Genomic DNA, 139,678 nt, shown 5'->3' with positions numbered 1-139,678 from the left:
CATCATCTCTGAGCCTCAGGGTTCCCTCCCATCATCCTCGAGAATAACCACCAACCCCAGACCAGACAAGCCCTGTAAATGTGTTCATTGTTCAGTTGATCCCTCTCTGGACTTTGTGCCTGGATGATCTGGTTGCCCCCCATCCCACCTTAACCCAGAATTGGGGGGGGGGGGGCGGGCAGGGACAGAATGATAAGAACGGAGGCCATGGCCCCACCAGTGCTGGAAGTGGTCACTTTATTGGTTGGAAAGAGAAACTGTGGTCAGCACAGGAGGGAGTGCAGAGGCCAGAAAGAAGGGAGGGCAGCTGGGCTGGAGCCAGACGGAGCCAGGTAGAAACTTCCACTCCCTCATTCCTCAGGCTGTGGTGGCTGAAACTGGAGGGAGAGAATCATAATAAAACCATCAACAACAATATCCACAATACTAGATGAGAGTACTGCAGCTTCAGTTCTGGACCAAAGCTTTCCTCACGCCGCCATACCTCCCTGCCCCGCCCCCACCCACCCCCACCCTCCCACACACACACTTCACCTTCTTGAGGCCCTGGGCTCTGCCTGTACTTCTCTGCGGGTCCTGCACTCACCTCTTCTGCTTCAGGCCATTCCTCAGACACACATGGCCTTCCTGAGGAGCCATGGTCATTTATCCCCCTGAGTCCCTCCACCACCAGGAAGCTCCACCTTGCCTCCCTTCTGTGGGTTCATCAGACTAATATTTATCCCATTTTATAAGTAAAATAATTGCAGCTCAGGGAGATGAAAGGCTAGTTAAGTGTCAGAGCTGAAATTGGAACCTGTGTCTTCCTGACTCAAAAGCCTGGCCATGCTATTGGCACTCAAGGAGGTAAGAGAGGGCTGGAGTCACTGGAGTGCTCTGGGCTCCGGCACTGAAGGTCATGCCTTGAAGTAGTAGCCATGGGACCTTGGGCTTGTCCATCCCCCTCTCTGGGTTCCATTGTGACCCCCCAGTCCCTTGGCTGAGAGCCTGTCAGAAGCAGCAGATCAACAATGAGATTTCAACCACAGGGCACTCCCTGGTTCTTGCTCATCCTGTGGCCTCTGCCCGCAGCAGCCTCCTCCCTGCACTTCACCAGGCCGCCCACCTTCCACTCGTCCTTTAGGACTGGCTCAGGGTCACCACCCCTCTGGGAAGTTCGCTCGAATCCTCTTCCCAATCCGACCCAGGTCAGGTTTTCCTCCTGTTCCCGCTGCACCCTGCCCTTCCCTCCACAGCAGCGCTGGGAGTGTCTGTCCATCTGTCCACACCAGCCAAGCGGCTGCGAGCTCTGTGAGGAAGGACAACAGTTACCTTCTGCCCCAGCGCCTGGCACAGAGCTGGTGGCGAGGGCTGGCTCACCCAATCAGCTGGCTGAGCGTGTCTCCGCGTTTTGTTTTGCGTTACTTCCTCACGTTTACTTTAGGACTTAATGTTTTATTTTTAGTTATACATGGGGACAGAGAGGCTCCTCAACCTTTTCTTTTAGAGGCGGCCGAATACAGCCCCGCCTGCTACAGAAGGGCTCAACACACACAGACACACATTTGAGGAAGTACACTGATCTCTACCATGTTCGTCCTAAAAAAACCAAGCTTCTTGGCAAAAGTACCAACTCTCCTGCTTCCCACTGGTCATGCCAAGATCTTCCTACCTCCCCAGGGGCTCCTAAGATCCAGCTGCTCCTCCAGCTGTTGACTTAAGTGCTGTGTTAAGGAAATGAAGGAGAAACTCTTGCCCTCACAGCCCAATTCATTAGCAAATACTATCCCATCTACCTTCACGTATGTCCCAAACCCAGCCATTGATCTCCCCTGGTCTGTCATCTCCCACCTGGCATCTTGCAGAAGCCTCCTAGCTGCTCTCTCCCCACCCACCTCCCTTGCTTCCGCTGCTGCCCCTGCAGTGTTCTCCACACTGCCGCCAGAGCAAGCCTTTCAAATCTAAGTCGGAGCATGTCCATTTCCAATGGCCCAACATACCTGGGTCAAGACCAAAGCCCTTACGATGGCTTGTCAGGCCCCTAACAAGCTGCTGGCTTACCCACTCCCTCTCTGACCCTCTCCTCCCTACACTGCTATCCACACAGCTCCTGCTCTTGCACCTCTGCTGGAACACTCTCCCAGGTGTCCTTTAGGCTCTCCCACCCCTGCCTGTCTGGTGTGAGAAAATGGTAACCCTGCTCCCTGCTCACCCCGCTCCCACCCCAGTGCTCCTTATCCCCCTTCGGTTTCCTTTTCATCCATGGCACTCATCTCGCTCTAACATTCTACAGAATGTGTTTGCTTATTTTGATTATTGTCTGCTAGCTTATAAACCCCATCAGAGAGGAATTTATGTCTGGTTTGGTCATCCATGAAGAACCCGCAGCACCACCAGCAGAAGAGAGCACATAACAGATGCTTAAGAAACATCTGTTGAGTGGATGAAAGCTGGTTCCCCTGGGTCCTCCTTCTCCACCTCCTGCAGGTGTCATCACATAAGGGCACTTCCTCCCTCCCATCCACATACCTCAGAAGACGGGTGTGACGCAGGACACCTTCCCGCAGCCATTGAGGCAGCATTTCATCTGGTCAGGACACTCGCTGTCCACCTGGCACTGGTCCCGGCAGAGGCCAAGTGGGGTCAAGGGTAAGTCCACCTTGGGGCAGGAGCCAGGCTTTTCTTCATAGAAAAAGGAGTAAGGGGAAGTGGGCAGAGGGATGTGCCAGGAGATAAACACTTACCCCCAGCCTGACCTCCCACCGCCCCACACCCTGGAAAGATCACCCGCAAACCCCTCCCCCTCAAACTCCCTCCACCATTGGTTTCAGAATCGCAGGACCTCAGAGTCCCAGCTCTGCCTTTTCCTAACTTTGTAGCCTAGGGCCAGAAATTCCCCAGAGGCCCAGTACTTCAGGTGCCACAGGAGAACAGTGCTGCCCACACCACGGGCTTACTGTGAAAGCAACTGGGGCAATATACACCTGGTTAATTCTCTCTGAAAAGGCAAACTCCTTTGCAACAACAATAATTGTAATGAGTAACTAGAACAGTTCACATTTTCTTAGCTCCTTCTGTGTGTCAGGTGTCATTCTAAGCATTTATGTGCATTAACTCGTGTAGTTAATGTCCAGCAGCTGGATCTTAGGAGCCCCTGGGGAGGTAGGAAGCATTTATGTGCATTGACTCATCTAATCCTCACAATAGTCCTAAAAGAAGAGGACAGGCATTGTTACTATTTCCTCACGTTACAGACGAGAGAAAACCGAGGCACCAAGAGGTTAAGTAATTTGCTTAAGGGTAGAAGCAGATTTTGAAAGCCAGGAATCTGGCTTCAGAATCTGTGTGCCCTGCACTGTGCTGCTTTGTAAACTGTAAAGTGCGGTCACAATCTCTTTACTCACTCCCACATACCTGGTACACACTCCATGACTCCCCCATGCACACTCCTCATCCACACACAGCCAAGCATTCTCCATATCACACATGCGCGCGCGCGCACGCACACACACACACACACACACACACACACACAGCTAAGGCTGCAGAGATATGCCACTTACAATGCTCTTTGTGTAAAGTAAATGCATTATCTTCTTTCATCCTCATGTCAAATATCTCCTCTGTAGGGGATATTTCTAACCACGTTCCTATCACAGATGAAGAGAATGAGGCACAGAGATGTGAAGGCACCACTCAACACCACACTGCTGGTCACAAGTAAAACCAAGGCCTGAGCCCAGCCTTCCAATATCCGTGTTCTCTCTCTCTCTCTCTCTCTCTCTCTCTCTCTCTCTCTCTCTCTCTCACACACACACACACACACACACACACCCTATGCTCCATTTCCTGGGTCAAGGAGAAGGGAACTCGGCTCACTTCCAGAAGCCCCAGGAGCAAGCCCAGCCAAATGTCACCCACAGGCACAGGACTGGGTGCAGAGGACAGGAGCGGCCGACTTCCTAGCACAGAGAAATCCATTCCTGTGGAAAAGGCTGGGGCTCTGGATACCCAGCTGCCCAGCAGTTTACTGACAAACAAGGCACTGTGTGTAGAGTATCTACTCTCTAATAAGGCATTTTACACATATTACTTAATTTAGCCTTCATGTCACTCCTATAAAATTTGAGCGAGACACCAGAAAACAGGCTTGGAGAGGAAGTGACTCGCTCAGGATCACACAACTAGCAGGTGGCAGAATCAGGATTCTAGTTCAGGAGGCCACCTAGCTGGGGGCCCTCTGCCTGCCTCAGTCTGTCCATCTCAGACTCCCCCTAACAGCAGAGACTTCTTGGTGTTTTTGGTTTTTGGTCTTTTTTGTGTGTGTGTGGCGGGGGTGGGGGGGAGGGGGATCCACCTCTCTCACCTGTCTGTCTGCCTCTAGCTTCCTCTCCTGGCCTCCAGCTCTCCTGCTCCTCCTCCCTCTGGCCTGGATTAAAGGCCTCCAGACCCAGAAGCTGCCCCATGGGCTAGTCCTTTCTCTGCCTCCCACCTCCCTGATCATAAGTGTCTGAGGTCTCTAATTACAAAACTTCCCAGCCCCTGCTGGCACTTTGGAGAAGTAACAAAGTATTCTGGATAAGGACTTGTAATCACAACAGTGGGTACCCCAGGTCAGAGCCCCGCTTCTAGATCTCAGTTTTTCCCGGTGAAAACCCAGAAGCTTGGATTCCATGCAGCCTAATGCCACTCCGGCTCCGATGGGAGTGCCTGGCCTAGTGGAGCACCCCAGCTTTCTCACATTCTCTCCCTCCATCCCTACAGTGGAGGAGGTCGTTTTAAAGAGGAGGAAGGGGGAGGCATGCTCAGGGAAGAGTCCCAACTTTCTTCAAACCAGGGGAGCAAACGGTGAACCCCCTGGCTATGCCTGCTGCTGAGGCAAGGGCTGGCGATGTGAGCTGGGCGAGAACTTTCTCTTTCCTAGATCTGTACGATTGCCTCCTGCCTGGAGAATCATCTGGGAAGACTCCCGAGGCTGGGAGCCCCTGGAGGGATGAGCGCCCCAGGCCTTGGAACCAGCTGGCTAGCCAGCTCCGAACAACGGCCCTGCTGTGCGTGCCCGGAAGCCCGTCACGCACCAGAGACTGGAATACAGACAGGAGGGGGGGCACCCCGTCTTGCGTCGCGCCTCAGCGACGCTGCCTTTGTTCCCCCCGGGTCAAGAGGAGCGAGCGCGGGCCGATCTGGTTCCATCCGCCTCGGCTTTGCCAGGGGTCCCCGGGTCCCCGAGCGTCCCCCTTCCTGGAACCCGGCCGCTCCCGCCTCCTCCCTGCGCCCCGCCCCGCGGGTCAGCCGGAGTTACCATTGGGCAGCAGGCAGACCGAGGCGCAGCCCTCCTGGCAGCACTTGAGGTTGTCGGCGCACTCTCCATCCGAGCTGCACTCCTGCGTGCAGTTCAGCTCCTCCTTCAGCTTGGGGCACACGCCCGTCTTTGCTTCTGTGCCTGGGAGGGGACGTGAGGACGGTCAGGGGGAGACCGGAGCCGGGCCCAGAGAATGCCCACCTCCTGCTCCGGGGACCCCAAATCTCAAGCTTCAAGGAATTCTCAGCCTCTGGCCCTAGGCACTCCCCTTACAGCCTTCAGCAAACCCCACTTCCAAGCCAGGGGTTCCCAGCACCGGAGAGTACAGGAGTTACCTAAGCCTTGGCCCCAGAACCCTCTATCCTCAGGGGACCACTCTACGCCCCCTCACACCCCCCTCCCCCCCACCCCCCACACGGCTGACAGTCTAGGAGCCATCGGTGTCTAGGCAGAGGGTCCCCTCCGGACACAGTCTCGCCTGCAGCACAAAGCCTCTCCCCGCCCACCGTACTTTGGCCCCACAGCCTAAACTACAAGGGTCACCACCTTAAGCACCAGGGATCCCCAATTTTTCGTCTTCCTGGGTCTCCCCACTTCCGCCCCAGGAACCTCTACTTCTCCAGCCCGCAGAGAGGCTACGCCTCTGCGGCTCCCCTGGCCTTCCTGGCCCGGCCCTCCGGGCGCCGGCCTCTCCCTGCCCTCTCACCTGTGACCGCGGCAAAGCGGAGCAGCAGGCCCAGGAGGAGGGCGGCGAGCAGACCGTAGCGGCAGGTAGTCATGGTGCTGCGCCCGGCAGGGTGCAGGTGAGAGCCGCGGTCGCCGGGTTGGGGGGATTTAATGGCGCGCGGGGGGGCGGGGAGGGCGGGGGGCAGGGGCGGGGCCGAGCCGGCAAGGGGGAGCTGCTCCGCACCGCAGGCGGGCGGCCACCTCCTGCCGTTTCACAATCCCCTGGGATCAGGTGTCACTCTTGGCCCCGGTGGGAACCAGGAACCTAATCAGCTTCCAGGTAGGCGCAGCTGACCAGCTGCAGCCGGACCGTTGTCCACTTCCCCTTCCCCTCCTCCCTCCTGGGACCTGAGGGGTGCGCCGTGAGAGGAAAGGGCCCGGCCCAAGACTCTTGGGTTCCCATTCTAAGATCCTGGGTCAGAGGGGGAGGGGGAGAGGGCAGGACCCACAAAGACACTGTAGAGCCTGGGGATTCAGTGGTTAGATTTGGGGTCAGGGATTAGTGATGAGCTCCAGTGTAGTGATAGAGAGCACATAGTGAGGGCTAGGGAAAAAAGCAATTGTTATGAATAAATGAACCCATTTGACACAAGAAACTGAGGCCCACAAAGGTGAACCGCCTATTCAAAGGTGAACCATCGTGGTGAACCGTCTCCAGCAGTTTGGGGCTGTATTTCTTCCTCTTTCCCACACCAGCCATGTAGCCGCTGACTAAGCCAGGCTCTGTCTCATTGTTTCATGGAGTCCCAGCAAACCTATGAATAGAGAGCTGTGATTGTCATCAGCTGTATATGACAGATGAACTGGGTGTCCGGTGGCTTAGACCCTCCCCGAAAGCTCCCATGTAATGCTATAGAAACAAGGTTTTGAATCCAGGTCTCCTTCTGTCCGAGCCCTTCTTTTTCCCATTCCGTCATAAATACTCTCCAGGTGCCCACTGTGTGACACATATGCGGCAAGACACTTGTTTTAGAGAAAGGAATCCAAGGAAACGTCCTGCATTGGCCTGAGGTGAGAGGGTCTAGGGTTGACACCGTTCCCCATTTTCCAGCTGAGGGGCCTTGAATGAAGCACTCCCTTGTTCTGAGCTGCCATTTTGTCATCTACAAAGATGTCAGTAATATCAGAGTGCAATGAGAACATGAATGTGATGTTCCTGATATGGGACCCCTGGGTACTCATTGAGGGCTAGATCCACGTGATGGGCATAGATACCCACCCCTGATACACAATGGGTAAATGGTATCTACTGTTACTAAGGACTCTAGTAAGTATATACCAAGCGTTAGAATATGCCAAGCAAATGCCAAGACAGAGTTACCCTGGGAGTTCAACAAGAAGTGCCTTCCAATATCCCTACTCCAACAATCTGAGATTCTGTAAGTCCCAGGAGGCTTTGCTGCTGAAGGCTATAGGGGGTCAGGGGCTGTGACCACTGGGAGGACAGGTGAGCAGGGCTCACTTCCAGCACTGTCTCCTCAGATGGATAAGGCTGAGAATGTCTCCCCCAACCCCCAACTGCCCATGCCAGCCTTGGGACTAGAAACATGCCTTCATTGGGAGGGGCAAGGATTGTTTACTCTGAGTTCAGAGAAGTCAACAGCAATGAAGCAGGAGCCAGGTGGGGGCACCCGCTGGGTGAGCTCCTGAAACTCAGTCTAAGGAACACAGAGGACTCTGGTGAGCAGCTGGTTTTAGCCTGTGGACCCAGCTGGCTACTGGGCATTTCAGCCTTAGGCACTGCTGTCCACAGCTTTTTTCGGGCACCTACCCAGCTCCTTGAGCCAGGAAACTGCCCGACCTCACCACTCCCCAGTCCTCATGGGCTCCCCCCACCTCCCCAAGATTGACTCTCTTTTGCAGGAATGAGGATTAGCCTGAGGCTGAAGGGATAGGGTGGGGCAGAGGATGGAGAAGAAATTCTCATCAGTCAATGGCCAGTGGCATGCAAAAGATGTTTCGCTTTTGTGATGCTAGTCTCTGTGCTAGGGTCATTCATATATTTTCTATATTTTCTCTTCTACATAAAAAGTAAAAAGGGCAGAGGCTTTAGAACCAAATACATTTAGGGCCAAGTCAGAGGCTGGCCACTTCCTGGCTATTAACTTAGAGCGACACTTCGCTTTTTGGATCTACATCTTCTTCCTACATCTTATTTTAAGGATTAAAGGGGAAAAACATAAACCAGAGGTTGCAAATCTGGCTAAACCATATCTATTGTTATCCCCACCATATATTTTTTAAATTTGAATTCATAGCCAAGATTTGAAAGCAGGGGATTTCACATAAAAATAAATTTCTAGCTTCTCTTGGAAAAAGTAAAAGAAAGATCTGGCGACATAGTCTTACAGTCCTATGTTGCAATAAGTGGGTCTCAAATTTGAGCGAATATCAGAACCACTTGGAGAGCTTGTTAAAACAGATTTGGAGATCTGTGTTTTGATTTGGTAGGTCTGGGATGTGAGTAATAGAGTAAAGAAATAAAATGGAGTCAAGCTGCTATATTACCAAAATCAAGTAGGCTGAGATATGAGAAAACTATTCCATTCTTGCTTTAATGAGCCTGGGAATGTAAACTTTTGAACTTTCCAGTTCTGCATCAATGCCTGGTTATATATCAAACCTCCAGATAGCCCTCTGATTACCCTCTGATGGACTCACATATGCAGACTACCTGACATCCATTGTCCAGATCACTGGGCATGACCAGACACCGCCTGGCATCTAGCCGATAACTATCGTGAATCAGTCTAGGACTGGAGGACTGATTATTCCCAAGAATGTACTTTTTACTATAAGAACTCTTAACTTTTCTTTCTTCTTTGGAACGCTTCTGGGTCTTTTCCTAGTTATGTTTCCAGTTTGCAAACCCCAAGACTCTTGAATAAATCTTTATCAGTTATTTCTAGCAAAGCCTTCAGACTCTTTTTTACTTTGACAGGTAGAACCTGAGAACTTGCATTCCAGCTGGTTCACTTTATGAGGGAGACTTCTTTCCACTTTCCTACACTCTCCACTATTCCTTATTGTCTCACATACCCTCACCCTCACTCTAGCTACTTCCATTCACATTACTTGCCTGGTCTGGAGGATGTTTAAATTGTGACCTCTGGGGTAGTTGAATAGTAAGTACTCTGTTAAAGGTAGCTAATATTTACTTAACAGTCTTATGAATTAAGTATTGTTATTACTGTACTAGAGGCCCGATGCACAAAATTCATGCAAGGGGCTCAGCCCTTGCAGCCCCAGCTTCGTTCAGAAGGACGTCCAGTCTAATTAGCATATTATGCTTTTATTATTATAGATTACAAGTGAAGAAACTGAAATTCAGTTATGAAAGTGATTTACTGGAGGAAACACAGCCAGTAAACCAGAAGGAAGACGCTTGCCAAATGCTTGTAGTCATGTGGTCACAATGATTTCAATATTATATACACACATCTGAGGTTAGCACTGATGATGCATCAAAGATTTTGGACATGACTTCATGACCATAAAATAATATTTATCAGGGAAGAAAAGGAGGAAAGGAAATAAGAAGGCAAGAAAGGTTTACAATGGAAGGTGATATTAGTCAGATATAGACACACCCACTCTAAGATGACTATAAACAAGTTAACCTTGAAGATTTCAAAAATTCCCAGGACCAGAGTGTCTTTAACTGTACAAGGGGCCTCATCCTCTTGAGCCATTGGATCCACACAAACTCCTTTTACTCCACAGAAAACTATCTCTCTGAGTATATTAGCTATTTTATTGTTTTGTTTCTTAGCATCTGTTTGTACTTTTTCTGATAACAGTATTCTTCCTCTACCCAGGACAGGTGAGGCTGCAGGACATGGTGATCAAAGTGCTTGCCCTATCACCAGACAAAGACTGGCCAAACAGATGCTCTCCCAGGATTTTCAACCTTGAGCACTGAATGACTAAAGACCTGAAAATGTACTTCACTCATTCAGAGGTGCCCTGGGAAGACTCTGTTTTGCCCTGTTTACCATTTTTTCCAAGTCGGGCTCTTTTAGCCTTCCCTCCAACTCTGCTAGTTGCAAGAATCCAATAGAGGCGAACTTAAGGAAGGGAGAATAGATTCCCACACCATTCTCACAAATTCCTTTTCTGCTTATAGTAGCCATAATTAGTTTCTGTTGCTAGCAATCAATGAGATCTAACTGTCTATACCCAGGTCACCACCAAGTTTCTCATTTCCAAATCCAATGGCCTTTTCTCAGCCCTCACCCCACACCTCAACTCACAGTTAAGGTCTTCATGACACAAGCCAAATTCTTTACACAAAAATTATTTTCCCACATAGTTTCAGTGCAAAAAAAAAAAACCCCACAAAAAACAAACAACAACAACAACAACAAAAAAAACACAAAACATTAAAAGCAGAGCTTCCCTATTTGAAGGACCTGAGTCCCCTTTGCGATCTCTAGGGTTTGAGGGCACAGCTTCCAAACCTCTTTTAGAGGACAGTCTTTGGCATCAAAGAGTCTTGAATTTGACTCCTAACTCCTGCCATTATTGGTTATGTGACCTCGGAGAAGAGATTACGGGTCTGAGCTTCAACTTTTTGGTCTTTAAAATGGGAATAAAACTTCCCAAAGTCGTTGTGAGGTTTCAAGATGAAGATCCATGTGCACTTGTCACATAATATGTGCTAAGTAAGTGATGCTGGGTATTGTTCTGTTATATTACACCATTCTCAGAGATTACCTCTCTCAGAGTTACTCACAGACTTTTACCACCACATCAAGATACTTTCTGCCACATTTGTCCTCTGAGGTACCCAGCAATCCCCATACCTTGTCTGAGCCTCAGTTTCTTGCACGTAAAATAGGATGATGATGCCATCCCAGTGGGCACCTTTGAAAGCCTATCTGCAATTATGAGTGTAAGGCACTTGCAATGTGCCTGGCACACAGTAGGTGCTCAGTACATGTCATTTTCCACTCCGCTCCTGAGTCTACAACACTCAATCTTTTTCCATTCTTTTTTTTTTCACCCTAGTTGTTGGCTTTGCACATTGCCTGGGGTAGAGCATTTCCACCTGGGTGTCTCATCTTCTTAAACTCAACACCTTTATCAGTAAGACCAGCTAAAGCTCCTGCCCTATTATTTAGGGCAAGAGGTTCATAACCGCAGCATCACTGTTGACACTTCCTCTGTCCAACGTCACCACGTCCAACCTTCCTTCTGAACATTCTCACCCCCATCTGTTGGCTTCTCTGCAGCACAGGCTTTTGTTACCTCAAGGCTGAATGATCACATGCACCCCCATATCCTTCCTACCGCCATTCTATTGCATATCCTCACTTGGATGTCTAACCTGCATCCCAAACATAACATCTCAAAATCAGATTCTTGATTCCTCCTTACCATGCTTCTTCCATCTCATAGATGGCAACTTGATTTTCCCAGGTGCCCAGGCCAAAAGCCATATAGCCATCCACAACTCCTCCCTTTCTGTCATAGCCCACAGAAATCTATCTGCTAACCCTATTGACTGTGGCTTTAAATATGTAATTACTTCCAGAATCCACTTCTCACAATTTCCATCATGCTTGCCTTGTCCAAGTATTATGTTGGCCCCTCTTCCATCTATTCCATCCATTTTCCACATATAGCCACATGGGAGTGCTCCAGTGGACAATCCCAACTAAGCTCCCAGCCAACAGCCAGCACCAAATGCTAGTCTTGTGAGGGAGCATGGACGTCTAGCTCAATCAAGCCTTCTTTTAAAAAAAAAAAAAAAATTTTATTGATTTCAGAGAGGAAGGGAGAGAGAGAGAGAGATAGAAATATCAATGATGAGAGAGAATCATTGATCGGCTGCCTCCTGCATGCCCCCTACTGGGGACCGAGCCCGCAACTGAGATACATGCCCTTGACTGGAATCGAACCCCCAATCCACAGGCCAACACTCTATCCACTGAGCCAAACCAGCTAGGGCTCAGTCAAGCCTTCTGATGACTGTAGCTTCAGCCACTATCTGACCCAACCTCATTCAGAACCGCGCTGATCCAAGTCAACCCACAAGACCACAAAAGGTAATAACAAAGTGTTCTAAGCCACCAGTTTTGGGATGGTTCATTATGCACAATAGATCACCATAACAGAGGTAAACCAGATGAACAAGGTATCTGCCCTTGGAGTATATTCTCTAGTGAGGAAAATAAGCAAATAAATTACTAAATAGAAACTATCAATAAATACTGTAAAAAAAATTAAAGCCAGCTCATGTCAGTAAGTTAGGGGTGGAGGGGGCCGGGAAAGTGCTCTCTGAAGAATTGACATTTGTGCTGAGATCCAAATGATGTGTAAGATCTATCCATACAATCATCTAGGGACTGAGTGTTGAAAAAGAGGCTAAAGCTCTTGACATAGACACTTTTGTATGGGGGACAGTCTTTTTTTCACACATCTAGATCTTTTCAGAGGTGGTAGAAACTGACAGCTAGGAAATATTAATTACATCCCAGATAAACTGAAAAATATCATGCAGTTGCATGTTATAAACCATTAAATGGAACTGTTCAAGACATTTTTATAGTTGTGATGCAGAAAATAAAAAAGGTGTCTATTGAGAAACCAAGATGGCGGCACAGGTAAGCACCTAAGCTGCTGCCTTGCATAACAATTTCAAAACTACAACTAAAAGACAGAACGGACACCATCCAGAACCACAGGAAAGCTGGCTGAGTGAAAATTCTACAACTAGAAGGAAAGAGAAAAGCTCACAGAGAATTGGAGGTATGGCAAAGGGTCTTTGTGCGTGCAGAGAGGAAGGGCGGCTGAGAGCCTGGCTGACTTTCTCTGGCGGAAGGGGGAAGGAAGCCCCCGACCGCACTGAACCCCAGTTCTGACTACACTGAACCCCAGTCCCGGGTGAAACCCCGTGGACCCAGGCTCATACAGGGGGAGTCTGGACTGTCAGGTAGAGAGAAAGGCACCCGGAGACTCGGAGACCCGGGGGAGACCCGGGGGAGCCCAGGCAGGCAGGCATCTGGAGGCGCGCGAGACAGTGTGCACAAAGGCAGTGGAGGTTGCCACAGGCTTTCCCTAGCAGAAGGAAGTCCGAAGCTCCTGACTGCACTGAACCCCAGTTCTGACTGCACTGAACCCCAGTTCCAGGCGAGCCCCTAGGACCCGCGCTTTTACGGGGGGGGATCTGGACTCTCGGGTGGAGACTCGGGAGCCGGAGAAGTCAGAGGTCTGGAGACGCACGCGTGCCAGTGTGCACAAAGGCTGCGGAGGTTGCCACAGGCTTTCCCTAGTGGAAAGGAGTCAGAAGCTCCTGACTACACTGAGCCCCAGTTCTGACTGCAGTGAACCCCAGTTCCAGGCAAGCCCCTGGGGACCCACGCTCTTGTGGGGGGAATCTGGACTCTCTGGCGGAGACTCAGGAGCCGGGGAAGGCAGAGGTCTAGAGACACGCGCAGGCGTGCGTGCGCAAGGGCAAGGCTGACTGGAAACCAAGACTGTCTGCTCTGCCCTGAGACTCCACCCCATCCAAGCTGAGCACAGAGGCTATTGCAATTTGGCAAGTCTAATCCTATAAGGCTGTCTCCAGCACTGAACTTCTCCCAGCATAGACACAGCAGATCTTTACAGCCAACTGGCCTGGAGGTCAATTCCTCCCAGTGATACCAACAACAATCAAGACTTAACTACAACAAGGCTGTACACACAGTCCACAAAGGGGTGCACCAAGAGTGTCCACTTCAGGTTAACTGGGGAGGCCGACCCACTGGGCCATATTGGAAACCTAGCACACAAATCTACCCTACCAACTCAGGGAAGCAGTGAAAATGCGGTGTCAAAGAAACAGATCACAAACGAAAGAAATGGAGGAAAACAAACGACTGGATATAGAACTCAAAACCACGGTTATAAGGCTTTTCAAGAATATCCTAGAAAAGGTCGATAAATATAACGAGACCCTCGAAGGTATGAAAAAGGACCAACTAGAAATTAAACATACACTGACTGAAATAAAAAATATTATACAGAGACCCAACAACAGGCTAGAGGAACACAAGAATCAAGTCAAAGAATTGAAATACAAAGAAGCAAAAAACACTCAACCGAAAAAGCAAAAAGAAAAAAAAATGCAAAAAGTTGAAGATAGTGTAAGAAGCCTCTGGGACAACTTCAAGCGTACCAACATCAGAATTATGGGGGTTCCAGAAGAAGAGAGAGAGCAAGATACTGAAAATCTATTGGAAGAAATAATGACTGAAAACTTCCCCCACCTGGTGAAAGAAATAGACTTACAAGTCCAGGAAGCGCACAGAACCCCAAACAAAAGGAATCCAAAGAGGCCCACACCAAGACACATCATAATTAAAATGCCAAGAGCAAAAGACAAAGAGAGAATATTAAAAGCAGCAAGAGAAAAACAGTTAGTTACCTACAAGGGAGCACCCATACGATTGTCAGCTGATTTCTCAACAGAAACTATGCAGGCCAGATGGGAGTGGCAAGAAATATTCAAAGTGATGAATAGCAAGAACCTACAACCAAGATTACTCTACCCAGCAAAGCTATCATTCAGAATTGAAGGGCAGATAAAGAGCTTCACAGATAAGAAAAAGCTAAAGGAGTTCATCACCACCAAACCAGTATTATATTAAATGCTGAAAGGTATTCTTAAAGAAGAGGAAGAAGAAAAAAGTAAAGATAAAAATTATGAACAACAAATACATATCTACAGAGAGAAACCAAGATGGCGGCATAGGTAAGCGCCTAAACTGCCTCGCACAACAATTTCAAAACTACAACTAAAAGACAGAACGGACACCATCCAGAACCACAGGAAAGCTGGCCGAGTGGAAATTCTATAACTAGAAGGAAAGAGAAAAGCTCACAGAGAATTGGAGGTACGGCAAAGGGTCTTTGTGCGCGCAGAGAGGAAGGGCGGCTGAGAGCCTGGCTGACTTTCTCTGGCGGAAGAGGGAAGGAAGCCCCCTACCGCACTGAACCCCAGTTCTGACTGCACTGAACCCCAGTTCCAGGCGAGCCCCTGGGGACCCACGCTCTTACGGGGGGGAGTCTGGACTCTCGGGCGGAGACACTGGAGCCGGGGAAGGCAGAGGTCTGAAGGTGCGCGTGCCAGTGCGCACAAAGGCTGTGGAGGTTGCCACAGGCTTTCCCTAGTGGAAGGGAGTCAGAGGCTCCTTACTGCACTGAGCCCCAGTTCTGACTGCACTGAACCCCAGTTCCAGGCGAGCTCCTGGGACCCACACTCTTGTGGGGGGAGTCTGGACTCTCGGGCGGAGACTCGGGAGTCGGGGAAGGCAGAGGTCTGAAGGCGCATGCGTGCCAGTGTGCACAAAGGCTGTGGAGGTTGCCACAGGCTTTCCCTAGTGGAAGGGAGTCAGAGGCTCCTGACTGTGCTGAGCCCCAGTTCTGACTGCATTGAACCCCAGTTCCAGGCGAGCCCCTGGGGACCCACGTTCTTGTGGGAGGAGTCTGGACTCTCGGGCGGAGACTTGGGAGCAGGGGAAGGCAGAGGTCTGAAGGCGAGTTCGCACAAGGGCAAGGCTGACTGGAAGCCAAGACTGTCTGCTCCGCCCTGAGACTCCACCCCATCCAAGCTTGAGCACAGAGGCTATTGCAATTTGGCAAGTCTAATCCTATAAGGCTGTCTCCAGCACCGAACTTCTCCTAGCATAGACACAGCGGATCTTTACAGCCAACTGGCCTGGAGGTCAATTCCTCCCAGTGATACCAACAACAATCAAGACTTAACTACAACAAGGCTGTACACACAGTCCACAAAGGGGTGCACCAAGAGTGTCCACTTCAGGTTAACTGGGGAGGCCGACCCACTTGGCCATATAGGAAACCTAGCACACAAATCTACCCTACCAACTCAGGGAAGCAATGAAAATGTGGCGTGAAAGACACAGAACACAAACGAAAGAAATGGAGGAAAACAAACGACTGGATATAGAATTCAAAACCACGGTTATAAGGCTTTTCAAGAACATCCTAGAAAAGGCTGATAAATATAATGAGACCCTCGAAGATATGAAAAAGGACCAACTAGAAATTAAACATATACTGACTGAAATAAAAAATATTATACAGAGACCCAACAACAGGCTAGAGGAACACAAGAATCAAGTCAAAGAATTGAAATACAAAGAAGCAAAAAACACTCAACTGAAAAAGCAAAAAGCAAAAAAAAAAAAAAAAAAAAAAAAAAAATCCAAAAAGTTGAAGATAGGTAAGAAGACTCTGGGACAACTTCAAATGTACCAACATCAGAATTTTGGGGGTGCCAGAAGAAGAGAGAGAGCAAGATACTGAAAACCTATTTGAAGAAATAATGACCAAAAACTTCCCCCACCTGGTGAAAGAAATAGACTTACAAGTCCAGGAAGCGCACAGAACCCCAAACAAAAGAAATCCAAAAAGGACCACACCAAGACACATCATAATTAAAATGCCAAGAGCAAAAGACAAAGAGAGAATATTAAAAGCAGCAAGAGAAAAACAGTTAATTACCTTCAAGGGAGCACCCATACGACTGTCAGCTGATTTCTCAACAGAAACTATGCAGGCCAGACGGGAGTGGCAAGAAATTTTCAATGTGATGAATAGCAAGAACCTACAACCAAGATTACTCTACCCAGCAAAGCTATCATTCAGAATTGAAGGGCAGACAAAGAGCTTCACAGATAAAAAAAAGCTAAAGGAGTTCATCACCACCAAACCAGTATTATATGAAATGCTGAAAGGTATTCTTAAAGAAGAGGAAGAAGAAAAAAGTAAAGATAAAAATTATGAACAACAAATACATATCTATCAACAAGTGAACCTAAAAATCAAATGAATTAAAAACCTGAGGAACAGAATAATCTGGTGAATATAATAGAATCAGGGGCATAGAAAGGGAGTGGACTGATAATTCTCAGGGGGAGAGGGGTTTGGGGGGTTCAGGAAGAGACTGGACAAAAATCATACACCTATGGATGAGGACAGTTGTGAGGAGGTAAGGGCAGAAGGTGGGGTGGGAACCGGGTGGAGGGGAGCTATGGGGGGGAAAAGGAGAAACAATTGTAATAATCTGAATAAAGATTTATTAAAAAAAATACATATCTGCCAACAAGTGAACCTAAAAATCAAGTGAATTAAAAACCTGAGGAACAGAATAATCTGGTGAATATAATAGAATCAGGGGCATAGAAAGGGAGTGGACTGATAATTCTCAGAGGGAAAGGGGTAGGGGGGGGTCAGGAAGAGACTGGACAAAAATCATACACCTATGGATGAGGACAGTGGGGGGGAGGTAAGGGCAGAAGGTGGGGTGGGAACCGGGTGGAGGGGAGCTATGGGGGGAAAAAGAAGAAACAATTGTAATAATCTGAATAAAGATTTATTTTTTAAAAAAGGTGTCTATTAAATATTGCTTCAGTAAAATGTGCATGGTTTGCTGCCCATTATGAGTAAAAAAAGAGTATTTATTAAAATTTAAATTTTTTAAAAATAAATCTTTATTCAGATTATTACAATTGTTTCTCCTTTTCCCCCCCATAGCTCCCCTCCACCCGGTTCCCACCCCACCTTCTGCCCTTACCTCCCCCCCACTGTCCTCATCCATGGGTGTATGATTTTTGTCCAGTCTCTTCCTGAACCCCCCCTACCCCTTTCCACCTGAGAATTATCAGTCCACTCCCTTTCTATGCCCCTGATTCTATTATATTCACCAGATTATTCTGTTCCTCAGGTTTTTAATTCACTTAATTTTTAGGTTCACTTGTTGATAGATATGTATTTGTTGTTCATAATTTTTATCTTTACTTTTTTCTTCTTCCTCTTCTTTAAGAATACCTTTCAGTATTTCATATAATACTGGTTTGGTGGTGATGAACTCCTTTAGCTTTTTCTTATCTGTGAAGCTCTTTATCTGCCCTTCAATTCTGAATGATAGCTTTGCTGGGTAGAGTAATCTTGGTTGTAGGTTCTTGCTATTCATCACATTGAAAATTTCTTGCCACTCCCGTCTGGCCTGCATAGTTTCTGTTGAGAAATCAGCTGACAATCGTATGGGTGCTCCCTTGTAGGTAATTAACTGTTTTTCTCTTGCTGCTTTTAGCATTCTCTCTTTGTCTTTTGCTCTTGGCATTTTAATTATGATGTGTCTTGGTGTGGGCCTCTTTGGATTCCTTTTGTTTGGGGTTCTGTGCGCTTCCTGGACTTGTAAGTCTATTTCTTTCACCAGGTGGGGGAAGTTTTCGGTTATTATTTCTTCAAATAGGTTTTCAGTGTCTTGCTCTCTCTCTTCTTCTGGCACCCCCATAATTCTGATGTTGGTACGCTTGAAGTTGTCCCAGAGTCTTCTTACACTATCTTCAACTTTTTGCATTTTTTTTGCTTTTTCGGTTGAGTGTTTTTTGCTTCTTTGTATTTCAATTCTTTGACTTGATTCTTGTGTTCCTCTAGCCTGTTGTTGGGTCTCTGTATAATATTTTTTATTTCAGTCAGTGTATGTTTAATTTCTAGTTGATCCTTTTTCATACCTTCGAGGGTCTCGTTATATTTATCGACCTTTTCTAGGATATTCTTGAAAAGTCTTATAACCGTGGTTTTGAATTCTATATCCAGTCATTTGTTTTCCTCCATTTCTTTCGTTTGTGATCTGTTTCTTTGACGTCGCATTTTCACTGCTTCCCTGAGTTGGTAAGGTAGATTTGTGTGCTAGGTTTCCTATATGGCCCAGTGGGTCGGCCTCCCCAGTTAACCTGAGGTGGACACTCTTGGTGCACCCCTTTGTGGACTGTGTGTACAGCCTTGTTGTAATTAAGTCTTGATTGTTGTTGGTATCACTGGGAAGAATTGACCTCCGGGCCAGTTGGCTGTGAGGATCAGCTGTGTCTACGCTGGGAGAACTTCTGTGCTGGAGACAGCCTTATAGGATTAGACTTGCCAAATTGCAATAGCCTCTGTGCTCAGCTTGGATGGGGTGGAGTCTCAGGGCGGAGCAGACAGTCTTGGCTTCCAGTCAGCCTTGCCCTTGCGCACACGCGCCTGCGCGCGCCTCTAGACGTCTGCCTTCCCGGTCCCGAGTCTCCGCCCGAGAGTCCAGACTCCCCCCACAAGAGCGTGGGTCCCCAGGGGCTTGCCTGGAACTGGGGTTCAGTGCAGTCATAACTGGGGTTCAGTGCAGTCAGGAGCTTCGGACTCCCTTCTGCTAGGGAAAGCAACCTCCGCAGCCTTTGTGCACACTGGCACGCGCACCTCCAGAACCCTGCCTGCCGGGGCTCTCCCGGGTCTCCCCTGGTCTCCGAGTCTCTGGGTGCCTTTCTCTCTACCTGACAGTCCAGACTCCCCCTGTATGAGCCTGGGTCCACGGGGTTTTGCCTGGGACTGGGGTTTAGTGCAGTCAGAACTGGGGTTCAGTGCGGTCGGGGGCTTCCTTCCCCCTTCCGCCAGAGAAAGTCAGCCAGGCTCTCAGCTGCCCTTCCTCTCTGCGCGCTCAAAGACCCTTTGCTGTACCTCCAATTCTCTGTGAGCTTTTCTCTTTCCTTCTAGTTGTAGAATTTTCACTCAGCCAGCTTTCCTGTGGTTCTGGATGGTGTCCGTTCTGTCTTTTAGTTGTAGTTTTGAAATTGTTGTGCGAGGCAGCAGTTTAGGTGCTTATCTATTCCGCCATCTTGTTTTCTTAAAATTTAAATTTTTAAAATAAAAATAAATAAATGAATAAATAAATGAGTATGTATCATCCTGGTCATAAGGGAATGGGATGCGGGCTCAGTTGGAGGTAGCACTTCTTTCTACTGCCACCAGGGGGCAGGTAGGGCTTCCATAAAGAGTGGTTCCTAATGGCTGAAGAAGGGGTGTCTTTAATCCCAAAGAAAACCAGTAATATCTTCCACCTCCTGTGCACACTTTTGAAAGACCAGAGAGTCAAATAAAGAAGAAGGTGGGATGGGTACAGTAGTGGACCAGGGTGAGGCCTATCACTGGAGCAAGTGGGGTTTAGGCTACCCCCGAGGAAGACTGTGACCCATTTGGAAGAGAAATTGTGGCACACCTTAGGCACTGGAGGGATTTCCCATAGATGACTTCCAGGAGGTGACACTATACATGAAAATGTTATTTGTTCCTTTCTTTCTTTTTTTTTTTTTTTAATATATTTTACTGATTTTTTTACAGAGAGGAAGGGAGAGGCATAGAGAGTTAGAAACATCGATGAGAGAGAAACATTGATCAGCTGCCTCCTGCACACTCTCTACTGGGGATGTGCCCGCAACCAAGGTACATGCCCTCGACCGGACTCGAACCCGGGACCCTTCAGTCCGCAGGCCGACGCTCTATCCACTGAGCCAAACCAGTCAGGGCAATTTGTTCCTTTCTTAAAAGCAGCAGCCAGCACATTTAAAAAGCAGTCAGGAGTCAATGGTATTAAAAACCTACTTGTATGTACTTTCAATAAGTTGCTTTGTTCTATAGTGTTCAAAACACTTCAGTACCATAATCAACATAGTCCTCAAAAATGCCCAAACCCGTGAATTTCTTAAGGTAGAAACCATCACCATATTTTACAAAGAAGGAAACTGGCTCAGAGAGATGAAGCGACTTGCCCAAGATCACACAGCAACATCAAGAGTTACTGAAGCCAAACTCTTCTAATTCATACCAAGTCTTTTTCCATTGCAGTTATTAATGAATAATGATCAATAATAATTAAATAACTTATTAATTTTTAATAGTATTATTATTACTGTTATCAGAGCTGCCATTCATTGAGGGTTTACTCTGTCAGGCACTTGTACAAAACATTTTACAAATATATCATTTAAATGCTCGCCATAATTTTATGAGATTGATGATTCAACAGGGCAAGGGGGAGGGTGGGGAGGGAGGGCTCAAGCTTCCACTCCCTCTCTGGGTATGTCATGCCATAGCACCTTGGGGTGTTCCCGAACCTGGAAGCTTTTCACACCTGTGATGTTCGGTGGTGGTGGGAGGGAGGGGGTCTTGTTGATGTTTCATTGACTGAATCATTGGCTGTTGCCGATTGACCTCAATCTCAGTACCAGAGGTGGGGGGATTGAAAGTTCTAATCTAATCACTGGGTAGGTTTTCTTATGCCTCATCCCGAAGCTATCTAAGGCCCTTCCATTGAGTCATCTCACTACCAAACAAAAGACAGTAAATTCCAAGACTTTTATGAGGCCTGGGCCAGGAACCTAGACAGATCAAATATTTACTGTGTTTCCCCGAAAATAAGACATCCTCCGAAAATAAGACCTACTAACATGTTTCCTTCTGAGTGGAATATAAGGCATCCCCCGAAAATAAGGCCCCAGGCTCTGTCTCAGAATGAAAATTAATTTACAGTAAACTGGTCACTAGGGCCGCCCCGACTGGCGTCTAGCAACCAGTGACGTTACGCGGAGTCCTGACGTCACTGCTGTGTGGAGGCGGAGCGGAGGTCGGAGTGAGCGGTGAGCCCGGGGCGGGAGAGAGGAGGAGACTTTCGCAGATGAGTGTAGAAGAACAGGAGGATTAGAGCGGACGGGACGCGGCGAAGGTGGTGAGTGCTGGTCTGTCTCTGGTGACACTACCTGATGCTCGCGGCCACCTTCATGATGACTGAAGGTTCTCAGTCAGTGGCAGAACCTGCTCCAGCCCAGATCCAGGCCCCAGCAAGCCCAGTGACAGTCCCCAGGCAGGCCCCAGGGGGTAAATGTCTCTTAAAGGGGTAGGGGGGATGTTTGGTAAAGGTGTTCAGTGGCACAGGGGTGGGGAGAGGGGGATCACTTAAAATGACACAGGAGGATCAGAGGGGGCAATCAAAATGACACAGGAGGATCAAAAGGGGTTACTAAAATGGTAATCCCCCTTCTGATTCTCCTGTGCCATTTTGATTCCCCCCTCTGATCCCCCCTGTGTCATTTTGAGTGATCCCCCTCCCCCCACCTTGATACCCCAATTCCTTTTTTTTTTTTTACCCCTAGAAATGAGCGCAAAAAGAAAAAGCTACTCCGTGGAGTACAAGAAAGGAATCGTAGAAGATTCTTGGGGCCCAAATCTTACTGCTTTCTGCAAAGAGAAGATGTTGAGTATCCAATTGGTCTGAAAATGGCGAGCAGAGTATGGTAACCTCATTGAACAAGTGGACAAGGGAAATTCTAAAAAGCGCAAGTGTGGATCAGGTCGGCAACCATTATTTTCCGAGCTGAAAGACCTGATCTGTGAATGGGTTGTTGACAGGAGAGCAAAGGCTTTGGTTGTGAATAGGGCTCAGATTCAAGAATTTGCCCTTGCAATGGCACCACAGTTTGACATAGCCCCCGAAGACTTCAAAGCATCACAACACTGGCTGGATAATTTCCTTCCGCGAAGTGAACTGTCTTTAAGAAGATCTACAACATTGTTTAGGTTGGAAGATACTCAAGTTATTAAGCGAGCACTTGCATTCAAGTCCTTTATTGATGATGCTGACTTCTCTAAATACAATCTTTCCAACATGATTGCTATGGATGAAACTGCAGTGTTTATGGGCCAATCATCTCAAACAACAATTGAACAGCGGGGTGCCTCCTTAGCGTACATTCCCTCCACTGCTTACAAAAGTGCACGTGTTTCCTGTATTTTGGCAATTCGTCTGGATGGCACTAAAATCCCACCTTTAATCATTTCTAAGGGCAAGAAGGAAAAGATTGAACGTGTTTTGGGCGTTTTTATTCTTGAAACTGAAAAAGCCTGGGCCACACAAGCAGTATAAGGAAGTGGGTCGATTTAATGCTGCCGCTTGTTATGCGAGGGAGCCAAAGAGGTCTGCTAGTCTGGGATGCAGCCAGCGCTCACCGCGCTAAAGACATGACGACATTTCTTCACAAAAGAAAAATAGATCAGATAATGATTCCCGCAGGAATGACGGCCTATCTCCAGACTCTTGATATTGCAATAAACAAGCCATTCAAAGACAATTTGCGCATGGAAATTAATGACTACATTGAAAATAGAATGGAGAGAAATCAGCGTGGAATCTTTGTGAAACCTAAACTGCAAGAAGTTGTGACTTGGGTGAAGAATTCATGGGAGAAAAATCACTGACAGTTGCATTGCAAATGCACTGCGAGCAGGCTACCTTGACAAGAAGTACTCATTTAAAGACAGTGCTATTGCGAAACATGAGAGATTTGGTCCACTGATTCTGAAAGAAATGGAGTCACAAGAAATTCACCAGGAAATTCAGGAATTGGATTGTTATGATGATGTTCCAGAAGATGATGACATGATTGTCATTGAATAAATGAGTAAATTCTTGATACTGTGGGATTCACAGTTTGTCTGGTTTGTGTTGACAACTACCATACTACCGTACCGTATACAGGTAATAAATTTCCTTTATTTTCATTTAACAATAAATGTGTACCGTATTCTTCTTCATGGAAAAATAAGACATCCCCTGAAAATAAGACCTAGTGTGTCTTCGGGGGCAAAAATTAATATAAGACACTGTCTTATTTTCGGGAAAACACGGTACCTTTCCATTATACTGCAGTGAGGTCGAGGGAGGAGGGAGGGACCAGGAACAGAGAGTCTCAGAGTTGGAGTAGGGATCTAGTAGAACTGTTTGATGCCTGCTAAGCAGAATTGTTTTTTAATTTAACTAATTAATTTATTTTTATTGTTGAAAGTCTTACAGATATCCTCCTTTGTCCCTCCACCCCACTCCTGCCCCATCCCCAGGCCTTCATTATTGTCTGGCTCCAAACCAGAAGAATTTTTTAAAGCTGAAAACACAAGTTATTTTTAGAGTCATGAAATGTCCCCTGAGTTAAAACCTCCCAACTTACCAGGAGAAATCTGGAGAGAGAAGACTGGCTCCACCCACACCCAAGTCAGCTGGGCCTTACGTTGGAAATGAGTACAGGGCTCGCTCCCCTGTGTGCCAGCCACCAGGCTGCTCAGGAGGATGAGAAGGGCTGCAGAGAGGCAGTCGGCTCATCCTCACAGCCTTGAGAGAGAGCTCCCGAGAAAACCTGGGTGCTGGCAGAGCTTTAACATCCCAGCTGAGGGCTGGGAACTGGTGAGGAGGGGAGAGCGGGGAGGAGCAGGGAACAGTCCATTTCATTCTATAATCTCCCCACCTTCCCAGGCTTCCTGTTTCTCTCTGCTGGGGCCAAAATGCTTAGCAGTAGCGCTTCTCACACTTTAACATGCCTGCAACTCCCCTGGCGACTTTGTGGAAACGTAGATTCTGATTCTGCAGGTCTGGGGCGGGGTCTGAGAAGCTGCATTTCTAATAGATCCTCTGTTCCGGTGCTTCCCCAGCCCCCTTCCTCTCCTATAAAATGGTCCACAAAACGGCTCTTGAGTAGCAAGCCTGGAGGAAACTCACAGCCGGAGAAGGGATGCAGGCAAAGAGAAAGCTGCCCTTCCTACCCACGTTGGGAAAGTGGCAGAGGAGACACATCAGGAAGAGGTGAAGCCAGACAACTCCAAAATTTGCTCCCCTAATTTGCCCTCTGCCCGCACCTTACTTCTTTGGAATGGTCACAATATCTGCCATGTATCCAGTCATTTGGTTTCTTCTGCAAAAATGAATGAATCCCCTCCAACCCACCTCCCTCAGAGGATTAAGGAATTGAGCCAATTTTCATAAGCTTGCACCGCACCACCCAGCAGGCAGGAGTTACTGAGACTCCGCATTACAGTGTCACCCACCCAGCTACTCCAGGGAGACCCTCCAGCCTGGATGTAACTGAATTGCCAGGACCCACTAACAAGTTGCAAGTACCCTTGGGGGAAGAAACACAAGTGGAGTTACTACAGTCAAGCTGGTAAATTACGAAGATCAAGTAGGATGACACATAGGGGAAGAATTCTGTTTGGTTTTAACTAGACAAGAAACTTTCACTTTTGAACTTTCCAGTCCTGTGTCAGCACCTGGATATACATCAAACCTCCAGATAGTCCTCCGCTTACCTCCTGAAGGACTAAGAATGTTCACAGAGCCAGACCACATTACATCCATTTTTCAGATGGCCTGTCACCCCTTATCCAGACCACCAACCATCTAGAGCAGCGATTTTCACCCGCTGTGCCGCAAGAATTTTTAAAACAGGCAATACCTGATTAGTCAGAGGCACTGACTTCTTTTCCCTTAGATTATCAAATAAAAAAAAGAGACAACAGCCCTAATCAGTTTGGCTCAGTGGATAGAGCAGGGGTGGGCAAACTTTTTGACTCGAGGGCCACAATGGGTTCTTAAACTGGACCGGAGGGCCGGAACAAAAGCATGGATGGAGTGTTTGTGTAAACTAATATAAATTCAAAGTAAAGGAGCGGAGGGGAGAGCAAGAGAACCGGATAGAACAGCCTGATCCGGCCCGTGGGCCGTAGTTTGCCCAAGGCTGGGATAGAGTGTCTGCCTGCGGACTCAAGGGTCCCGGGTTCGATTCCAGTCAAGGGCATGTACCTTGGTTGCGGGCACATCCCCAGTAGGGGGTGTGCAGGAGGCAGCTGATCGATGTTTCTAACTCTCTATCCCTCTTCCTTCTTCTCTGTTAAAAAAAATCAATAAAATATATTTAAAAAAAAAAAAAGACAACAGCCAACACAACCATAGCCGTTTGATGTGAATGAATCAAAATTATACCTATTTTTTTGTCAAACCGGCAAAAACTCTATTTTTTGGTGTGCCGCAGAATTTTAGTAATTTGTTTTTGTGTGCCATGAGATGAAAGAGGTTGAAAATCACCCATCTAGAGGATTACCATCTCAGACTAATCCAGCAGCTAAGGATGCAGGACAAATTCTTCTTGTACTGTAAGAACTCTTAGCTTTTCTTTCTTCTTCAAACCTGCTGGGCCTGGCCAGTGTGGTTCAGTGGTTGAGCGTCGGCCTATGAACCAGGAGGTCTCAGGTTCCATTTCTGGTCAGGGCACATGCCGAGGTTGCGGGCTTAATCCCCAGTGTGGGGTGTGCAGGAGGCAGCTGATCAATGATTCTCTTTCATCACTGATGTTTCTTTTTTTTGTTTAATATATTTTTATTGATTTCAGAGAGGAAGGGAGAGGGAGCGATAGAAACCTCAAGGATGAGAATCATGGATCAGCTGCCTCCTGCACGCCCCCTACTGGAGACTGAGCCCGTAACCCGGGCATGAGCCCTTAATCAGAATCGAACCTGGGACCCTTCCGTCCACGGGCTGACACTCTATACACTGAGCCAAACCAGCTAGGGCATCACTGATGTTTCTATCTCCCTCTCCCTTCCTCTCTGAAATCAATAAAAATATATTTTAAAAAAATAAAAACCGCCCTGACCGGTTTGGCTTAGTGGATAGAGTGTTGGCCTGCGGACTCAAGGGTCCCAGGTTTGATCCTGGTCAAGGGCATGTACCTTGGTTGCGGGCACATCCCCAGTAGGGGGTGTGCAGGAGGCAGCTGATCGACGTCTCTCTCATCGATGTTTCTAACTCTCTATCCCTCTCCCTTCCTCTCTGTATAAAATCAATAAAATACATATATATATATATATATATATATATATATATATATACATACACATATATATATATGTATATATATACACATACACATACACACACACACACACACACACACACACACATATATATATAACATTCTGGGAATTCCCAAGTCATGTTTTAGGTTTTGAAACCATTAAGACCCTTGAATAAATCTTTATCACTTACTCCCAGCAAGCCTCAGACTCATTTTGAGTTCATTTGACATGCTGGAGATAAACTCAAGTAGGAGTGCAGGGTAAGACTGCCTGTTTCACCATCAGGGATCAGGGATTTGGCAAATTACTTAGTGTTTCTAGGCCTCAGTGCCCTCATCTGTAAAACAGGCTTGTGTATAAAACCAACCCTATTTCTTAGGGTTCATGTTGTGAGGGTATTTGAGATTGATAAATAAAGAAAGCTTAGCTCCCTGGGGAGTAAATGCTCAGTAATTCAGGGTTCCTATTTTGATCATCATTATCACACCTGTGGGAGAGAAATAAATTTCCTCTATACTTCTAGGGTTTGGGGGCTGGTCTAATAATTCCATTCACAGGAGACAGGTTAACAAGGGGAAATAACTAGATTTAATTACATATACACATACGGGAACTCCACATACATGAGAGAGTCAGAGACAGAAAGGTATAATAAGGTATATATGGCATCCTGAGCCAAGGAATGAGGTAAGATCCTTGGGCCTTCTGAAGGGAGGAGGGTCATTTGCAGATGGATAAAAAGACCAGATAGATGTTCAGTCATTAGAGGTTGGCCCTGCCCCAGATAGGTAAGTGATAGTTAAATTTGGTAATAACTCTTATTATCTTACTTGGAAAAAAACCAAATTTACATTTTCTAAGGGAGAGATAAGAGCTTCTCTTGAGTCACAGGGTCAGGATTGCCTTCAGCACAAAATAGTTCACATGCCAAAGTAACAGCCTGGGGAGGCCTGTTCTGAACCCTCAAGTCCCACCTGTGAAACTTCCTGAGAAGTTTCACCCTCCAGATTTTGGGGTGACAGACCTAATTTGTAGCTATTTGTTGACCCATCTTTGAGTCTCTGATTGAGGAGCAGATGGCTCCCTGGTTACCAAGGCAGCAGGATGGCAGAATCTGACACTGAGGGGTCATGTTTGCAGAAGCAGAATGGAGGTCATCCACAAGGACCACAATCTTTCTAGATTTTGTTGTGGTTGCCTTTGCACAAGAGTCAGCTAAGGCATTTCCCCGAAACTCAGGCTCAGTCCTCTTAGTGGTTATTTTGATGACAGACAACATTTTCTGCCAAGAGATATCAGACTTCTAGTAATTTTACACAGTTTCTGGAACACTTCTACCGAATATCTATACAGATACAGCACGAAGAGGAAAAATGTTTGGATACTTGACTAAATAGGATTATGGATTATTAAGAAACAACACGTATCTATTTGACCAAAGTAACAATAAAAAATGCCAAAGGCAACTACAGAAGTTAGCTCTTCCAATGGACAACATTGCATTTTCTTAAGTAATCAAAGGCCCGATTAAGATGTCAGAAAACAGAGAAAATGGTTTTGATAAAACATAGAATCTTTGCTTTCTTGGCAGATTATATTTTACGGTCTCTTATCAGGAGCAAACAGTCCAAAAAACTTTGTTCTTTTTGCAGATTAAAAAACTGTCTTAATTTTACAATGTACATCATTTATATTAAATTTTAATTTTTAAATCACTCATAACAGATTTATCCAATCTAAGTAGCTTGGTTACACATAAAATTCCTTTCTTAGATTCCTTTTTCATACACTTTCAACAATTTTCTGTGTTCATTGTACTTGGGCTCTTGTTGTCTTACTCATTCAGAAAAAAAGAACTTTGTGTCAGGACAAAATTATTTTATTGCCCCCATCCCAAAATGTATCTCCACACCTCAGATCATGTTTTACTAAAAACATATTCTCCTTCCATGTTAATTAGAATTCTTAATTCTTAGAAACTGAGATGCCTAACTTGCCCTGAGCTCAAGGCCGGAATGAATATAGAGAAAGATAGAAAGGTGAAGTTTCCCCCTTTATTTCCTCACTCCCTTTCATGTTTTTAACTGTTACTCAGAGATTTTAACTCTAAAGATTGAGGATAGCTTTTGACTGATATTTAAAATAGTTTATATTTTCTGGTGCTTATATAGTTTTTAAAATATGAACATTAAAATATTTATTTTAGCCCGGATAGAGTGGCAGAGTGGTTGAGCATCGACCTATGAAACAGGAGGTCACGGTTTAATTCCTGGTCAGGGCACATGCCCAGGTTGCAGGCTCGATGCCCAGTGTGGGGTGTGCAGGAGGCAGCCGATCAAATGGTTCTCTCTCATCTTTGATGCTTCTATCTATCTCTCTCTCTCTCTCTCCCCCTCTCCCTTCCTCTCTGAAATCAATTTAAAAAATACATTTTTAAAAGTATTTTAAAGTAAAAACAACACATACAATAGTGTTTAATCAGTAGCTCACATCAATTCAAGAGATGGAACTTCTATTGTATAGATCCACCCATTGTTCTTCCCGTTTTAATTAAGACAAAATCCAGATGAAACAGGTAAAATATGTAATTAACTATTTTAAAGCAGCAATTCAGTGGAATTTCACTAATAAATAATGACATTGAGCATCAGAGGGAGAGGGAGAGAGAGAGAGAGAGAGAGAGAGAGAACTGAGCACTTGCTATGTGCCAAGTCAGAACTAACCATCCTTTTCTTCTCTCCCAGAAAAAATGAATCAACCCTTCCCTGGCTCACTGAATCACAGCACTGATTCCCATGTGTTTTTGGTTTGTGTTTGTCTATCTCACTGATAACTTGATAGTAGAGATGTAGTAACAAGGAGTTGGATTCTGGGTGGATTCTGAAGGTAAAGCAGATTTGTTGATGGGGTCCACAGGGGGTGTGAGAGAGAAGAACCAAGGATGACTCCAAGGTTTTTGGCCGGGGCAACTGGGAAGAGGAGAGGTGCCATTAACAGAGATGAGTCGACTACAGATGAGCATGTTTGAGGTGAGGGTAGAGGGTATCATAAGCTCAGTTTTGGAGATATTATATCTGAGATGCCTTTAGACAGCCCAGTGCAGGTGGCAACCTGGATTCAGGGAGGAGGTCTAGGCTTGAGATATGGAGTGTTGTCACCGCACAGATTACATATAACACAGTAGTGGATGTCGTTTCCAGGTACGGCCTTGGCAGGGGGTATAAAAGACAGCCAGGCCACAACTCCATGCTCCATGCAGACTGCCAAGACCACTTAGCTTCAGACATTCACACACCTGGGCCTTCGCATTTACACCCTGCTTATTACTGCTTTGGGAATAAACTCAAGTCAACGCATCTTGATTAAGTTGCTCCCTTCGTGCTCACACGTAGATGAAAACATCACTTATATGTTCTGAGGGCTCTTGGGAACCCTCAGAGGCAACCTAAACAGTCCCATTTGTGTTGGCTCCACGAACATCACTACTACCATTGTGTTAAAGACAGTTGCACTCTTACTTGTGGGGTTCACAGGTGCCCCTCGCCCTATCCATCCCTACCCCTGGACTCCAAATCCCAAGCCAGAATAGCCTACACCTTTTCATACATTTATCATTTGCTAACTGAGCACTTACATGTCCTGACCTATGTCAGGTTCAGATTGGAAGTCAGCCCCTGAGCCTCTAGGAAGCCCATAGTCTAATGGAAATTAAAGGAAAATAACACCCAGGGTGATAAAGAATATGTAAAGGCAAGTTCAGGGAGCTGTGGGAGCAGAAGGAAGGGGCACCTACAGCAGCCCAGTGTTTCAGGGAAGACTTCCTGGAGGAAGCAACAACTCATCTGGCTCGGGCAGTTGAATGGGGTGTGTGGTTGCTGGAACAGGGCATTCTAAGCCAAGCCGCTATGATGGGAGGGAGGGGCAGACTGCAAGTCACTCATACAGTTGATGCCAACTGTGCCAGAGGAAGAGATGGAAGATAGGGAAGGGATGGGCATCCACCTAAGGACCTGTTTTACAGGAATCCAGAATTATATAACCAGAAGCAGAGGTGGGCAAGGGCAGGCTTCAACCCAATGGGCTTGGCTTCAAAACCCATGGGCACCCTAAGGACCACCTGCAACACAAGCTCATGAGGAGCCTGGTAAAAATTCGAAGGCCGGGCTACACCCAGCCCAACTGAATCCATAGGGTCTGGACCCCAGGAAGCTGCATCATTTTCACCCTTACTTGTGGGAAACAAATAGTTGTGGTGAACAATCATTAGAAAACCACCACACACAGCTCCCGCCTCTGCAGCCCTGCCCTTGCTGATAGGGGACCAGTTCTCAGGGCCCCTAGAAAAGGCGGAGGATGATTCACTTTCATGGTCATGGATGTGCTTACATAAACGCTCCCAGCCAAACCCAGGGAGTTCTGGGAACTACTGTCAGAGGAGGCCAGCAGGGGAGGAATAAGCAGACTGGCTGCAGTGGGAGGAGATAGGGAGTTTAGTAAACAAGCCCTAGTCCCCAGTTCTTCCCAGCCTTAAGGAGACAGGAGGCAAAGAACCAAGGAAGCAGCCATTTTTTATTCCACATCCAGTAAATCCCATCTACCACACCACGGTGGTAGCACAGCCGGGATGTAGGCCAGTGCTGCCCAAGAGAACTTCCTGCACTGATGGAAATGCTTGCCCAATACAGTAGCCACTTAACCACTTCTGGTTACTGAGCACCTGGAATGTGGCTAGCACAGCGGGGGAAGTGAAATTTTAATTTAATTTAAATTCAAATGCCACATTGGCTCGTTGCTACTGTACTACACAGTGCAGCTCTAAGCTCTGACCTAGTCCAGGGGCAGTTTGGGGAGAGCAAGTACCAGAAACAGTCCTTGGGGGTCACACCACCCCTCCCCAGAGAGAAGAGCAGCCCCTGCTATGAAGGGTCAGGTCTCAGGGTCTCAGAGAGGGGGGACGCCGCGGGCCCACCGGATAAGGTTAGCCAGCCTCTTGGCCAGGCCGCCCGTTCTGGGTTCCTCGATGTGGAAGGTCCGGGTGAGGAGATTGTAGAAGGAGCCATAGCACACGGCCACCACCGTGCACGTGAGGCAGATGACGTTGTAGGGCATGCTGAAGTCCGGCGTTGGCAGGTTCACCAGCAGCGGCTCCGTGTAGAGCCGCATGAAGTAGCTAGAACTGTCGGAGACTGGGAACCTGGGGGTCAGGGAGGAGTGGTGAGGCAGGACCCCTGCTCCTATCATACCCCATCCCTCTCGGCTGCACTGGGCCAATGCTTGGCAGTCGGGATTTTCAAAGTTCTCTTAGCCTCCCAACCTTTCCAACAGAAGACATCTGAGATGGAGGTCAATGCATAAAGTTGACGGAGCTGCATGTGCTGGGGGGAAAGGGCCCTGCCCTCACTTGGCTGCTTCTTCCATAGCCGCCCGTTCTCAGTAAAGGCTGTCTCCTAGAGAAGCCTTCCTGGATACCCACCAGGTCACTCTCAGCACCACTTGGGACCTGACTGCTCTCTAGAGCAGAACCTCCCCTCTGCGGTTCTCAGGGCCCCTAGAAAAGGCAGAGGATGATTCATTTTCATGGTCATGGATGTGCTTAGCAGTAGCCGGGCAGGGGCAAGTCTTTTGTTTACTGTTGGGCAGCCGGCGCTCTCTGGAGTTCCTGGCATTCCATAAGTGCTCAACCAAATACTTGTTAAGAGCATCATTGAGTAAATATAGGCTTTAAATACTGCTCTTCTCACCTATCTATTCTTCTGGAAACTTTAGAATCATTTTATAAAGTCCATACTAACATTACAGACCACTGCGACTCTTATTAGGACTGAGTGAAATCTCCACGTTGCTAGGCAAGAGGCAACAGTGAGCCCAGCCCACCCTGCAGGAACCGGACCATCTGAGTTGATGCCCCCTGAGGTCACACTTACAGGCTGCTGAAGAGGGGACTCTCTTCCCAGTCCACGGGTTTGGCTGCCACCATGCTGGGCACGAGGGCACTGAGGACAGACGGGCTGCAGAGAAGCAGGCAGGTATTCCGTAAGCCAGGGCTGGTGGCAGATAAGGTGGGTCAGGAGGGCGGGGGCAACAAGTGGGGGTCGTAGCCCACCTGACGTAGAAGCCATGGTTGGGGTCCGGGGTGTACTCGGTCCACTTGAGCAGCGCCCGCTCAAACTGGATGGAGACCTTGGTGACCGAGCTGGCCGGCAGCTGAATGAGCATCTCCAGGAGGTGGGGCTGCAGCCGGTCCTGGGCAGGCTGGTAGTGGATGTAACCTGGAGACAGGCAAGGCTCAAGCACCACCCATACCTCCCCGCTGGGGTCAGACAACCGGCACTTCCTGCCCCACCTATCAAGGCCTTGAGGCCCGGATCTGGGCACCCAGAGGTGGGCTCTGGATCTGAGAAGCCGGGCAGGCTCAGGGAAGGGAGCAGGGTCTCAAAAAAGGAAAAAGATGTTTCCAGGGCAGCCATCCAGGCAAGCAACTGATCAATCTTCACATCACGAAAACTGGGCAGCAGACATCAAGTGCCAGAAGTGATGCAACAAGTTCACAGAACCACCTGGGCGTTTACCTGCCAAAAACAGGGGACCTGAATCTAATCAATTCTCTAATACTAACCATCAACACCCAAGAAATACAGGGGATGGAGGAACATGTAAACACTGACACAGAACAAATCCAGAATGTAGAACATTCTGTACAACAAATGACCCAGCTTGCCCAACAAAACAAAACAAAAAAAGGAAACAGTTACAGATTAAAAGAGACTTAAGCCCTGGCCAGGTAGCTCCGTTGGTCAGAGCCTCGTCCTGATATGCCACACTAAAAAAAGTGGGGGGAGGGGGGAGGATAATAAATGAGAGGAAGCTGGAGCTGCTGAAGCTACTGGCAGGTGCAGGGGAGCTGATTACACTATTCCAGCTGTGTTTGAAGTTTTCCAGAGCAAAAGGTAAAAAAAAAAAAAAAAAACCCTACAAACTACACAGATAGGATGTTCAAAGCAGGTATTTTGAAGGTGGTACAAGTAGTGGTGCTGACAGTAAGTAAAACTATTAACCACAGGCTTGAAAATATGGGAAACGACACAGGGGAAGCCTGGCCATCGGGGGTGTGCGATGATTCTCCCTGAGAAGTCCTTTCTGAAGCATCAGTCTCTCCCCACTCCAGAGAATAACAATACTTTATTTAGTGCCATCCTGGCACCTAACAAAAGCAATCAGGAAATATTAACTCCCCTTCAGAAAAATAATGGAAAATAAAAATAAATTTTAAAAACCACACTTCTTCCCTCCCAAAGAAGCAAAAACCATTATCTCCAGGCTTGTAATCTTCTTTATTCCCAATACTCTGTTGTTCTTGCTAGCCCTTCCGCTAGCACAGTGGTCGGCAAACTCATTAGTCAACAAAGCCAAATATCAACAGTACAACGATTGAAATTTCTTTTGAGAGCCAAATTTTTTAAACTTAAACTTCTTCTAACGCCACTTCTTCAAAATAGACTCGCCCAGGCCGTGGTATTTTGTGGAAGAGCCACACTCAAGGGGCCAAAGAGCCGCATGTGGCTCGCGAGCCGCAGTTTGCCGACCAGGGCGCTAGCAAAAAGCCTGTGAACCATCACAAAATACTGTGCCTGGGACCCAGGAAGGAGAAAGTGAAAAAGGAAACTACTGCCCTCCTCAGGTCTCACTAAGAATCACAGTCTATGAGTGTTGATTCTGCTTTATAACTTACTCCAGACCTGGCATTAGTGAGGCTACCCTTTCCAAACTATTTGTCAAACTATTCCTAACGTTTTCTGCCTGTGTAGTTTTTCTTGGGTACGGACTTCAGGAATTACCCTGAGAAATGAGGGTCTGTTAGACCTGGAGGGAGAGAGAGCGGGGTGGGCAGGGGTGGGGAGACTCGGCTCTCACTTGGCTTGTTCTCCTTGCCCTTGGAGGTGATGGTAAGCGTGTGCACATACAGCCGCAGGTACCAGGGCACGATGTCCAGGAGCAGCACAGGGAAGGCCCGGTACGGGTGGGTGTTGTACAGCAGCGTGCTCAGCTCCCCGCTCTGCAGCCCATAGCCACTCACGTACCGCTGGGCGTGCAGGAAGGGCACTGGCGGGGCCTCTGCGTAGACCAAAGTCAGCATTTAATAGCGCCTATAGGACAGGGTCACGCCCACTGCCACTCCCCAGGTCACACTCAGAGTCTCAAAGCCAGGAGGACATGGTGAAGAACTTTGCTATCAGAACTGCGAAGCCTGTGTTCTGGAATCATCCCCATCTTCCCCAGCCCACAGCGATACAGAATTACTATTATTTCCTAAATACTCGTATGTGCTGAGGTCTGTGCCCCTGCCAACCATACCAGGTGCTCTCATGGTATTCTGCACTTTTCCTGGGTAACACTGAACACAGTTGCAATTAATTAATTGTTTGATGTCTGCCTCAACTAGCAGACATTGTTTCTCAAATGCAGATACTATCTTCTGTCTTCAAAAAATGTTTGTTGATTAAATGAATGCATGGACAAACTCCATATTTTACATTAGGCATCTCATCTAGTCTGCAAGGTGTTTCTGTCCCCATTTTCCAGAGGAGGCAGTAAGGTTAGGAACCTGCTCAAGGTCAGAGAGCTTTGAAGAAATAGATGTAGAACCAGATGCTGACTCTAGAGATCTGAGTCTAAAGTTTAGACTCTAAACACTAGCCTGTTATCTCATGATGATGAGCTGACATCTCAGTGTGTGGTGGCCCACCCTCACCCACCATTCTCTGGGGGTCTCTTCCACTTGAGCTGGAGGTTGAGGTTGCGGGAGCTGTTGATCACGGCCGTGTCAAGCAAGTCGTAGACAGCATAGGTCCTCCGGGTGCCTAGGATGACATCCTGGTATGTGTTGAGGGGAGGTGGGTTCACCTCCAATGTCTCATTGTCCTGGGGACACAGGGCAGGGCTGAGAAGTGAGCAGAGGGGCAGACTGGCCTTGGGGATGGAGCAATGGGTATGGCTGGAGACCTTGGTACCTGGCTGTAGCTGGTGACGTCCACGTACACTCGGCTCTCTGAAGCCAGGGGGCAGGGTTCTGTGAGGGTTCGGGAGAACATCCGGAAGAGGGACCAGTCTGGGGAGAAGAGAGCAGGGTTGAGCAGGGGCTGGGACTAGGACTGATGTGCACAGATAGGGTGGGGCTGGCAATGGGTGAGCAGAGGTAAGTTGCCATGGTAGCTTACCTTTCTTCCCCTGCCCCGTGACGAAGGCATCAAATACAACGGAAAGAGTCTGCCTCAGCTCCCAGGAGATGCTGGTACAACGAGCATTCTATCCAAGGGCCAGACAGCAGCAATGAGGACATATCACTCCAACCCCAGAGCCTCAGGGACTCCTACCCGGACTTGGTCCCTTGTCTACAATGTATCTTCCTACCCATTGATTTGCTACCACTCACTACTGAGCACTGGACCCTGTGCCATACCCTGTGCCAGCAGCTTTATGCATCATTGGAACCATCGCCAAGAACCATGGGAAGTACTACTACCATTACTCTCACTTGACAGATGGGGAAACCAGGCTCAGGGAAACAAAATGATTCACTCAAGGTCATGCCAGCCGGTGAGTGGCTGAGCTAGCAGGTACACTGCATAGCTATTCTGAACCACTAAGCTCCATGACAAAGATTTATTGAATGCTTGCCAGGCAACCACTTGGTTTCCTTGGTGCGTGGCCAATGCCCCAAAAAGTCATCACTGTACCTGCCATTTACTACTGGCTCAGCCTGGGCTACGTGCTTTGCCTGCACTTTCTCTCAGAGCCTCTGGATGGCACCCACCCCCATTCGCCATGACTTACTCTGCAAATAGGGCGGATGTGCACTGCCTGGGAGTGGTAGCTAGTGTGGAACAAGCGATCAGCCTTCAGCAGCATAGAGAGGCCTGCCTGGAGGAGACGGGAAGAGAGGAAAGGTCAGTGCCCTGGGCACCCGGGCATGAGGCAGAGGTTATCTGTAAACACACCTGGCTGATGGCAGAAAGGGCATTTGCTAACTCCATCCACTCTCTGGGGCTCCCACCCACGTTCAGACCACTCTGGCCTCACCTTGGAACTACAGGGCAAGAGCTTCTTCCAGGGGGTGAGGTTCTCGGTGCAGACAACCTCCCGTGGCAGCACGGCATAGCGGAGGAAATAGTGATCTGTGTCTGAGGAAGACAGAGGTCTGTCTGGGGTGGGCCTTGAGGCCCCACTCCTCAGGACCCACACTCCTGCTCCCCATACACCTCTCTGGCGCCACCACCCTAACAGTCCCAGCTGGGAGTGGGACCCTCTCCTCCCCTGGGAGAAGGCAATGCACAGACAGCACAGTCTTGGGAAGCCTTCTTCTGGGGCCTGCACACCCAGGGGATTTATGATCTGGCCCCACTGAGGAAAGAGGAAGCTGAGGGAAAGGAAGCAAAGGTTTGGATAAGAGGTAACAGGGAGAAGGAAATGGCCACAGGGCTTCTCACCATTGGCCAGCCCCAGGGGTTTGAAGGAGGCAGTGGGAGTGACCGTGTTGGTGGAGTCGATGAAGTTGAGAGAGGCGCAGAAGATCCCTGAGAGGACGTTACTGAGCTCCTTCCAAGATGTATCCACACTGGATGGAGACACAAACCCCCACTGTCCCAGAGCTGCTCCTGCTCCCATCCCAAAGCCTGCGTTGGCAGCTACACCATTAGACTGGCTAGTTGACGAAGCATCACTGCCCCTGCTCAGCCCCTTCCTCCTCGCTCCCTGCAGCCACTCAGCTCTTTGCTCAGGTGATTCCTCTTCCTGCCTGGGAACGCCCCACTCACCCCTTTCTGCCCACTTTCAAGGAGGCTCCCTCCTCAACCACAGCCTCCACCTGTGCTGCTGTGGTTCTGACCATCTGAGCCTCTCCCTAGACTCCCCTGGGAAATGGCTAAGTGGTGGCAGCATCTTGTCCTAAGCATCGTTTCTCCTCTACCAGGCTGTACACAACCTGAGGACAGGGAGCAAGTCTGATGTGTTTCACAACCATGTGAAGTGCCCCACATCTCACAGGCTAACAACACTCATTGATATACTTCCTGTGACCCTGGGCAGGAGGGTAAGTCAGTCTGGGTTCTACCTTCAGGGTGGGAAGTCTTACATCTATAAAGACTCACGGAACAAGAGAAAACAACTATTCTGGGATTTAAAAAAATAAAAAACACAGCAAATCAAATCAGGTGTTTTTTTCATAGAGAAATACCAAAACAGATTTGCTCTCTATATTAATCATAGAAAGCATAAAACTAGAAATCTAAACGTCAGCTCCATATTACAGGCAATTAGGAGCTGAGGGAAGACAGTGACGGCAGAGCAGATGGGGGAAAGGTAGGGGCTAGTGTTCAGGTAGAAGCCATTGGCAAGTTTGTGGGGGCATTGCTTGCTCCTCATTTGATATCACCTTAGTGCTGTCCTGGGTTTTTCCGATAATCCTCTGTTCAGGGCTTTTCAATTGCTCCAAGCTTCGAGCCTCAGATCGCACACTTGAAGCCTGAAAGCTCTACCCAAACCAGAATCGTGTTTCATTTGGTGTGCACAACACTGATCCACACAGCATGTCTTACATTTTTAATTCCTTACTGATATTTAAATTTGCCAATTTTCACTATAAAATCTAGATTTCATGTATCTCTTTAAAAAAAAAAAGAGAGTATCTTACAACAGTGGGCCTCTGTTCCCATACCAACAATCCAGAGGGGATGAGAGGCAGCCATCCTCTCAAGCTCTGCAACCTGCTACAGTCCCCACCACTCCCTATATCGCCCTAAAATTTATTTTATCATACTTGTGCTATTGATTTTTCCTAGTGGAATTAAGAGGAAATGGTGGTACAATAGCAATACCCAGCCCCTTCCCCTCCCAAACAAAAGCAATTCCTCTGTTATGGAGATCTGGCATCTTGTAAACCAATTCTAGCCCAACAGTGTTTTGTTTGGTCTTACATCCAAGTAAGCTTCAATTATTTGTTATCTGCCTCTGCAGAGATACCTCAAGCCTGGAAGTAGGTAGGGGAAAGAAGTATATTCAGCAAAGTAAAGTATGCCACTCAGTGGTAACATTATTTCTTACTTCCAAGGCAGTTTTATCCCCATGGAATTACTGCCTGCTGGAACTGCTGTCCCCAATGGCAGTGGCAAGAAGACAACACTTTCCCCTGCCACAGTCCCTCCATGGCCTGCAACAGGCCTCAAGGTGCGCACTCACTCCGTGACGGTGTCTTGGAACCAGACCCAGAGCTCTGCACCTGATGGGGCCTGCAGGAAGGGTGGCCCCCAGTACCGAGTCCTCCAAAAGCCCTGAGTGAGTGACAGGTGCAGCTCCCGGAGAGAATACTTGGAGATCAACTGCCCCAGGGCTTTGGGGAAGAGCCTATAATGAGAAACTAGAGAGGGGGGGGCAGGTGAGAGATGATCCTGGAGGGAGGGTTCCCAGCCACCCCAAAGAAGCAGTACACCCAAGCAAGGCTCTGGGATCAGAGAGATCTTAATTCCAGACCAGATTGTTACCAGCGATGTGATCTTAAGCAAGTGCCTTTACCTCTCTACACCTCTAATCTCTTCCTAGTAATCTTTCCCAGAACATAGCAGCCAGTATAAATGGCAACCAGCAACAACATCATCAGTTTGTAGACAGAGGGCTCAAACTAAAGTTCAGAGTGGCAGCCTGGAGCTGCGGAGAGAGCACTGGGCTAGGAGTCGCTGCCCCGCTCCGGACCTTAGTTTCATCAGCGGTACAATGGGATTCTTCAATAACTATCCCATCCTTCCCCCACGGACCCACTTTGTCCGGCTCCTGGCCCAAGGACCAGAACCCCAACAGGGACTAGGCCCCTCCCGCAAGGCTTGCCCCCACCCACTCCCAGCAGGTGTCACAGTTATCTTTCTCCGTCCAGTGTCGTCCTCTCACCTTCTTCGCGCTGCAGCTCCGAATCCCAGCGCGTGCGGAACTGGAATGTGGCGGCTACGTCTCCAGAAGGCAGCGGGGTGATGACGAGCTCCTCCCGCAGGCTGTCGCGTGGGGGCTCAGCATGGCCCCAGCCGCCTGGCCCCAGGAGCAGCAGCACCAGCACGGTGAGCCGCACGGCGGCCGCCATGCCTGCGGCTGCTTCCGCCCCCCAACAGCGCCCGCCCCCAGGAAGACCAGTCTCCAATCGGAAGAGCGTATGAGAAGTGACTTCCGGCACCATCCCGGAAATGGGAGTACGGTTACCGGAGCAACGGGCAGGCTAGGCCCTTTAGGGCTGGCGCGTTTAAGTGGGCTGGGCGCTGGGAGGGTAAGGAGGGTGGTGGGTCTGTGGCGTGGGTGGGCGCTGGGTGACGTAGCCCCCTCACCCACGAGAAAGTGCTTAATAATAGCGAATGCCTCTGTGGTAGTTGAGAAAACAGACTGAAAAAGATTAATTACTTTTGCGAGGTAACAGGGCTTTGCTCCTGCATCCCTCAGCTTCTAGTGTCTCCATTTGCTCTGTCCTAAAACTAGCCAGCTCCTCTGGTGGCAGAGCTTTCCTGCAAACCCCCAAATAACTGGCCCTTCTCTTATGAAAAATTTCAAACATACGGCAAAGGTGAAAGAATGAACACCTGTTTTCCCCTCATCTAGATTCCAACATTAACATTTTACACTATACTTGTTTCATCACATATCAGTCTATAAATCCCTCAGCTCATCGTATGTTTTAATGCATAAATTGCAAGTTGGTCTGACGGTTGTGGGTTATTGTTAAGCTGATGAATGCATAAATTGCAGACATAAGTAACAAATATTTCAGCATGCATATCATTAACTAGAGTTCAATATTTGTTTATATTTTTCTTTTAGTGTGAAATCTACATACAATGAAATGCACAACGATGAAAGGAAAATTCACTGAGTCCAACAAATACATTCACCTGTGTACCCAAACTTTTAAGATATAGAACATTCCTAAAGCCCGAGAAAGTTGGCTAACGCCCCTTGCCAATCATTCCTCCTCCTCCCCACCTTCAAGACAACCTCTGTTCTGATTTTTCTTCACAGAATAAGTTAATCTGTTGCAGAGCTTCATATAAATGAAATAATTATATAGCCTGTATATTTTTTTGTGTAAGGCTTCTTTCATGGCAAGAATAATTTTGAGGCCTAGCTGTTTTGGCTCAGTAGAGCATTGGCTTGTGGACTGAAGGGTCCCCAGTTCGAATCAGGTCAAGGGCACATGTTCGGGTTGCGGGCTCCATCCCCAGTAGGGGGTGTGCAGGAGGCAGCCGATCAATGATTCTCTCTCATCATTGATGTTTCTCGCTCCTCTCTGAAGTAAATATATATATAAAGGGTGCCTTTGAAATCATGTTTTTGTATGTATTAGCAGTTTCTTTTTATTGCTGTATAGTATTGCATTATATGAATATACCATAGTTTATCCATTCTCCTGTTGATGGACACCTGAACTTACAAGTTTTTAGTTATTATGAACTAGACCACTGTGCAATTTACTTTGTAGACACATTTATCACTAACCATGGGTAAAATTTTAGTAGTAAAGTGTAGGTTGGGTGTATGTTTAATTTTTTTTTCTTGCCAGTTTGTTCTTGGGCAACAGACCTATTCAAACTTTATGCCAAATCACACAATTATAAACACCAAGTCATATTATTTTAGAACTAGAAAAGACATTAAAGATGATCCATACTCGGATTATCCAGCTAAGAAAATTAAGTTAAGAGTAAGTGAGCCCTGGCTGAGTAGCTCAGGTGAGTGTTGACTCAGTATGCCAAGTTTGGAGGTTTGATCTCCTGTCAGGTCACATACAAGAAGCAACCAATGAATGTATAAATAAGTAGACCAACAAATTGATGTTTCTCTCTCCCTCCCGCCCCCCTTCTGTTTCTCTCTCCCTCATGCTTCCCTCCCTCCCTTCCTCTACTAAAATCAATCAAATAAAAATTAAAGAGAGGGCAGTGAGCCGAAACCGGTTTGGCTCGGTGGATAGAGCGTCGGCCTGCGGACTGAAGGGTCCCGGGTTCGATTCCGGTCAAGGGCATGTACCTTGGTTGCGGGCACATCCCCAGTGGGAGGTGTGCAGGAGGCAGCTGATCGATGTTTCTCTCTCATCGATGTTTCTAGCTCTCTATCCCTCTCTCTTCCTCTCTGTAAAATATCAATAAAATATATATATAAAAAAAAGAGAGGGCAGTGAAATGGCATGACCACAGTCAACATACCACTGGCTGCTGATCCTGGCAGAGTAAAGTCAGGTCTCCAACTCCTCTCTCTTGCTGTCCCTGCCTCTTTATAGAGAATCTCTCCCAAGTGAAAGACTAATGTGCATTCAGCTGAAATGAATCTTGTAGCAAAAATTTCAGAATTCTTTGCAACCTTTTTATTAAAATTCAAGTAAATCAGGATCACTGGGTTTATTTTCTTCTGCTTTGGGGTGTATCTCCAATGGTACACAGGAGTTAAGCCAACAGGCTCTGACTGCCGTAACCAAGGGAAATGGGAGGATCTGGGAGTCATTTTGTTTTCAAGATGTTTCCAGGAGGAGCATGTTGGGCGGACATTCTCTGGCCCAGGAAGCTTGGTACCAACTTCCTTTGCTTGTCCTGAGTACCAGAAAAAGCTCGACTGCTTGTTGCATCAAAAGATAAGGTTTTGAATCTGATTCTAAGTCACAAATGTTATACAGTGTTTATTAAAAATATGGCAATTTGTACTAGAAAATTGTAGGCAAAACATCTTTGCTCTTGTTGGAACTTCAAATATAGCAACTAGTATTTTTTTTAATTTCACCGTTTGTTTTTTATTCAATTTATTAGGGTGATGCTGGTTAACAAAATTATATAGGTTTCAGGTGCACAATTCCACAAAGTATCTGTACACTGTATTGTGTGTTCATCATCCCAAGTCTTTATGTTTAATTTTATAAGGAACTGCCAGACCTTTCTCCAAAATGTACCATTTTATACTTGTACCAACAATGTATGAGTTTCTGGTCAACATTTGTTCTTAATTTTTTTTCTTTCCATTTTAGCCATGTGGGAATGTGTGTAGTGGTATTTCATTATGGTTTTAATTTGCATTTCCCTGGTACCTAATGATGTTGAGCATCTTCTGATGTGTTTATTGGCCATTCATGTATTTCCTTTAGTGCAAGTATATTAAAATGTTTTTGCACCCTCCCCTCTTGTTTACTGGCTGGTTTGCCTTTTTATTATGGACTTGTAGGGGTTCCAGTGTTAATTCCTGCTTTAGGTTTTCCAGCTGCCCTAATGGGGAACACATTCACGAAGAATTTTGCATATGGTCTCTTAGTAAAATTCACAACCATTACTTCAATGAAGTGCCAAATTTGGTGTCAGGCAGGTCTGCCAAGATATACCCCAACCAACCAGAGAGGACGGGTCAAAAAGGTGTCATTATCTCATTATGATGTCACTCTACTCCCATCCAGTATTCCTGTCCCACTAGACATAGACTAGAAGGCCATGAGTTTAGATGTCAGACAAATATGGATTCAAATCTCTCACCAGCCTTTAATCCATATGAGCATGAGCAATCTGAGTGTCACTGTTCCTCCTCTATAAAATAGAAAAATCTACTTTCAGGGTTGTTGTAAGGATTAAAAGTATGTACATGTATGATCTGGAATGTAGTAATTGCTTAATGACATGTACTCAAACAACTCTTTGAGGTAGGTGCTATATCTAGTATATCCAGTTCAGAGATGAGAAAACTGAGAAAATTGTTTTAAGGTCACAGTGAGAGATGGAGCCAGGACTAGAGGCTACACTATCAATCTCAAAATTAAATTTTTTTTAAAGTGGCTGCCATCACTATGATTATGATTTTGTTTTCTATGCTTTCTTTCCTTTTGAAATTGCTTGTCCCCATCATTCAAGACCCAGCTACCTCCAGAGAAGCTTTGCCTTCGCCCTCTCTAGTGTGCTACAGTCCTCTGTGCACTTCTGCTATAGCCCACATTACATTTCTATTATCCTTGGCCATGTCTGCTCCTGGAAGAACTCTTGGTTGCCTTGGTATTTCTGTTGCCTAAGCAAGGAGGCTAGCTAGTTACAGTAGGTGCTCAGCAATGTTGAACGAACACACAAGACAACATCACAGCACAGTTCCATGTTGCCTCACCCTGCCGTGCTGTTCACAGTATCAAGTTCCGTGCACTCCTGGGGACTGCTACAGTGAGCCTTCCAGGGAATCTTCCCCTGCATTGTGGTCTCTCCTATTTGCTCCACACACACAGGACTCTATAGAATGAGTTTGTCTTCTTTCCTCCTTTCCAGTCTATGATTAGTTTATACAGAAGAAGCCACACTGTGGCTGAGAGACTAAAGGCTGGGCTGTTTGCTTCGGAATTGGCTCCAAATCATCCTCCCATCTCCAAGGGCACTGTGTGGCCTGAAGCCAGCTGGAGATGCTGGCTCGGAAGGCCAGCCAAGCCCCTGTGGTTTGGCAGAAGAGGTCATTGTCCAACCAGGAAGTGGTCCTGGGGTCTCAGCTGACCCTAGACTTTTCCAGGCAGGGCTGAGATTCATAACAGCTGAATGAAGGCTCCCCATCGGTTCACAAACAATTCTACCTCTCCAGAGGGCTGTATATAGACCCCTCTCCCCAGGCAGACTCCCTGTTCAAGCCCCACAGATCCTAGCATCACATGCCTGGGGTACTAAGAGGTTTGTTGACATACTGACAGCAACCAAGCTAGTCTAGCTTCTCATCACTCACCTTGGAGGGAAGTGGAGTGATCCCAGGAGCTAAGAACCCCTGCATAGCAAAGCTGCAGAGCTTACGGGCTGCAGCCCAGGAGAATGAGCAGCCACAGTCAGACAGGAGGTTGAGCCTTGCTGCTCCAAAGGAAGAGAGAAGGCACAAGAGGACAGACAGAGACCATGTGTACAGCATAATTATAAGCAACCAAAAAGAACTACACAATTTAACATGATACTGGGCCCTAACCCAACTTAGTGGATGATCTCAATTTGGACACGGAGGCTTTTAGACAAAAGAAACACAAAACTCCCACAAGTTTCTCCCTAGCGCTAGGAAAAGACTTAAGAACTGACGCTTACAATGGTCTCCTGCAGGGGTGAAAGCAGGATGGAACTATGGGAAGACTGAAGCCCTGTCACTCAGCCTAGGTGACACAAAGAGCTTTGGGATTTAGGCTAAAGGTCACTGATCCATGGTTAGTGTTTGATGTATGAAGAAAGGGTGGCATGATTTGCTTTTTCTAATGTGAGAAAAGACTTCATGTTTCTTAAGGCTGGATCCTATAACCCCTTCTTTCATTCCCACACTCTCTCTGGGCAAGCTCGTTGGCATCCATGGGTTCACTTACCACCTATGCATTGATAACTCCTGTATTTATCTTTCCAGCCCAATGCTCTCATCCAAATCCTACACTCATGGGTCCAACTCTCTATTTAACATGACCCCTTTGATGTCTCAAAAGTACCTCAAACTCATCAGGTCCAAAACCAAATTTATGACCTTCTTCCCACACCTGGTTCTTTCCTAAACTCAGCATCTGGGTGAAGCACCCTGTTGTACAAGACAGAAACAATAGTGGCACCCTGGGCCCTTCCTCTCTCACACCCCACCTATCAAATCTTCTGGAATTTGCCTCCTAAACCTCTCTTCATTCCTTCTGCTTTTCTATCCCCCACCACCCTCACCCTAGTCCATTACCTCTTATCTAGTTGCCTGCAATCATCTTCTAGTTTCCAGACACCCACTTGGTCCTCTCCAATCAGTACTCCATAAGGAGCCCCTCTAGCCATTCTGCCCCTAGTTTACTCCTACTCATCTTTCAGATCTCAGCTCAAATGCCACTTCCTCAAAGGAAACACCTAGTGGCCTCTCCGAATAGGCTATTAACTCCTTTCTAGCACCAGAGTTGCAATTTTACATTTGGCCTCCTCGAAACTCTAACCTCTGTAACAGCATGACTGTATCCTGTTGCCACTACATTCCTAAGGCCATGCTCAATGTCTTGCACATGTTCCACGCTGACATCTAATATTTACTGAATAAGTGTCATTTGTTTATACCCAGTTAAGCTTATCATCACCACAATCTTCTGGGCCACAGTTATGTCACACATGCATTATTGTGTTGTTTTATGTCTCTCTTGACCCTGTTCTCTTCCAATATATTTTCTTTTTTTTTTTTTAAATATATTTTATTGATTTTTTACAGAGAGGAAGGGAGAGGGATAGAGAGTTAGAAACATCAATGAGAGAGAAACATCGATCAGCTGCCTCCTGCACACTCCCTACTGGGGATGTGCCCGCAACCAAGGTACATGCCCTTGACTGGAATCAAACCTGGGACCCTTCAGTCCGCAGGCCGACGCTCTATCCACTGAGCCAAACCGGGGTCAGGGCTCCTCCAATATATTTTCTACACTGCAGCTAGAATTATCCTTTTAACAAGCAAATTTTACCACTTGTAACATTTCATTACTCCCAATAGAGTTCAAATTCATTAACGTGGCCTCTAACATGTAAACTGCTAGTTACCTATCCCTGTCTTCTTGTTCCTTAGTAATATAACCCTGATTTTATCAAGATAGCAGTGTGCCCTACGAAAGAACTATCCCAGCCTTCCCAGTAGCCAACGAGCTTCTGAGAGGTTTGAGAGGTAGAAAAGCAATCAGATGCATTGGTAATTTAGTGACTTGAAAGGGTAATTGTCCTTCCAAAGGTCAGAATTTCCTTTCTTCTAGATAGTGCCATGTCCCTATGTCTATAAAATGTCCATACATAAAGCATTTCTCATGTTAGCAAGTGCTGGCCAATGAGATGAAAGTGAATAGAACTTCCAAAAACGCTTCTTGACGTGGGACTAGACTGCTGGGTGTGCTTTGCCCCTCTTCAATTTCTTCTCTTGCTTTCTGCCAGTTTCAAGGATATGATGGTGGGGCTTCAACAGTCATCTTAGACATGAAATATCAATGAGAATTCGAGCCACATGCCTGGGATGGCTGAGCAAAAGAGCCAAACAGGTCCCTGGTGCCCACTAAGGAGCGGCCAGATACCCCTGTAGTTTGGACTTAAGATGAGGACATAAATCTGTACCTTAAGCTACTGATATTTTCCTAGCAGTCAAAGTGAAACTGGGTACAGGCTTCTAAGCATTTTATGACTTGATCATTGTCATCTTACCTCTCCCTTCACCTCCTCCTCAAGTTCAACAGTTCAGCCAAGCTGAATTTTTTCAGTTCCTCACAGCTATTTCCCTCCATTTAAAGTCTTCCCAAGCTGCTCTTTTTGCCTGGAATACAGCCCCCAACTATCTAACTCCTACTCACCCTTTGGATATCGGCTTCAAAATCAGCTCTTCAGCAACCATACAAGCCAGGTTAAGATGCCCGTTTTCTGATACCCGAGTACTTCCTTGTCATGCTACTTATTGCACTGGGAACTCTGGTATTTACTTTATCTCCTCCTCCAGAAAGAGGAAACCCCATGGAGGCAGGGATACTGCCTGTCCTATTCAAAACTGTATCCCAAATGCCCAGCACAGGTGTGCAAAAAATATTTCTAAAATAAATGAAACAAATGAGTGAGGGGGATATGGTGTTGGTTAAGAGCTAAACAAATACAGTGGGTTTGACAACTTTACAATGTGAAAAATGAAGTGGAATGGTTGGTATATTATCATTTGTTTATTATTTATACCATGCCCTATTCCAAAAAAAGGACATAAGGAAGCAGGATGGCTGGAGTGCCACCTCACTTGAGTGCTAAAGAGTTCATGTCCATTTAGAGACACTGGTGTAGGAGACTCTGTTAGAAGACTGCCAGGGTAGTGTGGGGGAGAAGGAGTGCTAAGAAAAGCAATGGCATCTTGTCCTACCTCATCTCCATCTCGTTGCTTGCAAGCTCTACCTCAGGAGTAAGCCAAGCACTAGTGGGAACGTTGCAGCAGGAAAAGGTTAGCAGTAAAACAACAGAGAGTTAACTCCCAAGGAGAGACACCATCCCACCTTTCTTTCCTCCCTCTGGTGCCTACTACAGGTAGAGTCTGGTCTTCCTGGAAGAGCTCTGGCTGGGCCTAGGGTCTCAGGTGGAGAATAGCCAGCTCAGTCAGTCCACAGGTCGGGCCCCACTGCTAGCTGGAGGCTCCAGGCTCTGCCCCTCCCTCATCCCCATCCTCCTCATCAGACTGGGCCAAGGGAGTGTCTGCTCCGCCAACACTGGGATTTGGGCTGTGCAGGTTGGTGGAGGAGTCAGAAGACGAGGAGGAAGTGCGGGATGTGGTCCTGTCTGGCGTGTGCATCGGCAGGCGCAGCTCCTCTGGATGGTCGTCCACTCCTGCCCAGAGACAAGAGCTGGTCAGGACCACAAACAGGGCTTCGAGGACTCTCAGGGATGACCTGGTCAGGAGAGACTGAAGCTGGGACAGGGACTTGTCCAAAGTCACTTAGCCAGTCCAGTGAAGAGCCAGGTCTCCTGACTCCCATCCCCTTGTACTTCTGGGATCACATCTGGGCTCTAGAGTGAAGTCAATCAATTCAAGATTTCAAGTTCTGCCTATGTCACTTATTTGCTTAGTGGCTTTGGGAAAGTCACTTTTCCTCTCAAGGACTCTGCTCCTTCTCTGTAAAAAAAGGGATTCCTCCATTCCAGAAGAGTTTTGAGGATGAAATATAATAATGCTTATAAAATGTCTGGCACATAGTAATAGGCTAGCAATTAATAGCGGCAATTAATAAGTTAAGTATGTGGGCTTTGGAGTCAGAAAGCCATGGTCTGGACCTAGCTTTTTTACTTTCTGACTATGTGACAACTTCTCTGAGTCTAATATCCTTCTTTATAAAATGGAGATAATACTACCTGCCCTAATAAGACATTTGTGAGGATTGAGATAATATATGTAAAGCATTTTAACACAGTATTAGAAACTTAATGAAGTGCTCAATAAATACTATATTATTAGGATGACCTAAAACTGCTTAAGTTCTCTAAAAAATCCCATTTTTACATAATTTTAATTATATTAATTTTACAAATGTAAAATTAACAAGGCTAAGTGGGGGTTGGGCATTCCTAGAGTTTTGGATTGGGGATCTGTAACACAGTTGCCCTTCCGGTCAACTTCCCTAAAATCAGAACAGACAGCTGTTTCACTGGTGGAAACGCCCCTTCCAGCCCCTGCGGGTATACTTCCCCAGTCTTGTCCCCACACTTCAGAGCCCCAACATCCGGCTCTGGCTAACTGGTGCCCAAGTCTCAGCACAGTAGCATACCCGATGTCTGAGGGGTTGATGGAGGATCTTCACAAGGCAAGAACACGTCTGCTCCGTCCTGGTCCCCAAGGTCAATAAGTTCCACTTGCTCCAGTGTGTCCACATTCACTTCCATGGATGAAATACTACCTATGGGGGCTGCAGATCAAGAAGGGGACAAGTCAGGAGGACCCAGGCTAGAGCCAAGAGGATGGTCAGAGATATCTGTCAGGTCCAGAGACAGAAGTTCAGAGGAACAAGAAAATAAGAGGGGAGGGGCCCCCAGGATTCTGGATCTATAAGACTTGCTCCCTATTCCAGTCCTTCTCCCCAGGACTTACGTCTCTGTGCCTCTAGATGTAGGTGGGACAGAGGGAAGACAAACTCTGTCTCCGGCTGTAAAATGTCCTCAAAGAATTTCTGCCGCTCCCGCAAACGGAGCTGCTGACGCTCCAGGGATGCCCGAGGATTTGGGTCCATGTCAGCTCCTGGAGGTAGAAGACGAAGCTATGAAATTGAGAGATAATGCAGTGGGGGCTTGAGTATGGGGAGTCCCACTGCAGTCAGCATCCCAACAGAGGGGCCTCTGGTTCCAGCCTGGACACCGCTGGATGTGGCTTCCTCCTTCCCTTTCCCTAAAGCAAAGTCCATTACCACAAACGTCAAGCCTCATACAAAGGCGGGGCTGACCTAGCTCCACAAAGGGGATGCCAGTTCCAGGCACGGCCAGAGAGGCTCCTCTGTGTTCAGGAGATGGACAGGGCCAATGGCCAAGTCTCCGAATCATGCCATCCCCAAATAGGGGAGGCATTTTATCCACTCATGCCTCCATCTGCCTGTCCTCTGAGCCCAGGGAAGAGGATAGGACAGAGATCTCAGGGTGGAAGGTCCTCTTCCTCTAGTGGTGTGGTTCCTGCCCATTCTTCAAAACCCAGACAAAAGTTAAAGTACCCCTTCCCCGCCTCTCTCTCGCTCTACACTCACATACCCCATCACTTGCACCTCCATTCCCTCCCTACCCTGCTCTGAAGTCAAAGACCTGACTTCCAGACTTGGCTCTTTGCCTAAGGACATCATCTTTCTAGCCTCAGCCCCCGCTTGGAAAATGGTATAATCATCCTACCAGCCTCCAACACAAGACACTGCTGTGAGGGTGCTCTGTGAAATGTAAAGCTCGTCTCTGCACTCCCACAGCTCTTATTTGCACTGATGTCTCCACCGACACATCTCACTGTTATCTTCCCACTAGTCAGTGAGCAGCAATTGGAAGGGCAGGTCCTGGGTCCAATTCAGACCAAGCCCCCAGTGCTGAGAGCTTTCCGGAACACCAGAGCTCTGGGCCAGCCCAGGCCCTATACATTCACTCGCATTCGCTCAATCTCCTTCCAGGCATTCGGCTCAGAGCCCATCGCCAGAGGCAAGGGAGTAGTATCTAACCTGGGGACCAGATCACCCCCCCCCCCCCCCCCCGCAGACAACCTTCCCCGCCTCATCTGTATTCAAGCATCTCCAAGATCCTCGTCAGCTCAACAAGCGCTGGGATGGCCGAGAGGGACCCAAACCCAGTGGACCAGGCAGGGCCCAGGAAGTGTGGGGAGACCTTGTGGCCGTGGGCTGGGCTGGCCGTGGAGGAGGAAGGCGCTGACGCTGATTCCTGAGAAAGGCTTAGATCTGCAGCCCAGGTCACAACGCTAAAAATACCCGGGCCCCTGAGGCTGACAGCTTTAGCAGCGGTTGGGGGAGGGCAAGTAAGAGAGTAGGAAGTGACAGGGATCAGGGGCTCCGAGCGCCCCCTCTTTTCACCCTCCCCCAACCCCATCAATCTCAAGAGACTGAAGGAGCTGCCCGCCCGGGGACCCCCGCAGAGCCGAGTGCTGGAGATAAGGGAGTTGTTTACCCCCCTAAAGGTGCTGGGAGAGGGGTGAAGAGATTTGGGAGAAGGAGGCTGCCAGGGGCCCGGCTGGGGACCAGCGAAAAGGAGAGCGCCCTCCTGGCCCCACCCGCACTTGTAGTCAGAGAGAGCAAAAGAATTCCCTAAAAAGGGACGTGCCTGGTCTGCCGGGGAAGGGAGGGGAGGTGACGGTGGCCCCCCTCCCAGGGCCGGGCCGCCCGGGCTCACGTCCTCCCACCACACACACCGGCCCTCCCGCAGCACCTGCGCCCGCCGCCGCGCAGCCCCTACCTGCCGCGCCAGCGCCCCGGCTGACTCAGTCTGTCCGCTCGGGCGAGACGGCAGCGGGGGCGTGGGAGCGAGCCGCGCCGGCCGGGGTGGGGCTGCGCCGCCGTTCTCCCCCGGGACGCACGGGCCCTGGGAGCCGGGAACGAGGAAGAGGCGGGAGGCGGAAGTGGGGGAGGGGCGGCGGGCACACGCTCTTGCCTCTCGCCCAGCGGTCGCGGGGAGCCCCTTCGGGCGCGAAAGCTGGTACTTCCAGGTCGGGCGAAAAGTTCCCGACCCGCATCCTTCCTCCACGCGCCCAGCCTGCCTCCTCCGCGCTCCGCCTGCCGCCGCCCGCGCGCTGGGCTCCGCACGCTCCGCTCCACTAGCCGCGCCCCGCTGCCAGCGCAGACCCGCCGCGGGAACACGCGCGGGAGCACGCGCGGACTCCGGGACTCCCGGCGCACGCACACTTGCTGCTTTCGGACTCCCGAAGCCTCGAAGCAACCAGCACGAACCCGCACCCCGGCACCCTCGGCCAAACTCGCACGCTGATGCGCGCACATCTCAAGAGGGCGCAAGCGGGGAAAGGGAGGCTGAGGACGGGCCGGAGGGGAAGGGCATCGACCCAGTGCACCCAGGCAGATGCAGTGGGGCGGAGGACCCCCTGACCCTAGGACTCACCAAGGCAGCCCGGTTCCAGGGTCCGGGACTGGGCAGAACCAACGCCCAGCCTTCCAGCGCTCTGGGCGGGGTGGGCGCCGGGACGGGGCGGGTCAGGACTAGAGGGGTGGGCCTCCGCGCCGCACCCCCAGAGGCCGGCGGCAAGCCAACGCTTGCAGGGTGCTAAGAGGGGCGCTGCACGCCCGGGCTGGCGGGGGTGGAGGGGAGAGGCGCAAATTGCGGGCCGAGAGGGGAAAAGCTTGCTCCCTCGCAGCGCCTCCTGTTCCAGACCAGTGCCAGTGTCCTTGCAGTTCCCGGACAGAGAGACTGTGCCCATTCTCTTCCTCCTCCCTTCCACCCATCCTCTGGTGCTCCTAGCTCCAGAAGCCCCCTCCTCCCCTGGGGAGCGGGGCGGGCAGGTGTCTGTTGGAGATGCTTCTGCGGCGGGGTCACTTGATCATTCAACGAACATCCTTGAGCAAGCCAAGAACTAGGACTCGTCCTTGTCGCCTCTCTGTCCTTTGCTGCCCTCATTAAAATACATGTTCATTTCCTGTCGATTCTCTTTCCCAAATATCTTTCCCATCCACCATTCCTCTCAGTTTCCACCATCATCTCTCCCTTGGCTTCTACACCAGCTTTCTGGCTGGTTTTTCTTCCTCTGACCCTGTTACACTCCATTCCCCACACAGCAGTCAATCATCATTTCAACAGGTAAGTCTGACTTGCTACCCTTTGCTTAAGTCCCTCTGTTGTCAGGATAATATCTAGGCCTGATATCCGAGCTGAGTTTTGAATAAATTAGTTCAACAAGCAGAGATGAGGGGAAAAAGAATGGATGTGAAAATTCATGAGACATTCATGTTTCCATGTCAGGGGACCAGCACTCTGTACAAATACTTAAAGCACTGCTTCTTCTATTGTTATCAGAATCTCAAAACAAGTCTGTGAGAGAAATACAGCAAGCAGATTTCCCACTATTTTGCAAGCAAGGAAACTAGTTTGTGGGAAGAAACAAGTGCAGTGGTTAAGAGCACAGGCATGGTAGTCAGACCCTCTTGGGTTGTAAACCTGGCTCTGTGTCAAGCCAGCTGTGTAAACAGTTAACTTCTCTGATCCTGGATTTCCTTGCCTATTAGATAAGAATGATTAATCTCTACCTTATGAGATAATTCATATAAAATACTTAGTACAGGACTTGGGTACTTTGGAGGTGCTCAGTAAACATTAGTTGTTTTGCTTGCAATGGGTTCTAAGAGAGGGAAGAAACTGCTTTCATGAATTTCTGGAATTAGAGAAGTATGCCTTAATAGTTAACACTTCCACAGAGCTTGTTATGCACCCATCACTATTATAAGTACTTTGTATATATTAACTCCTTTAATCCTCCTAACAATCTTGCGAGGTAAGTATTATTATTATTTCCATTTTACAGATACAGATACAGAAATTAGGATGCAGAGAAGTGAAGGGACTTGTCCGAGGCCATACAGCTAGTAAGTGATGGAGCTGGAATTTGAACCCAGATAGGCTACCTCCAGAGACTGTGCTTATAAGCACTACTCCCAGCCTGTTCCTCTTTAACCCTGTTGCAGTTTTCATCTTCCAGGGAATGTTTGGTCAGTTGATTCTTACTCCTCATTAATGGATGGAGTAGATACGTGGTCCCATTTCCTAGCACAGAGGAATAAGGCCACGTCAGGAGTACAGTGGATGAAAACTCAGCTCACCAAGTCATCTTACCCCTTTTCAGGCTCATCCCTAGGAACAGGACTCCATGGATTATTTTGAGCTGTCCCCAAGATAGTGACAGATCAGGAACTTCTGTCCCTTCTTTTTGCCAGGTACTTGCCAGATGAAAGGGTTGAGGGGGAAGAAAACATCCACGCTAGAAATAATTCAGGTGGCTATGCTGGAAAAGTGTCAGCCAAGAGAAAGACCCAGGCAATGGACCTAGGAGTGGATGGCAAAGGAAGTTGAAAGGAGCAGTGAAAAAGCAGATGGCTTAGATTACTGTCTTCCATTTAGGATGCAGAAAGCTGGGAAGAACATCATTACCACACTAATAGTTTTTTTTTAAATTGTTAGGTAATCTATAAAATTATAACTTTTATTGAATCCATCAGAGAGCTGAGGTTGCAGAGCAACCAATTAACCTGAATTCCAAAGAAGGACAGGAGCCTCCAAGAAGAAATGGGATGCAGGCACTGGCATACTTATGAAGCAGGAGGAAGACAAGGTCTCCACACAAGCAGGTAAGGAGAGTTCAGCTACAGTTTTTATTGAATTACTAAAGGCCCAGTGTGGCTAGGGTGAGAGGGGGAGTCCGCAGATGCTAAAAGTAATCATGGAAACAATAAAACCCAAACATAGTTCAACTCTTGACAAAATTGACTCAGTCCTTAACACTAATGGCTTAAAAAGAGATGACATTTTATAGGTATAAACAATTTGTCCTCAGTCTCTACTGTTCTATACATTATGTCCAGAAATCAATAAAAATTACAACACATATACAAAAAGCAACTTTACAAAACAAACAAAAAACAAAAAGCCCTATTGTCAAGAGACAAAGTAATCAACAGAACCAGACTGAAGACCCAGATAACTCTCTGGAGTTATCTGACAGAGAATTTAAAACAATTATAACAATATGTGAAAGACTCTGTTGGAAAATGTGGACAACATGCATAAACAGAAGGGGAATTTTAGCAGAGAGATGGAGACTATAAAAAAAAGAGTCATATGGAAAATTCTAGAAAATTTAAAAACATGTAACAAAGATGAAGAATGCCTTTGGCAAGGGCATCAGTAAACTTAACACACCTGATAAAGAATCACTGAACCTGAAGATAGGTCAACAGACCACCCAACTGAAATAGAAAGAGAAAAAAGAGTAACGCAAAACAAACAAACAAACAAAAAAACAGAACAGAACATCCAAGAGCTAATGTGTAATTTGAATCCCAGAAGAGATACAGATACACACACACACACACACACACACACACACACACACACACACACACACTATGACCTATCTACATATTCAAACTGTTGAAAACCAAAGATAAAATCATGAAGGCATCTAGAGGAAAAAGACACACTACCTACAGAGGACCAAAGGTAAGAATTAAAGCAGACTTCTCATCAGAGAAGTTATATGTTAGAAGTTATAGGACCATAAGACAATAGAATGATATCTTTAAAATGCTGAAAGAAAAAACTGTCAACCCAGAATCCTATATCCAGCAAAAATATGTTTCAAACTTGGGTACACAAACACTTTTTTCAGATGAACAAAAATAAAATTCACTACCAGCAGGTCAGCACTATAAGAAACAGTAAACGAAGTTCTGGAGGCAGAAAGAATATGATACCAAAGAGAAACCTGGATCTACATATTGAAATGAAGATCTCTGGAAATGAATGGAATAATGGTAAATATAAAACATTTTTCTGTTTTTAATCACCTTAAAAGTAATAGACTGTGTAAAGCAAAAGAGTATTGCCCTAACCGGTTTGGCTCAGTGGATGGAGCGTCGGCCTGCGGACTCAAGGGTCCCAGGTTCGATTCTGGTCAAGGGCATGTACCTTGGTTGCAGGCACATACCCAGTGGGGAGTGTGCAGGAGGCAGCTGATGGATGTTTCTCTCTCATCGATGTTTCTGACTCTCTATCCCTCTCCCTTCTTCTCTGTAAAAAATCAATAAAATATATTTAAAAAAAAAAAAGAGTATCAAGTCACTGTGGGTTCAGAGATATAAAAAGGAAAATGTATGACAATGACAATAGTAAAAAATGATCGGATGAAGAATTAGAAATATACTGTTAAAGAGTCCTTATGCTACCATATATAAGAAGTGGTATAATATTATTTGAAGATTGAATTCATTAATTAAAGATATTTAGTGTAATCAAGGGCAACCACTTAAAAAAAACCTTTAAGGGGTATAATCAACAAGCCACTAGTAGAGATAAAATGGAATCATAAAAATATTGGAATGCATCCTACCTGGACCTCTTTGTGTTCAATCTGACTGGTTGAATATGTCAAGACTTCTCTTTCACCTGGACCCTTACTCAGGATTGTTAATACAGGTGGCAATTTTGAGAGGTGAGATCAGTCTTTCTAACACAAAGGCAGGCGACTGCTTGCTATAAAAGTGCTGGATCTGGGTTTCTCAGTCACACTATATGTGAACTGTGCATCTAGGACCACTGTGTCATTGTTGGACTTAGAGTTGAGGGAACCAACACAAAACTATGCTAATGTTCATGTTGTTTGATGTGCTATGAGTAATAAAGTATCTTGCCTGGATACAGTAAGTCTCTCATTGTCTGCTTTTGGTACCCATGAGGTTAAGGCTTTTTTCCATGACAAAACATAATCAATCCAAAGTAAGGAAGAAAAACAGGAAAAAGCAAAAGGAAAGCACAGATTAAAAAATATAAAACAAATAGTAAGATGGAAGATTTTAATCCAAATGTAGCAACAACCAATTAAAAGACTGATTACTAGATTGGGGGAATAAAAGCAAGAGGCAATAATATACTGTTTACAATAAAACCAATTTAACTATAAAGAAATATATGAGTTAAAAGTAAATAGATGAAATAAGATATACCATACAAACACTAATTAAAGCAAATTGGAGTGTCATAAAAAGTAGACTTCAAAAGAAGTACATTACTGGGAATGAAGAGGGACATTATATAATGATAAAAGGTTTAATTACTAAGAAGACTTGACAGTCATAAATGTGTATACATCTAAAAACAGAGCTTCAAAAATACATTAATTAAAAACCAATAGATGTAAAATAAAAAAGAAAAATCTATAATATAGTTAAAAAATGAATGCTATAGAAAACCTGGACATTGTCATATAATTTGTTCTGATTGACATTTTATAACACTTTATCCAACAACAGCAAAATAAACATTCTTTTCAACTGCAAACAAAACATTCAAAATACATCATATTCTGGGCCAAAACAACAACAACAAAGCTTAATAAATTTAAAAGAATTTAAATCATACAAAACATGTTTTCTGACTATACAAAAAATTAAAATATAAATAATAACAAAGTTATCTGGAAAACAGCACACTTAGTAATGAAACATAACACTTCAAAATATTCCCTGAGTCAAAGATGAAGTTGAAAGGAAATTAGAATAGTATCTTGAATAAAATTGAAATGCAGCAGCCAGCCACCTAAAGAGCTCCCAATGTTCATTGCCTTCTATTCATTCAGACCTTTGTACAGTTCTCTCCTATCAAGGTTACTCTATGTGACCAGTAAGACACGACAGAAATGATGGTCTGTATCTCTTCCAAAATTAAAATTAAAAATTTAAAAAAAGACCACTGCTTCCATCTTGGGTGTGCTGTCTATGCTTGGATCACTCACTCTCAGGGAAGCAAGCTACTACGTTGTCAACAGCCCCACAAAGAGGCCAACTTGGCAAGGAACTGAAGATTCCAGCCAGCAGCCAGAGGAGAACAGAGGCCTGCCAGCAACCACATGAGTGAGCATGGGAACAGGTTCATTGGCCTCACAGAACCTTGAGATGATGCAGCCCTGGCCAGCAGCTTCACTGCAACCTCGTGAGAAACTGAGGTTGAGCATTCAGCTAGACTCAGCTGCTAGAGCATTCCCAGGGGTCCTGATGCTCCAAACCTTTGAGGTCATAAGTATTTCTTGTTCTAAACTGCTAACTTTGGGGATAATTTGCTGTGTAGCAATAGATAACATAGAGATTTGGGCCCTGGGGTAGAGGGCTGCTTTCACAGCACTCTAAAGCAGCAGTCGCCAAATGGTGGCCCGCGGACCACTGGTGGTCCGTCCGTGCGGTCCGAAAGGTTGGCGACCGCTGCTCTAAAGTATGGGAGTGGCATTAGAACTGGGCAATAGACTTTGAGAAGAGTGTAATAAAAACCTAAAGTGCCTTGAAAAAGCTGTTACTAGAGGCCTCAGTCCTTTGATATGGTTGCAGTCAGGGGATAGAGCAGTGGTCGGCAAACTCATTAGTCAACAGAGCCAAATATCAACAGTACGACGATTGAAATTTCTTTTGAGAGCCAAATTTTTTAAACTTAAACTTCTTCTAACACCACTTCTTCTAAATAGACTCGCCCAGGCTGTGGTATTTTGTGAAAGAGCCACACTCAAAGGGCCAAAGAGCCGCATGTGGCTCGCGAGCTGCAGTTTACCGACCACTGGCATAGAGGAAAGTGAAATAAATACTATTGGAAACTGGGGAAGAATTCTTATGTTGTGGCATAAAGTGTAGCAGCCCTGTTGCAATAAAGTGGAAAACAGAAAATGTACCTAATGAGTTGAGTGATTTAGCTAAGGATATTTCCAAGTAAGGTGCTGAAGATGCCACCCAATCTCTTCTTGCAGCTTAGAGTAAATGCAACTAGAGACAGAGAAATGACAGCAATTCTCAAATGAGAGCAATGTTGCCTCCTGGGGGACATTGGGCGATGTCTGAAGACATTTTTGCTTGTCAAAACTGGAGGATGCTACTGGCTTCTATTTAGTGGAGGCCAAGGATACTTAAATATTCTACAATGCACAAGACAAACACTCTTCCCACATCAAAGAATTATCCCTCTTCCCACATCAAAGAATTATCCTGCCCCAAATGTTAACAGTGCTGAAGTTGAGAAACCTTGAACTAAATGAAAGAAAGGACTGTTAAGTATAAAGGAGCCAGGACTTCATGGCAGAAAATTCTCAACCTCTCCAAATGGCAAATGATGGTAAAATTAAGAAATGGTTTTCTTCCCAAGCTCAAATCCAGGACAATGCAAAAAACAAACAAGAAAACATGGTCCAAAATGAAACTGAGAATGTGACTATAAAACCTTTTGTTTACATTGCAGAAAGATTTAAGGCAATGCTTCAGGGTACTATTCAGTCAGGTAAAAGACCGCTAAGGAAATTATAGGTGTGCCCGGCCACAGTGGCTCAGTTGGTTGGAGCTTCATCCCGTGCACCAAGAGGTTGCAGGTATGATTCCAGGTCAGGGCACATGCCTGGGTTGTGGGTTTGATCCTGTCAGGACTGGTACCGAAGGCAACCAATTGATGTTTCTCTCACATCCATGTTTCTTTTCTTTTTTTATTTTCTCTCTCTCTCTCTCTCTCTCCTCTCTCTCTCTCTCTCTCTCTCTCTCCACAAAACAGAAGGCAACTGATTGATGTTTCTCTCTCTCTCAAATCAATTTTTAAAAAAGGGAATTCTAGCCCATGCTATAACATAGATGAACCTTAAGGACATTATGCTAAGTGAAACAAGCCAGTCACAAAAGGACAAATATTGTACAATTACACTTACATAGGTACATACAACAGTCAAACTCATAGAGATAGAAAGTAGAAGGGTGGTTGCAGTGGCTGGGGAAGGGAAAAATAGAGAGTTGTTTACTGGGTATTGTCAGTTTTGAAGATGAAGAGAGTTCTGGAAATGGATGGTGGTGATGGTTGCACAACAATGTGAATGTACTTAACACGACTTAACCACAACTAAGGGGCGGGAAAAACAGTGGTGCTTTTCCACTCAAGAGCCTTGGAGTTAGTCTACAGGCTTGCCAGCCGTGTGTCACTGGATAAGTCTCTCTCTGCACAAATGGTTTTTCCCATGTCAATGGAAGGACCAAACGATGAATATGGAAAATGGCTTTGGGAACCATTTCTGGGGTACAAAGTCTGGTGATAGAGAACTCCCTGACCCCATGGAGATGAACTCCCTAAGTAGGCAGAGCTGAAGAGAGAAAAGCATGTGAGGGGTAAAAAGTATGGACTAGAACAGAATGGCAGAGGCATCTGGACCAGGCTCTCAGTGCCTAATCCAACAACCTTGACTCAGTGACCGGAGCCCCGTCCAAGGCCCTCTGGACCCTCAGGACAAACTCCCAGCAGCCGGTGGTCAAGTACACTTCTCCAGTTTCAGCCACTGCCACTCTTGGCCCTTGCTTTCTACTCTGACAACATATAACTGTTCATAATCCCTTACCACACCTGTACTTTTAAAAATTCCCTCTTTTGAGAATGCCCTACCCACCTCACACCCCTCTGCCTGGCCAACTTCTCCTCCTCCTTCATTCCTTAGCACCATCTCTACAAAGATTTCCCTGACCACCTCAGGCTGGTCCTCTGTGTTCCAACAACCCACGGGATTACCTTTATCAGAGATAATACTATTTCTTTCACTTTTCCAAATAATACTCATTGGGTACCTATTATCTGCCAGACGTTGGGGGTTTATCAATGAATAGAACAGAAAAAGAGCTCCGCCCTTGAGGATCCCATATTCTAGAGGTACCTCTACCCTGTGCCTGTGAGCTTCTTGAGGGCAGAAGAGGCATGCTCTGCCTCTAATGTTGCTGTCCTTGGTGCCTAACCCACAGTGGGTCTCCAGCCCTTAATACCTGGTGGCTGAATGGCAGGTGTAGATGATTCTGGTGAAGCCCACCAGAGTCCAGTAGAGTCCAGTTGATGCGAGCTGAAGTTGTACTGGCAAGGAGAGGGATGCCTGAGCAGGCAAAGGGGCCAAGGAGTACTGAGTAGACAGGAGGGAGAAGAGAGGCTATCCTCTGTGTCTTCCCTTCCAAGTCACCTCCTGGGTTTCTTCCCTGGGCCACAGCATGTTTAGCCACACACACACTGCTCCCCCTCCCATTCTTCATCCTAATGATAAAGGACATTCACATGTAAGAAGCTGCCTGCAATCTAGGCTTGGTTCATTGTTCCTAAAAGGTGGAGCTAAGCACTCCCTATGCATGCACACCTCTCTGCCCTAGAAGCTGTGAAGTGATTCCCATATTTGGCCAACTCTATGGGTGGTACCTGAGAAGCTGACTATTCTGATGCAGCCAGCCAGGCAGATTATTCAAAGCAGTGGCGTTTAAATTAAAGTCTCCTATGATCTGTCCCAACCCTTCACCACAGCTCCCCCTCTGCCCTCATCTCCTGCCACTGCCACTTTCCACTTCCGTTACCTCCCTCAGGTCTCTTCACAAATCTCATCTTGTTGGTGAATCTTTCCCATTCCACCCTTTTAATACAGCAAACCTTCTACCTTTGCTCTCCTATCCCCTCTGCCCTGTTTAATTTTCTCCACACATTTATTTCCATCTGACAGAATAGTGGTGTGCTGGAACTGACTCATTAGGGGTCACAAAAGCCTATTACATTTTCAGGAACTCTGCTGGCTGGTTGATAAATGTAGCCATTATTAAAAATTAAAGCATGCAAGCTTAATTAATGATATTAAAAGCAAAGGTGAAAATGTTTAAACTCATCACTTCATAGTTTTTTACTGCCTTTTACTATTATCTATGTTCTTGAGAGTCTTTACATCTGTAGAAATATGTAATATATAATAGTATGGTACTCTCCATTTCTGTTCAACTCTCTTTCAGTGACATCACATTGGTAGCTTAAAATCAGCGGTGGAAGGAGTATTTACACCACAGACATAGGTAACATGATAAATTAGGTTTGATTGTTTTGTTGATGTCTAGACCAGAAGTTTGCATGGGTCAAATCCAGCTCATCAACTACTTTTGTAAGTAAAGTTTTATTGCAACACAGCTATGCCCACTCATTTACATATTATCTATGGCTGCTTTCACATTACAATAGCAGAGCTGAGCAGTTGCAACTATATGGCCTTTATAGGAGAAATTTCCCGACCCCTGGTCTAGCCTTAAGAAAGTAATGGAAATGTTGATAATGCAGATTCAATATAAACATGTGTCCTGTCTATAGCTGTTACATGGAAATAGACACACACACACACCCCAAAATGAGAAAATATACTTACAGTATTTGAAAACTATAATCCAATATAGCAAATAAGTTGATCATGTCATTGATGATTGGGTAGAATTCCAACATCATTGTTCTTTCATTTTTTCACTTTTCATACTCCTAGTGTAAATGAAAATATCAACATTCGTGTTGGAACTACACTTGTTCATCCATTACAACCATAGGTTGGTTATGGATAGAAGAGTTAAACATTAAGTCAAGAAAAGTGTACTCTAAGAATCAACTGGCTATATGGAATTTACAATAAAAAGTATTGTCAAATTTCATTATTGTAGATGTCTATCAGTAAAATTTATAACACACACACGCACACACTTTGTTTTAGAGAGCCAATGATTGAATATTTACAGGTACACACGCTGTTTTGTTTGCCCTCTACTGAAATGTCAGTTCCTTAAGGGTAGGAATTTTCTTTTATATAAGTACTTAAGAGCACCTGACATGTAGCCAGGGTACAGTTAACACATGTGACATGAATGAAGAGATGAGCATAGTTGGGAACCCCGGATTTCATGGGTAGACTGTCAGACCTTAGGTTTCCAGCTCCACCTTTATCCAACTGTATGACCTTTAGTAAATTAAATTATTTAACCTCTTTGAACCTTGGCTTTTCATTTAAAAAGGGGATAATTCTCTTACCTCACAGGAAGTTGGTAACAATATATGCCTCTGCCTGTCACCTACCAGGTTTCTCTGCAGGTGAGAGTTTCTTCCTCACCCTCACCCCTGCCACACACACTCCTTGGAGACCCAGCCCTGTTGTCACACATTTCAGTGATGTCACAGCTCCCCTCCCTGGGAGATGCAGCACAACCATCCTAATGCCCAGCCTGGGTACTGGCTGAACTGAGAGGGGCAGGGCTCAGGCAGTACCTGGTACCAGTCTTGCTTCATCTGTCGTCTTTGAGGCATCACAGCCCCAGCATGAGTCCATCAGCAAAGAAGAGGCCCCAGAATAGTATCGTTTTCAAGGTTGGACTAGGGACTGGATCTAGAAGGGTCTTACAAAGAGTCCAACCACACCAGGGCAGGTGGAGGGAAAGGGAGCACTGAGGGGTGAAGGGAGGTCAGGAGTTAGAATGGTCTCCCTAGTTCTGCCTCCAAATAGAGGTGACATAAAGTCTGGGGCCAAATGGAGAGGTATAATGGAGGCATTTAGGGGTGGGGTTTTTTCCGTGTTAGCGTTCCCTCTCTCTCTCTCAGATGCAAGATGAGAAACCACATAACAAGATACAGCAGCCTATCAGCAAATTAACTGAGCGGAACCGACTTAGAATGGTAAGAGGCCCATTTTGGTCCCAGCAGAGAAGAGCCTGGGCACCCATGCGGTACTGCTTCTGGTTGTCATAGTTAAGTGACCAGAACGAGTCGCCAGGCTGAGTTGAGCCAAAGTCTGGATGGGGAGTGAAACATCTGTTTTTCTGGTTTCTCAACTCTGGCAGGTGTTAAAAAACTTGTCACTCTTGAGGCTACTCAAGAATTCAAACCCTCGGATCCAAGAACTGTATAGCCTGGCCAGAAGGTGTTGGAATTCACTGCTCAACGTTCGGAAGGTCCTCCTGATCTCCTCCAGGTGAGCTCAGTCCCCACGGCCCCACATGGACCCAACAGCTATCTTTGCTAGGAACAGACATTGTGCTAAGGAATTTAGAAAACGCAATTTTCACAAAGGCTCTGGGAGGAAGGTATTTATGACCTCTATTTTACTAATAAAAAGCTGAGGATCAGGAGATGAAGTGACTTGTCCCAGTTATCTGACCTGGTAAGAGGCAGAGCTAGGATTTGAAGCCATTCTTGTCTATTATCAGAGCTGTGATCATAACCATGGTCATAATCATGCAATTATGGGACTACCACCTGGGGTACTGAGCACGATGGGCACCCCTCCTGCTCTCCCTCTCAGGTCAACACAACCCCGACATTCACCTGTAGACTAGACATCCAGCTGGGGCTGTTTCCTCATCAGATGCATCAGAATATTAAGAAATCTTACATTTTTTAGTCATCTGGTAGGTGCCAGGTACTATGCTAAGTATTTTACAAGCATTTCCCCATTTAGTTTATTCTTCACAACAGTTCTATAGGTAGACAAAATTATCCCACTGTTAATGTGAGGAAACTAAGGTTCTGAGAGGTTACATTTCTTGCCTCAAATCACATAGATGGTAAGAGGCAGAAGCGAATTTGATCCCAGCTTGTGTCCCACAAGCCTGTGCTCTCCAAGCCACTCTGCTGCTTCACTGCCTTCCACTGTGCAGGCCTCACACATAGTGGGCACTAAACCAACACTGGCCATTATCATCATCAGTATTGTCATTATCTTGAGCTCAAGGCCTCGCCCCTCTTCACACACTCAGGACGGTGCTGCCACTTTGCAGGGGAGCAAACTATGACAGACACATCCCTGCCAGCATTTAATACCTCTGATAACTCCACCTCTCTGGGCTCCTCTCTCTGTTGCCTTCCTAGATGCAGGTAATCAGGAAACACTGAGCCGGAGGGTCAGGATCATCTACCAGGGGTGGGCAAACTTTTTGACTCAAGGGCCACAATGGGTTCTTAAACTGGACCAGAGAGCCGGAACAAAAGCATGGATGGAGTGTTTGTGTGAACTAATATAAATTCAAAGTAAAGGAGCGGAGGGGAGACCAAGAGAACCGGATAGAACAGCCGGATCCGGCTGAGTCCCATTGTTTTCCAACCCTTTAAAAAAATTTTTTTTTAATATATTTTATTGATTTTTTACAGAGAGGGAGGGAGAGGGATAGAGAGTTAGAAACATCAATCAGCTGCCTCCTGCACACTCCCTACCGGGAATGTGCCCGCAACCAAGGTACATGCCCTTGACTGAAATAGAACCTGGGACCCTTCAGTCCGCAGGCCGACACTCTACCCACTGAGCTAAACCATTTGGGGCTTTCCAACCCTTTTAAAGCAGCAGAACCTCTCTTCAAAATCTGCCCCCAAGCCCCAGTTGTGTTGTTGTGAGGGAAGGTCTCCTGCCTTTACCCTGCCACTGGGGGCTACAGGAGGAATTCCTCAGAACCCTCGGGTTTCTTGGAACACAATCTGAAAACAAAACAAAACATTGGACTAGTTCACCCCATAAAGTGAAATCCAGACAGGCAGAACCCTAACCTAGTGGCTGATGCAGACCATCAATATTCCCAGGCGCCCTACCTATTAGCCCTCACCTTTTGCCTTCCCAACCTCTCACATCCCTGCTGCCAATAGGTTCCACATCCCCTGCCCCCAGCTGCAAGGCCTTTGGTGGTAGAGAAGTTCCTTTCCAGGCCCTCCCCAGCTTTCTTCACAGGCTCCCCTGAGCTGGCTGCACAGCAGCTGCCTTGGGGGCAAGCAAGAGGACCAGGCCTTAGTCCTGCTCTGTTGACTGCTGTTCCTCTCCTTGCCAGGAACAGCACTGTGTGCACTAAAATGGGCCAGAATAATGAAGGACTCCAAGAGGCTGAGTGTTCCAAGAAGAAACTGAAGTCCAAGAACTTAGGGAAGCCTAAGGAGTTGAAGTCCAAGGTGAGGGTGCCGGAGAAGAAAAAGGTCCAGCAGTCACGTGCAGCAGTGCCAGAGGGAGAAGAACAGGTGGAGCCTGAGGTCCCAAAGACATCGAGGGGTCATGGCCTGATCACTTGCCCTGGAGCCTGGGGGAGGCAACTACCCACTGGAGACCCTGGAGTCATCTTCCTGAAGACCCACCGAGGGGAGATGGAGCAGCTGGAAGTAGCTGACCAGTGGAACTGGTTTGAGGGGCTGCCCAAGCGAATCCACCTCCCAGGACCCCGGGTGATGTGCAGACCATCCACCATGCGCTTAGTCAAGCGCTGCTGCACCCGCTTCTGCTCTGCATCACTTGAGCTGCCGATGTGCCATCCATACAGGGTATGATGACGTCACTGCAGGCCAGGGTGAGATGCAGGCCTCAAGCCAGGCCCAGAGCTGGGCCCCAGAAACAGAGGCCTCAGAATACAGTCTTGGGGGCTGTTGCTGGCAGTGCTGGGAGGCCCCACCTTTATGACTAAAAAGGGAAGCTCAGAGAGGGGCAAACCATTGACCAAGACCACACACCAGCCTAGTGGCTAGGCTGGAACCTCTCAGGATCCAAGGGAAAGAGAGGCACATCCTAGGAGTATGAGTCCTAGGGAAGGAGAGGCACATCCTGGGAGTGTGAGTTCTGAGGTAGGTCTTCCCACTGCCTGGAGGCCTCAGGAGGGGCCACAACTGCTATGACTCAGAATCTCACAGAAGTCTGAGTAAGCACTTTAGGAATTCCTAAATGTGAGGGAAGGTGATGTGGTCAAGTAGGGCTCTGCCACACTCAGACCAAATGAACTCTCCATTTGTTTTATTAATTCATGTTTCAAAAAAGATGTACTCTGAAAAAGTTCCTTAGCATGAAAAAGAAAAGACTCCAGCCCCTCCAAGAGAGAATCAGGTCCCAAGAAAGGAAGGGGGTGATGGGCTTGGGAGTCCAGTGGAAAGGGAAGCTTTCCCTTCACAAAACCCACATCTCTAACCTGCCAAACGTTTCAGTGTCCAGTCCCTAAGCCCTCTCCCTGGACAGCAGCGCCTCCTAGAGGCCTTCTTAGCTCCTAACACCGACATCTCGCTCGCAGGTAGTGTAGACCTCGGATGGGAGCCAGATTGTGAGCAGAGGATGGAAATCGTACAATCATCTGAATGGGAGGGTTGGACGGGAAAATTCGAGAGTATACAAATAAAATTTTCCATATGGCACTGAAGAATACTTCGCTGGCTCTGCCTGTTTGCCTGGGGCTGGAAAGGCTGGAGGAAAGAGGCCCTCCGCAGAGGTGCGGGGAGAGTGTGTATCACTCTCAGGCTTCTTCCACCCCCTTCCCAGGCCCCTAAGGTCAGTCTAGAGCCAGGAACAAAAAAAGCCAGAGAGCTGCACCCCTCCCCACCTCACCGAACTGTGTGACAGTACTCTATGAAGTCACAGAAAGGGAAAATTTCCTGAGTGCTTTCGGGTGTTCCCTGGGTGCCAGATGCCTCACAATGGCCCTGCAAGCGCAGGAGAGAAAGAAACCACGGTGCTGAGAAGGCAAGTACTTGCCCAGGCTCACACCGCTAGGAGAGGTGGAGCAAGATTTCTGATCTGTCTCCTAGCTGCTCCCCATTCCCTTTTCAGAAGAAAGGAAACAGCCGTCACGCACATGCTTGTGCCCCGATTATCACAGTGCTGGTGTCAATAAATGGGTGTCGCTGGGCCCCACCTGAGTCACAGATCACGGAAAGCACTGAGTCAGGCGGGAACCTGGCACTGTGTTCCTACTGCTCCCATATGACCTGGCACCATACATCATCCAACCCCAAGCCCTGGTCCATCCTCCAGTGGGAGTCACCCTCTGTCAGTAGAAGCTATAGGGCCCTAAACATGCAGTTGGGAAGAGGAAAGCCCAGGCTTTCTCTAAGACTACCATCCTCCCTATTCCTTCCCCTAGAGGCAGGATGCGCTGAACAGATGCCTCAAGGAAAGCAGCAGAGCCATCCCTGACCCACTCCCCACCCCACCCTCAGGAGCCAGGACAGTTATGGAGAGGGCTCCCCAGATTGGGAGAGAGGGAAAAGGATGAGGGGGGCTCCCCTTGAACCCTCCCACTCGTAATCCTTCACCCCACTGGTGTTCAGCACCATGACTGAGCAACCAGCGGGAAATGGAACGTTTTTCCCTGGGGGCAGTGGGACAGCCTGTGCACCCTACACTGGCTGCTCTGCCCTGCAGGGCTCTGCCTGGGTAAGGCAGCAGGCTGTCTTCCTGCCACAGCGCTCCCCTATCTACCATGCATCCCCCACTCCCTACCTAGCCCCCACAACTTCTGTGCAAGCACTCTCTAGTAACCTCAATTGGAGTTGTCTTCCCACTCAGCTTGCAATCCAGCCTAATTCCTGAGTCTCCATTTTGGTTCCCTTGCTGGACGTCATCAATCTTCGAAAATAACTTTCTACTCCATCTTTCCTCCCGAACACTTTCCATTCATTCATGCCACTGTCTGTGAACTTCTGTCTTGTGTTCTCAGCAGGCCATTGGTCAGGACAGTGCGCTCCCAACCAAAAACAGGGGGAGGGCAAGGGCGGGACCTGCACTATCCTTTGTGGGAGCCTAACCAGGGAACTCCAACTGGAGGCCCAAAAAGATTGGCAGCTTTGGCTGTGCCCCAAGGGAGCCAGAGCTGCCCACAGGGAATGCCATGAAGTAGACAGGAGCCTGTGTGCCCAGGCTGGGCTCTAATGTGCCCAGGGCACCCGGGGGAACAAGGATGCAGGCCTCCTGGGTGACTCCTAGCAGGTGCACCTTTTCCAGCCTGATCCCCACCTGCAGTAGCACTTGGTCCTCAGGCAACCTGCCCTACCACAATCCCACAATTGGGGGTCGCCCCACTACACCATCCCTTTGTTTAATCACTTCAATCTGAGGCTTCTCTTCTGGGCTCAGATCCTGATTTGGGATCAGAAGCCACCCCAGAAATGGCTCCCCTAACAGTTAATAGACAAGGAGGGGGATTAAAGTGTTTGGGTGACTTTTAACAAGTCACATGACCTCTTTGAGGCTATTTCATCTGTCTATTAAATAGGAATACTAATATCCATTCCAGAGGGCTTTGAGCAAATCAGGCTTGATGTAGTCAAGGCCAGCTTGTGGGGTATTGAACAAATGTTTGGCCTTTTTTCCATGCTTTCTCCCTGGCCTTGCACCATAATAAAGCCCCAAGGCCAGTACTGGCCCTGTTTCTCATTTAATGAGCAGCTGCCGCACTGCCCACTAAAGGAAACCAGCCGCTTGTTAAAAAGCCAATCCTACGTTCACATTCACAGCCTTTTGCTAAGGTGGCATCTGGATTCCCAAGATCTCCGTCTCCCTAGCTGAATCATGTACCACTCAAACATAACTGGAACATGAAAATATGAAGCTATGGAAGCAGACAGGCCTAACTGTTACTCTCAATTTACTCCTTATCCTCAATTTGTCTGCAAAATGAGGAAAATAACGGTGCCTATCTCTTTCATTAAGTGAGAGTACATGTGTCACTGCAGTGGACGGCACATAGGAGCTCAATACTTGCTGGCTCAGAAGAAAGGTGTGTTCTCTGTACAACTGGGGGCAGGGAGGGGCAAAACTATAACAGACTTATGGACTACTTCCTATAAGTGCCAGGCCCAGTGCTGAGTGTTTTACACGAGACTCAGTGAATCCTCACAACCACCAGCGAAGTACTATTATTATCCTCGGCTGACAAATGAAGAAACCAAGGTAGGGAAAGGTTAAGTAGCTTATCCACAGTCTCACAGCTAGTAATGGGGCTCCAGGACTTAACTCTGCAATCCATTACAGCTCTCTAAAGTCTTCCACTAGACCAGTGGTCGGCAAACTCATTAGTCAACAGAGCCAAATACCAATAGTACAACAATTGAAATTTCTTTTGGGAGCCAAATTTTTTAAACTTAAACTTCTTCTAACGCCACTTCTTCAAAATAGACTTGCCCAGGCCGTGGTATTTTGTGGAAGAGCCACACTCAAGGGGCCAAAGAGTCGCAGTTTGCCGACCACGGCACTAGACCCCTAGAATTTTGACTTGCCCAGGGCAGGGACTGAAACCCTCATCTCCATCTACCCCCTCATCTCAATGCTGTTTGCACCACCCTTCACTAATTTCCTACAGAAAACCTCAAGCACCACAGTGGCTTTTAAGTCCTCTCCACAGAGAAGCCACTCTTGTGCCTTGAATCTGCGCCACCCACCCCACCGCCCCCAGCTCCTGAGGCTCTGTGATCGTTGGGCAGGAGTTCCTCACTGCACACTGACTGCCTTCTGTGACTGCCAGAAGGAAGCTCCCTGATCTGAGTGTCACTGAGGAAAGTCTAAGGTCTAAGAAACTGCTCCCAGGGGCGCCTATTGGAGCTGTGCACTCCAGAAGACTCATGGGGACCTGGAGCTTCCCACCCACCCCTGCTGCCTACTGACTGCCACCTGGCCCCATTTGGCTCGGATCTGGACAGGTGCCTAGAACTAGAAGTTAGAGGCACCCTCGGAGGCACCATCTCTTCCTCCTTTCCCATCCTTCTCCTGGGTTAGAAACTATTCTGAGCACCTGCTACTCATTAGTCTCCACTTCTCTCCAAATGGCCCGAGTTTAGGTAGTGGGTAGGATAAAAAGAGGTCCAGACTTCAGACCCTTAGAAAGTCAAGAGATACACCAACTCAGTGGTGGGGTGGATACAATGTTCCTTTATCCTTGGAAAGAAAAACATTTCCTACATTCCTCTGTTTACTTGGAAATATGTGGCCGTATTTAATGTATATCAGTTTTTCTTAGAAATCTAGTAATGTTTACAAAGCACTATACATTCTTAGTATTTAAAACAGTACAATAGGGCCCGGCTGGTGTGGCTCAGTGGTTGAGTGTCAACCTATGAACCAGGAGGTCATAGTTTGATTCCACGTCAGGGCACATGCCTGGGTTTCAGGCTCGATCCCCCAGTGTGGGGTGTGTAGGAGGCAGCCTATCAATTTCTCTCTCTCTCTCCTTCCCCCTTCCTCTCTGAAATCAATAAAAATATATTTAAAAACAAAACAGAAAACAGTACAGTAGGGTGTGGAGGTATGATTATAAGGTGATAGATTATTTAACCAACAAGAATTTATACAGCCTTTAACTATTAAAGTCTTCAGAATGAGTTTATTAATGTCACTACTGGAGCCCAAATCCTGGCTCTGCCAGCTCCTAACCTGTAACCTTTGGCAAATTCCTTACAGTTTCCTTATCTGTAAAATACAGAAGATATTTTCTATTTTAGGAAGTTGTTGTGAAGACTAAATGAGCAGGAAGATGTAAAACACTTAGCCCACTGTTGTACATCTATTAAGCACTCAATAGACGTTTTTTATTACTAAAATGACATCACTGCCATTGCCCAATTCTCTCTGGAAAAATAAATCTCATTGAGGTCACATATCTTATCCAAAATCAAATTAACACTCAAGGGGCAGAGATTTCCCATCACAGGAAATATGCAGAATGGCACAAGCTCTCGAAGGAAACCCCCCAGAAGTGTGCCATCACAGCTAGAGACCACCACAGGTGACCAAAGGAGATGGCAGCCACATGAATGTGCTGATGCCTTTCTTAAAGTTAGTCGCTTGCCTTTAGAGTTTGTGGTGTCTGGAAGGAAACCCACCAACCTAGGGAAGTCATCTCAGCTGGCCTTGCCTCCTGGACCTTGTAGCCAGGATTAGAATACTATTACCAGGTTGCTTCCTTCCAGCTTAGCCAGAGCACCCTGAGTTAGGGAGGTGCTCACTTTTGCACTTTCCCAGCCTCTGCCCAGGCACATTCTCTCTTAAACCTTCACCTTGTCTGCCTCAATGCCCTCCTCTGGAGGCTGGGCCAGGAAGCTAGAAAGGCTTCCTGGGGGATGCAAAACTCACCTGTGTAGCCCTAACACTAAAATCTGAAAACTGACAGCTCTCTTGGGCAGACTTCAGAGGATCCAAAGAGGAACACCAATGGTTTCAATGCAGAAGTGGGTCTAGACCAGTGTGTTCCAGTGGACATGTTCAGAAATCACCAGCAAATGAGAAAGGAGTCCTGAGAGTCATGGCAGTTCACCCAAGGTGTAGCAGAGTAGCCTGCAGGTGGAGGGGGTGGGACATAGGAATTCCCTGCACTTAGTATTTTAACCAAATGGAAGAACAATCTGGGTCCAGCAAAGGAGAAGGTGAACTAATAATTCTTTCCATACAGCTCCCTTGCCCGGCTATGCTGCTCTCTCACAGTCCCAACCATGGCATTACCAAGTAAGTACAGGCAGAACCGTGGGAAAAAACTGTATTACGTACATAGGAAGGACAGCTGCAGCCCCTCACAGAGGACACTCCACTCCCAAGAAAAATCTTAACAGCAAATTCCTATCTCCCTCAGCCCTGTCAGTACAGGTCAAGCTGGAAGGTTGGGCTTCCTATCTCTGGGCACCCATCATACCCCTCACTGAAGAATTCCAAATAAGTCAGGAGGGTTAGGTTGAGAGTGATCCTGGGACTCTTCTCTGGGTCCTAAGGCCTGCTATGTTGAAAGCTGGCAGCAGGGGGGTACCCAGTAGAGAAAACTGAAAGTTAGTCATGGGTTCATGGGTGCACACACATATGCACAGCAGAACACAGGTTATGCATTTTCCTTGTGCTTGATTGCCTCCATCTGCTGTCCTCTCCCTGATAGCAGCCTAATAGTTTGAACCTACATCTTTTTCTGGGGTTATGAATCCAGACATCAAGTGTTTCTCCAAACAGAACAGCTGCAACAACATGACAAAGATAACACTGTCCCAAGGAGACAAGACAGATGACTAGAAGAGTGGTATGCTCCAATCAGATATCCTTGATTTTTTTTTTTTAAATAACAGGCTGGTGACAGATATGATGGCTCAAGAGTGACATGGTTCCAATTCTGTTATTACCCTGAAAGAGATCCCCTTGCTGACCTCCCAGATCCCAAGTTCAGATCCCTTTGCTGACCTCCCAGATACCACGGCTTCAGCAGACGGAGGCCAATATTGCAGCTGTGATCCTGGCTGCTACCTGCCTTCTTGACAGGGCCTCACTATCTCTCCCACACCAACAGACTTCACATTTCCAGGGTTCCTCTCAGACCTGGGCTGGACCTCATCTGGAGAGTCTGAGCAGCCCAATGTGTTGGGGGGCCAACTGCCCAGCAGGGTGTCCAAAGGACCCATTTCTAGACATTGGATTTAGGGGCTGAGTTGAGGGGGATCTCCTTGAGCTCCGTCCGCATGCACAGGTACTCCCCGATGACAGCCATGAGCGCAATGCACACGGCTTGGACCAGCCACCAGGTCAGCGCCGAGGGGAAACGGGAGCTGTAGAACCAGCAGCCCAGGAGGTGAAAGAAATGGACAGTGACAGTGAAATCCAGACACTGCTTCCCTCGCCGGATGAAGTACAGCAAGCCCAGGGCACTGTGGGGAGAGGACAGCAGTGAGTTGTCACTGGGTTGTCCTGGCCTTAGTTAGGTTATTTGGGGAGTGGGGACAATTAGGATGACAGCATAGAGATCAGAAGCAAGCGAGATAAGTGTGAAGCAAGAATTACATTATTAAATGCCTAGAGGAACCTGGCAGGTAATGCTGAGAGTGAGTCAGGCTGGGTAGAAGAACAGCAAAAGACAAGGTTGATGACAAATGGCAACTGTCACTCAGGTGAATCCCAGGAATTGGTGAGCACTGTAATACCCTGAAGCATACACATTACATCTAAAGTGGGAACAAATGCTACTTACAGCATGGGTAAATCAGCATGCTAGAAGTGTGACTTAGAATCAATCCTCTCATTTTTCAAGAGAAGCCAGAAATCTGGATTTTTTAACATATCCTTTTAACTAAGTGGGAAAATGTTCTAAACACCATGCATGTACTGACAACTGTGTAAGCCAGACAACATATCTGGAAGCCAAATTGGAGTCAACCAACCAGTTTCCAACCTCCAGTGTAAGATCAAGAGTAGTAATGTGCAAGGTACTGTTCTAAGTACTTCCATGAATTAGCTCATTTAATCCTTATAACTATGAAATGAGTAATATTATTAGCCTAATTTTACTAATGACAAAACTGAGGCTTAGACAGATTAACTTGTCTATAGTCACTAGACTAGTGGGAAAGCTGAGGTTCAATGCCAAGTGAGTCTGCTTCCAGAGCCCGAGATCTTAATCACTATGTTAACCTGCCTCTCAAGAGAAAGGCAGTGGTCATGAGTGACATTAGACCTTACCAGTGAAACCCCTCCGTGTACAGATGAGGAGCCCGAGGCCCAGAGAGGAGGGAAGTAATGTGGTCAGTGTCACAGGGACCAAGAATAGAACCCAGTTCTCCTGACTCCCAATCTGTTCCTTTCCTCACCTCATTCCACATCAAGGAAGTGATCTGAGACAGAAGATGTCCCACAGGCAGCATGCACAGAGTGACATAGAACTTTCCAGCTAAATCCAAACAGCAATGAAAGGAGCCCTGTGATGGAGCCAGTCCCAGAATTGGCCTCTGCCACCCACTCTAGTCCACTCCCCAGGAACAAATGCCAACCTGCTTCATGTCCAAATGTAGGAAGTTAGTTCCAGTGCTAAGACCCCAAAACCTGGACAGCAAAACTGGTGATACTCACCAGGTGAGGGCGTTGAGGATGAAGGACATCATGGAGAGCCGGCCTGAAGGGGTGGAAAACCCCAGGATCTGAGGGGGAATCACAAATGGAAACATGCTAAAGAAGTGACTTGGTAGAGCCCCAGGCTCCAGTACCTCATCCTAAGGAACTCTTCCCGGAGCACAGAAGACAATATGCCCCTTAATCTGCATGGCAGCCTATTTCCACAAGGTGCTTTCACAAACATCCCTCATGGCATCTCATTTGAACCCTCACAGCAGCCAGGAAGGTGTTATTAACTCTCATCTTACAAAGGAGGAATAAGAGCTCCGAGAAGTTAAGTAACTTGTCTGAAGTGATATAGTAAGTAAACAGCAAGAGCAAGGTCTAGAACAGGGTTCAGCAAACTATGGCCCCAGGGCCAGGCACCTCTTTTGGTAAATAGTTTTATTGAAACACAGCCACACTTATTCACTTAGTATTGTCTAAGGCACAATGGCAGTGTTGGGTAGTTGTGACTTAAAATCTTTACTAGCTCATCCTTTAAAAAAAGGTTTGCCCACCCCTGGTCTAGAATTCAGGTTGTGTGTGCATGAGATGGCTCTTCCACAAAGCCTCGGATTCCCACATGCCCTTCTCAGGAGGACAGGGGGTCGTAAGAGGGGACTACCTAGGCACCTGTGGGGGTGTAACCTCCACCACTCTTGGTGAAATACTACTGATGACCAAACACCTGCACAACCCTTTCAGCCTACAAAGGCCTTTGAAATCCATAATCTCATATTATCCACACAACAACTTCACAAAGCTATTATTTTTGTTGTTATTCTTACCTCTTTTTGAATAAAACTTACTCAAGGGCTACACAGAGAATAAGCAACAGAAACCCATCCCAGATCTCAGGGCTCCAAGAACAGGGCTCATTACGATACACCACAGCTGCCTCTCAGTTGCAAATACCTTCTAGGCCCCCATTACACTTCATAAAGTACTTCCATATTCCTAGGCCCCTTTGGGCCTCATAATACTTTGCTGAGGATTATTCTGTCTGGTTTCCAGAAAAAGAAACAGGCTCAGAAAGGTGAAACAACTTGCCAGAGCTAGTATGTTTGGGCCGAGATTGAATACCTAGCTTTTTTGAATAAAAAATACAGGCTCTTTGTACCGCAGTCCACGGCCTCTCTGCTACTGCTCTCATCACTTTGCGAACAGAAAAACTGAGGTTCAGAAATATGATGATACTTGCCCCAGGTCACACAGTGAGTAAGTGGAACTTAAACGGAGGCCTGACTTCAAAGTCCAGGCAGTTTCCATTACATCTCCTTGAATACTGTTACCCGTCCCCCCTCCCCAGTTTGGCATCTGAGAATTTGGGGGCTCAGAGAAGTGAAGTCAAGAGTGTCAGAAAGGAGGTGTATCAGGTTGCCTAGGACGCTGGCCTGTTTGTTATAACACCCAGCCCCTTTCCTTTGTATAAATCAGCCTCTGTTATCAGCCATTCGCCATTCCATTTTACAGATGGGGCAGCAAAGGCTCAGTAAGGTGAGACCTTGCCCAGGGCCTCAAAGCTGGAAGGTGGCCCAGCCAGGTCTACAGCCCAGTAGTGTCGGACCACAAAGCTCACTCCGTGAGGCCGAGGCACCACCCGCGCTCGCCTGAGGACCCTACCTCGGCGTCGAACATCTGGTCCAGCGAGGGGCTGCCGCGCAACAGCCAGTCCACCAGCGCCAGCCACAGGCCCAGGGAGCCGTAATAGATGTTCTGCATGAGGACGATCTGCGACAGGATCAGCACCGGGTCCCACACGTAGCTGCGGAACTGGCCTGCCATGCCTGCCCGCAGGGGTCGGCCTCCGCCGGGGGTCTGAGTCAGAGCGGCCTCGCCATGGGCTCCAGGACGCCCGGGCACCTGCCAGGACACATGCCGAGCCTCAGCCAGCCGGCCGTTACCATGGCAACACCACCCAGCCCGGGAGGAGGGGCTGGGACGGAGGAGGCGAGCCCATTCCGGGAGTGGGGGGGGGGCGGACAGACCCATTCCCAGAGTGAGGGGAAACCCTGCCCATCCGGCTGCCCGGGCCCCACCCGTACTCAAGCTCCCTCGGGGTTCACTCACCGGTGACCGACTCGAGGATCCAAAGGTCCGAGCGCGGCCCAGCCTGCCTCACCCGCCTACCCCCGAAACAGTTCTGACACGCAGGACCATGGAGGAGAGGCCCTACCAGCCTAGAGCGGCAAAACGCCTGCGACCCGAGCTGCGGCGGCGGCTGCGTAGGAAGGAAGCGTTTCCGGGGACAGCGGCGAAGGGGCGGGACTGCGGCTGCGCAGGCGTGGTGGATGCAGGCCTCGGCTGAGCAGGGCAGCGAGGGTGTGAGCATACGTAAAGGGAAGCGTGACGGCGGTCGGAAGTGAGGCAAGAGAATCGTAGAGCTTGCGTGCCCTCTAGAGGGGAATTTTGAAGAAAAGGAGAGCAGCTAGGGGAGAAGGAAGAGGGGTAGTCAAGGGCGAGGAAATGTTGACTCTCTTTAGCAAAGATTTCCAGTATTTTCTTTCCCTTAAAGTCTGGGATATTTGTAATGAATCTACGAGCTCTCCCACCGACGATTTTTGCCATTGTTCGCGTTCCACAGATGACTGACCTGAGGGTCAGTGAAGGAAAGCAGCATGCTGCTGTCTGTGTCAAAGATGTGAGTTAGTGGCCCTCGGAATCCGAATTCAGGTGTTGCCAACACCACAGCATTGATTTTATACCTACTTGGTTCCAGTAAGGTTTGGACTCATACTGCAAGAGAGTCCCTGCCCTCAGACAAAGCTTAATTAGAAGGCAGGGTAGTGGGTGTTTTATCTTGTGTGTGTATATGTGTGTGTGTGTGTGTGTGTGTGTGTGTGTGTGTGTGTGTGTGTGTAATGAGAAAACACAAAAAAAACAACAGGTTCAGAAGTCCTGAAGGTCCTGGGAGCAGATCCTGCTTGCAGCCATGACTGTTTTCTCTTAGGCTTCTCTTCTGAGCCCAAATAGTGTGGACAGTCAGTAAATATTTGCTGAATGAGTCAAGAACAGAGAAAGGGCAACAGCAAACTGATGAGTCACTTTATTCCTGCAACCAGCAGAACAAAACCCCTCAACTTCATTGATAATAGCCCCTCCCCCATGAAAAGAAAGGCAGTAACTGGTCGCAGGAAGGCACCCTGGGTTTCCCAACCAGCGGTTCGAGCTGCAAGACTAGCAAGCCACTTCCTTCTTTAACCTTAGCTTCCCTGTTTATGGAATGGGGAGTTAGACATTAATGTTTTCCAACACTTAATCTACCCTCTGCTAATTACTTTCCCATTTGAAAAAAGTACCAAAGACCCATGTAACTACCAATCAGAACTTCTGAACAGCATGTGATAACCATATTATCACCTTGGGTGATACAAGTCCAGACAAAAGTAAAGAAACTTGAGACTTTATCAAGAGAAAGTATGTGATTTCCCTTATCATTTGGAACTACTGTAAACAGTTCACTTAGACTCCAGTTTGGAAGTTATGAAGGCCCAGAGATTTCTGAGGGACTTTTCACCTCAACCAACCTCTTAGGTGCCTCAATTCGGGTCAATAAAAATACAGGGGTGGGTGCACCTGGCGCTGCGCTCACCCTCTCTGTCGCCACCTGCTGCTCACCCCGTTGGCTGGCAAAGCACACAGGCTTAGTGCTGAGGAGAGGGACCAGCTGCCCTCTGCTGAGGGCAGAAAGCCGAGATGTCACCTTCCAAGTAGTTCCATTTCAAAACCTTCAACAGGCCTTTTGGCTTCATAACAGGAGTGGCCCTACAGGCTGAGAAACCGGACCGCCAACCTGAATGGTTTAATGTGTACAAGGTCCACATCACCCTGAACACCCATGAGTGTGCAGGCTTGTCAGAACAGGACATAAACCTGGCCAGCTTCATTGAACAAGGAGCAGTGCCCATGACCTAGACCCTGCTTTTCCTCTTCAGGGAAAGGGGTGACTGAACTGGAAATCCAGAGAGAGAGAACAGAGGAGCCCCAATATGTTGCTACTGTCAAAATGGCCAAGTCTGTCCGGCTGCCTCCATCTGGGGGTGAGTCTTTGCTGTGGAAAGAGATGCCAGCATCACTGCTTACACCATGCTCTTCATCCTTGAGTTCTATTAAATGTACACTAATTTGAATAAGGTCTTCCCATCCTTTATAGCTTCCCAGCAACCATAATGGTCTGCTTTCCAGGCTATATCTTGCTCCCTTTCTAATTCATTTCCCAAGAAGCTGTGTCTAAGATAAACAGAATCTTAGAAACCAGGATCCTAATGCCACCCTCTCCTATGTGATAGAAACACGTATGCTTTTATGCATCAAGTAAAACTGTTTCACTGGAAATTCAGGGGTGGGGCAAAAGTAGATTAATAAGAGTAATAAATAAAACAATAAAGAATAAACTGTGTTTAGTGTACTCACAAGTGTAAACCCACTTTTGCACACCCTGCATATAGTCAAATCCTTCTGGCCCCTAATTACAGGATCTAGTGTTTCTGAGAAAACAACTTTTTAAGTACCTACATGATCTTGTTTCATCCTCACAATCCAAGAAGATAGATATTATCCTACTTTAGAAAAGTAAAAACTGAGGCTCTGAGAGGGGGTGACTCTACTTAGGTCAGAAGCTCATAGGAAGCTGAGTTAGGGTTCAAACCCATGACATCTGAATCCAAACACCAAGATACATTTCCAGAAGAAGACAAGGGAGGGAGGGAGGGAGGGAGGGAGGGAGGAAGGGAGGGAGGGAGGGAGGGAGGGAAGGAGGGGAAAGAAAAGAAAGAAAGCTAACTGACATGAGTGGTGGAGTAGTGAGAAGTGGAAAAGGACCAGTGAAGCCCTCAGCTCAAGTATCTCTGGGTAAGGGAGTAAGGGTGGTGGGAGGAGAGGCTCAGGAAAAGTGCTTGAGAGGTTTAACTTAGTTCCTGAAAGCAGCTTCGTCTTCCTGCCAGGTGCTGGAACGTGTGGCTCTTCCTGAGGTGTGTCGCCTGACGTCACAGCTGGACCCTGTCCACCCCCTCTCCTCCCACAGAAGGAAGGCTCTCCCTGCCCATTCTTCTGAAATGGAAAATGCCCAAAGTTGAAGCAGGCTGGATAGCTGGTGCTGGTATCCGTAGAGCCTGGAATTTTGTTTCTGGGAAACCCCCAAGGGCCAGCAGGACAGCCCACTGCAGTTTCCTTTTCCGTGAAGGATGCCAGCTCTGAATTTCTCACCATTCCTAGCCCTAGCAATGGGCACCCTCCTGTGTTTTCATTAAGGTGCAACACGGAAACCAAGCGCTGGGGAAAACCGCAGTAACTCCCTTGGCCAGCCTCCTTGGTCCATTTTAAGAATTTGACTACAGCAGCTGGAGAAGAAGAACGAGCTTTGGGTTCAGACCACAAAGCCTGAGCTAGGACTACACTGACTTGTCATGTGACCTTAGGCAAGTCCTGTGCTGGTTCTTAGAATACCAAGCTATAAAATGAAAGAGAGGCATTGGACTCAACTTGCAAAGGCAGCCCATGGCCCTGTTCCATCTGAATCGCCTAAGGAACATACCATATAGCAGATTCCAGCTAAGTCTGAATCTTCAGAAGCAGAGTGCAGAGATCTGTAAATCTAAAGAGCTCCCCAAGTGATTCAGAGGTTCAGCTATATTTGGTAATTACAGAACAAGATTATCTGTAATTGACTTCAAACCAACTCCTCCTTCTAACAGAAAATTGCCCTGTGACCTTGCTATGTGTGTGCCTCTCTTTGGACCTCAGGGTTTTTTTTCCATCTGTAATATGAGGGGGTTGGACTAGAATAGCTGATCTCCAAGGGCCCTTCTCTCGCAGCCAAGTTTGTGATTCCAAACTTATGAATGAAATTTTAAACTTGAGGTCAGAGGCAGAATGACAAACAGCCACAAGCTGGGACAAACTGTCCCCGGGGAGAGCCTCTGATCACTTGGTGACGTCACATATGTCACTCCCACACTGGGCCCCACTATGGGCAAGTGAGGACAACTGCTGCTGGGGTCACATTCCAGATCCACCCCCACAAATCCCCTGGGAAGTGTCCTCATACAGGTCTAAGGACTTTGGAACCCTGCTTGTATTTGAATCCTGACTCTACTACTGTCTTGCTGGGTGACCTTGGGGGAGTTACTTCACCTCTCTGAGCCTCAGTTTCCTCCTCTATAAAATGAGGATCAGAATAGTACCCATGTCATGGGCTGCCCCGAGGGTCAAATGTGTGCTTATCTCACTGCCTGATACACAGTCAGCATTATGTAAATGTTAGCGATATTAATTATTGTTCTTTTTCTTCTCTTGGAATGTGGGAGTGGCAATACCTGATCTCTCAGATTTATGGCAAAGATCTAGGTAGCTATCAGAATGAGCTCAGTGCCTGGCACATAGTAGGAGCTTAGTAAATGTGGTACCCTCTCGTTAATCCCACCCCACCCCCAAGGGTCTCCACCTCCCTACCTTTCTTCCTTTTCCCTCCCCCAGGCTACCTTACAGCCCAGCTCACATGATCCCTTTCCAAGAATGTTTGGTGAAAAGACGTCAGTGGAGATGGGTGCCGCAGGGACAGGTTATACAACCCCACGCTCACACTTTTTGGAAACTATGTGGGAGGCCAGCGTTTGGCTCCTTGTCCTCTGCATCAGTGACCATCCTGGGCTCTGGCCAGCGAATTCCTCTCTTAGAAGTGAAATTGGAGAGAGAGACTTCATCGGCTGCCTGTTTTCTCCCCCAGACTGAGAATCCTTTATAACCTAGACTTTTTTAAGGGCTGTGTGTGGCTCCATGTTTGAGTAGGAGTATTTGCTGAGCACCTACTGTGTTCTAGACATTTATATCTGCTCATTTAATCTTTATATAATTTCTAAAACAAGCCTGTGAATTGTGGATACAATATTCCCACTTAATAGATGAGGAAACTGAGGCTCACTTAGTTCACAGCTGGGTGTAATTGGTCTTGACCCTAACTAGAAATTATTCCTTCCTCTGACCTTTAAGAAGAAAAGCTGTGTTCTTTACCTTCTTTTCATTATCATTCGTTCATCAATCATTCATTTTATATTCATTAGCATTTACCAGGAACTGGTCTGGGTGACACAGATATACACAAATAAAGGGAAGAAAGATGAAAACTCTGACTTCATAGAGTTTATGTTATCAGGGAGGAGACGGACAATAAACAAGTCAACCAAATGATAAAATTCAACATCAAGTAGTGAAAAGTGCTATGACGGAAAATGGGGGAGGAAGGAATAGAGAACAAAGATGATAAGGAATTAGTTCAGAAATGGCAGTCAGGAAAGACTTCCCATTTTAAGTAGAGATCTGATTGAAGTGAAGGATGGAGCCAACTGATTATCTGGGAAGAGCATTCCAGATAGAGGGAACGCAGTTCCTCTGAGGCAGGAGTGAGATTGGCATATTGGAGAGATAGCTAAGAGGCCCGTGTCACATGAACTTAGTGAACAAAGGAAGGAGTGGAGGTGCCAGCCATCAACCCTCGCCCAAGAATTTCCAGCTTACAGTTCATTATCATCTTACCACACCCCCTAGGAGGTGAGAAAGGGGAGTGAGGGTAGGAGTAGGTGGGAGGGGTAGAAAGAGGGGGACAGCTTCATTCACTCATCCAACAAATATTTTTAAAAATATGTTTTAAGGGAGAGGGAGGGAGGGAGAGAGGGAGAAACATTGATTGGTTGCCTTCAGCATACACCCCTACTGGGGATTGGACCCGAAACCTGGGCATGTGCCCTAACCTGTAAAGGAACCGGTGACCTCTCAGTGCACAGGAGGATGCTCAGCCAACCGAACCACACCAGCCAGGGCCCAACAAATATTTTTTGAGTGCTCACTAGGTAGCCGGCACTAGGCTAGTCTCAGTATAGAAACAGACACAGCCCCTCCCCTCAAGCAGCTTCTGATCTAGCAGAGGAGACCCACAGTAAAGCAAGAAAACAAATAATTGTATAAATATAAATGGCAGTGAGTGTTATGCAGGAAGTAATATAAAAGAATGTGGGCCCTGGCTGGTCAGGCTCAGTGGATAGAACATCAGCCTGCGGACTGAAGGGTTCTGGGTTCGATTCCAATCAAGGGCATGTACCTTGGTTGCAGGCTTGATTCCTGGCTCTGGTGGAGGCAACCAATCAATGTGTCTCTCTCACATCGATGTTTCCCTCTCTCCCCCCCCCCACCCCTTCCACTCTCTCTAAAAATCAATGGAAAAAAATATCCTCAAGTAAGGATTAAAAAAAAAAAAAAAAAGAATTTGGGCAGGAACACAATTTGACCTCAGGGAAAGGTCTCTGTGAGGAGGTAAACCTGAAAGATGAGTGAAGTTAGCCAGGAAAAGGATGTGGCAGGCAAAAGAGAGCGTTTGTCATCGCATGATAATCCTCATTTATAGGAGGCGAAAATATAAAGCCAAGATGTGTCATAAATCAAATGGCTAGCCAGGCTTCAACCGAGGTTCTTTACTTCCCTACCCTGTTACCTTTCTGTTGCACCAACAATACTTGCTGTCTTCAAAGAGCACATTCTGAGTTCTGTGGCATCTGGAAAATACACTCTCTCCACCTTAACCAGACGTTGGATGGAGGCTGGGGAAAAGGACCTCAAAAGAACAAAGAAATGCCCGGGCTGGCGTGGCTCAGTGGTTTAGCATCGACCCATGAACCAGGAGGTCATGGTTCAATTCCCCGTCAGGGCACATTCCCGAGCTTCTGGCTCATCCCCTAGTGTGGGGCATGCAGGAGGCAGCGGATCAATGATTCTCTCTCATTATCGATGTTTCTATCTCTCTTCCTCTCCCTTCCTCTCTGAAATCAATAAAAATATATGTTTTAAAAAGAGCAAAGCAAGTTGGGAGGAAAGGGAAAGCTCAATGAATGATTATTAAAGTGCCATGATGAGCCCTAGCCAGTTTGGCTCAGTGGATAGAGCATCAGCCTACAGACTGAAGGGTCCCAGGTTCGATTCCGGTCAAGGGCATGTACCTTGGTTGCGGGCACATCCCCGGTGGGGGGTGTGCGGGAGGCAGCTGATCGATGTTTCTCTCTCATCGATGTTTCTAACTCCCTATCCCTCTCCCTTCCTCTCTGTAATAAATCTATAAAATATATATATTTTTAGAAGCGCGATAATGAGCTGAGGTTCAGTGTCCTGCTCTGCACTCTAGCTGTACTTGCTGTGGCATCTGAACCACATGGCCCTATGCTACCACATAAAAGTGCTCAGATGAACGATGGTCTCTGTCAAGACTCAGAGGCAATGGGGAGTTTGTGGAAAGCGCCCTGGGCTGGAAACCAAGGGATCTGAGTTTAGATGAAGAATTTTAACCCCGACAACTCACTTCACCCCTCTGAGCTTTAGTTTCCTCAACTGTACTGTACACTGGTTGTAATAAAACCAACCCTGGCTACCCTCTGGAACTGTCTGGGTGTGCAAATGCAATGATAGCCTAGATGAAACCTCTTTGAAGAACTCTGTAGAACGCTGTCAATGGTTAGGATTGTTATTATCTATGCCTTTCTCTAGCTGTCAGAGTGGGATGCAGAGAAAGCAAGAGCTTAGTATGCGGGTGGTTCTCGGGGACAAATCTCTCAACCTCTTTTCCAGTACCTTCCTCTCTTCTCCTTTGAGGATAGGACACTTCAAAAATGTTTCTGTGGGGAGAACAGGAATCAGACCCAAAAGCTCAGTGGGACATAATGGAGGACGAAAGAAACTGGATTTGAATCTTATATTAGTCAGCTGTTACTGCATAACAAAGAACTCCCCCCCCGCCCCCCCCCCCCCCCGCCCAAATCTCAGTGGCAAACAGCAAGAGCATGTATTTCTCAATCATGGGTTTGCAGGTCAGCTTTGTTACAAGGTTTGCTGTCATTTCTCCTCTCTGAGCCTGTTTTCTCATCTGTAAAAGAGAAATACTACCCACTTCACAGGCTCAGAGGAAAGATGATGTTCAACACTCCCTCTTAACTAAACGTACCTTCTGCTCAGGGTATGTTAGAAGCTAGATGATGTTCACCCTCTAGGCCAACTAGTAATCCAAGAACTGGTCTGACCTGAAAGCTCTCACTCTAGGAGACAATGAAGGACAATCAGACTGGCTGTCCCCCAAATTCAGATGAGAAGAGAGAGCCAAAGAGTCAGAGGCACACATCCAGGAAAAAAGAGACACTCTTAAATAAAGACCACACAGGCTTCAAAAGATGGAGAGAAGTCAGCCAGCCCCTGGAATCATCTTAGTCTTGATGTCTTTTCTGTTTTACTCTTTAGCCCTCCTATATCCTTCTGATCCCCTTTTTTCTTCAAGAGTTCTGAGACATGGTTCCTTACAATTGCAAGAGCTGCTTTCACACAGAGAAGTTAAGCATAAAGTTGCCAGCCCACTGGGGCCTATTGTTCACTAATAAGGAAACTGCTTAAGAGCAAGGATGATGTCTCATTCATCAACATTTTTCAAAAGGTCTCTTACATAGATGTTCATCAAAAGTTTATTGGATAAATGACCAAAGGAATGCATTTCTAGGCTTGCCTCTAAGGACAAACATCCAAATGGCATTCATCTAGTTACCTATACAGCCAACACTTACTTGAGCAAAGCACCAGGGATACATCTGTGAACAAGACGGTGTCCCTGCTTTCATGGAGTTACCTCTGGTGGGGAAACAGATGATACATAAGTAAAAGAATAAATACGTGCTGTCAAGTAAGGGAAGTGTTATAACAAAAAAATAAAGAAAAGAAAAGAAAAAAGCAAGGAGAAAGAGTGATTGGAGGGGGTGAGGGTTATTTTTAGAATTCTTTAAAATACCTTAGATGGATGCTGACTCATTGCGTGGGCCTTGGTTTGCCTATTTTACAATCGGTTTGCCTGTCTCTTAGGTTGAAAGGTCTGGGAGGGTCCTTCCCAGTTTCTGTAGTTATGCAAGGCAGTGGCTGGACATTCCATGGCCTCTGGAAGCTCATTGTCTGGAACTGGAGCAGGATTTGCATGTTGAGGAAGGCTGTGGAGGGTTGGTGCCTTCTGGGAGAGAGCCCCACACCCACTCTCTCAGCTGTTCTGAAAATAGTGACATGATCACTGTTATTTGCATTGTGTGAGGAGTTGTTGGGGAGGGGGTAACTCCAGACACAGGAGACCTCTGTGATCATAAAAACGGATAACATTTACATGCTAGGTACTGTGCTAAGCACCATACTCTCCATAATCATGATAGAACAACTATAATGACTCCCAAGTTACAAATGAGGAAACTGAGGCACAGAGAGGTCAGGTGTCCTGCCCCAGGTTACACAGCCAGGATTACAGCCCAGGTCTCTCTGACCCTGAAGCCTATGCCCTTAACTTCTGTGACTTAGAGAGCAAGGAATGTCTGCTCAAGGACAAGGACAGGGACAGATAGAGTACCAGAGGTCTCAGGGGAAAGAGAGATGAGAGCTAGACTGAGTGAGGGATTTAACAAGGCTTCCAAGAGGAGCAGGCATTTGAGCTGTAGCCACTTGGCTTTGGTGTCTCTGGATGCTCCAGTTATGCACCCAGCTTCAGGTAGCTCTGCCTGAGCGGCCTGGGAAAGGGGGAGGGGCAGCTTCACCCTTGATGGCTGGATTTCAGCTCCTTTTTTGAGCTGTGTGAGGTGGGTGCCTGTTGACTCCTTAAATTACTTCTTTGCTTGAATGGAAGCTGGGTGAAGAACATCCCCAGACTCACTCCATCTCAGGGGTAGAAAATAAGAAAGGGGTGGGGGGACCAACATGGGGGCATGTACTATGGACCTGGCCATCACTTTATTCCATCCTCCTAATTACCCCCAAGAACTAGGTCTTTTAACCCCATTTTACTGAGGAGAAAAGTTACTCTCAAACTTTCCTCTAAATGTCAAGGATTTATTTACTTATTTATTTATTTATTTCTCCTTCTCCTCCTCCTCCTCCTCCTTTGTCTCCATCTTCATCTCCATCTTCTTCTTTAAGTAGGTGATGGAACCAGGATTTTAATCAAGAACTTCTTACCCTAAAACCTGTGTGGGTTTTGTTTGTTTTGTTGGATGGCTTTTTGTTTTTCTTGTGTTTTTTGTTTGTTTGTTTGTTTGTTACTTCAGTCTCAGACAGAGACTTGGGGACTTCAATTCAGTTTTACAAAACTTTGACTACTGCATTTTGTTTTCTGGCAGACAAAGAAGAACCCATTAGAACTTTGTAAAGGGCCTCAGGGTCTGGTCAAATTGTTTTTAACTCTTTGGAGGTCATGACCTTGTTGTGGATTTAAAGAGAGAATCTGAAGTTTCTTGCCCTAGAAAAATTTACATAGAGACATACTCTCCAAAAGTAGTGACCATCCATGTTCCCTTTGCCCCCAATCCAAGGAGCACAGGTTAAAACCCCACAAGGCCGCAACTAGCTGTATTCAAACATACTGCACACCTTCAGAGAGATTCTCAGAACTTGGAGAAGGGGAAGTTAATTCTTTTAATTTCAGGGGTTTGGCAAAGTTTTATAGAAGAGCTTCCAGTAACTATCTCAACTAGGAGTCTTCAATCTTTTTTGCTAGTGTGCTCTCTAAATGATTATTGAAAACGGATGTACTTCCTGGCACACATTTTAGTTGACAACTAACCTTTTTCATCAAAAGTTGAATAGTTACAAAGGTTGTCATTTCTGACACATTGTGAAGTCATACACTTAAAAATAAATGGTTACATAACTCTTTAAAATCTATCCAGTTAATTAATACCCTAGCAATTTGATACTTACAACCATCCACTTAAAAAATACATGAACAGAGTTAGAGCGGTGGCAGCTTTTGGAGCAGATACAAAACTCCATGGCATTTACAGGGAGCCAAGCCTCTGATAACATTTGTGAATCTTCAGTGATGCTCCCTCCCCCACCCCCCAAAAAAAGCCCAGGACGCTGTCTCCAAGCTTAAAAAGTCAGAAGCCTCGGGAACTTGTGCTGGTGATTAGAACAGGCATGAGTGCTGTGGATGCACCTTAGGTTCCAGCCCTGAAATCCTGGAAGGGGTTAATTCAGGCCTTACTGGATGCTGTCACTGATTTTGACCTTCGATGAAGAGAGCAAAAATTTCAGAAATGTCGCCATGAGGACAAGGATCTTACTCATGTTGCCCGTGAGCTTATTCAGGAACTCTCTCCTCGGGCTAGTAATGACTGACCCACACGTTTCAAGGACTGTTTATATGCAGTATTCAATGATTTGGACTCAGAGATGGGAGACTTGAAAACAGCTACTTCACCCAATGGAAAGTGGAGCCCTGGTACTGACTACACATTTCAACAATCTCCTGGAACTGTACGCAGCAGATCAGGGAAAACAACGTGAATCCCTTGACCTCACTGATGAACAGAAGGTGCTAGAGTGGGCCCAAGAGAAGCGGAAGCTGAGCCGAGTTACACATCCAAGGGGCCTATACCAACCCTAGCGGCACTGTCTTTCATCCAGCTGGGTATCAGAATGTGCTCAGAAACACTGAAGTTATGAGAGAGATTCAGAAACTCAATGAAAACAAGTCACTTCTTTCCCTGGGGTGTGGCCAGATTGTGGATGACACCACTTTCCAAGCCCTTTTCCCGCAGGCTGTCAAGCATAAATCTGACGTAACACATTTCATGCTGGTTTGGATAGGAGATAGAGATGAGTTCAAGAAGCTTCAAGAAGGCATGGGAAACAGGGATTTATGCTGTCCCTTACGGAAATGAACATACTGGTTTTCCAGAATATTTCAAGCGACTGGCCTGTGAGATGTCCAGGAGGGGTAGGTCAGTCAGCAGGGATGGTGAGAAAGGTCAGCTAAATGGTTCATTTGCAGCACACAGTGCAATAAGAGACCCACAGGACATAAGGGGGCTACAGAAGTCACCACCATTAGAAGCTGCAAGGCCCTACCGGGGACAGTGTTTAACAGTAAACTTACAAGTAAACTTACAAGTAAACTTACAAGTAAACTTACAGCTCCTATGAAGAACCAAAACCCAGAAGTTGAAGGCTGTGGCTACATCGAGTGGGGGCGGGGAACGTTCCAACTTAATCCTTCTTGCCAGTGGATTCTTGGTCTTTTTTTGTTTTGTATTGTTACGTGTCCTGTTCCAGTTGGAGAATACCCAAGGGACAACAGGACCCAGATGTAGCCCACCAGCCCACCCCTAGGCTGAGCACACTGCTTGTGTCCACACAGCAGGTCAGTGTGGTATCTGCTGAGTAGGCTGCTGCTCTGCATGAAGGGCTTGGGATGTAGATGCCAAGGCCTCACCTTGGCCCTCAGTGTAGTTTTGTACTCTAGACTTCGTGGTTCAATGGAGCTTAATGACTTTTTTTAAAAAAAGACTTGAAGCTCTAGTTTTCTAGATCTCTTACAGTGTACAGTATTTTACTTCCCACTGTATTAAAAGCTTGTTTACTTAAAAAAAATACATAAACAGGCTTTTCTCTACATCATTCCTTTTTCTACTTGAACTCAAATGTCCACTCCATGTTCCATCACAAAATTTTACCATATGTATTTTTATGCTTGAATATCTTATTGATAACTCTGTCATATTCCTCTGTCTAAAAATATATGTGAATATTGGATCATTATTTTACTTTCTATGACCATAAGACTAGGTATTAAATTTTTCTATCATTATAATTATCACTAGTGGCCCGGTGCACAAAATTTGTGCATGGGGGGGGTGTTTCCCTCAGCCCAGCCTGCACCCTCTCCAAATGGGGACCCCTTGGGGGATGTCTGACTGTTGGTTTAGGCCCGATGCCTGTGGGATCAGGCCTAAACCAGCAGTCGGACATCCCTCTCGCAATCCGGGACCGCTGGCTCCTAACTGCTCACTGCCTGCCTGCCTGATCACCCCTAACTGCCTCTGCCTGCCTGCCTGCCTGATGGCCCCTAACCTCTCTGCCTGCCTGCCTGATCGCCCCTAACTGCCCTCCCCTGCCAGCTTGATCTTGCCCCCAACTGCTCTCCCCTGCCAGCCTGATCTCGCCCCTAACTGCCTCTGCCTGCCTGATCACCCCTAACTGCCCTCCCCTGCTGCCCTGGTTGCCCCCAACTGCCCTCCCCTGTCGGCCTGATCTCACCCCCAACGGCCCTCCCCTGCCAGCCTGATCTCGCCCCCAACTGCTCTCCCCTGCTGACCTGATCGCCCCTAACTGCCTCTGCCTGCCTGATCACCCCTAACTGTCCTCCCCTGCCAGCCTGATCTCACCCCCAACTGCCCTCTCTGCCTCGGCCCCTACCACCATGGCTTTGTCCAGAAGGAAATCGGACGTCCAGAAGATGGCCGGTCTACCCAGTTTAATTAGCATGTTACCCTTTTATTAGTATAGATAGATTATATAGGATAGGATTTCTTAAATGGGGGGAAAAACCTTTTTCAGTAGGAGGAGATGCTCTTGGTAGACAAAAATACATAATCCCTATATCTGGACTGATAGCCAGCCATATGCACTGTACTGCCAAACCAGTCATTAAAAAATTGAACCGCTTTCTCACACCTTACACCAAACAGCTGTTGCCCTTAAAACCCCTCCTCAGCCCCCACCTTAGGTTCTGCCTTCTCAGTTCACCCAGATTAGGTTCTGATTGGTCGGTTTCTATGCCAGTCAGAGTCTCGGGGCCTATCTCCAGGCCTGATCAGAGAGGCAGGGCTGATCAGCAGCCCCCACGGAGGCCCAGAGAGAAAGAGAGGTGGGGCTGCTGGCCAGGCCCCGAGAGAGAGAGAGAGAGAGAGAGAGAGAGAGGGGCAAGGGCTGATCAACAGCTGCCATGGAGGCTACAGATCAGACCCTGCTTCTCTATCCAGGCCTCTCTCTGGGCCTGATCTGCAGGCCCCTTGGCAGTCAGTGCTGGGTCGCTGCACCCGCAGCAGCAACCCAGCACTGACTGCAGGACTGACTTCTGGTCAGTCGAGCCTTCAGTTACTATGGACCCTGGGTTTTTATATATTAGGATAAGAATGCAATTGATCAAAATAATGTAAATACATTACAATTTTTTAATGTCCCACCAAATTTTTTAACACCTTTGTTGAGATACAACTGACATAAAATAAACTACACATATTTAAAGTGTACAATTTGACATATGTATATGCTCATGAAACCAGTCCCCAAACTTTGCTAAGTAATTATTAAACTGAAAAGGTAAAAGTGGGTGATTTTCCTCCCCAATTAGTTCACATATCCCTGGGTGAATACTGTTTGTGCTAGAATGGGATCATTTTAGCAATACTTTCATTCCTAATTTTTACAGCTGTTGAGCAGTGGTATGCTGAAACCAGCTTGTACTGGTTCAAGTTTTGGGAATTTTGTGGGTGGTAGTCAAACATAATCATTACTAAAATTTAAATTATATAAACTTACAATTAAACAAACCATATAAGAAACAAAGAAAACAAGTACCCAAAACTCATCACTGCCTAATTATTTGTCTATATTTTACTGTTATTTATGCTCTTGATATTATTTGCACCTATTGTATTTGTGTGGTAAAAATACTGCTCATCCTTAACCAACTCCAAATTCAGTGACATCACGTTGGTAACTTGGAAACAGCCATGGTGGGAGTATTTACACCCAGAAATTGGCAAATGGTACAAATTAGCACTTCCTGACTATCCCCTTTCTCTCCCCCATTCACCACTTTTTGTTAAATATTTACCAGCGCACCACTGGCTGTAAGTACTGAGAAACGCTCTTCACTTAAAGAAGCTGTTGGGAACGAAAGGGGTTTTGTTATAGCAATGTGATGATAGATAACAAAAATTGCATAGTGATCCATCATCAAAAATTATTTTTAATGATCTATCTACTGACAACTAGATTAAAACCACCTTCAATTCTGTGGGCAGCAAAGATTGCAAAAGCCATCTGACTTGCAAAAGAATTTCTTATTCTGACAGGAAATTCATTCATTTTCTCAGTTTATTTCAAATTCCAAGCTGAAAAAAATTGCTTACCTTTAAATCCGTGGGGAAATACCTGAGCAGTATTTGAAGCTAGCTTTATTGTCAAGGCTGTCTGCCTCAAAAGATTTCAATCCTTTGATCATTAAGGGATGGGACGGAAGAGGGGAAGTCACTCCCAACTCTTCACAAAGTGTGTGAATTCATAATATGCCAACAGAGGCCAAATAATCCTGGCTCTGAAGCCAGGCTTCAGCCTTAGAAAGATAGATATACATATTCTCTTAAAGACACATTATATATGTGTGTGTATATCTTTATATCATATAGCATATCTTCATATCTGTATACCACATAAAACACAGAAGAGCTAAGGAAGCTAGGCACCGTTGGTACTTTGGCTATTATAGGATCCTCCCCTCTAATAATTCCAACAGTACTGGTACCCAGAGGATTTACCCCTCCCACCCCACCCCCGCTGTTGGGAGGATGCACAGGCTTTTTTTTTTTTTTTTTTTTTTTTTTAACAAAGGTGAACACAGATCTGAGAATGGAGATAAACTTGCAGACCAGTTCTCTGAGAGATCCAACTTTTTATTTATTTATTTATTTATTTTTTCCAAATTTTTATTAAGGTATTATATGTGTACATATGAGATCCAACTTTTTAGGAAGTTCAAAATCTGGGAAAACAAATCCCTTAAAACAGAGCTCAGCCACGCTAAGACCAAGAAGTCTGCCCATGGCTTATTTTTGTTCAGCTCACTGCTAAGAATGGTTTTTACATTTTTAAATGATTGGGGTGTTTGTGTGTGTGTGTGTGTGTGTGTGTGTGTGTGTGTGTGTGTGTGGTGTGTGGGTGGGGGGGTGTTGAGGGGAGAATCAAAAGAAGAATGCTATTTAGCGACACGTAAAAGTTTTATAAAATTCACATTTCAGTGCCCATAACTACTGTTTCAGTAGAACACAGCCACACTCATTCTTTGAAGTATTTATTGGCTCTTTGAGCTACAACTCTAGAGTTTAACTAATGGTGACAAGAGGCGCTATGGCCGGCAAAGACTAAAATACTTAGCTCTTCACAGAAGTTTCCTGACCCTTTAACTGCCGCTGTTCGCGCCGCGTTTCGGATGTCTTCCGTCCCCTCCGAGGGGAGCGTACCTGGTTTGAAGCGTGCTGGTCTAAATTGACGCCCCTGGGCAAGTCCTTCCTGTCCGTGGGCCTCAGTTTCCCCCCCTGTAAAATGAGGTTAGACGCAATGATCTTGGGGGGCCTGTCTGGCAGGGGATCGAGTCAATAAAAGGGGTTGGGGCTCCAGGAGGACCGTGACTCGGGTCGGTGGGGACCCGGCTGACGCGCGCAGGGTGGGTCCCTTGGGGTTTCCATCTCCGCGGGCGAGCGCTGCGCCCCGGAGGCCCAGCTTTCCCGGGGAATTCCTGGGGGAGGGGGGCAGGGGTGCGGGCCCGGGGGCGGGGTGGGGCGGGGCCGGCCGCCGCCTATAAGGAGGGCCGGCTGCGGACTGCGGCCACTCGCCTGCGCGCCCTTTCCAGACCGCGACGCCATGGCCCCCACCCGCCTGCTCGCGCTCCTGCTGCTCCTCGTGGGCGCCCCCGCCGCCGCCGCGGAGTCGGTAGGTGCTTAGAGATCCCCGAGGGGGCGGACCAGTATCTCCTTTGTTCCTGGGAGCCCGGGATCGGGGGGCTGCGCCATCCCCAAGGAGATGCCGAGGCCGGGGAAACTTTGTTGGAAACTTGGTTCCGACCGAGGTCCCAGGGAGGCCCCGGTGGAAATGGGGGGCTCCTCCGCTTGCCGTGCGCCCCCACCCTGTTGCTCTTCCCGCCTCCCCTAGGCCTCCGCCCTGCTGCAGGCTCCCGGCTCGGACGTGACTAAGCCCGTGTCACCTTCCCCCCGGCCCCGGACCCCTCCTCCCCGCACCTTCCCTGGTGATCCTGGGACAAGCCCGGAGGCCCGAGCCCTCCTCCTCGCCCCCTCGGCGCCGGGAGCGGGCAGCTTCAGAATCCGAGACGCCTGGGGATGAGGGGCTGCGAGTCCTCGGGAGGGGGAGGAGTTAGGGTTCCGCGGCGCCCGGTTTCACACACCGGGGAGTGGAGGACTGAGCCCTGACCTCACTTCTGGCCGCGGCGTTGCCACTGGCTTGTGACTTGGGGCAAGGCCGTGCCCCTGCTGAGTCTCAATTTCCCCATTTGCACCGAGGGCTTGGGGGAGTGGGGCAGGAGGTGACAGTGCTTCTTTAGGGTCAGTCTTTACAAAGTTGAGACTGATCTTTCAAGGGGGGGACGGCGGGGATGGTTGGGGCTCAGCACTTCACCTCGCGCCCCCCTCCCCCAGCCCTCCACGTCCCCGGCCTCCCCTGGGCTTTATGTAAAAAGAGTGTTTATTTTTGCTCAATGCAGACTGGGAAATCGAAGCACCCACCTTGAGTGAGAGTGAGGTGAAGGGGGTTGGGGAGAGGAGGCCTCCGTGGGCACCGGAGAAGCCGTGCCGCCTCGCTGCCCACTGATCCCTGTCCTAGTTTACAAAGCCCTGGGCCACCTGAAGCTCCATCCCAGCAGCCAGCTGGGGACAAGGCGGGGCAATCTCTGGGAAGCGGAGGGCAAACGAATCGCTGGAAGAAGTGATCAGCCTTCCACTGCCTTCCGAGGACCTGGGCTTTGTGCCCCCTTCCTGTCCTTAAACCCCGAGTCCCTGCTGTCAGTTCCTGCATGGGCTTCCCATTTCTCTGGTCTTCCTTAGGGGAAAGTCGTTTCTGCAGGGCAGGCTTCAGGTGAGGAATGAAGAAGACCCTGAGCAATAACCCTCCAGCACAGTTTAGTGCTGGTGGTGTGCCTGGCAGTGTCCTAATCGCTGTCTAATGGCTGTTCTAATGGCTCTGTCAACGACCTTAATTCTGACAACCCTGTTTACTGTTCTTAAACTGGTCCTGCGGCTAGAAAGGCTAACTAACTTGTCCAGGGTCACACAGCTAATTAGGGGCTGAGCAGATTCTCCCAGCTCTCATCTTAACTTGTAGTCTGATGCTACTCTGAGTGGCTCCTGCTGTGTCCCATCCTTGGATAACTCGAGACTAATTTAGAGTCTCAAGATATCAGGTTATCCCAGCCTCCAGGAATTCTGAGGTGGAAGGTGATAACACCCCCAGACTAAGGGCAACCTTGCCAGAAAGTTAGTGGCGGAGCCAGGACTCCATCCCAAGCCTGCTGCTCCCTGGTGCAGAGGTCCTTACTAGGCCCTGAAGGATGTGTTGGAGTCCAGCAGCTGGGGAGGCATCTAAAGCAATGCCACGTTGGGTCCCATGGGCCTGGGCAACAGGAGAGGAAAGACCCTGGAGATTGTGAGGCCAGTGCATGGGCAATCACCTGCCAGTCTCAGCTCAGGGACTGCTGAGCCTGCAAGTCCTTGAGTGAGGAGCAGACGACGGTGTCTCCGAAGGATGTGGTTTGGGGAGGGCTGTCAGCCCTGCGAGTGGTGACCCATCAGCTTGGGGAAGTCAGTCCTGAGCCGCTGCTTCCTGAGAGAGGTGTTCTGTTTCGTCCTGACCTGAGTGCTCCGCTTCCTGGCTAATGTCACAGACCTTCTGCCTGTAACTGGGTCAGAGGGCTTCCCCTTTTGGCCCCACCACCGCTTTCCTCCCAAGGTTGTGGCCAGAAAAATCAGACCTCATCACAGTGGGGTTAGACCAGCGGTCGGCAAATTCATTAGTCAACAGAGCTGCAAACCGCGGCTCGCAAGCCGCACGTGGCTCGCGAGCCGCAGTTTGCCGACCACTGGGTTAGACGATCCAGTCAGCCCTTGTTTGTAAGGTGGAGAAAAAGGGCACAGGGAGAAGGGTTTGCTAATAGTAGTTATGATTTGCTCGGTGCTTTCCCTCTGCCAGGTTGGGTACCTGGAAAGCACTCCACAGAAAGCCCGTGGGGATTGTACTATGCCCACTCCACAGGCGAGGGAACTGAAAGCCGTAAAATGGGTACCACTTCAAGGTAGCAGAGAGCATCTATTTTAGACCAGTGGTCGGCAAACTCATTAGTCAACAGAGCCAAATATCAACAGTACAACGATTGAAATTTCTTTTGAGAGCCAAATTTTTTAAACTTAAACTTCTTCTGATGCCACTTCTTCAAAATAGACTCGCCCAGGCCGTGGTATTTTGTGGAAGAGCCACACTCAAGGGGCCAAAGAGCCGCATGTGGCTCACGAGCCGGAGTTTGCCAACCACGGTTCTAGACCACCAGAATCTGTCCAGTAGCCCCTCCAATAGTACTACTGGGACCGCTCTCCAAATGTTAGGTTTAAGCCAAAGGCCTGCCCTCCCCTCTGGGTGGTTTCCCCCCACCCCCAGGTGCCACAAGTTTTGGGAAGTGAACCAGGCTGAGCACCCTGCCTCTTCTCCATTTGGCTGGGGCTTGCTATCCTAAACCAGTTCTTCCTGTCCAGCTGGGAGCATTCCCTGAACTGCCTTCCTGCCACTCCCTCCCTGGCCAATTAAAGGCAGCCTTGTTTAGGGAGTCTGACCCCCACCTCCCAGGTGGGGCTGTCCAGGCCCAATTGGTTCTGGGGAATTGTCCCCCACCTACCAGTGTACTTTAGCTTAGAGATATTTCTGGTTTCCTTGAGAATTCTCTCCTTGATTGCATAGAAGTGGGGCTGGGGAGGAAGCCCAGGGGTCTAAGACCCTTGAGTGACCAGGGAGAGCTACCAAGCACCCAGGAGACTATTTGGGCCACAGTATGGGGCTGGTGAGTTCCATGAGGTTGAGTTCCTTTCTCGCTCTGGGTTGACATCCCCCATCTGTAAAACGGGATTTGAACCAAATGGCCTCCAGAGGCCTTTCCAGCTCGGGTGTTTTATTAATGGTTAAGTACCTACACTCTGAAAGGGCTTTGGAAACTATAAAGACATCTAAGATGTCTTAAACTTTAAGAAAGTTATGTTTGGTGAGGGAACGATATACTCCACCAAACTCTGAGTTGTCCCCCACACCCCCCTGCCCACACACATGGACGCACCACTTCCACCCACACACACTGAGGCAGGAACTCTGCTCTGTTCCTTCTTAGTGAAACACCTGTCTGTAGTTAGTACTCAGGAAATGTTTGTATGAATGAATACGTAATATTCAGGCATGTAACTTCATTCTAAAGGGTGCACTGAGATTATGTAATACTGATATGAATGCCTCCTGGTGTACTGTGAGGTGGGCATGATTATCTCCATTTTTACAAGAAACTGATGCTCAAAGGAATGTAGTGGTTTGCCAAGGTCAGAACAAGGTCTGTCTGACAACGCTAGATGTTTGCCTTGATCGTCCTCAGAAAGCATTCCAGATCAGGAAACTGGCTGGGTTGAAGGTAGATACCTTAGGTCCTACTTCTGAATTGCTGGGTGACCTTGAGCAATATGCCCTGTCTCTGGATCTCAGGGTCCCCACCTCTAAAATGAAGAGGTTGGACCAGCGCCCTTCAGGGTCCTTCCTGTCCTGAGAGCCTCCTGCTAGGGGGAGGAGCGCTCTCTCGGCCTTCCTGGTAAAGAGCCTGAACAAGAGAAGTTGGGGGTGGGGAGGGACATTCAGCTCCTGCCATCCCCAGCTCCTGGAAACAGAGGGCTTTTCCAAGGACTTGGAGTGCTGAGCGGCCTGAATGAGGGACTGGGAGAGCCAGGCTGGGCTACCCGCCCCAGCTCCCTCCTGGGAGGAATTGACTCCTAGCTGTCCTCGGCCTCCTGGACTGCTGGGTGTGATTTCCAAATGACGTTTAAAATTGGGGGAAGGGGCTGGACGGGGCTCTGAGTCACTGGAGGCAAGCGGTAGCTGGCCTGGCTTACCTGAGTCACCCATTCCTTTCTGCCTCTTGGCTATAGGATGGCTCCGTGGTGGGGGTATTGAAGTGGGCTCCAGAGTTTTACCTTGTCCTTTGAGAGCCTGTTAAAGAGTCAGCATCTCAGTGCCCAGGGCCTCGAGGGGACACACAAGTCCTTCACAGTGCCTGGCCCTGTGTGTGGGCTTTGAAAGGAGAGAATTCAGCCAGTCCTCAAAATTGGTTAGTTGGCCTCTGCTGAGCAGGTAGTTCGTTCTTTCTTTCCTTTTTTCCTCCCTTCCTTCCTTCCTTCCTTCTTTCTCTTAAAGCAAAACTAAGGCTGCAACTGCTCTGAGTTTATAGAGCAAAGCTGGTCCAGTCCAGATTGGATTTGGCCCCAGGAATCCCTGGTGTTCTGGGTGCCCCCCTCCTTGCTTCCTGAGACTGGCTAGAGGGCATTGGAACACTGGTTTAGAGTTAGACACACGGGACTCCAAAGGTGTGAAGTCCTTCCTGACTCAGTGTGGGCCCCTCACCCACTCAGCTTCTTGGTCTGTGAGAAGATCTGGGTTGCGGTGAGGCTTGTAGGAGATGACAAGACTGCAAATAAAGCCCCCGGTACCGGGCCTGGTAGGGAGGAGGTGTGCTAAGTGGCAGTGCCCTCTTTGTCCAGGCCACTTGGATGCTTCCTGGTACTTTTGAGGAACCCACCTCCTTGGTCTCTGGGAAGCTTTTTCCCTTCCTGCCTTTCTAATCCAGAGCCACAAGGTGGTGAGAGAGGAGTCCAGGGTGCGGCTGATGGAGCCCAAATCTGATTTGTTTATCTTAGAAGCGGGCTGTTTGCTAATTATCAGATGGGTTTATATTTAATCAAGAACCAGTTCCCGGCAGCCCCACCCTCCTGGCCCAATCTGTAGGAACCCCTTGCTGAGCAGTTTGCAGCCTGGAAGGAGAGGGGGCAGTGGGTTTGTAAGGGCCAGACCACTGGGACACTGCCCAGGACTCAGGGGTGCCCCTCCCGAGTTGGAGGACCATGTTAGAGGCTGAGTGAAGGTCGGGCTCTGGGCTTTGGTGTGGTGTGTGTGCCTGTGTGTGTGTCGGGGGGGTGGTGGTGCCGGGGCGGGGGGCGGCGGACAGAAAGAGTAGTGTTCTGAAAAGCCAGTTTTCCTGTGTTTTCATTGCCTGGTGCCCAGAGAGGATGGAAGAGGAGGCATTCGTCAGCAGTTGGGGTGTGATTTAACCCTAGAAAGGCGTTCCACAAACCCGACCTCTCCGGCAGGTTTGTTATTAACTCGCTGCTGACCTTTGGGTGCTGCCCCACATCTCCAAGGGGCCTCTGGCCTGTCTGCTGGAGGCTGGGTGCCTGGTTTCCCAGCCAGAACAGCCCGAGTCCCATCCCAGCTCTGCTCCTCACCCTTCAGTGACACACAGTCAGTTAATAAGTCACTTTGCCGACTGGAGACCGTGTCCTCTATAAAACACCTGTGTCGCTTGAGGGTCATAATCGGAGTTTGGCAAACTTGTAAAGTGCTGGCTTAAGTTTAGTTTACTATTACCGGCTAGACAAGGGTTCTCAACCTGGCCAGAGGCTGGCTTTGGAAAGGCGGCCTGTCCCCACGTTGAAAATGTAAACGGTTCAAAACTTTCTTTTTTCCAGAGGGCTCTAGGAGTCCCCCAAAGCTCACTGTGATCTGAACAGTTCTTTCTGGCTTTGGCCTTCTGCAGTCCCCCTACCTACCCCTCCAAGTTCCCACCCACCTCTGTGTCCCTGTTACTCCCCACTCCCACCCTCCCTCCAGGCCCTCCAACTGAGCCCCACCCCCTTACTCTTCACGTCCCCTTCCCAGTCCTTCAGGGCTGCCCCAGTTTTCTCTGGCACAGCAGAAGCGGCTGCTAGTCAGGTGACATCTGGGGTAATGGAAAGGGGAGGCAGGGAGAGGCTGGTATGTGTGGAAACAGTGACTTGATGGAGCCTGCTGGACATGGCCAGGCCTGCAGGGACTGGCTGTTCCACTCCAGCCTTGGGGCATGGGGGCAGGGGTGACCAGTGGCTGGGCGAGTCACCAGGAGTAGGGGAAGCTGGGCCGAGATGTCTTTGGGAGAGACTGACTTGGTCTGCAGCCGTGGCTTCCCCAAGTGGTAGGGGAGGCTTCGAAGGGGCAGGAAGCCAGTACCCAGAGCTGATCCAATCAGCCCAGACAAGGCTATCGACTCTGCTCTTGAGAACAGGGAGACTTGCTCACGTCTTCCCCGCCATCCAGCAGGGACCTCGGATCCAGGATCCGCTGCCTAGATTACAAACCCCAGCTTCAATGCACCTCTGTCTCCAGGGCCCTGCGGGAGCCAACCCCTCCCACTATCTCCACCGGTAATCGGAGCAGTGCCCAGCTTGGTTACCAGGCCTCAGACAGAGGGAGGCTTGTCTCTTTGAGAACTGTCTTTCACAGGTGGGGAGACCAAGGCCCAGAGAGGCAATCTCCCAAGATCGCAGAGGGAGTTAGTGACGGGGTGTGACGTCAGCTCCTGACGGGGGGACATCCAGAGGCTCTAGAAGCTCCCTCCCCCTGCCCCCAATCCTAGCTGGCACCCCAGGATCCTGGAGCCCTTGCTGTGGGAATGGGCTGCCCTGGCGTGGGGTGGGAGATGGGTGGTGGGGGGAGGGATTTGGTGGAAAGCTGGCTTCTGGCAGTGCCAGGCCTGGCTACTCTCCTGAGTGATTGTGTTCCAGTAACCTGACCTCAGAGTGGGCAGAGCTGACATTCGAACCCCCACCCCACCCCCAGACCTGGCTTAACCCTTCAGGTACTATAGGCCAGGTTGTGTATTTGTGTGTGGCTGTTTTTGCCTTTTGTATATATATATTTTTTCATCCCCAAGACTGGTCAGGATATACTCTGGCATCGAATTTCAGTCATCCGTCCTCATTGCCGTTGATCCTTCTGGTCTCTCTTCTGCGTCTATCTGCTTAGGACAGGTGCTCCAAGTTGTGTGACCTTGGGCAGGTCTCTGCCCATCTTTGGGTCTTTCTCCCCTGCACAGTCTGAAGGGGACGTGATTGGTTGTGGAAAAGTCTCTGACCCAGTATACGTATGTCCCTTCTCAGTTTGCAAATTATCTCCAACCACCTTCTTTCTAGCAATGGAATTGCTTCAACAACTTTTCCCAGGTCCCTCTGACCCTTTGACCATTAACCCCCTTACCCAAAAGGAAGACAGGTGGGGATTAATAACAGCCGCTATTCAGGAGCACCTGCTGTGTGCCAGGCCACGTGCTGGGTCCCTTGCACACACTAATGCATTTCACTTAATCCTCTTCATTCTGCCAGGTGCTCCTAGCGCTAGTTACCAAAAGAGCAAACTGAGGATTCAAGATGTGAAGTAAGCCCCCAGGCTCCTATAGTTTTGCTTATGAATCTGCCTTTTCAGCTAACTACTCTGGTGGAGCCTTCCTTTCTGCCGGGGTGTAGAGAGTCCTGATTGTGGCCCTCAGGTTTAGCTCAATCTGGGGGGGATGCTTGACCTTCAGAAGGGAGGTGGGGGAAGAGTGACTGTGTCAGTGGTCCCCTTCTGGAGATCTCCTGCCAGGATCACTCTGCTGGGTGTAGTCACGGAGAGCCCAGGGTGCTCACTAACCTGCCCCCCACCCCATACCCATTGCCCTTCTGGTCTCACCTCCTGAAAGAGGGGTCAAGTGTGTCCCTGACCCTGACCCTACCTCCCGTAGGGAAGAGCCAGGTGGGAGAAGGCTCTCCTCCCTCCTCGAACCAGTTCATAGTTAACCAAGCCCTGACCCTGAACTTCTCCCTGGTGCCCCAGCCAACTTTCTGTTCTTTTGTTTAAGCAATATCACTTTCAACTCTGTTTACTCGCTGGCCAGGGGAAGGGGTGCCCTGGAGGCCTGGCCTGGCAGTGTGGGCTGTGGGATTGGGGTGGAGAGGTGAAGCGTGGGTGGCAGTAAGTTTGGCTGTGGCTAAGATGTAGTCTTGAGAAAGATCTAGGATGGAATCCCAGCTCGGTCACATTCTAGCTCTGTGACTTCGGATGAACTCAACTGAACCTGCAAAATGGGTAGAACACCCTCCCAGTTTGTGCCAACGAAATGAACTCCTATAGAGAAGAACCCGGCTTGGTGCCCGGCATGCAGAGGGCACTTGTGCTAGCCGCCCCAGCCCCCAGGCTTGTGCTGGGTGACAAAAGCTGTAGCATAGGGTTGGGGACCTTTTCCTAGCTTCATGCCTAGGCACTGGAAGGAGGTATATCTGGAGTGACAGCAACTGCCTGTGGACCTGTTGAGACCCTTTGGGGCAGCCAAAACTCTTGAGGGGGGAGTGGGACAACTGCATCCTGAGCGCCAGGAGCCCCCCTTTCCAAGTCCAGCCCTGCCCCCAACTGCTTGGGTGACCTTGGCAAAGCCCCTGGTCCTTTAATCTGTCTGCTGGATTATAAAATGAGACGCTTGGGCTCGGTGGCCTCAGATACCTTCTGCTGGCAGGTGTTAGTCCCTTTAGATTAGAACAAAGCAGCACCTACTTCTCTTCTTTCCATGGATAGTGTGGGGAAGCACTCAGCATCTCTTAACCTCCAGGCACCAGCCCCAGGTGCGCACCAGCCGCGGGGCCAGCAGGTCCATGAGACCCGGGCCCTGCCTTGTTCCCCTGGTGATATCTCTTGTGTGTCTGTGAGAAGGACAAAGACGGGGAGACCTGAGGGCCCAGAGAGGATGGATGCCTGTGCGTGAACACACTTGTGAATACATGTTCCCTGGGCAGGGATGGGGTGAGCTCAGGTGAACAGACCACATCCTTAGCCAGGAGCAGGGTGGGGTCCTTTTCTGATCAGGACTGGGCCTGGCTGCTGGGTGGCCTGGTTCTTCAAAGATACCCCAGGCTGAATGGGCCTTGCTGATAAGAGGATGGGGGGAGGGTGGGCTGTTGGCACTCCACCTCTACACTCAAAGGGATGATTACCCACAAGCCCTGCAACTCAGTCCTGTCATGCTGGCCTAGTCTTAAATGGTCCTGGGCAGAGAAGGAGCCAGAGAGGGTGCTTCTGGAGCTGAAGAAGAACGTAATTTCCTGTTTCCTCTTATCAGCACACCTCACAATTCTGCCAAGTCACCTGACTTGCTGTAGGAGTGCACTCAGGCTCACCAAATGCAGCCTTTCGGGACTCCGTCCTTTTAGAGCTGGAACAGGTATCTAGCGGGGTCGAATCCTGGCCATGCACCTGGCCCCTGGTGTGATCTTAGACAAGTCCTTTTCCCTCTCCAGGAACCTGGTATGAATATGAAGGGTTTTGGATGACCAGGTGATCACAAAAGAGGTCTAAACTGAGAATAAATCTGGTTCAGCCTCATTTTTGCAGATTTGGCTGCAGGAATGCCCTGCCCACCCCCTCAGTCTTCATGTTACTAGCATAAGACGGGGGTAGTTACTATCAGTGTGCTAACCCTGGCTGTTTTGAAACACTCTCACATACTGGAAGGCAGGCTCAGAAGCAACATTATATGGCTCCTGGGAACAAGCAGGGGAGGGAGGATCTCAGCCCGAAATAGTCCTTGTTGGGACCCCAGCCACTGTCTTGAGGACCTGGAGCTCTGGCTCCCACAGCCAGTCTGGTCTCCAGGCCAGGCCAACAAGTGGCCATAGCACCATCTTTCCCTCCTGGGCTGCTTTGACCTCCACGAACAGGGCTCCCTGGGTAGGCGGGCACTCTATGTTCGTGTGTTTATGCATGTGGGTCTATGTGTTTGTGGGTAAAGGCTCAGGGGACCCATGCTTGGGTTCTGGTCCAGTGTGGCCATTTTCTGCCTGTGTGAATTTGGGCAAGTGAGTTTACCTTTCTGAGCCCCCGCTCCTCACCGCCTTTCCACTTCTGTGAAAAAAACATCTATTCGCAGAACCACTTCATGCTAAGTGCTTAGCTAGGTAAGCCACGGGGAGGTCCTGCTCTCAGGACAGGGACCCCACCCAGGAACTGGCACCTTGTGCAATCACTGAGAAGCCTTACTTTTTTTTTTTTTTTTTTAATATATTTTATTGATTTTTTTACGGAGAGGAAGGGAGAGGGATAGAGAGTTAGAAACATCGATCAGCTGCCTCCTGGCACACCTACTGCTGGGCATGTGCCCGCAACCAAGGTACATGCCCTTGACCAGAATCAAACCTGGGACCTTTCAGTCCGCAGGCCGACACTCTGTCCACTGAGCCAAACCGGTCAGGGAAGAGAAGCCTTACTTTTGAGCTGCCAAACCAAAGCCGCAGGCACAGGGCTGTGCTCGTGGGGGCTGGAATTCCAACGCCAGCGGCTCAACAGCTCCTGATTCCCAAGTCATGAAGTCATCCCTAACCCCTTCTGGCTCCCCACCCCATGTGTGCCAAGCGGTCAGCAAAGATTCTCCCCTCCTGTGGGAGGTGCGGTGCCTCCTTACTGCCTTCCTCCCAGCCTGTCCCGCTCCCTTCCCGGAATCCAGCTTATGCCCTCGTGGGAGTTGAAGAGGGCTTGACAGGTTCCGCCCGCCTCTCCCCGGAAGCCAGCGGAGGGAGTGCAGGAGGCTCCAGGGCCCTTCCTGCAATGGTAACCTTGTCTTAGGAACCAATATTCCTTCTTGGGCTCCCCTGGCAGTCTTGGTGGGTGAAGGGCAGCGTGGGCATCCTCTGTAAGCTATGTAGCTAACTCACTGCGTGAACTTGGACCAGTCACTGACTGTCCGGGGCTAGTATTCTCTCAAATTGTGTGAAATGAGAGAACAGGATGTCCCTGGCCTCTCTCCAGCTGGTATTCTGTGGTTCTGCGCAGAGCCCTGACCTCCTGCAGTTAGGAGTTCTGGGAAAGAAGGTGAGAAACTGTTGGGTGGGGGGGCGTGGTATTGAACTTAATCGAAACCCTAACCCTTCTGGCAAGTAGTAGACACTTTAATATTTGAATTAATTAGTGCAATCATGAACTTGGCCCAGGACTGCTGTTCTATGGGCAGACAGAACCTTAGCCCAGGAGCTAAGAGGAAGGTCGGAAGCCCAGTAGCTGATGTACTTTAGGACCTTGAGAAGGTTCTTTACTTCCCTGGCTAGGCCTTTGTTACTTTCCTTTTGAAAGCTTCTCGGTCAGGGTGGACCTAAGATTCTGCTGTGACCAGGTGGGTCCCCATGAGTAGGGGCTGAGCGACACTGATGGGTGCTGGAGCAGGTGGTCCGTGAGGCAGGAACTGTGCCTCCCCCTGTCCTGCACAGTGTTGGTGGCAGAGTAGATCTGTGGGAGCTTTTTGGAAGGCTGAACACAAGAGTATGTTTATGCACTTCTGAGTCACTAGGTCTGGGCAACGCCCTGACCTGAGGCTGTCCCGGGGTGTGGGTGAGCCAGCCCTGCCTGTCCCAGCCAAGTCTGACTCAGCTGGGAAAGGGGTCCCAGAGCTAGCAGCCCTCTCCACCATGGGTGAATCAGCTCAGCGGCATCACAGAACTCTGGCATAGGGTATCCTCCGGCCGGCCTGTGTGGGTGGGAACACTTGCTCCATCTACAACTTCTGTCACCGAAACAAAATGATTTTATGTCCTTAATGCCCACTTTCCTTGCTTGTAAAATAGGGTTAAAGTTTAAGAACAGGTCCTGACACATAGCAAGTGCTTAGTAAATGGTACCTGGTACTGTATTTATATTCTGATTATTACCACCTTTATTATTTATGGGAAAGAGACTTGCCTAAGGCCCCCCAGCAAGTTAGAGGCCAGGAGGAGCCCAGGACCCAGGACCCAGGACTCAGGCTCTGGCCTGCTCCCCTTCCAGCGCCTCAGTTTACTTTCTCAGATGCCCATTTCACTGCCTTTTGGGGCTCAGGGGACTGTTGTGGACCAGTATGGGGGCTATTGGCTGATCTGTCTCCTTTTTTTACCCTAGATCCGAGAGACCGAGGTCATCGACCCCCAAGACCTCCTAGAAGGCCGATTCTTTTCCGGACCCCTACCAGACGACGAGGACGTGGGGGAGCCTGGGCAGGAACTCGATGACTTCGAGCTGTCTGGCTCTGGAGATCTGGGTATGGGCAGGCCTGGGGCACAGGGCTGGAGGGAATGTTTACTCTCCTCCTGGGAGGGTGACTTCTGTGGGGGTTTCCTAGAGTGCTCCTCCCTGCTCACATAAGAGGAAGCCAAGTAACTGGATCAGCCATTTCCACCCCTGAGACCCTCCCTGGGCTGGTTGTTTGTAGCTCTAGGTTTTCTGAGCAGCAGCCTGGACCTTTCCACCTAGGATGTAGTGAGAGTGGGGTGGTGTGGGAAGAACTGAGTGTTTTCCTTCCTTTGAAAAGGAAAAAGACCTGGGGGTCTATCAGGGCAGGGGTGTGGGTGGGAAATCAAGAATAAGCCCTTGCTTCAGAGGGAGTGGGAGTGGGTGAAGGTGCCCCGGCTTCTTAGGGCTGGACCTGGGGCTAGGGCCTTGTGTGGTCTTTGGTGACCTCCTGGCCCTGGATGCTGGACTAGACAGAGCTGCTAGGAAACATCTCTACTGTGTGCAGGGTGGCAGAATGATTCCAAGCTTGAGCTTTGGAGTCACATAGTCCTGAGTTCAAACTGTCAGCCTATGGCCTCTGAGCCTTGGTTTTCAAGTCTGTAAAATGGCAAGAGAAATGACATTACGTCTGTGTTCTGGGCACTGGACTCACTTGAAGCTCTGCACATACCGAGTGCTAAGTAAATGTTTTAATATTGCAATTCTAATGTATAATATTGCTGTCTGGAGTCTTGCCTTTTCAAATGAGGCCCCTGAGGATCTTGTTAAAATGCAGATTCTGGTTCAGTGGGCCCTGAAATTCTGTATTTCTCACTGGTCCCTCAGGTGTGCTGTTGGTCCCTGGATCCACCCTTTACTGAGCAAGGGGTTGGAGTTGACAAAGCATCTGTCCATCTACCAGCTCACCATTCCTCACCATTCCGGGAAAGAGACGGGGAGGCAGGTGTTAGGACCCCCATTTTACAGATGAGATGACTGAGGCTGGAGTGGAAACGGGTCACTTGCTGGACATTGAGCATTTGGGAGCTGCTTATAAGTGTGCACTCCCAGCAGCCATGGCTGAAAGAGGGTCATTAATCTGGGGGTAACTGGCCTCACACTCACACAGTCTTTCTGAACTTACAGATGACTCAGAGGACCCCAAGGTCTTCCCCAAAGTAAGTAATCCAACCCTTGGTAAGTAACCTCGTGCCTTGCTTCTCCCCCTGCTCCCCTGTAACACCGGTTGAGAGGGGCAGAATCAGTGAGGGTGGGACCTCACTCTGCAAGAAGACTTATGTTTGTGACCCTGGGATCCTTGGGGGCAGGCACAACCGTAGGTCATGGGTAGGCCATCTTTCCTACAAGGATAATCACTGTCAACATTTAGATGTGTTTCCAGCCCCTTTTCTGTGCTTTCATAGGTATTCCCAACATGGATATCAAATGAGAGAGAGTTCTGTGTCGTACATTTTTCACTTAAAGTGGTCATGAGTATTTCCCCACATAATTATTCTTCCTATTTCTAGAGGCTGCATAACTATAGTTCCCCCAGCTCCCCAGATTGATGGAAAAGTTGTTTATAACTTTTTGATATTCTGAAATTATAACACTACAGCAAACATGTGATACAACTATCTGATTAGCATCTTAAGGCAGAGTCCCAGAGGCAACATTGCTGCCTCAATGGGCAAGCGATTTCTGCAGTGTGGCTAACCTTCCCTTCAGAGTGGTTACTCTTAAAATACCCACTGAGCAGCAATGAGTGGGGACACCTGCTTCCTTGTACCCTTGGTCCCATTCACTCCCATTTTGAGAGACTTACTAGAAAAGTTGTTGAGGTTGTGGCTGACTCCTGCTCCAGGGCCACGTGGTTCAGTCAGTAAGAAGGCAGAACCAGATTCCCCAGCTAGCTGAATGTCCCTGTCCCCTGTCCTGGGTCTCTCCCCACACTGTACTGAGCCTTTCTCTGCTTTCCCCATCCAGGTGCCCTTAGATAACCACATTCCTGAGAGGGCAGTGCCTGGGAGCCGGGTCCCCACCGAACCCAAGGAACTGGAGGAGAATGAGGTCATCCCCAAGGGCCTCTCACCACCGCTTGAAGGGAACGAGGATGTGTCCAACAAGGTGTCCATGTCCAGCACTGCCCAGAGCAGCAACATCTTTGAGAGAAAAGAGGTCCTGGCGGGTAAGGTTCCGCTCCTCACAGAAGGGGGAGGGCTCAGTGGGGGCCAGTGCCTCAGGCAGGGGCACCTTACAGCCACACTCAGGGTGTCCCACCTTGAAGGTGGGGCTCAGGGGGGCTGTGACTGTGCAGCCTGATGGAGGGGGAGAATAATTGCACATCAAAGTCTTCTAAAGAATAGACAAGCTGAGTCATTCACTTGCCTTAAATCCTTCTCTTACTTTCAAAGCATTTTCACCTTCTGGGTTTGGTACTTAGGGATTTAATTATTAAAAGTCAACATTCTTTGAAAACCTCCCTTGAAAGCCCAGACACTCCTTAGGATTAGGCTAACTCCCCGCCCCCACTCCCCACCTCCCCCTACTCCTGACTCTGTCACCTGACAGGCTTCTGACCTTGGCTGAGAAGCTTTTGAACCTCAGTGGAGATGAGCCCCAGTTTCCTCCTCTCTAAATGGGGACAATGACATCTCCTTAGGTTGGTATAACAACTCCATGAAAAATAGAATCTGAGATAACTAGGCAGACTGTAAAGGGCTATTCTGATTTGTTAGTATGATATGGTAACTTAAAATATAAGGTCAAGGTGAGAGGCAACAAGGGTTTTATTTGAGATCCAAAAGAATAGCTAGTCAGGAAGCACCGATTCAGGCTCAAATAGTGTTCTGAGTAGACGGTGAAGGCAAGGGGTATTTATGAAAAAGGGAAAGGGAATAATTACATGAACAGAAGGAAGGCGTCCCTATGGGAGTTATATACGCTAAGGAAACAGATAAACTAGCATAGTGATGCTAATTCTAAAGAATGCCTTTCATTTTCAGTCATGATATCTGCTTTCCTATCATCTTTGCAAACAGCTGTTTGAAATACAAAGCTGCTTTAGGCCGAGTCCTTCCAAAGGTTATTCTGTCCATTTTTAACATTCCAAAGGTTTGAAGAGTAACACCCGCAAGGCAGTTTCTCTAGTGTGGCAGCTCCGGCTCCATTTTTTTTTTTTTTTTTTTTAGTATGTTTTTATTGATTTCAGAGAGAGAAAGAGAGAGGGAGAGAGATAGAAACATCAGTGATGAGAGAGAATCATCCATCGGCTGCCTCCTGCACGCCTCCTACTGGGGACCAGGCCTGCAACCCGGGCATGCTCTCTGACCCAGAATCAAATTGTGACCTCCTAGTTCATAGGTTGACGCTCAACCACTGAGCCACACTGGCCAGGCCAAATAAAGGATCTTGCCTTCACCTGGTAGATGAGGCTCCTGGAAATCTAACCCCAGGTGACTTTGGGCCCATCTCAGCCCTGACCCTGGGCCCCTGGTACTGAGCCAATGCTCTTTTTAGTTTTCCTTCACTACTTTCTGTGTGATGCAGGTGGGTGGGGGTGCTGTCAGAACTAGAGGAGCCCGTAGAGACTATTTAGTCTTTTAAGTTTCAGTCTCGTTGGTTGGACTGTTTTAAAGCCTCCCCTGCTTTTCTTCAGCCACAGTTTCACTTTCAGCTGCTTGTATGGGGTTCACAGAAGGAAGGTTTTGCTCTTACCAACTGAGGGCTCTATTCCTTTCTTTCCTAATGGCTTTAGAAGAACAAACCAACCATAACAGTCGTTTTAAAAACCACTGATCCATTCTGAGCAACTGTTTCTTACACATGGGAAGGCTAATGCCAACCTACTTGCCTTGGGTCATGTAGCAAGAGGCAGGCTGAAGTTAGGTCCTCTCATATCTTGCAGCAGAGGAAGATACAAGTACATGGTCTTCATGTGAAGTTAGGTTGTCGAGCTAGCTGAGGCAGGGCCCTCCCATCCCACCCTTTTATTTTACTTTATTTTAAAATATATTTTTTATTGATTTCAGAGAGGAAGGGAGAGGGAGAGGGAGATAGAAACGTCAATGATGAGAGAGAATCATTGTTCAGCTGCTTCCGGCATGCCCCCTACTGAGGATCGAGCCCACAACCGGGGCATGTGCCTTTGACTGGAATCAAACCTGGGACCCTTCCATCCACAGGCCAACGTTCTGTTCTCTGAGCCAAACCAGCTAGGACCCATCCCACCTTTTTAAACAGCACCTGGGAGTTTATCGAGTGCTTGCAATGTGCCATGTGATTCATGTACTCCTCTCATTAGAGTCCCCACAACAACCCTATCAGATGGGTATGGTTATCGATACTGTTACAGAGAAGGAAACTGTGTCTCCGAGAAACCAAATCTCTTGTCCAAAGTCATAAAACCAGAAAGTGGTAGACCTGGCATTTGAATCCAGGACCATAGTCACTTCTAAGACTGTAATTCAGTGGTTCTCAACCTTTCTAATGCCGCGACCCTTTAATACAGTTCCTCATGTTGTGGTGACCCCCAACCATAAAATTGTTTTCGTTGCTACTTCATAACTGTAATTTTGCTACTGTTATGAATCGTAATGTAAATATCTGTTTTCCGATAGTCTTAGGCAACCCTGTCGCGACCCACAGGTTGAGAACCGCTGCTGTAGAGCCTAAGACCGTCGGAAAACACAGATATTTACATTACGATTCATAACAGTAGCAAAATTACAGTTATGAAGTAGCAACGAAAATAATTTTATGGTTGGGGGTCACCACAACATGAGGAACTGTATTAAAGGGTCGCGGCATTAGAAAGGTTGAGAACCACTGCGTGTAATTGAACTTGGACCTTGTGGGGAGTCCCAGCACAGAACTAACTACTAGAGGAGTTGGGGTCATCGGAGGGAAAGGTGCGGGTGACAAGAATGGGGTTGGCACTCAAAATCCTTTTCCTGGCATCTCCTCGGGGCACTTTGTTGCTGCTTTTCATAGAGTTTTAGCCAAGAAAGAACCTTCCTTGGGTCCCGTGGGCCCATTCTCTGCATAGCTTTGTGCAGGGACGGAAAATTAATCTCCTTAGCCTGAGTAAGTCCGAATTAGGGGACTCAATCTGCCACAGAAGGGATTCCATGAGACATCCCTGCCCCCTCCACAAACGGAAGGAGCCATTCCGGCCTCTTGGCAGAGTGCAGAGGACAACCTGGAGTTAGGAGCCCACATCTGCCTGACCCTGGCCAGCGGCCCCGGGCTGTGGTCTTCTCTGAGCCCAGCTGTCAGTGTCATTGATTGTTGCACCAGGCCCGATTCAGGGTGCTAGGGAGGCAGATCGAAACCACAAACGTGTACAATTCATGAGTACTGAGCATGTGCTATGCACTTCTAAGCACTCTAAGTGGACTAATGTGTTTAATTCTTAGAACACACATGTGAAAGGTACTATGATTTCCATTTTGCAATGAGTGAGATGAAGGAACTTAAATTCACACAACCTGTAAGTGGGAGGGATGGGAGGAGACGCTAGCCTTAACCACTGATCATAGGCCACTATCTATAATTATCTAGGACATAGGATGGACATGCTAGTGTGTTACACCTGTGCACATAGCATATACACTGTCTATAGAAGTGTAGGCCGGTATGCGTACAGGGGCACACAGGGACAGCTAGGGGACTGCGTGGTAAGTGTATGTCTGTGACCATTTCCACAGCCGCAATTTTTCTTGCTTCTGGCTCAGTTAGGACTAAGCTGCTCCTGGGGAGTCGACCTGATGTTTGGAAAGAGCCGGCTTTGGACCTGGACAGGTGTGGGTTGGAACGGTGGCTTTGCCTCCGGCCTATGGTCTCCAGTGAGTCCCCAGGACCCCCTTCTCATAGTGAGGCCGTGAGGATCAAATAAGACCTCAGCATGCAGGGCACAGGCGGTGTGATGCTGAGGATGTCTCATCGTCGTAAGAGAACCAACCGTAGACGTGGGAGGGTACCCAAAGGCCTGAGGAGCCGCTCTCACCTGCTGTCCCTTTCCCCTCCAGCTCTGATTGTGGGCGGCAGTGTGGGCATCCTCTTTGCCGTTTTCCTGGTCCTGCTGCTGATGTACCGCATGAAGAAAAAGGACGAAGGCAGCTACGACCTGGGCAAGAAACCCATCTACAAAAAAGCCCCCACCAACGAGTTCTACGCCTGAAGCTTCCTCATGGACAGCGGCTTGGACTTGAGGGGGGCGAGAAGCCGGAGGATTTTGGAGGGTGGACTTTAGAGTAGGGGGAGGACAACCTAATACTGACCTGTCAGCATCTTCAGCTCTGAGTACATTATAAGGGACGGGAGACACATCATCTTCTGTTCCTGCCTGCCTGCCTCTGGATTCGCTGGGTCTCCATGGTCCCAGCAGAAAAATGAGGCTCAACTTGGCCTTTCCAAAGGCAAGTCTAGGGTTGCGTTATTTCTGCATCTTCCAGTTTAGAATCTAGGCCCTGCTTAGAGCCTGTACTGACCACGCCTCACCCAGAGCCCCTCTGAGGCTGTCGAATGAGTCCTGCTGGAGGTCTGTCTCCAGCGCCTTCCTCCCTGCCCTTCCCTTTCACAGCCGGCCCCTCTGCCAGGAACTGGGAGAAGGAACTAGAACCATCCGCACCTTGAGATGTGCCCGTGTAGGGCACTGTGTCCACACTACAGGAGTCTGTGGTATATCTTGGGCCATTGGGCTCTTTAAGTGACTTTTGGAAATCAACCTTTTTTATTTGGGGAGGGTGGGGGTGGGGAGCTGAACGTTCATATTGAAATGGATTTGTAGAGTTTTTGTAAATCTATTTTTAGTGGGGGTTTTTTGTTTTTGTTTTTGTTTTTGTTTTTGTTTTTGTTTCAACAGTTCATTCCTTTGTGTAGAGTCTCTGCCTGGGCAGGACTACACAGGTGCCGAGGCGTTCTCTGCTCTTGCACATTTCCACCGTACCTGCTAAGTTTGTATTTAATGGTTGTTTGGTTTTGTTTTTGGTTTTTGTTTCTCGAAAATGAGAGAAGAGCCGGAGAGATGATTTTTATTTTTTACTATTTATAGTTTCCGACAGGGCCTCACTTTTCTGTTTTCCTTCAAGTCCCCTCCCCATTTTATAAAACAGACTTTACAGTCCTCTGCTCATGACTTTGACCCTTTCTGAAGCTGCTTCCTCTAAGAAGTGGCTTTTGCTGAGACATAGTTTTCTAGCAGATCCCAAAATATAATGTAAGGGATGGTGGGATATTTGTGTCTCTTTTCTTGTAATATATTATTATTCTTTCTTGGTTCTAGGAAAATAGATGAATATATTTTTTCAGGAGGTAGTGTGATATTCCCATGTGAAGTTGGCTGGGCGGTTGAGTGAGTGAATTTTTATATGGTCGAGGGGGGTTTTGCCTGTATCTCTTGCCCCGGTCCTGGTGCCTTTTCACGGGGCTAGAATAGTTGAGGGTAGATAGTTCTGCCTTCCTTTTAGCTTCTGCTTTGAACTCAGCTGGTGTTCCTCATTGCTCCAAATTTAAGAAAAAATTGGAGAGCTGTGCTCGCCAATACAGTAACCACCAGCCACAGATGGCCAAGTCAATTAGAATTACATCAAGTTAAAAATCATTCCTCAGTTACACTAACCGCATTTCAAGTGCTCAGCTGCCACATGTGGCTAGTGGCTACTGTAGTGAGCAGGCAGGTGGAGGCCATTTCTGTCTGTTGGACAGCACTGCTAGAGAACTAAGCTGGCTTAGCAAGTCACAGCCCCAGCTTTGCTGGCGTGACCTTTGTCTTCCTGGGCAAAGGACGGGGAAGGCTGATTAGGCCCTAGCTCGGAGTCTGTTACCCATGACCTTCCCTTCCAGAGAGGAGGGCTTGGTGGCCTAGCCTGGGTAGGCTGCATCTTCTGACCCCACTGGCTGGGGTGGGGAGAATCAGCCTCATTTCCTGTACCCTTCACCCCCACAACCCAGGGTTCCCAGCCGGCTGGGTCCTTTTCTCCATCCCCCACCAACCCAATCCCAGGTCCTTTCCTCTGGCTGTGTTGGAAGTGAGCACCTCTTGTAGCCCCTCACACTGTTGTCTGTTACTGACTTTTGATAAAAAGATAATAAAACCTGGTACTTTCTAGATCGCCTGCCTCTGTGGTTTTAAAGTTCCTAAGTTCTCCCCGGGTTCTGATTCCCTTGGCCTCAGTGGAGCCTGAGGTGACTGCCCTGCCCAACTGCCCTTGGGGAGGCAGACAGTGGAGGCAGAGATGTGGGAAGCCAGGAAAGGCCCGGAGGGGATGGGAGAAGTGGGAGTGTGCACGCCGCGGCCTGTGGGGCATGCACGCCTACCTCTGTGTTGCTTAGATAGTACCATGTTTAAAAAACAAACATACAAAAGTCCTCGGATTAGTTGCCAATTAGAAATGAGGCCATTTCCCATAAAAATCCAGATCTCACTTCTCTTGGGGAAAAAGAGTTGACAACTCTCAGGCAGCACAGCAACAATTAGCTGCTGACAGGCAGGAGCCCCGCCTACATGTGGGTTCTCGGCCTTGGCCCAGGGGTCCTCAAACTTTTTAAACAAGAGGCCAGTTCACTGTCCCTCAGACCGTTGGAGGGCCGGACTATAGTTTAAAAAAAAAAACTATGAACAAATTCCTATGCGCACTGCGGGCTCGGGACAAGTCGGCTGCTAAGCAGGACAGGCAGCGGCACCCGGTGGGCCGGATAAATGTCCTCGGCGGGCCGCCACATGCGGCCCGTAGTTTGAGAACCCCTGCCACAGACTGTCCCAGCTTCACTCACATTGTCAGCTTGGCCTCAGCGGGCATTGTAATCGGCAGACTACACTTCTTTTGATCCTCACAGCAACGCTGGGAGGTGGGTAAGATCCTTTTTACCTAGCAGATCACCAGGAAGTCCATTCTGTGCTTTACACCTGAACTCACTTAATCGTCACAATTCCGCACAGTAAGATCCTGTTAGCACCCCCGTTTTACAGATGAGGAAACTAGCGAAGAGGTTAAATAACTCGCCCAAACTGACACACTACCAATGGGCTCCAACCCCGGCTGGTGGGCTCCAGAGTGCTCACAATCACACTGTCCAGGGGTTTGTGTCAGCGAACCTTCACTGGGGTTGCTCAGGCCCACAAACCCCCTCTGAAGCAAGGAGTCTGGTCTCAAATCCCTTCTGAGACCCCTGCCACACTTGGTTTTCCTGAGCCCCAGGAGGCTTGAGGGGTCTCTGCTCCTTGTACCTGGAGTCTTGCAAAAGTCCTCACATCTGCTCAAACTGCCTGCTCGTTTTGAATCACTAGGGGCTTGGGGATGAGCTTGGCAGAGTGGCCCCCACTTCCACACTTTAAAACCAGAGTAAGTCCACAGGAGCTTGGTCACAAGGTGGTGCCTTTCCCCAGGACTCGGCCTGCTCCTCCCATCCCCCACCCCTGCCCCAGGTGGCGAGCAGCCAGTTATAGCAGGTGTTTACCACTTCACCACTGAAAGCATTATTGTGTCACCGCTGCCCCGCCTGCTTTTGTCAGTTGGGGCCTGGAACAGAGCCAGGCCTTACCGAGGGCCCTTTGGGTGAGTATGGTCAATGTTGACCCGTGCAAAACTTATCAGATATGGTGTTATTGGTTTCGTTCTTCTTAAAGCCACTTCCTCTCTCTCTTACCATCTTCATGGTCTATGGCCTGAGCAGCCCACATCCTCCCCAGGGAGGAAGGTACCTGAGAATTTCCCACACTGTGGTTATGAGTTCTCTTTGAGGAAACCCAATTTAAACGAGAGAGAGAGACCCAAGGTCCATGCTTAAGCCAGAAAGCTAGTTTGTTCATGGCGGAACCTCAGGCAGCATGAAAGCTGGTCAATTGGGAGATTTTGGAACAGACATTTTTTACCTTATTCTCACTATGTGCCCTGCCGCCTGCTTTCTGCCCCTTGTAACTCACACACACTACCTACAGCTAGCAGCAAACTAAAAGTATTAAATACTATTAGGTAGAGAATTAAAAGAACCTCAGAGCACCAGACTTAGCATCAGGAGTATAGGATTCAAATCAGGCTCTGTTCTCAACCTGCTCTGAGCACTTATGGGCCTTCTCTTTCAGAGCCTCAGTTTCCCCATCTGTAAAAATGAGGAGGAAATGTGAATGTGAGCAATGTTTCTCAACCCTGGAAGGTTCTGATCCTGAGAGCTTGAAAAAGTGATTATCTTGAGGAACCCTGACAGTAGGAAAACTCAATTCTCAGGAAGGGAACAGTGCCACCTGCTGGTTTCACTTTACACTTGCAAGCTCCAGCTATCTGCCAATGCAATGGAATGCAATTTGGTATTTATTGAGCCCAACTCAATAATCAAGCATTGTACTGCGCCCTCCAGGATATACAGCGATGAGCTCCTTTCCACTTGAAGCTCATAGTCTATAGGGGACACTTGAAATGTACATAAAGCCCTTTATTCCAAGGGGGGCATGGTCCCAGTGCGGTTTTCCACAAGGTGGAAAGCCTGAAACCAGGGCCTGCTTTATGGACACATGTACAGTCAGAGTAGGCCTTGTGCTTAGCAGGGCCCTGCCTTGATTTCAGGTTCTGCTGTCGCTGTCTTGGAATTCGGAATAACTTTGGCACATTGTGTAGCCGATCCTGCCTTGGGGCAATCTTGGAGGTGGTGACATCTGAGCTGGGTTTGGGGGACAGGGTGGTAGTGGCAGGAGAGGAAAGGAGGAAGCCTATTTTAGTGTGGAAGGAGGGGTGGAGTCAGTCCTTAGACCCTGGAAACTGGGTGATGTGGGGGACGGAGATAAAAGATGAAGGGCTATGAGGGGTGGGCAGGGAGGGGAGTTGGATGTTCCATGGATTCAGGCTTAGCTAGGAGGACCTCCAAGGACAGTCGAGCAGCTGGAACTCAGGCTCGCGCTGGAGCTTTGAGGTCATAGACTTCCAGGGGGGTGTGCGGGTGGGACCAAGGATTCTAGGGTCCCCGAAGGCAGTGGTCGGCAAACTCGTTAGTCAACAGAGCCAAATATCAACAGTACAACGATTGAAATTTCTTTTGAGAGCCAAAATTTTTTAACTTAAACTTCCTCTAACGCCACTTCTTCAAAATAGACTCTCCCAGGCCGTGGTATTTTGTGGAAGAGCCACACTCAAGGGGCCAAAGAGCCGCATGTGGCTCGCGAGCTGCAGTTTGCCGACACTGCCCTAAGGCAAGCTGCACAGCTGGGCCAGGGCTCTCAGGCCAACCTAGGTTCTTGGCTTCCACCAGGCCTGCCTGTGGAGTGGCAGAGGAAGTCCTTGAGGGCAGGGCTGGATGGGCCCTTGAGCCCCAACTTCCTGTGTGGTGGGCTACGCAACTCCTCTTAGCCTCCTTATGAGTGGCTTCTGGCTTCAACATCATCACAGGCACCGAGCCCAAGCTCTCCTGAGCTGAGCACTCAAATTGGGGGCATTTCCCCTTCAGCTTGTCCTCTGCATTCCTTGGCCAGGATTCGCTCTCGGCGGCCATGAGGGGCCTTGAACGAGCTGCTCCTTCCTTGTGACGGGGCGGCGGGGGGGTGGGGGGGGTGTTCACCCTGCTGATTGAGGCTTAGGGGAGTCTAAAGAGCAAACCTCTTGGGAAGTGTCAGCATCTTCTTTCTCATGGGGCTTTCCATGTTCTGGGGGAGGAGTTCTGCAGGAAATGAGCCCCTCCTCAGAGTTCAAGGAAAGTCCAGGCAGGGGGGAGGTGAGAACCCTGAACCAACACTTCAAACTGGTTCTCTCCACTTGGCACCGTGAGGAGCTAGTACAGGCCGCTGGCACCTGTGATATGTGTGCCCGGTTCCAGCAGCCACAGTCAGGACCCTGCCTGGGTCCTCTGCTTCCCTGGAGAGCACAGAGCAGGCAGAGGGTGGGCAGGGATGGCTGTGGCTTGGTCTCCGGGCCTCATGCAGAGAAGCTTCTCTCATAGCTGGGTTACTGCCCAGTTGATCTCAGATGTGTCTGGAGTTGTCCTGGGAACGTTTTATTGTGTCCTGTGTTCCCCTGTGTGTCTGGGGCGCATCTTTGCTTGGGGTGGGGGGTAGCTGGTAGGGTAACTCATTGCCAGAGTGAACAGGTGGCCCCCATGGCAGGCACAGGGTCAGGGCTGCTGGCTTCTTCTCTAGAAGGGGCCTACAGCAGTGGTCGGCAAACTCATTAGTCAACAGAGCGGCAAACCGCGGCTCGCGAGCCGCAGTTTGCTGACTACTGGCCTACAGGACCGGCTCTCTGCTCCATGGCACCGTGTTTCCTCCTCTGTGTGAGGGTGGGGGAAGTACACTGGGCACCTCTCTCCTTGCGTAGGTGGGTCATACAGGTTAGAGTCTCACTTGGATTGGGGGTGCTGCTAGCACAGCAGAGTGACCCCCGACCCTCAGGACTGCATCCTTCTGGGCCTACAAGAGAAGTGCCTGGATGGATAGTTAAGATGGCAAGACCTTCCCAATGCCCAGGCACCTGCCCAACCACTAAAGCTGTGAGCCAAAGAGGAAGCGCAGGCAAGGGCACTGCGCCTGCCTCCAGCCACAGGGCGCACAAGGAAGGGCAGGCCTTTGTGTTCCAGGGTAGAACCCAGGACTCCAGGTGGACCCAGGGCTCAGGTGGGACCCAGGGCTCCAGGTGGGACCCAGGGCTCAGGTGGGACCCAGGGCTCCAGGTGGACCCAGGGCTCAGGTGGGACCCAGGGCTCAGGTGGGACCCAGGGCTCAGGTGGGACCCAGGGCTCCAGGTGGGACCCAGGGCTCCAGGTGGACCCAGGGCTCAGGTGGGACCCAGGACTCCAGGTGGACCCAGGGCTCCAGGGTAGAACCCAGGACTCCAGGTGGACCCAGGGCTCAGGTGGGACCCAGGGCTCCAGGTGGACCCAGGGCTCAGGTGGGACCCAGGGCTCCAGGTGGACCCAGGGCTCCAGGGTAGAACCCAGGACTCCAGGTGGACCCAGGGCTCCAGGTGGGACCCAGGGCTCCAGGGTAGAACCCAGGACTCCAGGTGGACCCAGGGCTCCAGGTGGGACCCAGGGCTCCAGGGTAGAACCCAGGACTCCAGGTGGACCCAGGGCTCAGGTGGGACCCAGGGCTCCAGGTGGACCCAGGGCTCCAGGGTAGAACCCAGGGCTCCAGGTGGGACCCAGGGCTCCAGGTGGACCCAGGGCTCCAGGGTAGAACCCAGGGCTCCAGGTGGGACCCAGGGCTCCAGGGTAGAACCCAGGGCTCCAGGTGGGACCCAGGGCTCAGGTGGGACCCAGGGCTCCAGGTGGGACCCAGGGCTCAGGTGGGACCCAGGGCTCAGGTGGGACCCAGGGCTCCAGGTGGGACCCAGGGCTCCAGGTGGACCCAGGGCTCCAGGGTAGAACCCAGGACTCCAGGTGGGACCCAGGGCTCCAGGTGGGACCCAGGGCTCCAGGTGGACCCAGGGCTCAGGTGGGACCCAGGGCTCCAGGTGGACCCAGGGCTCAGGTGGGACCCAGGGCTCCAGGTGGGACCCAGAGCTCAGGTGGGACCCAGGGCTCAGGTGGGACCCAGGGCTCCAGGTGGGACCCAGGTCTCCAGGTGGGACCCAGGGCTCCAGGTGGGACCCAGGGCTCAGGTGGCACTCTGATCAGGACCCCGTGTTCCAGGGTCTGTAGGCCAGGCCTGGGTGTGAGAAACGATGTGAGACAGAGAGAGACAAAGATGGAGCGACAGGGCACAAAGACAGACATCTACAAAGTTGCTGAGGGAGGGAGACACAGTTTGATTTAGAGAGTGAAACTGAGACAAAGGCGGGAGAGCCACACTCTGAGTGCAAAGAGAGCATCTTCCTAGGTGTCAAAGGAGGAGCCAGCTACGCGTGGAAGACCGGCAGGGCTGGTTTCAATGGCAAGAGCCTTCTGCGGCTGCTGGGACTGGGCCTTCCCTGGCATCCGCGGCAAACGGGGCAGAGGGCAGGGCCGGGAGCCTGGCGCCTAGGTCTGGATGAAGAGGTGGAAGTTGGTGCGCGTGAACTCGCGGTGAATGCTCTCCAGCAGCGCGTCGGCATCGGTGTCGGCGTCGGTGGCGGGCTGGGGGGCGCCCGGGGGGACCGGCCGCGCGCTGTACTCGGGGGTGTAGGTGAAGGAGAAGGCGCTGGGGTAGAAGAGGCCGTCGGCGCGCACCAGGCTCACCGCCACCGTGATGGGTGTGCGCAGCCAGCGCCAGTCGCTGCCAAAGGCGGCAACCACCGGCACCACGCACACCAGGGACCGCGGGCTCCTGGGGCGGGACACAGGGGGGTGGGGTGGGGTGAGGGCTGCAGTGGCATCCGGTAGGGCTGATGACAAGCACCCTCCTCTCCCCGTTCCCAGGGCCCAAGGGAGGCTCCCCGGCCCATACCTGTACATGGTTTCGGCCTCCACGTCCCCGAACCACACCTTGAGCCCCGCGTGGAAGTTCTCACCGTGGAGCTCCAGCGTCGCCACGTCACCCCCGCCACTCAGCTGGGAGAGGGTGGGACGGGGAGGTGTGGGGGAAGGGGTGGCCAGAGGCCTGCTGCCCTCCCACCCAGCGCCCCATCCCCCAGCGCAGGCAGCCCGCCAGCCTCCCTCCCACCCCCGCCCCCATTCACCTCGAGGGTGCTGATGAGGGGCACCGGGGTGACCGGCTCCCGGGTGCACGCCAGGCTGCTGCTGAAGGAGAATTCCACCGACTCGGTGCCTATGATGGTCCAGCAAGAGCTGTCGTTGAGCAGCGCCCTATTCGCCTCCTTGGGGCAGGGGGCGGCCTGAGCGGAGACGCGAGGGGAGGGGCAGGAGCTCTGGTTGGAGGTGCCCCGGCTTCCCTGTTCTGGGTTCCAGTCCCAGGCTCTGCGGTGAACCTGCCCTTGGAGCTTAGACGAGGCCCTTCAGTTCTCCCAGAGTGAAATAAGTTCGCTGGGTGAACTGGCTCCTCAAGGTCTATTTTGTTAGGATTCTAGAACCCTATGTTTAACACTGCAACTCTGTGCCCCAACATTCTACAGTTCTGTGACTTACAGGTTTATGACTCGAATGGGCTTTGCTCAATAACACTCAATACCCTTACTTACTGTTTTTATTTACAGTCTGCAACTTTACATTCCAACCTTCTATGACTCTAACAGTCTGTGGGAAGGACCACTGCTCAGTAATATTATTTTTTTCTGCGTTCTCTGATTCTGTCTCCATAGTCTATGGTTCTAGCATTCCCTGGGAGGAAGGAGAGCTCATTATGACGATGACGGTCTAACATGCTGTGGCTCTCTGCATTCTGACTGTCTAAGATGCTTGGTGCTGATCATCTCTACTCCTCACCTGGAATTGCACCACCTTCTCTGTGGCAAGACACAGGTAGGTGCCGCCGCCTCCAGGGGGGCCCCCAGGAAACTGGAGTGCGCACTTGTGCAGTTGGGAGATGGGCTCGTCCACGTCAAGGAGTGCACACTGTTTGGCTACTTTGCGGATGATCTACAACAACAAGGTGACAGGAAGTGTGACAGCAAGGTGCCTGGGTGCCGGATGCCACCCTCCCAGCCAGCTTTCTGCTACTCCAATAGCCATGTGGGCACTGGCAGACCCCCCCCCCCTCCATGCCAGCCCTTTGCCTCTATCCAGCCCCACAAAGCACTGAGTACCCTGGGTGAGAACTCAATAGTTGTCTTTATGCCTCAGGCCCTCACCCTCCAGCCCTGTCCACGTGGGTAACCCTCTGCGTGGATCTGGGGATCCCTCCCTTCCCTACCATTGGAGGTAGTGTGATGCCCGTGACAGTGCAGACCAGCTGCACCAGGGAGCCATAGCGGACGTAGCCCTCTCGAGGTGGGAAGTCCCCCTGGGAAGAGTGGTCATCAGCTGGGGGTGAAGGAAGGAAGAGGATTTCAGAGGGCCCCAAGCTTCCACTCCAAACCCTGACCTTCTTGCCTCTGACTCCACCCCATTCGCACCCCATGTGGGTCTTGTGGGTATGGTTGAAGGTTCTCCTCCTGGAGGGGTCACTGGTGGCCATCCTCGCAAATGTCTGACCCCTGGGACAGGGGCTGAGATGAGGGCCTGGGCTGGACACTGGAGTCAGAGGGCTTGGATCAGTCGCCCACTCACTGGGACCCCTGGCAAGTCTTTTTGTGTTTCAAAGCCTCAGTTCCAAGGGCAGAGTTTACCTTCCTTGAAGTGTTGTGGTGAAGATCAAATAAGCGAATGAATGCATGCCCGTGGATGTAATTACCCAGGTGCAGGGTGAAGGCAGCCCACTGGCGCGCACTGGCCACGAAGGCCCCGTCCTCCACGGAGAGGTAGCGCGTGGAGACCGTCTGGGAGCGCAGGCGGTTGAAGAGGGAGACCTTGGAGCCCGAGGATATGCACACTGAGAGGGGAGGAGGAATCAGTGCCCTGGCCTGGCTGGGTCCCTTGGACATGCCAGACACATCCAGTCTCTGCCCCCTGTGCCCATTTGACTCATATGCCCACCAGCCTAGACACAGTGGGCATTCACATTTCACAGCTATTTATCCAGTACCTACCCTAGTCCCACTTCTGCACTTGCCCCTGCTCCCTTTTGCTGCCCGGGCATCCTTCAGCTCAATACCCAGTTATGAAGTACTCACTAAGTGTGGCAGGCACTGAGCAGGGTGCTGGGACCCAAAGGGGGAATCAGATCTAGTCTTGCTCTGGAGGAGCTCATGGTCTCAGAAAGGAAACAGGGACATAAATATAAAATTTCAGTCTGGTGTGTAAGGACTGGGTTAAGGAGGTCTTCCTGGAGGAGGTTATACCCTCAGCTGGGGACGTGAAGTAGGTAGAAGTGCTTGGGGGGCTGCATAAGCAGAGGCCATGTGGTGTGAAACAGCAGTCCCATGTGTCTGGGGCTTGACATTGATCTCTTCCAGCCTCTCACACAGGAAGAGCCACAGTTTGTTTTCTGATTAGATTTTGACCACCTGGGGAGAAAGCCTTGGGTCATCTCCCTCTCTCCCCTCACAGCGCTAGGCATACTATAGGTGCTCAATTCACACTTAGCCCAAGTTCCCATCCATTGAATAATAGCTAAAGTTTGCTGTGTGTCAGGTACTGTTTTAAATGCTTTCTAGGTATTAGTCCATTTGAACCTCTCAACAACCCTCGGAGGTAGATGATATTATCTCTACTGAAGAGAGCAACTTGCTGAAGGTCACTAGACTAGCAAAAAGTAGAGCCAGGATTCAAAGCCAGGCCACCTGGCTCCAGAATCTGCACTGTACCCATCACACTATAACACTCCTCCCTGGCCCTTTCCTGATACCAAGGGTCAGCCAGGATCTGAGACATCCTTCAGGGTTTTTAACAGACAGCCTGGATCTGAGACATCCTTCAGGGTTTTTAACAGACAGCCTGGATCTGAGACATCCTTCAGGGTTTTTAACGGACAGAAAGTGTGGTGTAGGAGTAAGAGCTGGGCTCTGGAGTCACATTGACACAAGTCCAAATCCTGGCTGGACCACTTCCTAGCTGGCCAATCTTAGGCAAGATGCCTGGAATATGATAGTCCCAAATGTGTCTCAAATGAATGGATGAATGTCCCAAACCTCATTTTCCTCATCTACAACATGGGAACAGTGACAGCACCTACCTCACAGGGACACAGTGAGCATCAAATAGGCTGATGCATGTAAGGTGTTCCAGGAAAGCTAACCCTCCCTTCACCTCCCCCTTCCTGCCCCCTCCCATCGCGGGAGTGGTGGTGGTGTCACTGTTATTCAGGCTCCTCCCCCCCCCCCCCCCCCCCGCCTTATAGTCTCAAACCCTCCATTACTTGGCATCCAGGACAGTACTTGGCTCAGACTCTCTCTTTGATCCTCTATGCATGCCCCTCTCCCTGCTAGACTGTGTTCCTCCAGAACAGACACTTGTCCTTGTTTTATAGGGATTCAGCACAGAGCCAGGCATAGCGCAAGCCCTGAGTAAGTATTTTTAACTGAACTTCCTCTGTTTTTTTATTGTCACTTTTCATCTATCTCTAGTTCAGTCTCTGCTGGCCGTTTGAGGGCCCCCGCAACTGCCCCGTCCCTAACTCACGCACTCAGGACTGGTGTCTGCCCCCTCTCCTCTCTGCCCTTGCTTCTCTAACTTATCCCAGAGCTCAGCTTCACTGGCTCAGCCAGACGGGTCCCCGCCCGCCTCCGCTCAGACCCCGCCTCTTCCACTCTGACCCCACCCCTACAATCCAGGTCTCCCCCCCTCGCAAATCCCCCGCCGTAAAATTTGAGGGCACCTCCCGGCCTCGTCTACGATCAAGCCCCGCCCCGCTCACGGTCGGTGTTTTTCAGCGACTGCTTCTTCTGTGAGGGCTTCGAGATGACCTTGATGAGGCGGCTGTGGAAGGTGCCCAGCTCCCGGCCCCCTCGGAGCACCAGCCGCAGCACCAGCCGGAAGTGCTTCCTCTTGTCTGCGTCTGAGATGTACAGGGTCTTGGCGCAACCGAATTCCTATGGGATTCAGGGGGTGGGGCCGGCTCACCTCAGCCGTCCGCCTCGGGGTGAGCCTTCCTCCCCCAGTTATCTGACGTCCGCCCCGTCGGACGTGACGGAAGCAGCATAGTCCAAGCTCTCTGAGCACCTCCTTGCAGACCCTCGGGGTCCAGGCTCCCCTCCCTACCTGTCGGATGGCTTCTGCAGAGGAGTAAATGAGCTCTCCTCCCCAAGGAAGCGGCAAGGGTGGGAGCAGGACTGGGACCCCCTCCTATGTACTCTCACCCTGGAGTCGGGCTGCTCCTCGAAATTTAACTTCTGCGTCTCGGCGGCGCTGCCGGATGCACCGTCCAGTCCCATGTAACCGCAGACAGTGGGCCCCGTTTCCCCGGCTAGGTGGGCTAGAAAGGGACGCCAGCGGGCTCGGGAAGGACTCCGGTGCCGGGCAAGCCTACTTTTCGCCGCCAGAGGGCGCAGCGAGACTGGGTCTGCGAACCGCCCCGCTCCCAATCCCTACAGCGTGGTCCCCTACCGAGGAAGGCGACCAGTCCTGGGGCCTGTCCTCACCTTGACCTGGCACTGGCTTCACCCTCCAGCCAGGACCTGCGAGGTAGACACAGGGCGGGGGGCAGAAGAACCTGCGGAGACATGTAAGCGCTGATCTCGTGTATCATCTCCACTGTTCTGTCTTGTAGGCATCTCAAAGGTAGCAGAAACCTGAAAGAATCCCCCTCCACCTTTCCCACGTCCCTCCCCAGGCTCCTCCAAGACTGTGAACCCCATTAACATCCGAGCCTTCTCCACTCCACCTTTAAAACATATCCAGAATCCACTGGCTTCTTGGCACCTCCACATCTTTATTTGTAAAATCAAGAGCCAATCATGTCACTCATCTTCTTAAAATCCTCCAATGGTTTAAGTCCAAAGTCCTCATATAATCTGGCCCCTGCTTACCTCTCCAACTTTATTTCCTACATCCCCACCCCCTTCTCAAACTGCAGCCACGGTACTTCTTTTGTACCTCAAACAGGCCGCCTTGGTACTGCCTTGGGGTCTCTGCATTTTCTCTTTCTCCTCATTGGAACACGATTCCCCCAGACTCTCTCCTGTCTGGCTCTATTTTCACATTCAAGTCTCAGATCAGACGTTACCTTAACCTTTCTAGCAAAAGTTCCTTCACTTCTGTTTCTATCACATTGCACTATCTATTCCCTTCCAGCTTTCATCGGGATCTTGTGCATTGATTGTGGGGACTTTATTGTCTTTCTCTTCCACACTAGAATGAAGATGCCATGAGAGCAGGGACTGTGTTTGTCTTGTTCAGCTATATGCCCAGTGCCCAGCGGTGCCCAGAGAGCCTGGTGACAAGCACTCAGCTCCTAGTTGTTGAATGAAGGTATGAATGAATGGGTGAATGAGTGAATGAATGGAGTCTGTAGATTCCCAGGGAGGTTCTGCTAAGACCAAAGTGGGGACTATTGGTGGCTGAAGGAAAAGGCCCATGATCAGCCAATAGCTGAGCCCCAGTCCTTCTCAGGTTTCAAAAGATGCTAAACAGGAGGAGCGCACAGGGCCAAATGCCAAAGTGACCTGGGAGGGGCAGATGAGGCACCTACCGCTTCTCATTTCCGTATGATTTCTGGGCCACCTTGGCGTGCAGGATCCGCACCGTCTGCTCGCACTGCTGCTGCAAGCACCGGCGCACGCCTTCCCTCAGGACAGTGGTGCGCTCTGGGGAAGCCCTGGGAGGCCCACAGCAGGGAGCATCAAAGGGTGAGGTGGCATGGAGTTCAAAGCACACGTATGTTGAATGAAATAAAGTTCTAGTGGTGACCACTCATGGACGCATGCAAGTCGTGAGCTAAATATTTGGGCTGCACGGTGCTCAGTGAGGTTTGCCGGGAGCCCGCCTGGACCACCCAGGCACACCACTCTGCTGGTCTGGCTCCACGCCCATTGTCGCCTGGAGCATTGGGGAGATGCCCTCAGCACAAAGACCCAACTTGTGTTGGCCTTGGGATGGAAGCAGACTATGAGAGGGCACCTGGCTCTCCTGCACCCTGAGGGGACCGACGCAGGGAAGTCTTGATGCCAGGGGACAGTAGCCTTTGCTGGACCCAGGGAGCAGAGTGCTCTCTTGCCTGCTGGCAGACACCTGCAAACGTGGAAGGGCCCCCAACCCGTGTCCCCAGTCTCCTGGGATTGGGGGAGGAGAGCATGTCAGTTTTTCCCTGCAAAATAACCCTCCCTCCTGCCTCCGGAGAGCAGAGGCCTGTTACTGTCTCAGTTGTACTTTCCTTGATCGCAAGGCCTCCATTGCTATGTGGAGCGGGCCAGGCAGAGCCTAGGGCCTGATGGCTTCTCAGCCTGCAAGTTTTGATGGGTGAGGGTGGGTGAGGGTGGGTGGGCCCAAGACTTATGCAATTGCAGAGAACATGTAAAGGAGTCCGTGATGGCAGAGATTTGAGGGACTACCAGTGGGGCGGAGGAGAGCGATGAACCAAGGCTGTTCTGAATCCTTTATCCTCTTCGCAGGACCAGTGTCCAGGGCCTCTCCTCACTCCTGGAGGAGGCAGCGGAGGGCAAGAGCCGGCCGCGCCCTTGGAAGCGGGGCCAGGCAAATGGCGGCCTGGCCAAGCCCCGCTCCACCCCTTGGGGCTCTCCCGGGGAAGTGGCTCGAGGCCTCCAACGCATTCCGGCTGTGGAGAGGGCAGCCGCCCAGCCTCCCGCTGCACCGAATTCCGGCCCTGCGGGCCGAGTCGGCGAGTCGGCGGCTCTCTAGGTGGCTGGAGCCTGGGCGCCGCTCAGGCCCCGCCCCGCCCTCGGAGCGAGGGGATGCCCTGCCAGTGGGAGGGTCGCAGCCCGCGCTCCCCCTCCCCACCCGCCAGCCCGGGTTAAATGCGCCGCCGCCTCCGCTCGCCGCAGCTGCCTGGCTGTCCCCACCTCGGGCACGCTGCCCGCGCCGTTACCTGCTCCAGCTGCCCCGGAGGCTCCGCCCGTCGGCTCCACTCTGCGGCCGCGCCTCCAAGTTGTCTCGCAGGTTCAGGTGAGTCAAAGGGCCTGGGGGCGCTGAGGGTTCTGCGGGGGAGCAGGCCACCAGCCAGACCAGGCGACCGTACTTAACCGCGGCTGCACCCCCTATTGTGTCCGCACTTGACCCGCAGTGCCCTTCCCACTTCTGTAGGGTCCTTTCCAAATTGAGTGCACACCAGCAAGCCCACCGAAAAGGGGAGGGGACGTGTGCCCTAATCTCCTCCCCCCCCCCCCCCCCCCCCCGCCCCGGGAACCTCCAAGAACCTCCTCAAGGTGTTCCCTCTTCAGCCAGCTCTTGAGGAATTATTCACAGCACTTTCCTCCCGCTGGAGCCGGCTCTCCCCACCCTAAAGGCATTTCCAAATCTTGCATTTTAACGCAGGATTGATTTGCCCCTCCAGGGAGCTCTGGGTTCTAGCGTCAGCCTTGTCACCACATTGCTGTGTGACTTTGGGTGAGACACTACAGTCTCTGGACCTCGTTCCTTCCTCTGTAGAATGAGGAGGTTGGAAAGGTGATGAACTTTGAGGCAGCCGCTATTTTGGTTTTCTAGGGTTCCTGGGGTACAGGTAGGATGCCAGGTGAGATGTTTGCTCACGCCAGGAGCAGGGTAAGAGGGGCCTGGAGGCTTCTGAAAGCAGGAAAGGATGAGAGGTGGCAAAAGCCGCTTGTGCCTTTTAAAACGCCCTGCTCTGGGAGTGGGGTGGGAGGGGGATGCTGGCCGCAGCTATGGCCCAAGCTAGAGAAAGCATTCCACACTTTTCCACCTCCTGCAGCTGGCACATCTGGCTTAGTCACCCTCCGTGATGGTCTCTGCCAGAGGGATTTTTGTTCCTCTACCAGGCCCGAAAGGCAAGGCGGAGAGGATCCAGGACGGGAAGGCCGCCTAGAGTGAGCGGCAGGCACTCGACCTTGCTCAGAATAGGCCCATTCACGGACTGGGGGGAAGGGGCGGGGCTGCGGTTGGGTTAGGGGCGGCTGGCCCCCTCTACCAAGAGACAGCTAAAGAAAAATGGCTAACGCAGCTTCAGCATGGGGCGCGGGAGTGGGTAGAGAGCAGAGGGGAGTGAATGCAAAGAAAAGAGGTCCAGTGGCTCCTAGACACCAGGTTGCCAGGCAACTCAAAAGGAAGAAGGGGAACAACTCCAGGAGTCCCAGGTTCCTTTGCAGCTCCGTGGGCTGCCTGCTTGGGCCTCATTTTCTCCATCTGTACAATGGGAGTCTTTCTTGTGATTCTCCAGGGGCCTCGTCAAGGGCCTCGGGAGGGTAAACGCTCACCTGCTGCCCCCACAGGGTCCATGGCCGCGTCCCGAGGCCGCCAGCCGCTCACTCACAGCCCTCTGGGTGCGTCCCGTGCTGCTGCCCTCAGAACCCTGCGCACTCCTGCCCCTGGGCCCTCACGCCGGATATATCCTACCCCCGCCTTATCTCAAGGCCCCGGGGCTCCCGGCTGCTGTTTGCTCTGGGCAGGGGCACCTGCTGGGCAGATGTGGGCTTCCCACGGCCGCCGAGCCAATGAAGCCAGACCCGGAAGGCGCCCCCTGGCGGCTCCTCCTGAGAGCTGGAGGCGAGTCGAGGCACTAAGCCTCGAATTCAAGAGCGCGGTGGGCTTTGGCCATGCAGTGCCCGCCCCTGACCCTCCCAATCCGGAGCTCTGCCCGCCCCAGGCCTGCGGCTGCGCCGTGTGTGGCTGAGTGTGTGTGTGTGTGTGTGTGTGTGTGTGTGTGTGTGTGTGTGTGTCTGAGTGTGTGTGTGTGTGTGTGTGTGTGTGTGTGTGTGTGTGTGGCTGAGTGTGTGTGTGTGTGTGTGTGTGTGTGTGTGTGTGTGTGTGTAGGATAGCCACACAGAGGCGCCCTGTACGGGGAGGGAAAGGGACCCGCGGTGAGGAATGGCTTCCTTCTGCAGAGGTTTCCTCCCCGGGAAACGAGGGCGTGGAACACATCGGCTCGTCCTACCAGGCCCCTAGGTGTAGGATTGTATCCCGGCAAGCCTACCGGCGCTTAAATTCTTAGAGCCTGTTTCCTAATCTGTACAGTGGGAACAGTAACAGCCTGTCTCATAGAATTGTCGAACTGCCGAGAGGACTAAATGCCACAATGCGTGAGAAGCGTTTAACCTTGTGCCGGGCACAAGGAATTCAGCAATCTCACTGTAATGAAAATTAATTATTGTGAAAGGATACACAAAAATAGAGAGATTAGTAAAACAAACCCAGGACCCTCCTACACCGCCAAGTGCCCATCACCCAGCATGAGAGTCCTGAAGATACTATTGTTTTGCCATTTCCTTTCCTCCCTCCAGGCTCTGACACCCTGTTTTCTGTCCCCCAAGTGCCATGAGGGGCCTTCCATGCTCACCACTGCCCATACTGCTGCTCCTTCTCCAGCCCTGGGAAACTCAGCTCCAGTTTGAAGGTGAGCGGAAGTCCAGCCCTGACCAGCGAGGGGAAAGGAACAAAAGCAGGTTTTCTGTCTGCAGCCAGCTTGGCCTGCTGGGAGAGAAAAGCAAGACTTTGGAGCCCCCCGGGCCGGGTTGGAATTTACCCTTTCACCTCTGTGGGCCTCAGTCTCCTCATCTGTAGGATGTGGCTTAGAGATAACAAGATTGGGCTCATGCAGAATGCCCATTTGGTGTTAAATTTTTCAGAGTTAATTGGAAAAAATCGAGATTTCACATAAAAATCAATATTTTGGACTTCTCTTTAAAAAATCCAAGGACCTGCTAACACGGGTCTGCATGGCTGCATGCAACTTTTGGCTGCAGCTGCCCACTCTAGGAGGGATACGGGCTTTCTGGGTGCCCGCCATCCTACCCCACCGGTTCACTCATTTATGTTGCCCACCTGGCTCCTATAGGCATTTGAATTGCGACATTGCCTCTCCCTCTCCCAAATGGGTAATGCCTCCTCAGAAGAGCCCTCAGAGCTATCGGGTAGAGGATTGGTGAAATCTCCTGGCCCAGGCCCTCAGCCCATGCTGGGCGAGTGCAAGCATCTAACTTGCAGTTGCTAGGGTAATTCCGTGTGGGCGTGTGGGCGCTGTTATGCAGGGCGAGTGCCATTCCGCCCTGGTTTTCCTTGGGGATCTCCTCAGAGAGGAGGCTTCGCTGACCTAGGAAAGTCCTTCCTGATCTCCTCGCAGGTCCCAGGTGCCGCACTGGACCCCTAGATTTGGTGTTTGTGATTGACAGCTCGCGCAGCGTGCGCCCCTTCGAGTTCGAGACCATGCGGCAGTTCCTGGTGGGCCTCCTCCGCCGCTTGGACGTGGGGCCCAACGCCACGCGCGTCGGCGTGATCCAGTATTCGAGTCAAGTGCAGAGCGTCTTCCGGCTTGGAGCCTTCTCGCGCCGCGAAGATATGGAGCGCGCCATCCGCGCTTTGGTGCCGCTGGCGCAGGGCACCATGACGGGGCTGGCCATCCAATACGCCATGAATGTGGCTTTCAGCGTGGCCGAAGGCGCGCGCCCGCTGGAGGCGCGCGTGCCGCGAGTCGCTGTGATCGTGACCGACGGGCGGCCCCAGGATCGGGTGGCAGAGGTGGCGGCGCAGGCACGCGCCCGCGGCATCGAGATCTATGCGGTGGGGGTGCAGCGCGCTGACGTGGGCTCCCTGCGCGCCATGGCATCTCCCCCTCTGGACGAGCACGTCTTCCTAGTCGAGTCCTTTGACCTTATCCAGGAGTTTGGCCTGCAGTTCCAGGGCCGGCTGTGTGGTGAGTTAGGGGAGCGCTGGAGCGAGGCTCAGTCTGCCTAGATTCCCATTCCTACGTCTTCCATCCCACCCAGGCGGTGGCCCCGCCCACCAGAGAGCAGAGGTGCTCAAGGCCTAATGCACGCCATGCAGCCCGCTGTGCCACATGCCAGCTCTGGCCACTTTTGCTTAGGCTTCACCCACCAGTAGCAACATCTGGCGTGCTCTCCAACTAGGATGGGCTGTGGTTTACCACAGGCTTAATGTCCAACTCCAACACCGCCCCCTCAACACTGGAAGCACCGCCCCTCAAACATGAGAGCCAACTGCCCACTCCAAAGAGTCATGACTCGCCAACATGGGCGTGGCCCTGCCCGCTCGCATTTTAGCTCTTCCTCCAAGCTGCTAGAGCTGTTGTAGTCACACCTCGAGTTACTCCACCCACCCTGATTCAACGCCTCTCCGCCTCTCTACCTTACCCCTGCCGAGTCCTGCCCTAGCCCATTGACACATAGAGCTGGGGCCTCCCTCTTTTGAGCCTATTCACAGGGGCTGTGAACAGGGCCCTATTCTTTCCCAAAGCCTTCCACTTGGATCGGCCCTTCTCGAGTGAATCATATCCCACCTAAGTCCATACTTGATCATGGTTGCTGCCTTTGACCCCACCCAGCTCTTGTTGGAGGGTTCTGCCCATCTGTCCCCTGCTGTTCTACTCTTGTGTGTCCTCAGGAAAGAACCTGTGTGCTGAGGGGGGACACGGCTGCCAGCACCAATGTGTCAGCTCCCCTGGCACCTTCCACTGCACCTGCAACCCCGGCTACCAGCTAGCAGCAGATCACAAGGGCTGTTTGGGTGAGAACTATTCCAGCCCTGCGATCCTGAGCCTTCTGAGGCTCCCATTGCCCCAGCATCAGCCCCATGGGTCTGGAAGGGCCTTTGGAAGTAAAGTCCAGCTCCCTCCCTTTCTAGGTCAGAGAAAGGGAAGGTATGCCTGGAGTCACACAAGTCCTGGATGCGACCACAGCTAGAAACCGTGACCCCACAATGAAGTGTGCTTTCTGCATCCTCCTGTCCACTCTTTCAGGCTGTCTCCTGCCTGGCTCCAATACACCTCCCAGACGTGTTTGTGTCTTCTCAAGGGCACATCGTTAGAGTTCCTGTAACTTAGACACTGTGGAGTCTTCACTTAGGGTCTCCATACACCACCACGCCTGCCTCGTCCATGCTGTCATTCCTGCTTCCACATCTCACCTGGGCTGCTCACCTGGGCTCTCTTCCTGCTCCTCCCTGCACCTGCAAGTCTTTCAAGGCCGGGTTCTTTATTTTTGCTTCCTGAAAAGCTACGGCACACAATGCCTTTGCCTGTACAATTGGGACTTTCTTTTTCATGTGTATCTGTGTCCACTCCTTTCATCTTAACGACAGATGCCATTTGCTGAGTGCCAAGTTAATATCAGACATTGTGCTTGGAGCACTGCATACATTATCTCCCAACCTCACCACAACCTGGGAAATGAGGTCATGTGATCCCCATAATGTCCGCTGGGGGTTTCTTGTTTCTAGAATGTTGACAAAACTGGTTTGAAGCCCCATGTGATGACCCACGAACATACCAACCCCTCCCCCAGATCTCTGGGAATTCCCCAAGTGCTTACATTCCGTGGCCTCCTCTCACTCTGAGCTTCTGCAGAATTCAGTCAGTTTATGGCTCTTCTCTCAATTTCTCAACCCCACACATGCTGTCCTTGTCCCATGCGCATAAATCAGTCTCTTTCTTGGTTCACACACTTGTGCACACAACGACGTGTGTGTGCTTGTAAGTGCATGCATATGTCCATTTCACTAAAGATGGGGAGGACAGAGGTGTGAATTACATCTCAGTAAAGCCAAACATACACCCACAAAAGGAAACATCCTTTTTCAAAAATCTTTATTGCTGAAAGTATTGCAGATGTCCCCTGAAACACCCATTTTTTAAATCATTGAATACTAAGCACCCTTGACCCTGAAAGCCCTCGGTCACCCACTGCACGGGATTTTTTCACTGGCAGTCTCAACCCACACAGTCACTCATCTTCACACCATTTGTCTTGTTCTTTTTCTTCCTCTCTCCACTTCCCCCTCTTTCTAGAAACCCTAAATTCTCACTTTTTAAATGCAGGATAATTCACCTCTCTCCAGCCCTTATTCTCCAGTGCAGTGCGAGGCCATCGTTTGCACATCTAAGCCATCAAGATACACAGCAGGGCAATAGCTCACCTTCCCCAGAAGGAAGTTGTAAATAGCAATTGCTCTCTCTCTTCCATTATTTCCTCATTTTGCAGATGGGGAAATGGAGGCTCAGACAGGTGAAGCAGCAGGATCTAGTTCCCCTGTTTTAGTCAGTGAGCATCTTCAGGGCAGGAGTGCTGTTTTCCACAACTGTGGATTCTTGGTCTTCATCCTGGCTTAGTAAGGCACACCCTGGGCTGCATCTGGGTCTTGAGTTGGTAGGGCCACCTGGCCCAGAGCAAGGAGGCCTGCGAGTATAGGAATCACAGATGCCTGGTTACCACCCAGATTAATTAAATCAGGATACTTTGGAATTGCAGTCCAGGCATAGATTTTTAAAAAATATATTTTTATTGATTTCAGAGAAGTAGGGAAAGGGATAGAGATAGAAACATCAATGATGAGAATCATTGATCAGCTGCCTCCTGCACACCCCACACTTGGGATCAAGCCTCCAACCTGGGCATGTGCCCTGACCAAGAATTGACCTCCTGGTTCATAGGTTGACGCTCAACCACTGAGCCACGCCAGCCTGGTGGGGCATGGGTATTTTTTGAAAGCTGCTGTCAGGGCTGAGAAGTGCAGCCCCCAAAGTATATGCCAGCCTCCCCTCTTCCTCAGCCATTGACCTGTGCACTGAAGGGACTTATGGCTGTGAGCACCACTGTGTCAGTTCGCCAGGTTCCTAGTTCTGTTGCTTCAGAGCTGGCTTTGTACTCCAGCAGGACCAGAGGAGCTGCAGGGGTGAACGAGCTCCCCCCTCCCCCCCACACACACTAGCACCCTGGACTGAGGTCTCTAATGGCTCCAGTCAGAAGTGATATCTTGCTGCCTTTGCCTTCCCACCAGTCATTGATCACTGCAGTTTTGGGAACCACAGCTGCCAGCATGAGTGTGTTAGCACCCTTGGTGGGCCCAGGTGCCGCTGCAGAGAAGGCCACGACTTGTTACCTGACGGGAGGAGCTGTCATGGTGAGGAAGGGTCTCCTGCATTGTGCAGAGGGGCAAAGGGTCTTAGCTAGTGGAGTCCACCCTGACTTATCCTGACCTGTCTCTCCTTTCAGCTCGGGACCTTTGCAATGGCATAGACCATGGATGTGAGTTCCAGTGTGTGAGTGACGGCCTCACCTACCGCTGCCTGTGCCCTGATGGACGGCAACTCCAGGCAGATGGCAAGAGCTGCAACCGTGAGTTATGGGTGGGAGGGGACACTGTCCCTGCCCCCACTGCTCACGTTGTGAGCATCCTTGACTTTGGTGTGGGTGTGGTGTGAATGTATGAGTGTAGGTGGTAGTGATGGCATTGGAGGGTGTGTCATGCCCTGCTTCTATCTCTTTCTCTTCAGTTCTTTACCCTGTTGCCAATATATTTTTATTGGTTTTAGAGAGAGTGATAGAAACATCAATGATGAGAGAGAATCATTGATTGGCTGCCTCCTGCATGCCCCGTACTGGGGATTGTGCCCACAATCCAGGCATGTTCCCTGATCAGGAATGGAACTGTGACTTCCTGGTTCATAGCTCGACTCTCAACCACTGAGCAACACTGGCCGGCCGAGGTTAATTTTTTAAAAATACATACATGGGTGGGCAAAAGTAAGTTTGCAGTTGTGAGTATGTGAAACACAAAGTTTATTCTTGTATTATTATTTGCTGATTATTGTATTATTTTCCATACAAACAACTATAACCTACTTTTGCCCACTCCTGTATTTGATCACATTCTTCCCTCGCTCAAAAGCCATATGTGGCTCACTAGTGCCTACAGAATAAAGATCAAATGCCTTACCCCTGAGTTTTTCAAATGGGGGGTACAAGCACATTCGTGGATAATGAAATCAAATTAGGGGGTTACAACCAGCATTAACACGAAAGAAAGAAAAAAATAGAGTTTACAGCATGTAGAAAGAATAAATATTGTTTCATGAAATGTAATTTTAATTGTATGTGAGCATATGTAGTACATCATGATGTATTATTATGGTTGTTGTTTTTACTGTGGGTCGTGGTCACATTTTTTAAACCACTGCCTTAGCTCATCACAGTCTAGCTTCAGCCAACCCCATAAGCCTGTCTCCTGCCACACTTGAACACTTTAGCCAGACTGGCCTGTCTATCCCCAAATGTGTCGCGAGCTCCTCGCTTCCATGCCTCTGCATATTCTGCTCCCACCGTCTAGAATGTCCCTCCATGCCTTGGAGAACTCCCACCCTTCTTTGAAGACCAAGTCAAATGTCACCACCTCCATGCAGCCTTCCTCACCAACTCCAGGAAGAATGAATTATTCTTACCTCAGGCTCTCTGCTGTAACATAGGGCATGTCTGACTGCTCTGCTCTCTCCTGATTTCCTTATGGATCAGGATTATGTTACATTTATTGTTGAAACACCTTCAGGACTAGCAAAGTCCCTGGGTCAGAACAGGGGAGTCAACATTGCAGAGTGCTTAGGAGCATGGGTTTTGGGATCAGACAGACCTAGTTTCAAATCCTGGCTCAGCCACTACTGGCTGTGGAATCCAGGGCAAAACACTTTATACTTCAGAACCTCAGGTTACAGAAAATGGGGATAATCCCCAAGGTTATTGGGAAGATTGAGAAACAACATATAAAGCACCTAGCCCAGTGCCTGACACACAGTAAGCTGTCAAATAATAATGTTTTTGTTTTTATTTAGTATTGTTAATAATGGTAAAGTGTTTAGAATTCTGTCTGGTACATAGGAGATGATCAATAAATACTAACTATTGTAGTTGTGGGTATTATTATTATTGTTAAGATGCTTTTAGCATATTGCCTGCTTTGTTGTGCTCAGCACTCATTAAATGGCAAAGGTTGTAATGATGCTGATAATAATAACAACAATACATCATGCCAGTGCCTGGCATAGGAAGGCCTTCACACATGCTGTCTGTTATACAATGAATGAATGACGAGATGGGTAGGTGGCTGCTGCCAGCCAAGATTCTGGTCTCTCCATCCAAGACCTTCTCCTCACTGCCTAGGGTGCCGGGAGGGCCACGTGGATCTGGTTCTGCTGGTCGATGGCTCCAAGAGCGTGCGCCCTCAGAACTTCGAGCTGGTGAAGCGTTTTGTGAACCAGATTGTGGACTTCCTGGACGTGTCCCCCGAGGGCACGCGGGTGGGGATGGTGCAGTTCTCCAGCCGAGTGCGCACAGAATTCCCTCTGGGCCGCTATGGCACCGCGGCCGAGGTGAAGCAGGCGGTCCTGGCTGTCGAGTACATGGAGCGTGGTACCATGACTGGGCTGGCGCTGCGCCACATGGTGGAACACAGCTTCTCCGAGGCGCAGGGCGCGCGGCCCCGCATCCTCAATGTACCTCGCGTGGGCCTGGTCTTCACCGATGGCCGCTCCCAGGATGACATCTCAGTGTGGGCTGCGCGCGCCAAGGAGGAAGGTGGGCTTGGCGCGAGACGCGCTGGCGTGGGGTTGGGTTGGACGCGGGTAGGTGACTTTCCTGAGGTCTAGGGCGCCCCCTGTATCCTCCGTAGGCATCGTCATGTACGCCGTGGGCGTGGGCAAGGCAGTGGAGGAGGAGCTGCGCGAGATCGCCTCGGAGCCCGCAGAGCTGCACGTGTCCTACTCCCCTGACTTCAGCACCATGACGCACCTGCTGGACAACCTCAAAGGCAGCATCTGCCCGGGTGAGCACATCTGGCTCGGCCCCTCCCCTTCTCTCTTTGCCCAACCTTTGCTATCTCTCCTTACTATCCACCCCCATCCCCTCCTGGAGTTACAGCCAGGGCATGGGCCTCGCTAGACAGAGCCTTGTTGCTCTAAGTGTGGCCGGGGACCAGCCGCAGGGCCCTCACTGGGTAGCTTGTTAGAACAGCAGCATTTCCAACTCTCTCCAGGCCAAATGGATTAGATTTTGCACTTGAACCAAATGCGTTCGTATGTATGTTAAAGTTTAAGAAGCACTAGACTAGGCTATACCTGTCCCCCAAACTAGTGGGTGTTCAGAATAATTTGGGGGACGTTTCTCAGAGGAATGCCAAACAGCATTTCTATAGCTCATTAACTTGGAATTCAATTTTACAGACTTGGCAAAGTGGCAGGATGGAGTGTTTCAAGTACACAAAGCTATGTATTTTTGTTTGAACAATGTAGCCCATAAATGCAATCTGTACTTCATGGTGTTCAGTTGAAAAAATGCTGTGAAGGAGGAGAAGAGAGCTGTTAAACCTTGTGAACTGTACTTTATAGGCCATACAGGGGATTTTGGGGGGTAGTTTTTACCACAGAGTCTTTAGACTCTAACCCAGGCCTAAGATGTGACTCTTCTTTCAGATTTCCAGGCCCTACCCCCAGAGTGAGGTTCAGAGTGAAGTTCAGGAAGGCGAGGCTGGGACTAGGAAATCTCTCTCTCTCTCTCACACACACACACACATACACACACACAGTTGACCCTAGAACTACATGGGTCCACTTAAATGTGGATACAATGTATGCCTGTAAGTAGACTCGCTCAGATCAAATCCATGTTGTTCATAGGTCAACAAATCTGCATATGCAGAGGGCTGACTTAAATGATCTGCAGATTTTCAACTATATAGTGGATCAGAGTTTCTAATCCTCGCTTTGTTCAAGGGTCAGCTGTATATACATACATGTAGGTGTATACATACATATATGTGTGTATGTATATGCACATACATATATACACATGCACACATACACCACCCAGGCTAATGCTAATGATTAGCCAGCGCATTGGGGAGACACCGGATAGCTGCTCCTTCAGGGCCCTTCCTGTCTGGCTCTCATGTCCCACACAGTGTGACACTGGATAAGATACTTAATCCCTACCCCTACCTCAGCTTCCCTTCGGTAACAGGGGAGGGTGCTGGCTACCCAAGGTTGTCTCCAGCTCTAGAATTCTAAGAGAAATCTGGGCTCTGTGGTTGAGGCTCTTCACCAATTAGCTGTATGACTTTGGGCAGATCCTCCCCCCTCTCTGGCCCTAGATTTCCTCATCTGCAAAGTTAGGAGTCTTTGTGGGACAGTCACCAATGCCATTAATGGCATGACATACAGCAGTTTGCTAAGGATGCATACAAGACTAAGAAATAACCTTTAAAATCATAACAGCAGTTCTTTATTGGAGGCCCAGGCATTGTGCTGTCATTAAAAATGACACATGTTTACAGAATGTCAGTGAATCTAAGGTACCATCCATTGTCAAATTCACCATTATTTTCTATGTAGCTAAGAAAAAAATTTAATTATAAGGCACTTTTTGCATCAGACTCACCTAGAGGTTGAGTTCAAACACAGATTGCTGGGTTCCAACTGCAGTGTTTCTGATCCAGGTAGAGCCTGATAATTTGCATTTCTAATAACTTCCCAGATGATGCTGATGCTTCCTGTCCCGGGACACTTGGAGAACCGCGGGTCTAGTTGAAATACACGGTCAGGTATTTACTGTGTCAGGTGGTGCTCTGGATCTGCACTCCCAATAAGGTAGCCACCGGGGACATGTGCCCACTTAATTTAAATTAATTACAATTAAAGTAAAAAAAATTAGTTCTTAGTCACACAAAGCCACATTTCAAGTGTTAAATAGCCACACGTGGCTTGTGGCTACCACACTGGACAGGGCAGCTATGGAACAGTCATCACTGCATAAAGTTTCACTTGGAGAGTGCTGCTGTGAACTCTCGCCACTCAGCGTGTGGGCCAGGGGCCAGCAGCATCAGCAGCACTTGGGGGCATCTCAGCTCCTTCCCCATTCTGAATAAGAATCTATTTTATTTTAACAAGATCTCCTGGTGATTCTGAGCATCAAGTTTTGAGAAACACTCTCCTAAGGTGTGTATAGACATACACAAATGATAGAATCCTTAGGTCCAGCTTAGGACCAGCCAATGAATAGATTTTCTCGTATCCTTTTTTACAGATGAGGAAACTGAGGCTTAGAAAGGTTGAGTGAGGTTTCCAATATCTCACAGCTATGTAGCTGGACTCATCCCAGGTCTGTTTGAACTCAAAGCCCATACACTCAACCACAGGCTGGGTGGAGGCATAGCACAGGGCCTTGGCCAGGGACCCCTGGTCCTGCAGATTCTCATTCCCCTGACTGTCTGTCCCTGGCTGGCAGAGGAGGGGATCAGCGCCGGGACAGAGCTTCGGAATCCCTGTGAATGCGAAAGCCTCGTGGAGTTCCAGGGCCGCACGCTGGGGGCGCTCGAGAGTCTCACTCAGAACCATATCCTTTTGAGTTGGGGGCGCCGACTGGAGTGAAGGGGACGGGACCCCCGCGACCCCCACCGGTTTCCTTAACCGCTCACTCGCCCAGCTGACGGCGCGCCTGGAGGATCTGGAGAACCAGCTGGCCACCCATATGTGAGGCCCGCGGTGGCCCGGACCGGGCAGGGGTGAGGCCCCGAGGACTATGCTCCCTCGTGCGCCATCGGGGCGCCAGGGCGGGACTGAGCCTGAGCCCCTTGGGCTCGGGCTGTCGGGGACCAGGGGCTGGCGGGTTCCCAGCGCTGAGCTGGCCTCGCCTGGATCACAAGCCTGACTGCGGAGGATGGGGGACGCGTGCTAGATCCCCACACCCTCACCGCTTGCTTCTCTGCTCTCAGTTCTTTGTTGGATTTCTTGTTTGTTTGTTCGTTTGTTTTCTTTTTCTTAAAAAAAAAATATGGTTTCCTTGGGGTCCGTTTGTGGGTCTTGCTACGCCGCCAGGGGGAGGGGAGGCCAGACGGAGCGCGCTCCTGCGGCGCCCGAGTGGCGTCTCCTCGGAGAAAGGCGCATTGTGCGGGGGTCGGGCTGGGGGGCAGGGGCCTGGGCACTGCTTCCCCCTCCTTGTTTATTCAGCCAGAACAGACGGCTCCTTCTGCCGGCTGCGGGAAGGGAGGGGGCTCCAGGGGAACCCTTCGGGTCTGCGCAAGTCTGCGCCCCCTCCATTCCGCAGCGGATCAAACGCTTCGCTCTCTGGCCATACCTATCTCATGGTGCCCCCAAACCTGACTGAAAAGCTGCTGGAACTGGGCGGGGAAGTTGGCTAGAAAGCAGGAAGCAGTAACTGAGTCCCTAAATGGACTGGGTGGGGACGGATAGGTGGGTTTCGCCTGGATTTCATCTCCCTCCTGCATTAGGTAGGAAGAAGAGAGGTATCAGCCAGGACCTCTGGAGCAGAGCAGGCCTCTGCCTGCTCAGCCTGTGCCCCACACTCTCTGCCTCTGCTCCTCAAAACGGAAAACCCTAAAACCAGCCCTCTGTGGTACAGAGCACAGACCAGTACCATTTCCCAAGTGCATGTAAGAAAATGCAAAGATGAAGCGATTTGCAGGTATTGGCATTTTATCCTCACAACAACCGTGTGAGGTAGGAATTACTGCCTTTATCATCCCCATTTTGCAGACCTTCCAGCCAAGCCTTACCCTGTGGCTGGAATTTCTGTGGGTGGCCAAGGAGGATTTTACAGGCGAATGAAGCATGAACGTGTGTGGTTAGGAGTGGCTGGAGTATGTGGGGACGGGATAATTGATGACTGAGATCCTACCTGGACTTGAGGGTCAAGATGGGCTAAAGTGCTAAGCCACAGTGCCTGACTTATGACTTCGTCTGCCCCAAACCTTTATTTTACAGTTGGGGAACCAGGCCTAGAGGGCAGAGTTGCCTGTTCAAGATCACACAGTGAGGGAAACCCATCTGGATCAGGCAGCTGCCTAGGAGGGTCCGATTGGATTGAGGACGCCAACTGATGGGGTGGCCAGGAGCGCAAAGGCAAAGCTCCCTCCTTTGGCGATGGCCAGGACTGCCTTCTCTGGGGTTTCTTTTCTCATCTGCTCTTTTATCCTGCAATTTCTTCCATAGCCACTGGATGGCGCCTGAAGCCCTGACTTGGAGTTGAGTCCCAAATCAGACACTTGGCATCTGGCACTTGGACTAAGGAGCCAGGCCAACCC

General features: G+C 49.3%; 8 protein-coding genes and 2 pseudogenes across 16 annotated transcripts; 5 read left to right on the top strand and 5 right to left on the bottom strand.

The window, feature by feature from the left end:
• Nucleotides 1-220: 220 nt before the first annotated feature.
• WFDC2 (WAP four-disulfide core domain 2) lies at nt 221-24,000 on the bottom strand. Its single transcript, XM_080684103.1, has 5 exons — nt 23,830-24,000; nt 5,988-6,762; nt 5,282-5,422; nt 2,509-2,661; nt 221-377 (listed from the first exon to the last, which is right to left on the bottom strand). Exons 2-4 carry the CDS (start codon nt 6,058-6,060, stop codon nt 2,510-2,512), a joined length of 366 nt encoding a protein of 121 aa, XP_080540229.1. The 5' UTR covers nt 6,061-6,762; nt 23,830-24,000; the 3' UTR covers nt 221-377; nt 2,509.
• Nucleotides 24,001-31,054: 7,054 nt separating this feature from the next.
• PIGT (phosphatidylinositol glycan anchor biosynthesis class T) lies at nt 31,055-39,658 on the bottom strand. 2 transcript variants are annotated; one of them, XM_080683176.1, is made up of 12 exons: nt 39,440-39,658; nt 38,738-38,915; nt 36,991-37,118; nt 36,584-36,684; nt 36,338-36,424; nt 35,722-35,809; nt 35,515-35,612; nt 35,260-35,425; nt 34,418-34,618; nt 32,610-32,775; nt 32,431-32,514; nt 31,055-31,700 (listed from the first exon to the last, which is right to left on the bottom strand). In XM_080683176.1, exons 1-12 carry the CDS (start codon nt 39,624-39,626, stop codon nt 31,448-31,450), a joined length of 1,737 nt encoding a protein of 578 aa, XP_080539302.1. In that variant the 5' UTR covers nt 39,627-39,658; the 3' UTR covers nt 31,055-31,447. The 2 variants fall into 2 exon arrangements, with proteins under 2 accessions (XP_080539302.1, XP_080539303.1); XM_080683177.1 differs by having other exon boundaries at nt 38,603-38,915; nt 39,440-39,655.
• Nucleotides 39,659-47,177: 7,519 nt separating this feature from the next.
• On the bottom strand, nt 47,178-51,328 carry DBNDD2 (dysbindin domain containing 2). Its single transcript, XM_080684405.1, is given in 6 exon segments — nt 47,178-47,841; nt 48,777-48,914; nt 49,097-49,243; nt 50,938-50,949; nt 50,952-51,019; nt 51,021-51,328. Coding segments are annotated over 6 exon segments (762 nt in total). The 5' UTR covers nt 51,215-51,328; the 3' UTR covers nt 47,178-47,638.
• Nucleotides 47,178-79,272, bottom strand: SYS1 (SYS1 golgi trafficking protein). Of its 6 annotated transcripts, XR_013961427.1 has the most exons (8): nt 75,713-75,858; nt 75,266-75,505; nt 73,619-73,686; nt 61,415-61,521; nt 60,018-60,276; nt 49,097-49,243; nt 48,777-48,914; nt 47,178-47,841 (listed from the first exon to the last, which is right to left on the bottom strand). XR_013961427.1 is itself a non-coding variant. In XM_080684407.1 (5 exons), exons 3-5 carry the CDS (start codon nt 75,425-75,427, stop codon nt 72,183-72,185), a joined length of 471 nt encoding a protein of 156 aa, XP_080540533.1. In that variant the 5' UTR covers nt 75,428-75,505; nt 75,713-76,070; nt 79,176-79,272; the 3' UTR covers nt 69,661-72,182. The 6 variants fall into 6 exon arrangements, 3 of the variants coding, with proteins under 3 accessions (XP_080540534.1, XP_080540533.1, XP_080540532.1); XR_013961428.1 differs by lacking the exon at nt 60,018-60,276; XR_013961429.1 differs by lacking the exons at nt 47,178-47,841; nt 48,777-48,914; nt 49,097-49,243 and having other exon boundaries at nt 60,041-60,148.
• Nucleotides 62,772-65,340, top strand: TP53TG5 (TP53 target 5). Its single transcript, XM_080685728.1, has 4 exons — nt 62,772-62,995; nt 63,780-63,783; nt 63,892-63,897; nt 64,657-65,340. The coding sequence occupies exons 1-4, from the start codon at nt 62,820-62,822 to the stop codon at nt 65,320-65,322; spliced, it is 852 nt and encodes a 283-aa protein (XP_080541854.1). The 5' UTR covers nt 62,772-62,819; the 3' UTR covers nt 65,323-65,340.
• On the top strand, nt 76,261-77,557 carry LOC308255907 (pterin-4-alpha-carbinolamine dehydratase-like; annotated as a pseudogene). The gene is made up of 2 exons: nt 76,261-76,283; nt 77,207-77,557. The product of its transcript is annotated as a pterin-4-alpha-carbinolamine dehydratase-like (transcript).
• A 7,187-nt stretch (nt 79,273-86,459) lies between the features above and the next one.
• Nucleotides 86,460-87,783, top strand: LOC308255906 (protein FAM118B-like; annotated as a pseudogene). The gene is made up of 3 exons: nt 86,460-86,798; nt 87,013-87,431; nt 87,746-87,783. The product of its transcript is annotated as a protein FAM118B-like (transcript).
• Nucleotides 87,784-92,088: 4,305 nt separating this feature from the next.
• On the top strand, nt 92,089-112,460 carry SDC4 (syndecan 4). Its single transcript, XM_080685379.1, has 5 exons — nt 92,089-92,185; nt 104,258-104,396; nt 105,494-105,525; nt 106,334-106,535; nt 110,377-112,460. The coding sequence occupies exons 1-5, from the start codon at nt 92,117-92,119 to the stop codon at nt 110,526-110,528; spliced, it is 594 nt and encodes a 197-aa protein (XP_080541505.1). The 5' UTR covers nt 92,089-92,116; the 3' UTR covers nt 110,529-112,460.
• A 5,595-nt stretch (nt 112,461-118,055) lies between these two features.
• Nucleotides 118,056-127,084, bottom strand: RBPJL (recombination signal binding protein for immunoglobulin kappa J region like; the record flags this gene model as incomplete). Its single annotated transcript, XM_080683776.1, has 12 exons — nt 118,056-118,571; nt 118,692-118,795; nt 118,924-119,079; nt 119,627-119,779; nt 120,054-120,163; nt 120,534-120,671; nt 122,595-122,769; nt 123,037-123,152; nt 123,319-123,389; nt 124,368-124,493; nt 125,721-125,829; nt 127,063-127,084. The coding sequence occupies 12 exons, from the start codon at nt 127,082-127,084 to the stop codon at nt 118,286-118,288; spliced, it is 1,566 nt and encodes a 521-aa protein (XP_080539902.1). The 3' UTR covers nt 118,056-118,285.
• Nucleotides 125,783-138,005, top strand: MATN4 (matrilin 4; the record flags this gene model as incomplete). The annotated part of the gene is made up of 8 exons (XM_080683775.1): nt 125,783-125,797; nt 128,086-128,198; nt 128,925-129,494; nt 132,593-132,715; nt 132,808-132,930; nt 134,746-135,159; nt 135,254-135,406; nt 137,863-138,005. Exons 2-8 carry the CDS (start codon nt 128,120-128,122, stop codon nt 138,003-138,005), a joined length of 1,605 nt encoding a protein of 534 aa, XP_080539901.1. The 5' UTR covers nt 125,783-125,797; nt 128,086-128,119.
• Between the last annotated feature and the right edge of the window lie 1,673 nt (nt 138,006-139,678).

The sequence above is a fragment of the Plecotus auritus genome (genome assembly GCF_963455305.1).
Source record: "Plecotus auritus genome assembly, chromosome: 8".
Lineage (NCBI taxonomy): Eukaryota > Metazoa > Chordata > Mammalia > Chiroptera > Vespertilionidae > Plecotus > Plecotus auritus.
This window is presented reverse-complemented; position numbering and strand designations above follow the sequence as displayed.

Bases quoted from the DNA above. Each gene is read 5' to 3' on its own strand.
- WFDC2 (XM_080684103.1), bottom strand. From the start codon at position 6,060: ATGACTACCTGCCGCTACGGTCTGCTCGCCGCCCTCCTCCTGGGCCTG. The intron at 5,423-5,987 runs GTGAGAGGGCAG...GTCCCCTCCCAG, and splicing joins CCGCTTTGCCGCGGTCACAG to GCACAGAAGCAAAGACGGGC. The intron at 2,662-5,281 runs GTAACTCCGGCT...TTTTCTATGAAG, and splicing joins GGTCTGCCTGCTGCCCAATG to AAAAGCCTGGCTCCTGCCCC.
- PIGT (XM_080683176.1), bottom strand. From the start codon at position 39,626: ATGGCGGCCGCCGTGCGGCTCACCGTGCTGGTGCTGCTGCTCCTGGGG. The intron at 36,685-36,990 runs GTGAGAAGCCCT...TGTCTTCCTCAG, and splicing joins ACCCCTGGGGCTGGCCAATG to ACACAGATCACTATTTCCTC. The intron at 31,701-32,430 runs GTAAGTGTGACC...CCTGACCCCCAG, and splicing joins AGTCCCCTCTTCAGCAGCCT to GTTCCCAGTCTCCGACAGTT.
- TP53TG5 (XM_080685728.1), top strand. From the start codon at position 62,820: ATGGGGAGTGAAACATCTGTTTTTCTGGTTTCTCAACTCTGGCAGGTG.
- SYS1 (XM_080684407.1), bottom strand. From the start codon at position 75,427: ATGGCAGGCCAGTTCCGCAGCTACGTGTGGGACCCGGTGCTGATCCTG. The intron at 73,687-75,265 runs GTAGGGTCCTCA...ATTCCCCCTCAG, and splicing joins ACCAGATGTTCGACGCCGAG to ATCCTGGGGTTTTCCACCCC. The intron at 72,424-73,618 runs GTGAGTATCACC...CTCTCCCCACAG, and splicing joins ATCCTCAACGCCCTCACCTG to TGCCCTGGGCTTGCTGTACT.
- SDC4 (XM_080685379.1), top strand. From the start codon at position 92,117: ATGGCCCCCACCCGCCTGCTCGCGCTCCTGCTGCTCCTCGTGGGCGCC. The intron at 104,397-105,493 runs GTATGGGCAGGC...CTGAACTTACAG, and splicing joins GTCTGGCTCTGGAGATCTGG to ATGACTCAGAGGACCCCAAG. The intron at 105,526-106,333 runs GTAAGTAATCCA...TTCCCCATCCAG, and splicing joins ACCCCAAGGTCTTCCCCAAA to GTGCCCTTAGATAACCACAT.